The following is a 133,644-nucleotide window of genomic DNA, read 5'->3' on the forward strand; positions in this document are numbered from 1 at the left end:
CAGCCCAGCCCAGCCCTGCCCTGCCGGTGCCCCTCACTCCCGACCCGCAGCCCCCTGCTAGCCCAGCCGGTGCCCCTCACTCCCGACCCGCAGCCCCCTGCTAGCCCAGCCCAGCCCAGCCCTGCCGGTGCCCCTCACTCCCGACCCGCAGCCTCCTGCTAGCCCAGCCGGTGCCCCTCACTCCCGACCCGCAGCCCCCTGCTAGCCCAGCCCAGCCCAGCCCTGCTAGCCCTGCTGGTGCCCCTCACTCCTGACCCGCAGCCCCCTGCTAGCCCAGCCGGTGCCCCTCACTCCCGACCCGCAGCCCCCTGCTAGCCCAGCCCAGCCCTGCTAGCCCTGCCGGTGCCCCTCACTCCTGACCTGCAGCCCCCTGCTAGCCCAGCCCAGCCCTGCTAGCCCTGCCGGTGCCCCTCACTCCTGACCTGCAGCCCCCTGCTAGCCCTGCCGGTGTCCCTCACTCCCGACCCGCAGCCCCCTGCTAGCCCAGCCCAGCCCTGCTAGCCCTGCCGGTGCCCCTCACTCCTGACCTGCAGCCCCCTGCTAGCCCTGCCGGTGTCCCTCACTCCTGACCCGCAGCCCCCTGCTAGCCCAGCCCAGCCCAGCCCTGCTAGCCCTGCCGGTGCCCCTCACTCCTGACCTGCAGCCCCCTGCTAGCCCTGCCGGTGTCCCTCACTCCCGACCCACAGCCCCCTGCCAGCCCAGCCCTGGGCTCCCCCACCAAGTCTCTTTCATTAGGCTTGTTCCCTGCTTCTCAACTAGTGGGTGTCTGGAAAGAGTCGGGGGCTGGGGGCGCCGGGCAGGGGGACGTGCAGGCCCTGGGGTTTCCTCCACCCTGACTCTGCTCAAAGGAAATATGCTAATAGCAGTTGTTAAAATAACCCGTTTCGTTAGTGAAACCCTCCCCCCAGCCCGGCCGGCGCCCCTCACTCCCGCCCCGCAGCCCCCTGCTAACAGCCCCGGACCACCACCCCCAGCCCGGCCGGCGCCCCTCACTCCCGCCCCGCAGCCCCCTGCTAACAGCCCCGGACCACCACCCCCAGCCCGGCCGGCGCCCCTCACTCCCGCCCCGCAGCCCCCTGCTAACAGCCCCGGACCACCACCCCCAGCCCGGCCGGCGCCCCTCACTCCCGCCCCGCAGCCCCCTGCTAACAGCCCCGGACCACCACCCCCAGCCCGGCCGGCGCCCCTCACTCCCGCCCCGCAGCCCCCTGCTAACAGCCCCGGACCACCACCCCCAGCCCGGCCGGCGCCCCTCACTCCCGCCCCGCAGCCCCCTGCTAACAGCCCCGGACCACCACCCCCAGCCCGGCCGGCGCCCCTCACTCCCGCCCCGCAGCCCCCTGCTAACAGCCCCGGACCACCACCCCCAGCCCGGCCGGCGCCCCTCACTCCCGCCCCGCAGCCCCCTGCTAACAGCCCCGGACCACCACCCCCAGCCCGGCCGGCGCCCCTCACTCCCGCCCCGCAGCCCCTGCTAGCCCAGCCCTGGTCCTGCTCTCACCCCCAATCTCCGCAGGATGCGGCGGCGAGATCCGGGCAGCGCCCCCAGCCTGGGCGACCGCGTCCCCTACGTCATCGTGAGCGCGGCCAAGGGGGTGGCGGCCTACATGAAATCGGAGGTGAGTGTGGGGGGGTTGCCCATGGGGCTGGGGGAGGGGGGCGTTGCCAGATGGTTTGGGGGGGTCCCTGCGGCCCCCCTGCTCTGACTGCCCCCCCCCACGCCTCCCGCAGGACCCCATCTACGTGCTGGAGAACAACATGCCGATCGACACCCAGTACTACCTGGAGCAGCAGCTGGCCAAGCCCCTGCTGCGCGTCTTCGAGCCCATCCTGGGCGAGGGCCGGGCTGAGAGCGTCCTGCTGAGTGAGTGGCCCCCCGACCCCTGTCCCGGGGGCGCCCTCGGGCCCCCCGCTGAGCCCCTCCCTGGTTTCCCCCACTGACCCCCTCCCCGGGGCGTGCTCGGGCCCCCCATTGACACTCCGCCCCCAGGGGCGCGCTCAGCTCCCTCCCTGAGCATTGGGGGGGCCCGGCCCTGACCCGTCTTTCCCCACAGGAGGGGAGCACACGCGCTGCAAAACCGTCCTGACCTCCCGGGTCGGGGGGCTCATGGCCTTCGCCACCAAACGCAGCACGTGCCTTGGCTGCCGCGCCAGCCTGCCCCACCACGGTGAGTCTGTACCCCCCCCGGGTACCCCCGCGCCCTCTGCCCCACCACGCTGAGTCCGTACCCCCCCCGGGTACCCCCGCGTCCCCTGCCCCACCACGCTGAGTCCGTACCCCCGCGTCCCCTGCCCCACCACGCTGAGTCCGTACCCCCCCCCGGGTACCCCCGTGTCCCCTGCCCCACCGTGGTGAGTCCGTACCCCCCCCCGGGTACCCCCGCGTCCCCTGCCCCACCACGCTGAGTCCGTACCCCCCCCGGGTACCCCCGCGTCCCCTGCCCCACCACGCTGAGTCCGTACCCCCGCGTCCCCTGACCCACCACGCTGAGTCCGTACCCCCCCCCGGGTACCCCCGTGTCCCCTGCCCCACCGTGGTGAGTCCGTACCCCCCCGCGTCCCCTGCCCCACCACGCTGAGTCCGTACCCCCCCGGGTACCCCCGCGTCCCCTGCCCCACCGTGGTGAGTCCGTACCCCCCCCGGGTACCCCCGCGTCCCCTGCCCCACCGTGGTGAGTCCGTACCCCCCCCCGCGTCCCCTGCCCCACCGTGGTGAGTCCGTACCCCCCCCCGCGTCCCCTGCCCCACCGTGGTGAGTCCGTACCCCCCCCGCGTCCCCTGCCCCACCACGGTGAGTCCGTACCCCCCCCGCGTCCCCTGCCCCACCACGCTGAGTCCGTACCCCCCCCGCGTCCCCTGCCCCACCACGCTGAGTCCGTACCCCCCCCGCGTCCCCTGCCCCACCACGCTGAGTCCGTACCCCCCCCCCGGGTACCCCCGCGTCCCCTGCCCCACCACGCTGAGTCCGTACCCCCCCCCCGGGTACCCCCGCGTCCCCTGCCCCACCACGCTGAGTCCGTACCCCCCCCCGGGTACCCCCGCGTCCCCTGCCCCACCACGCTGAGTCTGTACCCCCCCCGGGTACCCCCGCGTCCCCTGCCCCACCACGCTGAGTCCGTACCCCCCCCCGGGTACCCCCGCGTCCCCTGCCCCACCACGCTGAGTCTGTACCCCCCCCCGGGGTACCCCCTACGTCCCCCTGTGCACCCCTGCCCCACTATGGTGAGTGGCCCCCCCATGTCCCCCCACACATGTCCTGTGCCCCACCATGGTGACCCACCCCATGCCCCTCTTCCCCATGCCAAGTTAACCCCCCAGCCTGCTGAGCCCCCGCTGCCTCCCCCGCCCCCATCAGAGCATGGGACACCCCTCCCCCACATCCCTGCCCGGGTGGGGTGGGCGGGGAGCTGGTGGCGGGTGGCGCAAGATTCGGCGGGGCGGGGGGGTGTCTCCAGGGTTTTGTAACCGGAGAAAAGCCCCGGGCCAGGTTCTCCAAACTCCCCTGCTCCCCCGCTGGGGGACCCCACCCCAAGCCTGAGTCCCACTGGGAACCCCCTGCCCCCCCCCCGGGTGACCTCTGAGTCCTGCTGGGGGACCCTGAGCCCCCCTGCCCCCCAGGTAACATCTGAGTCCCGCCCCTCCCACCAGGGGCAGAGCTGGGAGGCTGCTCAGGGGTGCGGTCCAGGGATGGGGAGCTAGTGGGAGCCCCAGGGTCACTGGGGAGGGCTTGGGCCAAGGGGGGCCCGGCGGGTGGGTCGTTGACGTGTCTCCCCACAGGTGCAGTGTGTGAGTTCTGCGTGGGGCACCAGTCGGAGCTGTACCAGAAGGAGGTGAGCTGGGGGGACGTGTGGGTCTCACCATGGCCAGGGGGGTGGGGCGCCAAACATGCTGTGGGGCTGGGATGGATGCGTGTCTGGGGGTTAAAGTACAGGGGCGGGGGCTGGGAGCCCGGATGCCTGGGTTCTCTCCCTGGCTCTGGGAGGGGAGCGGGGGCTGGTGGTTAGAGCGGGGGGGCTGGGAGCCAGGACTCCTGGGTTCTCTCCTGGGAGCTGGTGGTTAGAGCGGGGGGGCTGGGAGCCAGGACTCCTGGGTTCTCTCCCTGGCTCTGGGAGGGGAGCGGGGGCTGGTGGTTAGAGCAGGGGGGGCTGGGAGCCAGGACTCCTGGGTTCTCTCCCTGGCTCTGGGAGGGGAGTGGGGGCTGGTGGTTAGAGCAGGGGGGGCTGGGAGCCGTGAGGTGAAGGCTTCAGGCCCAGCCCCTGTCCTGAGGTGGGGGGGCTGTGTGTTGGGGGAGATGCTGCGTCTAACCCCCCCCCCAATCGGATCCCCCCCAGATCTCTCATCTCGCGGGGCTGGAGGAGAAGTTCTCCCGTCTCTGGACCCAGTGTCAGCGCTGTCAGGGCAGCCTCCACGAAGACGTCCTGTGCACCAGGTACGGCCCCGCCCATCGGGGGGCAGGGTGGGGGGCTGGCCAGGTCCTCGGGGGCAGGCAGGGCTGGCCAGGGTGCTGGCTTGCCTGAGAGTGGGGCAGGCGGGTACCGGGGGCGGGGGGGCTGGCCAGGCCAGGAGTGGGGCAGGCAGGGCTGCTCAGGGGGCTGGCTAGGCTGGGAGTGGGGCGGGTACTGGGGGGGCAGACAGGGATGGTCATGGGGCAGGCGGGTACCGGGGGGGCAGGCAGGGATGGTCAGGGGGCTGGCCAGGCCGGGAGTGGGGCAGGCGGGTCCTGTGGGGCAGGCAGGAATGGTCGGGGGGCTGGCCAGGCCGGGAGTGGGGCAGGCGGGTGCTCTGCTCCCAGCCCCTCCCTCGGGGCAGCTGGTTCCCACGGGAGCCAGGGGCTGAAATATGGTTTTATGCCCCGGCCCCCCCGCCCCCCCATGGCGTTTACAGCCGCTTATCGGGCTGCGTAAACAGCCGGCTCCCACGGGGGGGGCCGGGGGGGTGGGAATGCCGGGCCCCGGGGCCGCTGATTGCCCTGGCTGGCGTCTTTATGGCCCTATAAATCCAGCACCTGCTGCTGCGGCCTCCCCCGCCACCCCCCCCCACGCTGCTGGGGGCAGGGCTCAGTTCACCCCAAGCACCCCAAAAATCTCTGGGCTCCCTCCTCGGGTCCCCCTTCTGCACTGAGCCTCCGCACTCCCGGCCCCAAGCCCCCGTTTGTCTCTGCTGCCCCCTGTCATCGCTGTTCCCCCTGACCCCGTCTTCTCCCATGTCCCGCCCCCCCCCCCCAGCCAGGACTGTCCCCCGTCTCTCCCCCACACACTGACCCCCCTCTTCTCTCGTCCCCCCACAGCCGGGACTGCCCCATCTTCTACATGCGCAAGAAGGTGCAGAAAGACCTGGATGACCAGGAGCGGCTGGTGGCGCGATTCGGCCCCCCCACGTGGTGACCGGGGGCCCCCCGCTGGCAGGGGGGCAGGACACGGGGGCTCAGCCCCTCCCTCACCAAGGGTGGTTCCACCCGGGAGGGGGCTGGGGGGGGCCATTGGGAGCTTTGTAATTTTGTATTTTCTACTGGGAATAAAGACTCTTCTTTCCAATGCTGGGAACTTCTCCTGGTTTATGGGGCATCAGGACTCCTGGGTTCCCTCCCCAGTTCTGGGAGGGGAGGGAGGGCTAGTGGTTAGACCAGGAGGCTGAGAGCCAGGACTCCGGGGTTCTCTCCCTGGCTCTGGGAAGAGAGTGGGGGCTAGTGGTTAGGGCAGGGGTGGGAGGGAGCCATGACTCCTGGGTTCACTCTCTGGACTCTGCCTGAGCCCCTCCCCCATACCATGAGGAGGGTGAAGCCCCACAGGGAGTCTGGGGACCCAGCTTCCCCCCCTCACCCCTCTGCCTGCAGCTGGCTGTCAGCCTGCCCCATAGCATCCCCCTGGCTCCGGGGCTGCTGGAGAAGTGGGGGTCGCTGGGCGTTCTGTAGAGAATGGGGGAGCTCCTCACTTCCCCCTCCTTCCCTGCCCAGGCTGCAGCAACGGGCTCACGCATGCCCCCCAGCAGCCCCCCCACATGCCGGATGCAACGTGATGTTGGGGGGAGATAAGGGGCGGCCGATAAGCTCCTTTCGCAAGCGATTCACGTGGACTCACGAGGGGGGCTGAGCTCGTGGGAGATGCTGCCACCTCTGGGCTGGGGTGTGGGGGCTGCTTTAAAAGGGGACCCCTTGCCCCGGTGCCAGGATGCGGCACCTTGGGTGGGGTGTGGGGGGCTGGTTACACAGCTGTTTGGGACAGGAAGTGAAGGAGACTCCCACATCCTGGTATCACCCCAGTCCTCAGAGCTGGGGTTCAGCTGGAAGTAGGGGGGGCAGGGCCAGGCTTGGGGGGCAGCGTGACCTGCATGGATTCCTCCCTGGAGGGGGAAGGCCTCACGGCCTGGAGTTTCCTATCCCCGCTCACCGGGATGGGCAGGAATTGGGGGGGGGGGGGAGAGGGGTGGGGGGGTTGGGGTCAGAGCCTGGTTAACAGGCTCCTGCTGGATGGGGCATGCTTGTGGGGTGTCTGGGGTGGGGGGCACAGGCCAGCGGGGGGAACTGGGCTGCCCCTCTGCACCGACTCCCCTTGGGGGCCTTGCCCCCCATCTCATGGCCAGGGGGAGGAACTGGTCCCATTCCCATACCCGCCCCCACTGCTCCCCCTCACGTTGGTCCGTGTCTCTTTCCTGGCACAAGTGTCTGATTGTGCAACGCCCGGCCCCGCCCCGCCGGGGGATTTCTGCTGTGAGCTCACCCCCCCCACCCCCCGTGCCGTATAAAACCGAGTGGCAGCCACTGGCCAGTGCAGACGCCCCGATTCCCCCCCCAGGCGCGCACGGAGCCCCCCACCCCCAGCCCCGAGGATGCTCACACTTGAATCGGCACCGTAAGTGTGTGTGTTGGGGGGGCAGAGTGGGGCAAAGGGCTTGTCCCCTCTAGGGGGCGCTGGCTCCAATCCACCCCCAGGGCAGGGGCCTAGCTGGCTCAGGGGGGCAGGGGATGGGGCCTGTCCCCTCGAGGGGGTGCTGGCTCCCCTCCGGAGGGTGGGGGGATGGGTGTGATGTTTCGGGGGTGGCCCCTGGCCCTCACCCCGGCAGGACAGAGGTGTCTGATCGGGTCTGCCCCTGAGCTGTGGGGTGGGGCAGCTGCCAGGCAGGGGTGGGGGGCGGGGGGCGCTCCTCTCCCCACAGTGCAAGTCATTTTGGGCTGGCCCCTCTCCCCTGCCCTGTCCCGACCCCAAAGACAGGTCACGCCCCCTCCCCCCTCTAGCCTGCACCTGAGGTGTGTGTATGTGGGGGGTGAGTCAGAGGAGGGATGTGGGGGGGCAGCTCTTGTTGGGGGCACTGGTGGGGGTCTGTCTGTGCAGAAGGATTTTGGGGGGGGTCTGTTCCCATGCACCAAAGCCCCCCCCCCCCCGAGCACAGTGGCAGGTGCCCCCTTTCCCCACCCCTTCACTTTCTCTCTCCCCCCCATGCAAATTTGGGGGGGGGATTTGAATATTTCCTCTCTCTGGGGAAAGTGGAACAGAGACGAGTCATTTGCATGTGAAGGGGGGGGCTCCACCTGCCTGCTTCCGCCCCCTACCCTGGCCAGGCTGCTGCCCCCCCAGCCAGGCCCCTACACTCAGCGTCTGCTCTGCCCCCTGGCTGGGCCTGGGGCTGTTCCCACATGCTGGGGGTGGGGGTATGGGCCCCTATAGAGCTGGGGGTGGGGGTGTGGGCCCCTATAGAGCTGTGGGGGGCTGGGTTTGGTGCACTCCTCACCCCCCACTTTAACCTCTGCCTGCCCCCTGTCCCTGCAGGTTCGATGGGTCCCACTATGGATATACGGTAAGACCGGCCCCTGCACCCCCGAATTGCCTGTCTGTCCCCACTTTGCCCCACAGCTCCGCCCCCCCCAGCTCCCTTCACCCCTCATTTACATAAAACCCAGACACCCTCCCCCCCACTACCCCATTTCCTTAGACATTGTCTGTGGTGAAAACCCCACCCCTCAGGACTCCTGGGTTCTGTCCAGGCTGTGAGAGGGGATGGGGGCCCAGGCGTGGGGTGCGCTGGGCACCAGGACTCCTGGGTTCTCTCACCGGCTCTGGGAGGGAAGTGGGGTCTACTGGATGCAGGGAGTGGGGGTGGGGGGGAGCCAGGACCCCTGGGTTCTCTCCTGGCTCTGAGAGGGGAGTGGGGTCTAGTGGATGGGGCTGGGGGGATGGGTGCCAGGACTCCTGGGTTCTCTCCTGGCTCTGAGAGGGGAGTGGGGTCTCGTGGATGGGGCCGGGGGGATGGGTGCCAGGACTCCTGGGTTCTCTCCTGGCTCTGAGAGGGGAGTGGGGTCTCGTGGATGGGGCCGGGGGGTTGGGTGCCAGGACTCCTGGGTTCTCTCCTGGCTCTGAGAGGGGAGTGGGGTCTCGTGGATGGGGCCGGGGGGATGGGTGCCAGGACTCCTGGGTTCTCTCCTGGCTCTGAGAGGGGAGTGGGGTCTCGTGGATGGGGCCGGGGGGTTGGGTGCCAGGACTCCTGGGTTCTCTCCTGGCTCTGAGAGGGGAGTGGGGTCTCGTGGATGGGGCTGGGGGGATGGGTGCCAGGACTCCTGGGTTCTCTCCTGGCTCTGAGAGAGGAGTGGGGTCTCGTGGATGGGGCCGGGGGATTGGGTGCCAGGACTCCTGGGTTCTCTCCTGGCTCTGAGAGGGGACTGGGGTCTCGTGAATGGGGCCGGGGGCTTGGGTGCCAGGACTCCTGGGTTCTCTCCTGGCTCTGAGAGGGGAGTGGGGTCTAGTGGATGGGGCCGGGGGGTTGGGTGCCAGGACTCCTGGGTTCTCTCCTGGCTCTGAGAGGGGACTGGGGTCTCATGAATGGGGCCGGGGGGTTGGGTGCCAGGACTCCTGGGTTCTCTCCTGGCTCTGAGAGGGGAGTGGGGTCTAGTGGATGGGGCCGGGGGGATGGGTGCCAGGACTCCTGGGTTCTCTCCTGGCTCTGAGAGGGGAGTGGGGTCTCGTGGATGGGGCCGGGGGGTTGGGTGCCAGGACTCCTGGGTTCTCTCCTGGCTCTGAGAGGGGAGTGGGGTCTCGTGGATGGGGATGGGTGCCAGGACTCCTGGGTTCTCTCTCCGGGGGTGGGGCCTGGTGCTCGAAGGCGGGTTGGCTGCTCTCATTCTGTGCCCCTCCCCAGTTCCCCGAAGGCAGCTTGTATGACCTGGACTCCTGCAAACAGACCCCGAGCTTCCCTCACTACCTGATCGACGCCGAGGGCCCCACAGGTGAGACCCCCCCATGTCCCACCGAGCACCCTGCCCCCTGGGGCGCCATTGATTTCCCCCAGCGCGTCACAGCGCCCCCTGGCGGGGAGAGGGCAGGGACTCAGGGATTCCCCGTGACGTCACGGCTCTTTCTGCCCCCCCCCCGGGGAGGGAAGGGGCGGGTTCGTATCATGCAAATTACATGGCTCTGGGATTTGCGTATTTCCAGCCCTGCAGGCCCGAGGGACACAAAGGGCCTTTCTCTGGGCTTCCTGGCCCCCCCCCACACACCTGGGAGCCGGACGCCTGGGTTCTCTGCCCAGCTCTGGGAGGGAAGTGGGGTCTAGTGGTTAGAGCAGGGGAGCTGGGAGCCAGGACACCTGGGTTCTCTGCCTGGCTCTGGGAAGGGAGCGAGGTCTAATGGTTAGAACGGGGGGGGGGGGGGGGGCTGGGAGCCGGATGCCTGGGTTCTCTCCCCAGCTGTGTGAGGGGAGTGGGGCTGGTGGTTAGAGCAGGGGGGGCTGGGAGCCAGGATTCCTGGGTTCTCTCCCTATCTCATGCTGTCCCCCCGCCCGCTTTGCTTTGCAGACCCTGTTGTGAACTGGCTGGAGCTGCAGGATCTTGGCTACGAGGCCTTCGATTCGGGGCAGCTGGCCCCACTGCAGAATGTCCAGGTCTCCTACACGCATGGTCCCTACCCACAGCTCTCGCTGGAGGCCGTCTACAGCCTGGAGGGGGCGCTGCCAGCCCAGAGCCACCTGCCGCTGGACGACTACAGCGCCCAGGTGAGGGGCACTGCCTGGGGCTGGGGGCCAGGACTCCTGGGTTCTCTCCTGGCTCTGGGAGGGGAGTTGGGTCTAGTGGTTAGAGCGGGGAGTGGGAGGCAAATCCTTGCGTGCCCTGTGTGAGGGGCTTCATTGAAGGGGTCCTGGCTGGGGTGGAGGGAGGGGGGCTGGGGTGGGGGGCAGGGAAGGTTTTCTTTCATCTGCTCCAGGCGCATTCCCCTTGCTGGGCCCATTAAGCCCTTCTCCTGCTCCCCTCAGCCCTGTGCCCCCTACGGGCCCTGCCCCCCATCCGGCGCCCTGGCCAGCCCCCCGGTCTCCGAGGATGAGGAGTTCCCCCTGGAAAGCCCGGCCCTGGAGGTGTCCGACAGCGACTCGGACGAGAACCTGTCGCCAGAGGGGTCGCCCGGCTACGAGGCGGGTAGGTGCCAGCAGGGGGGGTGCCCCCGTGTCCCCAGCTCCCGGCCCGCTCGGTCCCACCCGCCCCGGGGAGAGTGGCAGGACCCGCCACATCCCGCCCGTAGGTGATCGTGACCCCCGTCCCCCCGACAGGTCCCGCCCGGTACGTGGACTTGACCCCGTCCCCCACCTCCCACATCCTGCCCGGGACACGGACGAGACCCCGTCCCGTCCCCACCACCACGTCCCGCCCGGACACGGACCTAACTCCATCCTGCCCCTCCACGTCCGGCCTGGAAGGTGGACGTGACCCCCCCCACCACCACATCCCGCCCGGTACATGGACATGACCCCGTCCCGTCCCCCCCACCACATCCCGCCCGGGACACGGACCTAACTCCAACCTGCCCCTCCACGTCCGGCCTGGAAGGTGGACGTGACCCCCCCCACCACCACATCCCGCCCGGTACATGGACATGACCCCGTCCCGTCCCCCCCACCACATCCCACCTGGTACGTGGACATGACCCCCTCCTCACATCCCATCCGGTACACGGTCGTAACCCTGTTCCCCTCTGCCTGTACCCCCCCGGTATGTGGATGTGCCCCAACTTCTCCTGCCTGAGACCCCGTCCCCCCCATACTGTACCCCTCTCTTTCCAGTGTGTAGATGTGTCTCCCACCCTTTGGCCTTCGCTGGCCTGCCCCTCGCAACCCTTAGACACAACCTGTGTCCCCCCCGCCCCCCCAGACATGCCCACGTCCCTCGGGCTGGCTCCACCCCCTCCAGGTTTGTGTAGTGTCCTGGTCCACCCCCATATCCTCCCCCCCAGCACGTGGACACGGCCCCGTCCGCCCCCCAGCACGTGGACACAGCCCTATCCCCTCCGCTATATCCCACCCCTCCCAGCATGTGGACACAACCCCCTCTGCCCCCCCCCAGCATGTGGACACGCCCATGTCCACCCCCGCCAGCATGTGGACACGTCTCTGTCCCACCCCTCCCAGCCCATAAACACAATCCTGTCTGACCCCCCAACCTGTGGACACAACCTCGTCCGCCCCCCCCAGCCTGTAGACACAATCCTGTCTGGACCCCCCCAGCTTGTAGACACAACCCCGTCCCACCCCCACAGCCGGTGGGCACCTCCCTGTCCCGTCCCGCTCCTCCCCTCCCGTGATGGCCCCCTCCCCAATGCCCGTGGCCACCCCCCAGCCGGTGGGCACCGTCCCGTCCTGCTCACGCGCTATCTCAGAGTGGGCACCTCCCCGTCCTGCCCTGCCCCTCCCCTCCCATGGCAGGAAGCCCCCCCCCTTGATGCCTGTGGCCCCCACCCCCCAGCTGGGGGGGCACCTCCCCTGCCCCGCCCCTGCCCCTCCCCTCCCGTGGCAGAAGCCCCCCCCTTGACGCCCGTAGCCCCCACCCCCCAGCCAGTGGGCACCTCCCTGTCCTGTCCCGCCCCTCCCGTGATGGGCCTCCCCCTCGACGCCCGTTGCCACCCCCCCAGCCGGCGGGCACCTCCCCGTCCCGCCCCTGCCCCCTCCCCTCCCGTGGCTGCGGCCCCCCCCCCCGACGCCCGTGGCCCCACCACCCCAGCCAGCGGGCACCTCCCCTGCCCCGCCCCTGCCCCTCGCCCTCCCGTGGCAGAAGCCCCCCCCTTGACGCCCGTAGCCCCACCCCCCAGCCAGTGGGCACCTCCCTGTCCTGTCCCGCCCCTCCCGTGATGGGCCTCCCCTCGACGCCCGTTGCCACCACCCCCAGCCGGCGGGCACCTCCCCGTCCCGCCCTGCCCCTCCTCCGCCTGTGGCAGAAGCCCCCCCCCTTGATGCCTGTGGCCCCACCCCCAGCTGGTGGGCACCTCCCCGTCCCGCCCTGCCCCTCCCTCCCTCCCGTGGCTGCGGCCCCCACCCCGACGCCCGTGGCCCCACCCCCAGCGCGCGGGCACCCTCCCCGCCCACCCGCCCCCGCCCCGCCCCCGCCCCGCCCCTCCCGTGGCTGCGGCCCCCCCCTGACGCCCGTGGCCCCCGCAGGCTCCCGGCGGAAGCTGCGGCTGTACCAGTTCCTGCTGGACCTGCTGCAGCGCGGCGCCATGCGGGAGTGTGTGTGGTGGGTGGAGCGTGAGGCCGGCGTCTTCCAGTTCTCCTCCAAGCACAAGGAGCTGCTGGCCCACCGCTGGGGGCAGCAGAAGGGCAATCGCAAGGCCATGACCTACCAGAAGATGGCCCGGGCCCTGCGCAACTACGGCAAGACGGGCGAGGTCCGCAAGGTGAAGAAGAAGTTGACCTACCAGTTCGGCCAGGCCCTGCTGGGGCTGCCGGGCGCCCAGGCCCCCTCGTAGGGGGCCAGGCCCCCCGGGCGGCGGGACTGGACAGTGCACTGAGTGGCCCCGGGGCGGGGGGGGGGGGCCCTGTGAACAGGCCGCCCTCCCCTCTCCCCCCCCGGCCCCCCGAAAGCCACCCCACCGAGGTCTCCCCCAGGAGCCAGGACGCCTGGGTTCCATCCTTGGCTCTGGGAGGGGAGTGGGGGCTAGTGGTGAGAGTGGGGGTGGGGGCTGGGAGCCAGGACGCCTGGGTTCCATTTCTGGCTCTGGGAGGGGAGTGGGGGCTAGTGGTGAGAGTGGGGGTGGGGGCTGGGAGCCAGGACGCCTGGGTTCCATTTCTGGCTCTGGGAGGGGAGTGGGGTTGAATAGATGTCGGGGGGGGGAGCCAGGACTCCTGGGTTCTCTCCCTGGCTCTGGCCAGGGCTCGTTTTAAATATTCTCTGAGGGGATTCGGCCCCTGGGGGGTGAATACAGAGAGCCGGGCGTATATTTAATGTTCTGCACAGGCACCTCAGAGTTTGTATAAAATCAGGTCTTTGTTTGTTTGTTTTTTAAGCGATTGAGTCTGTATCATTTTGTAAATTCCTAATAAAATCTTGTGAAAAATGGCTTGTTACCCTGGAATTATAGATCAAATTCCTAGGTGGGGAAAGGGGGGTTAGTGGGTTCGAGACGGTGGGGGTCGGGAGCCAGGACTCCTGGGTTCCATCCCCGGCTCTGGGAGGGGAGTGGGGGCTAGTGGTTAGAGCGGGGGGAGCCAGGACTCCTGGGTTCCCTCCCCGGCTCTGGGAGGGGAGTGGGGGCTGGGGGAAGGCAGTGAGGCAGAAGGGGGCAGGGACGGGAGGGGGAAAGACATGATTGCTGTTCCCTGTGGGGCTGGCCCGGGTGCATATGTGGGGGGGATTAACAGCCTTGCTGCTGGACCCCCGCAAGGAGGGCTTGGGGGGGAACTCCCTTCCCCTCCCAGCAGAGCCCCACGCTCCCCCCAGCTCCCCAAGGGCTGAGGATCCTGCTCTGATGCTGTGCCCCCCCCCGCCCGGGCTCCTGACCTGGAACTGCCCCCCCCCCCCAGCTCACAGAGCCCTGGCCAGCAGGAGACCTCCCAGGTCGGACCCCCACCGGGAACTGACTAGTGCCCGCCCCATCTGCTGTCGGTCCCCAGGGGGCGCTGCAGCCCATAGGGAGACACCATCCCTTATTCCCCCCTCCCACACCCCCCCCAGACCTCATCTGAATCCCTGGGATGGGGAAGGGGTCCCTGGGCCAGTGCTGAGATGATTGGGGGGGGGGGGGTATTCAGGGTATTCAGGACCCTTCGCCTGGCTGGGATGCAGCCCCTCTGGGGGGAGGCGCGGGGGGCTGGGTGTACGGGGACCCCTCGCCGGGCGCGGCCGGCTCTGGGGGGGAGGCGCGGGGGGCTGGGTGTACGGGGACCCCTCGCCGGGCGCGGCCGGCTCTGGGGGGGAGGCGCGGGGGGCTGGGTGTACGGGGACCCCTCGCCGGGCGCGGCCGGCTCTGGGGGGGAGGCGCGGGGGGCTGGGTGTACGGGGACCCCTCGCCGGGCGCGGCCGGCTCTGGGGGGGAGGCGCGGGGGGCTGGGTGTACGGGGACCCCTCGCCGGGCGCGGCCGGCTCTGGGGGGGAGGCGCGGGGGGCTGGGTGTACGGGGATCCCTCGCCGGGCGTGGCCGGCTCTGGGGGGGAGGCGCGGGGGGCTGGGTGTGCGGGGAGCCCCCCCCGCTCTGCGGCATGCGGCGTATCCTGGCCCCCGGCCCGGGGATTAGGCAGCAGATGGCCGAGGTGCCTTGGAATTACCAGCGCGCGGCCTGGCCCGGCCCGTGATCCCGGCGCTGACGGACGAAGGGACGCGGCGCTCGGCTCGGGTTTCACGGGCTTCAGTGCCTGGGGTGGGGAGGGGGGTGCCCAGGGGACGGTCGGACCCCGGCCTGCCCCCCGGGGACCACAACCTGGGGCCGGGTGGGAGCTGGGGCCCCCCGGAGGGGACAGGCCCGTGCCCCATTCCCTGCCCCCCTGAGCCAGCCTGTCCCCGTCCCTGGGGGTGGAGGGGAGCCGGTGCCCCCTAGAGGGGACAGGCCCGTGCCCCATTCCCTGCCCCCCTGAGCCAGCCAGTCTCCACCTTTGGGGGTGGAGGGGAGCAGCACCCCCTAGAGGGGACAGGCCCTGGACCCCATCCCCCCACCCCCGAGCCTGGTGACTTGGAGGTGGGGGGTGTATCTGGCATGTCCTAATTCCACCCCCCTGTGCCCTAATCACCCCAGGTCCCCCCGACCCCCCAGGCTCCATCCCCCCACCCGGCTGTTTCTCCCAAGGCCAAGCCTGGGATTTAGAGCAGTTGATGGCAGGGCTCAGGAATTTGGCCGGGGGCCTGGGGTCAGGTGACAGCTCCTTGGCGGCCCCCCCATCCCAGAGTGGGGGGGGCCCCTGCTTTAAAGGCCTCAGCCAGGCACTCCCGGGGGAGACGGCGTTGTCCAGGCCACGCAGCCATGCCTCAGCCAAAGCAAGCCGGTAAGGTGCCCCCCCCCCACACCTCCACACCGGGGGGGGGGCACTGACCCTGCCCCCCCATCCGTTGCAGCCTGGCACCCCTGGGTGCCTGGTGGGCTGCTGCAGGGCACGCAGTCGGGTGCCCGGGCTCTGGGTGCTGGGGTGTTCTTGGGGCTCCCCCCCCGGAGTATCTCTGGCTGTCTCATTGGCATGAGGTTCCCCCCACTCTGGACTCCCAGCTGCTGGCCCAGGAACCTGGGGGGGGGAATACACAGGATGTGGGGGGGGGGGTGGCACAGGCCAAGGCTGACACCCCATTGGGGCAGCCTGTCTCAGAGTGGGATGGTGCCAGGGCTGGGGGGGGAGGGTGACAGGGCAGAGGCCCCCCCTTGGCATTCCAGGTTTGGGGGGGTGCAGCCAGGAGGAGATGTGGGGGCCATGCAGGGGCTGGGAGCAGGATGGGCGTGCTGGCTGGGGGGGGGGCTGCCAGCTGCTGAGGCCCCGGCCTTTCCCAGCGGGTGGTAGGTGGAGGGGGGGGCGCTGTGGGGAGCAGGGGGGCAGGCTGCTGCGTGAATTCCTGCACGCACGTCCCCGTGCCCCCCGAAATACTCCACTGGGTCTGTGTCCCCAGAGTCGCCCTCATCGGGGGCGGTTGGGGGCAGTGGCCCCATTGGGGGGGGCAGAGGTACCTTGGGGTATTGGGGGGCAGGGCCCCCCCAGGCTGGAAAGTTGGGGTGGGCTTAGCCCAGAGGGTTTGTGTGCTGGGGTGTCAATGTCTCTGTTGGGGGGGGTCTCACAGCCTGGAGGGGCCTCTGTGCAGAATAGCTGGTGTGTTGGGGGGCTGGGGGGGGCACAGGCCGCACTGTGTTGCCTGTGTGCCCGGCGCAGTGGCTGGGGCTAGTGGGATGCGGCTGTGTGTGTGTGTGTACTGGGGTGTGTCTATGCACACAGGGCCGTGTGCTCCCTGCCTGCAGGTGTGTGTGAGTCCATCACACAGGGCCCTGTGTGCTGTATGTGTTGGTGTGTGTTTATTGGGGTGTGTCCATCACACTGCTGCATGCATGGAGGTGTGTACGGGGCTGTGCGCTCCGTGTGTGTGTGTGGAGTGGGGTGTGAGTGGGGTGTGTGGAGGGGTGTATGGGGCTGTGGGGGTGTGGAGGGGTGTTCGGGGCTGTGGGGGTGTGAGTGAGGTGTGTGGAGGGGTGTTTGGGGCTGTGGGGGTGTGAGTGGGGTGTGTGGAGGGGTGTATGGGGCTGTGGGGGTGTGAGTGGGGTGTGTGGAGGGGTGTATGGGGCTGTGGGGGTGTGAGTGGGGTGTGTGGAGGGGTGTTCAGGGCTGTGGGGGTGTGAGTGGGGTGTGTGGAGGGGTGTTTGGGGCTGTGGGGGTGTGAGTGGGGTGTGTGGAGGGGTGTTCGGGGCTGTGGGGGTGTGAGTGGGGTGTGTGGAGGGGTGTTCGGGGCTGTGGGGGTGTGAGTGGGGTGTGTGGAGGGGTGTTCGGGGCTGTGGGGGTGTGAGTGGGGTGTGTGGAGGGGTGTTCGGGGCTGTGGGGGTGTGAGTGGGGTGTGTGGAGGGGTGTTCGGGGCTGTGGGGGTGTGGGGGTGTGTGTGGAGGGGTGTTCGGGGCTGTGGGGGTGTGAGTGGGGTGTGTGGAGGGGTGTTCGGGGCTGTGGGGGTGTGAGTGGGGTGTGTGGAGGGGTGTTCGGGGCTGTGGGGGTGTGAGTGGGGTGTGTGGAGGGGTGTATGGGTGTGTGTGTGTGTGTGTGTGGAGGGGTGTTCGGGGCTGTGGGGGTGTGAGTGGGGTGTGTGGAGGGGTGTTCGGGGCTGTGGGGGTGTGAGTGGGGTGTGTGGAGGGGTGTTCGGGGCTGTGGGGGTGTGAGTGGGGTGTGTGGAGGGGTGTTCGGGGCTGTGGGGGTGTGTGGAGGGGTGTTCGGGGCTGTGGGGGTGTGAGTGGGGTGTGTGGAGGGGTGTTCGGGGCTGTGGGGGTGTGAGTGGGGTGTGTGGAGGGGTGTTCGGGGCTGTGGGGGTGTGAGTGAGGTGTGTGGAGGGGTGTTCGGGGCTGTGGGGGTGTGAGTGGGGTGTGTGGAGGGGTGTATGGGGCTGTGGGGGTGTGAGTGGGGTGTGTGGAGGGGTGTATGGGGCTGTGGGGGTGTGAGTGGGGTGTGTGGAGGGGTGTTCGGGGCTGTGGGGGTGTGAGTGAGGTGTGTGGAGGGGTGTTTGGGGCTGTGGGGGTGTGAGTGGGGTGTGTGGAGGGGTGTTCGGGGCTGTGGGGGTGTGAGTGGGGTGTGTGGAGGGGTGTTCGGGGCTGTGGGGGTGTGAGTGGGGTGTGTGGAGGGGTGTTCGGGGCTGTGGGGGTGTGAGTGGGGTGTGTGGAGGGGTGTTCGGGGCTGTGGGGGTGTGAGTGGGGTGTGTGGAGGGGTGTTCGGGGCTGTGGGGGTGTGGGGGTGTGTGTGGAGGGGTGTTCGGGGCTGTGGGGGTGTGAGTGGGGTGTGTGGAGGGGTGTTCGGGGCTGTGGGGGTGTGAGTGGGGTGTGTGGAGGGGTGTTCGGGGCTGTGGGGGTGTGAGTGGGGTGTGTGGAGGGGTGTTCGGGGCTGTGGGGGTGTGAGTGGGGTGTGTGGAGGGGTGTTCGGGGGTGTGGGGGTGTGAGTGGGGTGTGTGGAGGGGTGTATGGGTGTGTGTGTGTGTGTGTGTGTGGAGGGGTGTATGGGGCTGTGGGGGTGTGAGTGGGGTGTGTGGAGGGGTGTTCGGGGCTGTGGGGGTGTGAGTGGGGTGTGTGGAGGGGTGTTCGGGGCTGTGGGGGTGTGTGTGTGTGTGTGTGGAGGGGTGTTCGGGGCTGTGGGGGTGTGAGTGGGGTGTGTGGAGGGGTGTATGGGTGTGTGTGTGTGTGTGTGTGTGGAGGGGTGTATGGGGCTGTGGGGGTGTGAGTGGGGTGTGTGGAGGGGTGTTCGGGGCTGTGGGGGTGTGAGTGAGGTGTGTGGAGGGGTGTTCGGGGCTGTGGGGGTGTGAGTGGGGTGTGTGGAGGGGTGTTCGGGGCTGTGGGGGTGTGAGTGGGGTGTGTGGAGGGGTGTTCGGGGCTGTGGGGGTGTGAGTGGGGTGTGTGGAGGGGTGTTTGGGGCTGTGGGGGTGTGTGGAGGGGTGTTCGGGGCTGTGGGGGTGTGAGTGGGGTGTGTGGAGGGGTGTTCGGGGCTGTGGGGGTGTGAGTGGGGTGTGTGGAGGGGTGTTCGGGGCTGTGGGGGTGTGAGTGGGGTGTGTGGAGGGGTGTTCGGGGCTGTGGGGGTGTGAGTGGGGTGTGTGGAGGGGTGTTCAGGGCTGTGGGGGTGTGAGTGAGGTGTGTGGAGGGGTGTTCGGGGCTGTGGGGGTGTGGGGGTGTGTGTGGAGGGGTGTTTGGGGCTGTGGGGGTGTGAGTGGGGTGTGTGGAGGGGTGTTCGGGGCTGTGGGGGTGTGAGTGGGGTGTGTGGAGGGGTGTTCGGGGCTGTGGGGGTGTGAGTGGGGTGTGTGGAGGGGTGTTCGGGGCTGTGGGGGTGTGAGTGGGGTGTGTGGAGGGGTGTATGGGGCTGTGGGGGTGTGAGTGGGGTGTGTGGAGGGGTGTTCGGGGCTGTGGGGGTGTGAGTGGGGTGTGTGGAGGGGTGTATGGGTGTGTGTGTGTGTGTGTGTGGAGGGGTGTTCGGGGCTGTGGGGGTGTGAGTGGGGTGTGTGGAGGGGTGTTCGGGGCTGTGGGGGTGTGAGTGGGGTGTGTGGAGGGGTGTTCGGGGCTGTGGGGGTGTGAGTGGGGTGTGTGGAGGGGTGTTCGGGGCTGTGGGGGTGTGAGTGGGGTGTGTGGAGGGGTGTTCGGGGCTGTGGGGCCATTCCTGGCGCCCCGGGCTGGGCAGGTGTCTCTCTGGCCCGGGCTCTGGGTGAGGCTCTGGGCCCCGCACCCAGGTGATGGGGTGGGGATTTCGGGGCTTAGCTGCTTCCCCCCCACCGTGGCCTTTCGATGTGCTGAGCCCAGGGGCTCTTCCTGCGGGCAGGGTCCGGTTACTACTCCGGCACGGGCAGGGGGTCCCGCGCCAGCAGCTAATTATAACCCCCCCCAGCACGTCTCGCTCGTTCCCTGCCCCTACTAGGGCACGGCGCCCCCCAGCTGCAACGTGAGACGGGGCCGGGAAAAGCCAAACGCTTGGTGTGGGGGGGCCCAGGTGCCGAGTGCTAAATCAAATCTTGCTGCCCGTCTGCCCCCCCCCCCCAGTCCCCCAGCGCGGGGGAGACGGGACCCACCAGGATCCAGCCCTTCCCACCGTGATCGGGGGTGGTGGGCGCTGCAAGTTTGGGGCCCCCGTGGTGCTGGGCGCTGCACAGACCCCCCCCAAGTTCAGAGCCCCCGCCACACCAGGCGGGAGACCTGGCCCCTGCCCTGATGTGCTCCCAGTCTAGCGAGACAAGATGGATTTTTACATGGGGGAAACTGAGGCACGGCGAAGCGACTTGCCCAGGCTGTCAGGGGCAGAGCTGGGAATTGAACCCAGGCGTCCAGGTCTAGCATCTGACCTGCAGGGAGCGAGAAAGATTTGGGGGCAGGGGGGCAAGTCTGGCGAAAGGCCAGAAACTCACAGGGGAGGATGGACGAATACAGTGCATTGATATAGCGGAGATGTGGCCCCCTTCTGGGGTGAGACGTGGGGGCTGGGTATATGGGGACCCCTCGCCCGGCGTTGAGCTGCAGCCACCTCTGGGGTGGGGCAATGGGGCTGGGTATATGGGGACCCAGGGCTGAGACATGCCCCTCTGGGGTGGGGCAGGGGCTTCATCGGGAGGGCTGTTTGAACAGGGACGCCGAGATGCAGCCACCTCTGGGGTGGGGCACAGGGGCTGGGTACACAGAGACCGCTCACCCGGTGCTGAGATGCGGCCCCCTCTGGGGTGGGACGTGGGGTCTGGGTATATGGGGACCCAGGGCTGAGACGTGGCCCCTCTGGAGTGGGGCAGGGGCTGCAGTGGGAGGGCTGTTTGAACAAGGCCCCCTGTGATGCAGCCGCCTCTGGGGTGGTGCGGGGTTCGAAGGTGGCCTGGGAGGTGTGTGGGGGGCTCTGGCAGGCCCAGCGAGCTCCACCTGCCCCCAGGCCTGCTGCCCGCGTCTCCCCGCAGCGCTGAGTGGCAGCTCCCCCTGGCCTGGCTCCCAGGGACGACAGCTGGGCCGGCTATTCCTGCTCGGAGCGGGCCGGCCAGGGCTATATTAGGGGGTCACGGAGGTAGTCAAAGGGCCTGGAATGCCAGAGTCAGCGCATAGGAGGGCTGGCAGAGCTGGGGGGGATGGGAGGGGGGTGTCCAGGTGCTTCCCCCCCCCCCCGGGCTGGGTAGGCCCAGGCTGCTGTGCTGGCCTCCTGGCCCTACACAGCAGGTAATTGCCCCTGTTGCACAGATTAGCACCCCGGGGAGACGCGTTCACACCTCGGGGCAGGGGAGCTGGACGGCTGCCCCGGGGCGGGGGGCGGGAGCAGCACCCAGGGGCATATGCTGCCAAACATGGGGCGGGTCTGGGGAGGGCACCGCAGTGAGGAGGGGGCTGGTGTCCGGTGTCCCTGCATGTGTGGGGTCTGGCACTGTTTTAACAAAGAGGGGCTGGGGGGGGCATGTATGGAGCTAGCTAGCTAGCTAGATAGAGGGGGTGGATGGGGATAGACAGATGTAGGGGGGACAGGTGGAGGGATGGATGGATGGAGGGGTGTGGATGGAGGGGTGGGAAGGGCAGATAGATGGAGGAATGGAGGGATGGATGGAGGGGTGGGAAGAGCAGATAGATGGAGGGATGGATGGAGGGGTGTGATGGAGGGGTGGGAAGGGCAGATAGATGGAGGAATGGAGGGATGGATGGAGGGGTGGGAAGGGCAGCTAGATGGAGGAATGGAGGGATGGATGGAGGGGTGTGGATGGAGGGGTGAGAAGGGCAGATAGATGGAGGAATGGAGGGATGGATGGAGGGGTGTGATGGAGGGGTGGGAAGGGCAGATAGATGGAGGAATGGAGGGATGGATGGAGGGGTGCGATGGAGGGGTGGGAAGGGCAGATGGATGGAGGGATGGATGGAGGGGTGTGGATGGAGGGGTGGAAGGGCAGATAGATGGAGGGATGGATGGAAGGATGCGATGGAGGGGTGGGAAGGGCAGATAGATGGAGGGATGGAGGGGTGTGGATGGAGGGGTGGAAGGGCAGATAGATGGAGGGATGGATGGAGGGGTGTAAAGGCGGATGGATGGAGGGAAGGATGGCGGGAGGGATAAAGGGGTGTATCTGTGCCACACATCCACAGGGTCAGGGCTACACCCCAGGTTTGGACCAGCCCCCGTCAGTGCCAGAGCCCCGGGAGGTCCCGCTCTGCCTGCAGGACCGGCCACGTGGCCTCCCCACCCCGGAGACTGAGCCCCCACTCCGCTGCCAGCCCCCCACTCCGCTGCCCCTGGGAGCTCTGCCCACCAGATCCGACAGAGCCAGCTGCCTGGGAGAGCCTGGTTCTGTCTGCGGGGCCCCTGTCCGGGGTTTGCAAGGCCCCAGACCCCTGGTCATCCCGGGGAGCCGTTCAGCCTCTCCCCAAAGCCGGCTTTTAGCCCCTGCCCATCCCGGGGTCCCCAGCAGGGCCAGGCCGAGTTCCCAGTGCCCACTGGCCATGCCACCCACTGCCCCCGGCCCGTTGTTCAGTCCTGGGGGCTGCCATTCGCTCTCTGGACCCTCTGTTGATTTGGCTCGGTTCAGCCAGTTCTTTCCCGCCTCATCGTCCCCCCAACCAGAGCAGTGACACCCCACCCAGCACGTCTCTGGGCGGCTCCAGGAGCAGCGGTTACCCCTCGGCACTCACCAGGGGGCAAGGCAAAGTGCAGAGGGAAACTGAGTCACACACAGGATTCATACAGGTGTCCCAGCATGCATGGAGGGCTGGCTAGAGGGCCATGTGCACAGGGATGGATGGACCGGTGTGTGCGTCTCTGCACACACGTGTGCGTGTGCGCTGGGGCAGGTCCTGGTGCGAGGGCCCCACCCCGAGGGTAGCCTCACTGTGAATGGTCTGTGGGCAGGCCCTGGGCCTGGATGGACCCCCACCCCTCCCTGGGAGTTTGGGCCCTGCTATCTCCCAGCCGACCTGCACCCCAGGCCACGGAGCCCCCCAAATCCCCCTGTCCCAGATCCCCCCTCCCCGTATTTGTCTGTGTTAAAGCCCATTCTGTCGGCTTGCGGCAATTCAGCTCACGCTGTAACCCCAACCCGTTTGCCTCGCTGCCCCCTGCCCCCCAGTCAGTGTGTCCTCTGCAAACCACACAGCCAGCTCATTCATAACTAGCAATGGCTCCAGAGCCGATCCCCAGGGGTTGCAGCTTGAAACGGCGCCGCTCGCTGACGGGCAGCCTGGGATCAATCCCTGAGCCGTGTCCATTCCAGATCACTCAGGTCTTTGCACGCGCCTCGGAGAAAGTCAAGTCTACGCTGGGAACACAGATTCCCCCTTTACCAGCCAGCTCAGTACCCCGGGCCAAAGATAGCAGCTGGTTTGGCTGCGGGCCAGCCCTCCCCGGCAGAAATAATAGCTTTAGCCTCCGACTCTTTGCTGACAGAGTTTTGAATAAGCCGTTCTGTTATTTTACCTGGGATTGCCAGCAGGGCAACCGGAAGAGCCCATCCCCCTTTTGGAGCTCCCTTAGCAGGCCCCATTAGAATCACCCTGGGTTTGGTAAAGATTAACATCCATGGCGAGGAGAGATCGTTGGCCGGTTCTTTTGCAACTCTTGGGCGTCAGGTGGCCGGGCCTGGCAATGTGAACATGTTTGAGCAGAGCCCAAGGGTTCAAGGCCATAAGAGACAATCCAGATGGACTCCCAGATAGCCCAGGTCATTCAGTTTCCCCCAGCTCCCCCTGCATTGACCCCAGCCAGACCATTTGACATTCTTTTTCCGTGTGTCTGCCACCAGCTGCTGAAAAGAAGGAGAAGAAAGAGGAGAAGAAGAAAGAGGAGGCGAAAGAGGCCCCAGAAGCTCCAAAAGGTCAGAGCTGGGGATGGGCTGGGGTGGTCCTGGGCGGGGGGCGTAATGCCCAAGGGGGGATGCTTCCCGCCCCGCTCTCAGGGCGCTTTATGGTGAAAACAAGCCAATGTTGATTTGGGGAAGAGGGGAGATCCCAGCAGGAAGGGGGGGGGAAGGGCAGGAAACCAAAGGGGGACCCATAAAGGGCAGGGGGTCATAGAATCATAGAATATCAGGGTTGGAAGGGACCTCAGGAGGTCATCTAGTCCAAACCCCTGCTCAAAGCAGGACCAATCCCCAACTAAATCATCCCAGCCAGGGCTTTGTCAAGCCTGACCTTAAAAACTTCTAAGGAAGGAGATTCCACCACCTCCCTAGGTAACGCATTCCAGTGTTTCACCACGCTCCTAGTGAAAGAGTTTTTCCTAATATCCAACCTAAATCTCCCCCACTGCAACTTGAGACCATTACTCCTTGTCCTGTCCTCTTCCACCACTGAGAATAGTCTAGAACCATCCTCTCTGGAACCACCTCTCAGGTAGTTGAAAGCAGCTATCAAATCCCCCCTCATTCTTCTCTTCTGCAGACTAAACAATCCCAGTTCCCTCAGCCTCTCCTCATAAGTCATGTGTTCCAGTCCCCTCATCATTTTTGTTGCCCTTTGCTGGACTCTCTCCAATTTATCCACATCCTTCTTGTAGTGTGGGGCCCAAAACTGGACACAGGACTCCAGATGAGGCCTCACCAAAGTCAAACAGAGGGGGACGATCACGTCCCTCGATCTGCTGGCAATGCCCCTACGTATACATCCCAAAATGCCATTGGCCTTCTTGGCAACAAGGGCGCACTGCTGACTCATATCCAGCTTCTCGTCCACTGTCACCCCTGGGTCCTTTTCCGCAGAACTGCTGCCTAGCCATTCGGTCCCTAGTCTGTAGCGGTTCCTGGGATTCTTCCATCCTAAGTGCAGGACCCTGCACTTATCCTTATTGAACCTCATCAGATTTCTTTTGGCCCAATCCTCCAATTTGTCTAGGTCCCTCTGTGTCCTATCCCTGCCTTCCAGCGTATCTACCTCTGCTCCAAGTTTAGTATCATCCGCAAATTTGCTGAGGGTGCAATCCACACCATCCTCCAGATCATTTATGAAGATATTGAATAAAACCGGCCCCAGGACCGACCCTTGGGGCACTCCACTTGATACCGGCTGCCAACTAGACATGGAGCCATTGATCACTACCCGTTGAGCCCGACAATCTAGCCAACTTTCTACCCACCTTATAGTGCATTCATCCAGCCCATACTTCTTTAACTTGCTGACAAGAATACTGTGGGATCCCAAGGGGCCGTCAGGGGACAGGGAGCATGGAGTGGTTAGATGGGGCGGAGGTTCTGGGGGTGGGGGCAGTCAGGGAATGGGAAGCAGGGGGAGTTGGGGTCTGGGGGGGCGGTTAGGGGTGGGGGTGTGGATAGGGGTCATGGCAGTAGGGAATGGGAAACAGGGGGAGGTTGGATGGGGGGGGCCCTGGGGGGCGGTTAGGGGCTGGGGTCCCGGGAGGGGGTGGTCAGGGGACAAGGAGCATTGGATGGGGTTGGGGGTTCTGAGGGGGGCAGTCAGGGGTGGGAAGTGGGAGGGGGCGGATAGGGGCGAGGGGCAGGCTGTTTGGGGAATCACAGCCTTCCCTACCCGGCCCTCCATACAATTGCGCAACCCCGATGTGGCCCTTGGGCCAAAAAGTTTGCGCCCCCGCCCCCAACCCCGTGCTGGAAGGTGGCCGGCGCCCCCTTGAGGCCGAAAGGCAGGGCCAGGAACTCCTAGAGCCCCAGGGGGTGATAAAGGCCGATTTCAGCCGGGTATCTGCACCCAGCGGCACTTGCCAGCAGCCCTTTGTAAGATCCACGGTGGTAAGGTACCGAGCTCCCCGCAGCTTGTCTGGGAGCTCGTCAGGCCTGGGCATGGGGTAGGCATCAGACACGGTGATGGCATTGAGCTTCCGATAGTCCACACAGAACCGGATCGACCTGTCTGTTTTGGGGACCAGCACCCCACCAGCGAGGCCCCAGGGCTGGATCACCTGCAAAGCCAGCATGTCCCTGACCTCTCTGTCCAGGTCCTGAGCAGTTTTCCCTGTGACGCAGGAAGGGGGAGCATCTTATCAGCGGGTGCGACCCGGTCTGCACCCGGCAGACAGTCAGATTAGTGCGTCCAGGCTGGGTGGAAAACAGCTGTCGGTACGGATGCCGCACCCCCCTGATCTCGGCTCGCTGGGCAGGGGTGAGCCGATCAGAGAGGGGGATTGTTTCCAGCGAGGGGCCAGGTCCTGTCTGTGGGAATAGATCTACTCAAGGGTCAGCAAGCCCCCCAGAAGAGCTGGTCTGGGTCACTCCTCCCTCCTAGGCAGTGGGTAAGCTGCCAGCCCCCCATGCCTGGGAAGCCTGCCCCTCCTCCAACTGGGTCCCTGCCCAGTTAACCCTGTGCGGGTTCGGTCTGCTCAGTCTGTCCTGGAGACGGGGGCACTGGGTCCGTATGTGGCCTCTCTGGCCACAGTAATAACAAGTCACGTCCCGTTGGTCCCCTCGAGCCGGGCGGTTGGTCCTGAGGCCGGTTGTTCCCCTTGGGAGGGGGTTCTCCACTTTCCCCCTTTGGGGGGGTCCCAGGTCTCTCTCTGCAGCGGGGTGGGTCTGTTCCTTTGGGACTCCTCCTGCCAGCCCCTGACCGGCTCTTCACGAACTCCTCAGCCAGCCGCCCTGCGGGTCGCGGGGCCTCCAGCCACAGCCTCAGGTCCGGTGGGAAATGTTCGTACAGTTGCTCCAGCACAATGAGGTTAAGCAGGTCCTCCCTCGTCTGGGCCCCCTCTGCCCACTTGGGGGCATATCCCTCCATCCGGAGGGCCAGTCCCAGATATGTGACCTCTGGGGCTTTGCGCTGACTCCAGAATCTTTCCCGGTACACCTCGGGCGTCAGCCCGAACCCACGGAGCAGGGCCTTTTTGAGCAGTTCATAGTCCCCTGCCTCCGCCCCTTCCATTCGGCCGGACAGCCCCACGGCTTTGGGGTCCAATAAGGGGGTGAGGAACCGGAGCCTGTCGGCAGGGTCAACCCTGTGCAGCCTGCAGGCCACCTCAGAGGCCATCAGGAATTCATCTAGGTCCTCCCCTTCCTTCCACTGGGCCAGGATGCGCTGATCAAAGCTCCGGGCAGGCCTGGGTCCCCCCACTCACTCGCCACAATGGGGGGCTCTCTGCTCTTCGCCCTTGCCAGGCTGCTTCCCTCCGGGGCAGGAATCAGCTCCTCCGAGCGATCCTCTTCCTCCAGCTCCCTCTTAAGGTGGTGGTTATACATCTCCCTGCTGTTCCCAAGTTGTTGTGGACTCGAACCCCCGACTGCCTGCCCTTCTCCAGGTCACCACCTCTCTCCCAGGGTCAAGCAGCAGACTCCTCTGACCCTGGAACGCTCGCGCCGTCCCCAGGGGGACCCCCGTTACTGCAACAGTCCTTCTCGCTGGTCACCCACTCCAGGGGTTAAGCCTAGCTCCTCTCTGTGACGAAGTGGACTGTTCTTAATGTTTCCTCCGAATATTGTGGGGGTGCCTCAGTTTCCCCTATGCAGTTCTTAAGTATCTAGGTGGTGGGGTCTGGGTGTATGATCATTGCAGAGCCCTAGAGGGCAGGTGTGTGCAGGGGGCTGGACACAGAGAATGGCCAACACCCTGTTTCCTGGCAACTGATGGCCTGGGCCCTTCCCCCCTGCAAGGTGAGAGCTAAAGGGTTGGAGAACAAAGGAATCAGGTGACCACCTGGCCCAGGAAAGGAACAAAGCCCAGAGGAGGGGGGCTGGAGGGAGTTTCAGTTTGGGGCTGGCTGGGACATGGAGTAAGTGCAGACGTGGTTGTCTGGCTCACTGCCCCCCAAAACGGACCCAGCTGAGGGGTCCTGTTCTCTGCACCTACAAGCTCTGTGTTAGGACCATGTTCCTGTCGTCTAATAAACCTTCTGTGTTACTGGCTGGCTGAGAGGTCCCGTCTGACTGCGGAGTTGGGGGGCAGGACCCTCTGGCTTCCCCAGGACCCCGCCTGGGTGGACTCACTGTGGGGAAGCGCAGGGAGGGGCAGAGGAGGGCTGAATGCTCCGAGGTCAGACCCAGGAAGGTGGAAGCTGGGTGAGCTGTGTGTCCTGAAGACAGGCTGCTCACAGGAAGGCGACTGCCCCAGAGTCCTGCCTGGCTTCATGGGAGCAGATCCAGAGCATCGCCCAGGGACTCCATGACACTCTCTGAGCCGTCAGCACGCCTGGTTCTTGCCAATCCCCCTTCATTTACTGCTTCCCAGTCACTTACTGCAGGAAGCGCCATCCATGGGATGCAGTACATCCCACCGCTGCCACCAGTTGTCACTGAGTGTGGGGGAGTCAGGGCCCTGCACCCCGCACTTCCTGCGATTCCCCAGGACTCTCCGCCAGCCGGTAACACAGAAGGTTTATTAGCCGACAGGAACACAGCCCAAAACAGAGCTTGTAGGTACAGAGACCAGGGACCCCTCAGTCAGGTCCCACTTGCGGGGTGGGGAGCCCAGACCCCTGTTCTGGGATTCAGCCCCTCTCCCAGCCAGCTCCAAACTGAAACCCCCTCCAGCCGCCTCCCCCAGCCACCCCCCCCCCCAGCCTTTGTCCAGTTTCCCCGGGCAGAAAGGTGTCACCTGGCCCCATCCCCCTCCTGGGCTCTGGTTACGCAGGGAAACCGCCACCCTTTGTGCTGGCCGGCAGGTATCACCCCTCAGTGAGGTCACCCCCTTGTTTCCCATCCCCATCTAGTATTGGTGGAGCACCCCAGGGAAACTGAGGCACACCCCGTGTTAGCAGAAGACAGTAAACTAGTAAAACTCCTCTGCACCATTCCCAGGTTAATACCCCCTCCTCCGACACAGAGCCCTCCTGTCCGTCCCCCCCCCGACCGCCGCTCCCACCCCCACACACACTGTTCATACACAGCACTAAGGAAATCCACACTTCCTCCCATCGGGGGCTGGGCTGGGGGCTGGGATGGGACAGGGCCGGATACTGAGTTTCTGACTGATCCAAATCCTGGTTTCTTTTCAGAAGCCCAGAGGAGCACCCAGCAGGTGAGCGTGTCTGAGACGGGACGCTGCCTTTCGCACGCGCGCCTGGCAGGGAACATCCCCCTCCCCGGGCCACTACCAGCCCCCGGGAACCCGGCACCCAGACACGGCCCCGTACCCCTCTACATCCCAGCCCCCGGGAACCCGGCACCCAGACACGGCCCCGTACCCCTCTACATCCCAGCCCCCGGGAACCCGGCACCCAGACACGGCCCCGTACCCCTCTACATCCCAGCCCCCGGGAACCCGGCACCCAGACACGGCCCCGTACCCCTCTACATCCCAGCCCCCGGGAACCCGGCACCCAGACACGGCCCCGTACCCCTCTACATCCCAGCCCCTGGGACCTCCCAGCACCCCCATTTGCCCCGGCCCCCTCACTACATCCCAGCCCCCGGGAACCCGGCACCCAGACACCGGCCCCGTACCCCTCTACATCCCAGCCCCCGGGAACCCGGCACCCAGACACGGCCCGTACCCCTCTACATCCCAGCCCCTGGGACTTCCCAGCATCCCCATTGCCCCGCCCCCTCACTACATCCCAGCCCCCGGAAACCCGGCACCCAGACCGGCCCCGTACCCCTCTACATCCCAGCCCCCGGGAACCCGGCACCCAGACACGGCCCCGTACCCCTCTACATCCCAGCCCCTGGGACTTCCAGCATCCCCATTGCCCCGGCCCCTCACTACATCCCAGCCCCCGGAAACCCGGCACCCAGACACGGCCCCGTACCCCTCTACATCCCAGCCCCCGGGAACCCGGCACCCAGACACGGCCCCGTACCCCTCTACATCCAGCCCCTGGGACTTCCCAGCATCCCCATTGCCCCGGCCCCCTCACTACACATCCCAGCCCCCGGAACCCGGCACCCAGACACGGCCCCGTACCACTCTACATCCCAGCCCCCGGGAACCGCGCACCCAGACATGGCCCCGTACCCTCTACATCCCAGCCCCCGGGAACCCGGCACCCAGACACGGCCCCGTACCCCTCTACATCCCAGCCCCCGGGAACCCGGCACCCAGACACGGCCCCGTACCCCTCTACATCCCAGCCCCTGGGACCTCCCAGCATCCCCATTGCCCCGGCCCCCTCACTACATCCCAGCCCCCGGAAACCCGGCACCCAGACATGGCCCCGTACCCCTCTACATCCCAGCCCCCGGGAACCCGGCACCCAGACACGGCCCGTACCCCTCTACATCCCAGCCCCCGGGAACCCGGCACCCAGACACGGCCCGTTACCCCTCTACATCCCAGCCCCTGGGACCTCCCATCTCCCATTGCCCCGGCCCCCTCACTACATCCCAGCCCCCGGGAACCCGGCACCCAGACACGGCCCCGTACCCCTCTACATCCCAGCCCCCGGGAACCCGGCACCCAGACACGGCCCCGTACCCCTCTACATCCCAGCCCCTGGGACCTCCCAGCACCCCCATTGCCCCGGCCCCCTCACTACATCCCAGCCCCCCGGGAACCCGGCACCCAGACACGGCCCCGTACCCCTCTACATCCCAGCCCCCGGGAACCCGGCACCCAGACACGGCCCCGTACCCCTCTACATCCCAGCCCCTGGGACCTCCCAGCATCCCCATTGCCCCGGCCCCCTCACTACATCCCAGCCCCCGGAAACCCGGCACCCAGACACGGCCCCGTACCCCTCTACATCCCAGCCCCCCGGGAACCCGGCACCCAGACATGGCCCCGTACCCCTCTACATCCCAGCCCCCGGGAACCCGGCACCCAGACACGGCCCGTACCCCTCTACATCCCAGCCCCCGGGAACCCGGCACCCAGACATGGCCCCGTACCCCTCTACATCCCAGCCCCCGGAACCGCGCACCCAGACACGGCCCCGTACCCCCTCTACATCCCAGCCCCCGGGAACCCGGCACCCAGACACGGCCCCGTACCCCTCTACATCCCAGCCCCTGGGACCTCCCAGCATCCCCATTGCCCCGGCCCCCCTCACTACATCCAGCCCCCGGAAACCCGGCACCCAGACATGGCCCCGTACCCCTCTACATCCCAGCCCCCGGGAACCCGGCACCCAGACACGGCCCCGTACCCCTCTACATCCCAGCCCCGGGAACCTGGCACCCAGACACGGCCCCGTACCCCTCTACATCCAGCCCCTGGGACCTCCCAGCATCCCCATTGCCCCGGCCCCTCACTACATCCCAGCCCGCCGGGAACCCGGCACCCAGACACGGCCCCGTACCCGCTACATCCCAGCTCCCGGGAACCCGGCACCCAGACACGCCCCGTACCCTCTACATCCCAGCTCCCGGAACCCGGCACCCAGACACGGCCCCGTACCCCTCTACATCCCAGCCCCTGGGACCTCCCAGCACCCCCATTGCCCCGGCCCCCTCACTACATCCCAGCCCCGGGAACCCGGCACCCAGACACGGCCCCGTACCCCTCTACATCCCAGCTCCCGGGAACCCGGCACCCAGACACGGCCCCGTACCCTCTACATCCCAGCCCCTGGGACCTCCCAGCACCCCCATTGCCCCAGCCCCCTCACTACATCCCAGCCCCCGGGAACCCGGCACCCAGACACGCCCGTACCCCGCTACATCCCAGCTCCGGGAGCCCGGCACCCAGACACGGCCCCGTACCCCGCTACATCCCAGCCCTGGGACCTCCCAGCACCCCATTGCCCCGGCCCCTCACTACATCCCAGCCCCCGGGAACCCGGCACCCAGACACGGCCCCGTACCCCGCTACATCCCAGCCCCTGGGACTCCCAGCACCCCCATTGCCCCGGCCCCCTCACTACATCCCAGCCCCCAGGAACCTGGCACCCAGACACGGCCCCGTACCCCTCTACATCCCAGCCCCCGGGAACCCGGCACCCAGACACGGCCCCCGTACCCCTCTACATCCCAGCTCCGGGAACCCGGCACCCAGACATGGCCCCGTACCCCGCTACATCCCAGCCCCTGGGACCTCCCAGCACCCCCATTGCCCCGGCCCCCTCACTACATCCCAGCCCCCGGGAACCCGGCACCCAGACACGGCCCCGTACCCCTCTACATCCCAGCTCCCGGGAACCCGGCACCCAGACACGGCCCCGTACCCCGCTACATCCCAGTCCCTGGGACCTCCCAGCACCCCCCCCATTGCCCCGGCCCCCTCACTACATCCCAGCCCCCAGGAAGCTGGCACCAGACATGCCCCGTACCCCACCACACTACATCCCAGCCCCCAGGAACCTGGCACCCAGACACAGCCCATCCCCGCCACTACATCCCAGCCCCTGAGACCTCCCAGCACCCCCATAGCCCCCGGCCCCCCTCCGCTGTGCGGCAGCCCCAGGTGCCTTGTCCTGACCCCCGTCTCCCCATCTGCTGCAGACCCCAAGCCCCAGGACAAGCCGGAATGAGACCCCAAGCCTGTTCCTGCAGAAGCAGGCCATATCCTTGTGGAGTGCGGTAGGACTCGGGGGGCATCCGCCTGGGTGGGGCAGATCTCGGGGGCTCCTGGGGATGATGGGGGCCTGGGAAAGGCTCTGGCCAGAGGGGGTCGGGGGCTGGGAAAAGCTCGGGGCAGAGCGGGTTGAGGGATGGGGGAGCTCTGGCAGAGGGGGGTCAGAGGATTGGGGGGGGTCACTAATCAGAGCAGGTCAGGGGCTGGGAAAAGCTCTGGCCAGAGGGGGTCAGGGGATTGTGTGGGGGGGTGATGAAGTGGGAATGTTCTTAATGTTCCCTCTGAATACTGGGTGGGTGCCTCAGTTTCCCCTAGGCAGTTCTTAAGTATCTAGGTGGGGGGATAAGGGCGTGTGATTGTTGCAGAGCCCTAGAGGGCCAGGGAGATGGGGTCTGCACAGAGAATGGCCGACACCCTGTCTCCTGATGGCCTGGGCCCCACCCTGCAAGGTGCCAACTGAAGGGGTTGGAGAACAAAGAGATCAGGTGGCCTCCTGGCCTGGGAAAGAGACAAAGGCCAGAGGAGGGGTGTCACGGACTCCCAGGTCGTGCCCACTCTTGGCCCTGTGCGGTCCCGTTTGGGGAACCCCCTTCAGTGTGACAGCCCTTCTCGGGGGTCCTCTCTTTCTCGGGGGTTAAGCCCCTCCGCTTCCTGGAACCGCACCTCTCTGAGCCTTAGGACGCCCTATCTCTGCCGTGGGCCCCCGCAGGGAGTCCCTTTGCTCCGGACCCCCGGGACCCCCACTCCCAGAGGGAATAATGCCCCCCTGATCTCTAGCCTGGAGCAACTCTCAGCCAGTGTAAAACAGGAGGGTTTATTGAGCGTCTGAACCCAGCACAGGAAACTCTCCGGGTCGCAGGCCTGGCCTCCCTCAGCCCAGCACATCCCAGTTTCTCCTGCATCCAGGGGGGCTCTGCCTGCCCCCTCTCCAGCCCCGAGCCCCCCTGCTTCCCAGCTGGGCAGCTGAGATCACCAGCCCAAGCCCCCCTCTGTCCATTGTCTTCTCTCCAGGTAAACAGGGTCGCCTGAGCCCCCTCTCCCCTCTTCTGTCCTCTGGCCCCCCTGGCTGGAACCGGCTGGTCAGGTCACCGGGGTCCTCTCTCCGCAGCCCATTGTCCTCCCACTGGCCAGAACCGGCTGTGACCCCCGAGCTGGGCCTCCTGGCCACCAGTCCCTGGGGTCTCCTTTCTCCAGGCCATTGGCTGGGGTCCCAAGTTCCCTCGCCGGTCCCCTGTACCAAGAAACTTCCTCTCCCATCACCTCAGTAACACGGAGGGAAACTGAGTCCACCCCCTCGGCATGCAAACCATTGGAAAAACCAAGAAAATCCCCCACTTCGTCACAGGGGGCAGGAGTTGTTCAGTTTGGGGCTGGCTGGGGAAATGGAGGGAGGCCCAGATGGGGCTCTGGGCTCCCTGCCGCCCAAGACGGACCTGACTGAGGGGTCCTGGCATCTAAGAAACCTTCTGTGTCCCCGGCTGGCTGAGAGTCACATCTGACTGTGGAGTCGGGGGGCAGGACCCACTGGCTCCCCCAGGAACACCCCCCCCCCGTGCGGACTCGCTGCGGGAAGCGTGGGGTGGGGCAGGGGAGGTTGGAGGCTCCAGGGTCAGCCCCAGGAAGGTGGAAGCTGGGGCAGCGTCTTGCCCTGGGGACAGTAGCACCGAGAGAGGAGGGTCCCCCCCAAGACCTGCCTGGCTCCATATGGAGCAGCTCCAGAGCATCGCCCGGGGACGCCGTGACAGTTCTCCAACACCTTCAGCTGGTATCTTGCGCCGGGGGGGGGCATCAGGAGACAGGGCGTCAGCCATTCTCAGTGCAGACCCCATCACACTGGCCCTCTAGGGCTCTGCAACAATCACACCCCCTTATCCCCCCACCTAGATACTTACGAACTGCATTGGGGAAACTGAGGCACACACACTATTCAGAGAAAACATAAAGAACATTCCCACTTTGTCACAGGGCGTCACTAATCAGAGGGGATCTGGGGATGGGGGGACTCTCGCCAGAGGGGGTCAGGGGATTGGGGGGTCACTAATCAGAGGGGTCAGGGGATGGCGGGGCTCTGGCCAGAGGGGGTCGGGGGACTGAGGGGTTCCGGCCAGAGGAGGTGGGGGCTGGTGGACTGCCTGCAGCCGGAGGAGGTGAAGGTGGGGGTGGCGGGAGGGGGGTCACTGACCTGCCCCCCTCCCCCCCCCCGGCGCAGGGAAGGAAGTGGCCTTGGAGGTGCAGGTGGACGGGTCCCAGCTCCCCACCAAGCCGAGTATCAAGTGGTTCAAGGGGAAGTGGCTGGAACTCGGCATCAAGAGCGGCCTCCGGTTCCAGTTCAAGGAGACCTTCGACAAGGAGAAGAAGGTGGGGGGGCTGGCTGGGGTGGGGGGCGGGGGCTTCACGGGTGCAGGTCCAGCCCCTCCCCAATGCCCCCCTAGCCCAGCCCCTCTGTCCCCCATGGGTTCTGTCTGGGCAGCCAGACCCCGGCTGGCCTGGGGGGTCCCCTGGCTTTGTGGGTGTCCCCTCTGGGTCGATCGCCCGCCAGACCCCGGGGCAGCAGCGGGAGGGGGGGAGGGGGGGCGGGAGCAGGCTCAAGTCCCGCCCGGACGGACGGACGGACGGACAGCATCACCCACGCACTGCCCCCCCCAGGTGTACACCTTCGAGCTGCGCATCGGGAAGGTGGTGATCGGGGACCGGGGCGACTATCGCTGCGAGGTGGCGAGCAAGGAAAAGAGCGACACGTGCACCTTCAACATCGACGTGGAGGGTGAGCGGGGGGCAGGGACCCCCCCCGGGTCAGCGACACCCCCCTCCAAACCCCCCAGGCTGGAGGGACCCCAAACCTACCGGAGCAGGGACACTCCCTGGGTCAGGGGACTCACTCCCCAGATCCCCCCCCCCAGGCTGGGAAGACCCTGAACCCCCCCCTAGGGCAGGGATACCCCTCAGAACCCCAAACCCCCCAGAGCAGGGACAGCCCCCGGGTCAGGGACAGACCCCCATAGCTCCCCCAGGGCTGGGGAGACCCCCAAAGCCCCCCCAGGGCAGAGACATTCCCCCTCAGAACCCTCCTGGGCTGGGGAGACACCGAACCCAGGGCAGGGACAGACCCCCGGGTCAGGGACGCCCCCCAGAGTCCACCCCAGGCTGGGGAGACCCCAAAACTCCCCAGGGCTGGGACACCTCCGAGAGACGCGCTATCTCAGAGTCCTCCGAGAGCACCCCCCAAGGCTGGGTGAGGCCTGAACTGCCCCCCACCCCGAGCAGGGACATGCCCCAGAGCAGGAACACCCCCCCCCAGAGCTCCCCAGGCTGGGGAGACCCCCAAGTCCCTGGGAGATGGAGCCCCCTTGAAACTCCTCCCAGGCCAAGAAGACCCCCAGAAAGCCCCTGCCCCGCATACACACCCAGACCCTCCCCAGTGCAGGACCCCCCTGCCCACGCAGGACACCCCCCAGCCCAGGGGCCCTCCCCACAGACCCGCCCCCAATGGCGGAAAACCTGGTGAGCTGCGATAACTCCCCCCCCCGCCCCCCAGCAGGCCATTTTGATGTGACCCACCATAATATAGTGCCCCCCCAGCACTGGGGGTCGTGTGTCGGAGGTATGGAGGCCCGAGCAGAGGTGTATATGGGGGGGGCGGGGATCATGGGGGCTGGAGCAGGGTGTCATACTGTCCCCAACCCTCTTTCCCAGCCCCACGGACGGAGGAGAGTGACAATGTGCTCCAGGCCTTCAAACGGACGTGAGTGCCGGCGCCCCAGAGCGCCCCCCAGCTCCCCCACAACCCCCGCCAGCGCCCCCCAGCTCCCCACGGCATCCCCCACAACCCCCCACCAGCGCCCCCCAGCTCCCCACGGCATCCTCCACAACCCCCCGCCAGCGCCCCCCAGCTCCCCACAGCATCCCCCACAACCCCCCGCCAGCGCCCCCCAGCTCCCCACAGCATCCTCCACAACCCCCTACCAGCGCCCCACAGCATCCCCCATAACTCTCCACGTGCCGTGACACCCCAACAACCCCCCGGCAGCGCCCCCCAGCTCCCCACGGCATCCCCCACAACCCCCCACCAGCGCCCCCCAGCTCCCCACGGCATCCTCCACAACCCCCGCCAGCGCCCCCCAGTTCCCCACGGCATCCCCCACAAACCCCCCGCCAGCGCCCCCAGCTCCCCACAGCATCCTCCACAACCCCCCGCCAGCGCCCCCCAGTTCCCCACAGCATCCTCCACAACCCCCCGCCAGCGCCCCCCAGCTCCCACAGCATCCTCCACAACCCCCCGCCAGCGCCCCCCAGCTCCCCACAGCATCCTCCACAACCCCCTACCAGCGCCCCACAGCATCCCCCATAACTCTCCACGTGCCGTGACACCCCAACAACCCCCCGCCAGCGCCCCCAGCTCCCCACGGCATCCCCCACAACCCCCCCCAGCGCCCCCCAGCTCCCCACGGCATCCTCCACAACCCCCACCAGCGCCCCCACAGCATCCCCACAACTCCCCCCATGTCACGGCGTCCCCGGGCAAAGCTCTGAGCTGCCCCCTACGACCCAGCCAGGACTCGGGGGGACTCTCCTCTCTCGGAGCTGCTGTCCCCAGGGCAAGACGCTGCCCCGGATTCCCTCTTCCTGGGGCTGACCCCGGAGCCTCCACCTGGAGACTTAAGAAATGCCTAGGGGAAACTGAGGCACCCCCACAGTATTCAGAGGAAACATTAAGAACAGTCCCACTTCATCATACCCACCAGTGCCCCCACAGAATCCCCCCAATTCCCCCCACCAGTGCCTCCCAGCTCCCCACAGCATCCCCCACTACCCCCACCAGTGCCCCACAACGTCCGCCATAACCTCCCCGCCAGTGCCCCACAATCACTGCCCCACAGCTCCCTATAGCCAGTGCCCTGCCCTGCTCCCCACAGCGCCCCCCCACTGGCCAGGCCCTGCTCCGGGGGCTGGGTGAGACTCTCTTCTCTCCACAGTGGGGACGGGAAGGACAAGGTGGCCGGGGAGCTGGACTTCAGTGGGTTGCTAAAGAAGAGGTAGGTGGCCCCGGTTCGGGGGAGGAGGGCAGTGTCTCTCCATCCGTCCGTCTCTGGGGCGGGGTGCTGGGTGAGTCTGTCCGTCACTCCATCCGTCCCTGGATGGGGCGCTGGGTGGGGTCTGTCTGTCTGTCCGTCCCTGGGGCGGGGCGCTGGGTGAGTCTGTCGGTCAATCCGTCCGTCCCTGGGACAGGGCACTGGGTAGGTCTGTCTGTCTGTCCGTCCGTCCCTGGGGTGGGGCGCTGGGTGAGTCTGTCCGTCAATCCGTCTGTCCCTGGGGCGGGGCGCTGGGTGAGTCTGTCTGTCTGTCTGTCCCATGGTCCTGGGCTCTGATCTCTGCCCCGGTCCAGCCCCAGGCTCCTGGGAGAGACCCTGGTAGTGGGCCGGCACCGCAGCCCGCCCCCCGCCCCGCCCCCCCGTCCCAGCGGGGCAGCCCTGTGACTCCCGCAACGCCCAGCTGGGGCCAGCACCCCCCCATCCCTCCGCAGGGCTCCCTGGCGGAGTGGAAGACACTCTGACTGGGCCAAGCCACCCCTGGGTCTCCAGCTCCGGTCCCACATCCGCCCCAAACCTCAGGGTGTCCTGCTGGGTAGGAGGGGATCACTCAGCTGTGGGGCGGTGGGGGGGCGGTTGTGGCCCCTCTGCTGAGATCATTAATGACTCTTTTAATCCCCCCAGCCACCAGGGGACACCCCTCGTCCGCAATCTCAGAGGGAAACTGAGGCAGGCCTCGGCATTGTCAAAAATCAGGCTAGTTCGTGGGTGGAGGGTTTGTTTTTTTTTCTCCGGCTCCGCTTTGACCCCCCCCCGCCCCGCCCCCCCCGCCCCAGGGAGGTGCAGGTGAGGAGAAGAAGAAGAAGAAGAGGATGATGAGGAGGATGCCTTCCCCCCGAGATCTGGGAGCTGCTCAAGGGGTGACGAAGAAGAGCGAATACGAGCGAATCGCCTTCCAGTACGGGATCACGGACCTGCGGGGCATGCTGAAACGGCTCAAGAAAGCCAAGGTGGAGGTCAAGAAGAGCGCAGGTCCGCTGGGACGGGGGATGGGACTGGGGGGGCACCTGGCTGGGGTGGGGGTAGGCGGGGATCCATCTGTTCCTCAGTCTTGGTTGGCCCCCCCTGGAACGCCCCCCTCAACCCTTAGGGCGGTTCCAGCCTGTCCCCTGCCCAGCTGGGTGTGTCCCAGCAATACCCGCACCGAGCCCAGCCCCTGGGACCCCCCCGCGACCCCCCCGCCCCAGGGTGTCAGTGTCCTCCCAGCACCCCCACTCCCCACGAGCCCCATGGACCCCCCACTGTTCCCCTGAGCCCAGCCCTGGCCCCAGTGACCCCCCCACTGCCCCCCAAGTTCAGTCCCAGGGTCCCTCCACTGCCCCCCAGAGCCCAGCCCCAAGTTCCCCCGTGTGTCCAGCCCCTGCCAGAACCTCCCCATCTCCCCCCCCCCCGAGACCCCCCCCGACTCCCGCTCAGCCTCCTGCACCCGCCCCCCCGGCAGCCTTCACGAGGAAGCTGGACCCCGCGTACCAGGTGGACAAGGGCAACAAGATCAAGTTGGTGGTGGAGATCAGCGACCCCGACCTGCCCATCAAGTGGTACAAGAACGGGCAGGAGATCAAACCCAGCGCCAAGTGAGCGGGGCCGGGCTGAGGGGGTGATGGGCTCGGGGGGGCTGGGTGCTAGGCTGGGGCGTGCAGGGCTTGGGGGCAGTGGGTGCTGGGCACAGGGCTGCGGGGGCACTGGGCTGGGTGCTGGGTGGGGCTGGGGGGCCCTGGGCTGGGGGGGCCCTGGGCTCAGGGCTGGGGCGGCTGGGTGCAGTGCTAGGGGGGGGCTGGGCTGGGGGCTGGGCTGGGGAGCCCTGGGCTGGGGGGGCCACTGGGCTCAGGGCTGGGGGGGTGCTGGGCTGGAGGGGCTGGGTGCGGTGCTAGGGGGGTGCTGGGCTGGGCACTGGGGGCTGGGCTGGGGGGGCACTGGGCTCAGGGCTGGGTGCAGTGCTGGGGACTGGGCTGGGGGCCCTGGGCTCGGGGGGCCTGGGTGCAGTGCTCGGGGGGGGGTGCTGGGCTGGGCGCTGGGGGCTGGCTGGGGGGGCCCTGGGCTCGGGGGGCTGGGGGGCGCTGGGCTGGGGGGGCACTGGGCTCAGGGCTGGGTGCAGTGCTGGGCTGGGTGCTGGGCTGGGGGGCACTGGGCTCAGGGCTGCGGGGGCTGGGTGCAGTGCTGGGGACTGGGCTGGAAAGCCCTGGGCTCGGGGGGCTGGGGGGGCACTGGGCTGGGGGGGCTGGGTGCAGTGCTGGGGGGCCCTGGGCTGGGGCCGCTCCAAAGCAGGCTCCCCTCTGACCCCCCCCGCCCCCCCAGGTACATCTTTGAGACGTGGGCAAGAAGCGAATCCTGACCATTAACAAGTGCACCCTGGCCGACGACGCAGCCTACGAGTGCGCCGTGGCGGACGAGAAATTGTTCACCGAGCTCTTCGTGAAGGGTGAGCGCAGGGGGGGACGGGGGATTGGGGGCGGGGGGGGGGGGTGGGAGAGGAAGCCCTGGCGGGGGAGGGGAACAGCTCCTCCCCGATTCTGCCTGACCCTCCCCCGTCTGTCCGTCCGGTCCGTCTGCAGAGCCGCCCGTGGTGATCACCAAGGGCCTGGACGACCATCAGGTGTTCGTGGGGGACCGGGTGGAGCTGGAGGTCGAGGTGTCCGAGGAGGGAGCCCAAGTCATGTGGTAACGGCCCCGGCAGGTCCACCTGTCCGTCCGTCTGCCCCCACCCCCGTCCGTCTGCCCATCTGTCTGCCCCCACCCCTGTCCGTCTGTCCCCACGCCCGCCCGCCCATCCATCCCCACGTCCACCCATCCCTACGCCCCGCCCCCCCGTCCGTCCGTCTGCCCCCACCCCGCCCCCCATCTGCCCGTCTGTCTGCCCCACCCCCTCCATCTGTCCGTCCGTCTGTCCCCACGCCCACCCGCCCATCCATCCCACGTCCACCCATCCCTACGCCCGCCCCCTGTCCGTCCGTTTGCCCCCACTCCCACCCCCCATCTGCCCGTCTGCCCGTTTGTCTCCCCTACCCTCACCCAGCCATCCGTCTGTCCCCACGTCCGCCCTGCCCATCCATCCCCATGTCCGCCCGTCCCCACGCCCGCCCCTCTGTCCATCCATCTGTCCTCACACCCACATGTCCGCCCGCCCACCTGCCTGTCCGTCTGTCCCTCCGCGCCCTCACCCCTGTCCCTAACGCCCTGTCTGCATCCACCCCCTCTCCGACCATCCATCCCACCCCCCAACACTCTGATCTCTTCCCCCCACCTCCCCGCTGCCCCAGGATGAAGGACGGGGTGGAGCTGACCCGCGACACGGCTTCAAGTACCGCTTCAGAAAGACGGCAAAAAGCATTATCTGATCATCAACGAGGCCACCCTGGAGGACAGTGGCCAGTACAAGATCATGACCAACGGGGGCCAGTCGAGGCCGAGCTGGTGGTTGAAGGTACCGGCCGGAGGGAAGGGGAGGGGGCTGGAACAGGGCTTCGGGGGGTTGGAGATGGGGCAGGCCAGGCCATGGTAGAGGCCGGGAGGGGAGTGGGTTGGGACTGTCCCAGGACACGTGCCCCCTGTCACGGAGGTCACAGGCTTGGTGCTCTGGACCAGGGCCATTGTCAAGGTTCCTTCCCCACTCTGAACTCTGGGGTACAGATGTGGGGACCCGCATGAGAGACCCCCTAGGCTTATTCTTACCAGCTTAGGTTAGAAACTTCCCAAGGTACAAACTTTGCCTTGGCCTTGATCCCTATGACGCCACCACCAAGCGTCTTACACGAAGACCAGGGAAAGAGCCCACTTGGAGACGTCTTTCCCCCAAAATATCCCCCCAAGCCCTGCACCCCCTTTCCTGGGGAAGGCTTGGTAAGAATCCTCACCTATGGGTCCCGGTGAACCCAGACCCAAACCCTCGGTTCTTAAGAACAATGAAAAATCAACCAGGCTCTGAAAAGAAGAATTTTAATTAAAGAAACCCAAAGGAAATCGAAGGCATTTCTAGCTCGATGACTTACTAACTAACAGGGTTGTGAGGCTGCCTTCCTGATCTGTGTCTGGCAAAAACATCACACAGACAGAAAAGGAGGACTTGTGGCACCTTAGAGACTAACCAATTTATTAGAGCATGAGCTTTCGTGAGCTACAGCTCACTTCCTCAGATGCATACCGTGGAAACTGCAGCAGACTTTATATATACACAGAGAATATGAACCAATACCTCCTCCCACCCCACTGTCCTGCTGGTAATAGCTTATCCAAAGTGATCATCAGGTGGGCCATTTCCAGCACAAATCCAGGTTTTCTCACCCTCCACCCCCCCACACAAATTCACTCTCCTGCTGGTAATAGCTCATCCAAACTGACCACTCTTCAAGTTTAAATCCAAGTTAAACCAGAACATCTGGGGGGGGGGGGTAGGAAAAAACAAGAGGAAACAGGCTACCTTGCATAATGACTTAGCCACTCCCAGTCTCTATTTAAGCTAAATTAATAGTATCCAATTTGCAAATGAATTAACTTGGATTTAAACTTGAAGAGTGGTCAGTTTGGATGAGCTATCACCAGCAGGAGAGTGAATTTGTGTGTGTATGGGGGTGGGGGGGATGTGAGAAAACCTGGATTTGTGCAGGAAATAGCCCAACTTGATTGTCATGCACATTGTGTAAAGAGTTGTCACTTTGGATGGGCTATCACCAGCAGGAGAGTGAATTTGTGTGGGGGGGGTGGAGGGTGAGAAAACCTGGATTTGTGCTGGAAATGGCCCACCTGGTGATCACTTTAGATAAGCTATTACCAGCAGGACAGTGGGGGTGGGAATAGGTATTGTTTTCATATTCTCTCTGTATATATAAAGCCTGCTGCAGTTTCCACGCTATGCATCTGATGAAGTGAGCTGTAGCTCACGAAAGCTCATGCTCTAATAAATTGGTTAGTCTCTAAGGTGCCACAAGTACTCCTTTTCTTTTTGCGAATACAGACTAACCCGGCTGTTACTCTGAAACCTGTCATCACACAGACAGACAGACCCTTTGTCCCCCCCCCCTCCTCCAGATTTGAAAGTGTCTTGTCCCCTCATTGGTCATTTTGGTCAGGTGCCTTCCAGGTTACCTGAGACTCAGACTCAGACTCAGACTTTAAAGTCAGAAGGGACCATTATGATCATCTAGTCTGACCTCCTGCACAATGCAGGCCACAGAATCTCACCCACCCACTCCTGCAATAAACCTCTCATCTATGTCTGAGCAATTGAAGTCCTCAAATCATGGTTTAAAAACTGCAAGTTAAGGCACCCAACCAATCTTAATTCTGCCCTCTGCTGACACCATAAAGGGAAAACTTCTAACATGTCTTTAAAAAAAACAGTTTAATCTAATCTGGGACTACAAACAAAATATCTTAATCATAACATTAGTTATTGCAGAATGTCACTACAAGACAGAGTTAAGTTTGTTCATTTCCATATGTGGATTGTTTAGAAATTAAATGCTCTCATTTCAGTAAGAGCCATAGATATCACTCTGTCACGTGTCCTTTACAAATGTGCTGTACAATTTCGTGCTCATCTCATCAACATCTGAGAAAGATCTTATTTTGTTTCTGTCAAACTATGTTCTAAAGGGCAACAAAAATACCCTCATCCTTCCTTAAGTGTTGTGCCCAGAACTAGACAGTACTCCAGCTGAGACATCAGTACTGAATAGGACAATTATCTCTGTATCTCACATATACTCGTTAATACACCTCAATGATTTTAGCCTTTTCTCCACCTGCATCCCATTGACTCATTCAATTTGTGATCCACTATAACCTCCAGCTTTCACTTTGCATTAATTCTAGTTCTGTGCATGAAGTAGAAAATGCCACTCCAAACCTTCATCATTCACAATCAGACCCTCCGCCCCCCCCCCCAACTTTATGAGATTGGTTTAGAAAGTATAAGATTTAAAAACTAATCAATCACTTCATTTTTCAACAAACTTCACATTTTCCAGGACACAATGCTTTTTTGCTTCTTGGCTAGGCAAGTGGTGAATTCAAGAAAGGGTTTGCTGTTTGTCATGTTCCCAGATAGCTTGAAAAGCTTCAAGGTCCCCAAAAAGGGCAAGATGAAGTTTCATGCTGACCTGACAACTCCCTAGCTTGGCCTAGGTAGGCACGGAGGCTAGGACCAGCACCCTCTGGCCTTGGCCAGATACTGCATGAAAGGCAAGGCCTGTCTGGGCATCTGGGGCTCTTAGAGAAGTTAACTGTCAGACCAAAGGAGGGGAGAACAGAGAACCTGAAATCCCATGCTAACTTCATGATCCCAAGTCAGCCTGGTGAGACGGATGGAGGCTAGTAATATTTCAAAGCGCCTAGCCATCTGCTGTCCTGTTTGTCATTGTTCAAGACCACCTGTGTAGGCACGGCAACCATTAAGAAGTTTCTCTGAGCCCCTTCGCAAGAAGAAAAATTTTAACAATGACGATCATAAATGGCGAGGCATATGCCAACTTAAGGTCCCCGGGTGGCAAGGGATGGATAACTACACTCTCTACACCTCAACTCACACAGATAATGATACCCATCAGTGTGCAGAATAGACTACCAGCAGCAAGGCCCAGGATGTGGAGCAGATCAGGCAGCCCCTCCATCACACCAATTTACTCCATCCTCCCCACCTATGCAGACGGAGAGAAAGACGAGGCCAGCAGACAGGGTTTCTGCCAGCCCTGCTGGGACAACCATCTCTCTCACCCCTGAGCTATTTCTGGGCTCACAGGGATGGGGAAGTACCCCCCACACACACACGGGAACACACCAACACCCCCGGCGTTCCCGCTCCATCCTGAGGGGGTGCGGCTGCTCACTGGCGCGATATGAAGGCGCCCTACAGCCGTCACCAGGATCAAGGGAGACAACCACAGCACGGGGCAACGTCCCGCCGCGAGCAGCTCAGCTGCCCTGCCAGCGCTAGGGAGGCACAACCAGAGGCCTGACCTACGGACAAGCCGGGCTCCCGAAGAAACCCCAGTAGCTGACCCAGGAAACGGGTAACAGCCGCCAACTACCCCACCCCCACTCCATCCACACACAACCATAAGCCCCATCACACACTGATTGAAGGGTTTTGCCCCTGGCCAGGAGGGATTTTATAGCCATGTATACAGACAGGTGGTTACCCTTCCCTTTATATTTATGAGAGCCATCAGTGGCCAGGAAACAGGGTGTCGGCCATTCTCTGTGTCCAGACCCCTGCACACACCTGCCCTCTAGGGCTCTGCAAGGATCATACACCCTTATCCCATCACCTAGAGACTTAAGAACTGCACAGGGGAAACTGAGGCACCCACCCCGTACTCAGAGAAAACATTAAGAACAGTCCCATTTCATTGCCCCCCAGAAAAGCAGCTGGAGGTGCTCCAGGACATTGCGGATCTCACCGTCAAGGCGGCCGAACAAGCCGAGTTCAAGTGTGAGGTGTCGGACGAGAAGGTGACGGGCAAATGGTACAAGAACGGCGTGGAGGTCCGGCCCAGCAAGCGCATCCACATCACCCACAAGGGCAGGTGGGCACAGTTGTGGGGACGCACGCAGCGCTGGGGGGTGGGGAACAGGGGCACTACTGCGGGGAAGCTCGCAGTGCTGGAGGGTCAGGAATGGAGGCACTGCTGTGGGGAAGATTGCAGCACTGGGGGGTCAGGAACAGGGGCACTGCTGCGGGGAAGCTCACAGCACTGGGGGGGGGTCAGGAACAGGGCCACTGCTGCAGGGAAGCTCACAGTGCTGGGGGGTGTCACGGCGTCTCCGGGCGATGCTCTGGATCTGATCCCTATGAAGCCAGGCAGGTCTTGGGGGGACCCTCCTCTCTCGGAGCTACTGCCCCCGGGGCAAGACACTGCCCCAGCTTCCACCTTCCTGGGGCTGACCCCGGTGCCTCCAGCCTCCCTGCCCCACCCGGCGCTTCCTGCAGCGAGTCCGCATCGGCGGGGGGGTGGTCCTGGGGGAGCCAGGGAGCCTTGCCCCCCGACTCCGCAGCCAGCCGTGACCGTCAGCCAGCCGGGGACACAGAAGGTTTTTTTAGCCGACAGGAACATGGCTTAGAACAGAGCTTGTTAGCACCGAAATCAGGGACTTTCAGCACAGTCCAGCTTGGGAGTCCCCACCTCCAGTCCCCCCCACGCAGACCCCCAGCTTCCGGCCACCTGATCTCCGACAGCCCCCTTCATGCCCCTCCTCCTTCCCTTTGTCTGGCTTCCCAGGCCAAAGGTGTCACCTGGTCGCACCCCCCCCCCTCAGGTTACACAGGTGCAAATAGCTGCCCTGAGGGCCTCACCAAAATCACACCCCCAATTCCCACCAGCTACGTATTGGTGCAGCGCACAGGGAAACTGAGGCACACGCAGTATTAGCAGAGGACAAGTAAGACTCACATGCAGCATAACAGGATGTTTGACTAAAATCCCACTTTGTCACCGGGGGTCAGGAATGGGGGCACTGCTGTGGGGAAGATCACAGCACTGGGGGGTCAGGAACGGGGGCAATGCCCCCCAAGCTACCAAACCGCCTCCCCGACACTGCCCCTCCCCCTAAGGTTCCACAAGCTGGTAATTGAGGACGTGAGGCCAGAGGACGAGGCCGATTACACCTTCATCCCCGACGGGTTCGCCCTCTCGCTCTCCGCCAAGCTCAACTTCCTGGGTGAGTGCAGGGCAGGGCACTGCTGGGGGGAAGCTCGCAGAGCCGGGGACCCCAGCTGGGGCATTGCTGCGGGGAAGCTCGCAGCAGCGGGGTCCCTGGCTGGGGCACTGCTGCGGGGAAGCTCGCAGCATCGGGGTCCCTGGCTGGGGCACTGCTGCGGGGAAGCTCGCAGCATCGGGGTCCCTGGTGGGGGCACTGCTAGGGGAAGCTCACAGCGCTGGGGTTCTGGAGAGTGGGAAGGGGGGAGCTTTCCCTGGGTCTGGGGGCCCTATTAACCCTTTCCTCTCCTCCCCATAGAGATCAAGGTGGAGTATGTCCCTAAGCAAGGTGAGCCTCTCCCCTGGCCTCAGGCCTGGACAGTGGGGGCATGGGGGAGGCGGAGGGAGAAAATGGTCTGGGGGGCGAGGTTGCCCCTTCCCCTTTGAGGGGGACAGGGTTCGGGGTGCTGTGGGAGGGGCTGGGGGTACAGGGTTGCAGGACTGAGTGAGCTCTGGGGGGACAGAGCTGGGAGTACAGGGGTACAGGACTGGGGGGGATGGGGGACAGGGCTGGGGATATGTGGGAGAGGCTGGAGGTACGGGGGTGCAGGACTGGGGGGTACAGGACTGGGGGAAATGGGGCAGACAGGGCTGGGGGTGTGTGGGAGGGGCTGAGGGTACAGGGGTGCAGGACTGGGGGAATGGTGGGACAGGGCTGGGGGTGTATGGTAGGGGCTGGGGGTACAGGGGTGCAGGACTGAGTAAGCTCAGGGGGGACAGGGCTGGCATACAGGGGTACAGGACTGAGGAGGATGGAGGACAGGGCTGGGGGTGTGTGGGAGAGGCTGAAGGTACAGGGGGCTGGGACTGGGGAGTAGGGGACTGGGAGAAATGGGGGGGATAGGGCTGGGGTGTGTGGGAGGGGCTGAGGGTACAGGGGTGCAGGAATGGGGGGACAAGCTGGGGGTGCTGTGGGAGGGGCTGGGGGCTGGGGGTGCGGGACTGGGGGAGCTCAGGGGGACAGGGCTGGGGGTACAGGGATATGAGGCTGGGGGAACGGGAGGACAGGGCTGGGGGTGCTGTGGAAGGGGCTGGGGGTACAGGGGTACAGGACTGGGGGAGCTCAGGGGGACAGGGCTGGGGGTACAGTGGTATGGGACTGGGGGAATGGGGGGACAGGGCTGGGGGGTGCTGTGGGATGGGCTGGGGGTACAGGGGTGCGGGACTGGGGGAGCTCGGAGGGGCCAGGGCCAGGGCCAGGGGGATGAGTTGGGGGGATCTCCCTATCTTGGGATTGGGGCTTTCCTGACTGGCAGGGGGACGACCCCTCACCCTCTGCACCCCCCAGAGCCCCCCAAAATCCACCTGGACTGCTTGGGGAAGATGGCTGAGAACACCATCGTGGTGGTGGCGGGGAACAAGGTGCGGCTGGACGTGCCCATCACCGGGGAGCCCGCGCCCATCGTCACCTGGATGAAGGGCGACCAGGTGGGTGCTGGGGCTGAGCTGTGACGAAGGTGCCCGTGAGGGCCAGCCGAGGTCACTCGATTAGGGTGAACCGCAGACAAAACGGGGCAGCCGAACCCCAAAGGCTGGTGGCTATTCCAGCGCTGAGATTTACCAAGTCAGCCCAAAGCAGCCTCTGGATCACCTCCCTGGGCACTCAGAAGTCCAAGCGAGGCCGTTCCCCCTGCGAGCTCAGGCGGGGCGAGCTCAGTCACACGTACAATGGCAAATTCTGTAGAAAAGTTTCTCCCGATCCCAAAGGACCAAGCCCCAGGCCGAACGATAAGGTAGCTCTTAGCCCAAAGACAGGCTTACAGCCAGTTCCTATGAACGCAACTAAAATTTATTAAAAAAAGAAAAGAGAGCGAGTTGGCTGAAAGATCAAAATCCAGGCAGACGTGAGTTCCATTTCTTGAGGTCCAGAGACACAGCAGAGAGGGTGAGTTTGTAGCTGCCGAAAGTCCTTTTAGAAATAGTCCATAGGTTAAAGTCAAAGGTCCATATTTGGGGTGATGCCAGCCAGTCCCTGGGGATCTCCATCCTTTTTTCTCAGGGGTTCCCCCTCTTGAAACCCAACGCAGATCTGCAATGCAGAAGGATCGTGTCCCAGGGGGGTTTTTTTTATACATTTCCAGCCGCCTCTTGGCCTGAGAAAACAAGTGGCTTAACTTTCCTCCTCCCAAACATCCTGCCAATTAGCCCAGGGTGATTTATCCATCAACCAGTTCAGATCCAGGTAACCACACCCTTCAGAGAGAGACAAAAATAAGGCTCCTTTTTCTGATCTCTGAGTCAAAGCCATGGCAATAGAAAGCCCTGAGCACACAGCCCCTCTCCTGGCCCTCACCAGCCGGGTAGGGACCTCAGGTCATCAGTCCCCAGATGGCCCCCTCAAGGATTGAACTTGCAACCCTGGGTTTACCACTGAGCCACCCCTCCCCCTGATGCCCAGCTCTGTTCATTTCCAGACCTTCCTAACCAGGCTTTAAAGTGAACTTTAGGGGTCAGTCTGGCCGTTAATTAACTCTTTCAATTAGATATTATATTACCCTCATAACTCACAGAGGTTGTGGGGGGGTCTCTGAGGGGTACCCCAAGGGGTGTGGGACCCTGGAGGGGGCTCCTGGAGGTGGGGGTCTCTGCCAGGAGTGGGTGAGGGGTACCCCAGGAGGAATCTTTAGGGGTGGGGGGTCCCTGGAGGGCGCTCCTGGGGGTGGGGGGCAGTCTGAGGGGCTGAGGTTCCCCTGGGGGTTGCTCCCCCACGCTGACCCCCCGGTCCCCCCACAGCCGTTCACGAACACTGAGGGGCGCGCCCACATCGAGGTGCGCCCGGAGGAGAGCAGCTTCGTAATCGACAGCGCGGAGCGGGGGGACGAGGACAAATACTGCATCACCGTCACCAACCCCATGGGGCAGGACAACGCCGTCCTGCACATCAAGGTGGTCGGTAAGGGGGGGCTGTGGGGCAGGGACCTGGGGGGAGGGCACGGGGCGGGGGTTAGGCAGGGCTGTGGGGTGGGGGGTTAGGTGGGAGGGCACTGGGAAGGGCTGTGGGGGGCTCTGGGAGGGCACTGGGTAGGGGGTTGGGTGGGAGAGCACTGGGCAAGGGGCTGGGCAGGGCTGTGGGGTGGAGAGCTGGGAGGAGGGCACTGGGCGGGGGGCTGGGCAGGGCTGTGGGGTGGGGAGCTGGGGGGAGGGCACTGGGCGGGGGGCTGGGCAGGGCTGTGGGGTGGGGAGCTGGGGGGAGGGCACTGGGCGGGGGGCTGGGCAGGGCTGTGGGGGGGCTATGGCAGGGCACTGAGCGGGGGGCTGGGCAGGGCGGTAGGGTGGGAGGGGGCTGGGCAAGGCTGGGGGGGGGCTGTGGCTGGTTGGGGGCCATGACAGGGGCCTGGGGGCGGGTTGGGGATGCGGGTGTGTTGGGCCAGGCCGTGGGGGTGCTGATTTGGGCTGTCGGGGTGAGGTCTCAGAGGTCATGGGGGTCAGGGCAGGGGAGGCGCTGGTTGGGATCGAGGGAGTGTCAGGCCAGGTCAGGGGTCACGGGATGGGAGGCCCCCCCTCCCCATGCCGAGCTGGTCTGAGTGCCCCCCACCCCGTGTCTTCCAGATGTTCCCGACCCCCCTGAAGCTGTTCGCATCACCTCCGTGGGGGAGGACTGGGCCATCCTGGTCTGGGAACCCCCCAAATACGATGGTGGGCAACCCCTCACCGGTGAGTCTGAACCCCAAAACCGCCCCTGCCCCCCAGCCAGCTGGGACTCCCAGCCAGCGGCTAACACAGCGTCGGGCAAAGCTGGTGACCCCAAAGTCCATCTTAGGGGGGGGCCTCAGAACCTGGACCCCTGGACTCTTCCCCCCCCCAAGTCCCAAACCAGGAGCCTGACCCCCTTCCCGCAGCCCAGCCCCGGACCCGCCCGGTGCCCCTCCTCCGTCCTCAGCCCACCTGCTCTGCACCGACACCTCGGGCACCAGTTGCCAGGCTGGCGGGTCTCTGTGCCCAGGCGGCCCGGCGGCGGTATCCCACCTGCCCTCTAGGGGTCGCCGCAGCGCTCACCCCCCCCTTGTCCCACCACCTTCACACTTGAGTAGCACACAGGGGAAACTGAGGCACGCACCTCGGGCGCCCATTGGCGAGGAATAAGAAGGGGGGAGCAGGGCTGGAGGGGGGTGTCTCTGAGCCCCCCCCCCATGCCCACAGGGTACCTGATGGAGAGGAAGAAGAAAGGCAGCATGCGCTGGATGAAGCTGAATTTCGAGGCCTACAAGGACACCACGTACGAGTCGACGCGGATGATCGAGGGGGTGCTCTACGAGATGCGGGTCTTCGCCGTCAACGCCATTGGGGTGTCTCAGCCCAGCAGCAACACAAAGCCCTTCATGCCCATCGGTGAGCGGGGCTGGGGGGGCTGGGGAGGGAGGGGGTGCTAGAGGGAGCACGGAGGGAAGTGGCCAAGTTTTTTGGGGGGCTGGGGATGCTGTGGGGTTCAAGGTGATGGAGTGGGAGGGGGAGGAGCGCTAGGGGTCAGAGTTATAGGGCAGGAGGGGGACGGGTGCCGGGGGTCAGGGCTACGGGGCGGGAGGGGGAGGGGCACTGTGGACAGGGGTTATGGGGCGGGGGGGGCAGCACCTTCTGGCTGTGATGGGGGGGCTCTGATCCTCTGTGTCCCCCCCCGCAGCCCCCACCAGCGAGCCGACCCACCTCACGCTGGAGGATGTGACCGATACCACGGCCACCCTCAAGTGGCGCCCGCCCGAACGGCTGGGGGCCGGGGGCATCGACGGCTACCTGGTCCAGTACTGCCTGGAGGGCTGTGAGTGGGGGGCTGGGCGTGACCGGGGGAGGCTATGGGGGGCAGGGAGGCCCTGTGGGGTGGGGGTTGCGAGTGACTGGGGCCGGCTATGGGGGGCTGTAAGTGACTGGGGGTCCCTGTGGGGTGGGGGTGGGAGTGACTGTGAGGCCCTGTGGGGGAGGGGGGGCTGGGAGTGATCGGGAGGCCCTGGGGGGGCGGGGGCTGGAGGTACAGGCCCTTGGGGGGAGGGTGGGTGCCCCGCCGCGCTGGGGGAGGGCTAAGAGACATCCTGGGGGTCGGGGGGCTGCACAGGGGGCAGACCCCCAGCAGGGGAGGGGGGTGACCAGTGAGGGAGGGGAACGTCCCCGCTCGCCCCATCCCCCCCAGGCTGGCCCTACCCGTGACCCCCACCCCACAACCTTGACCTTTCACCCCCCCCCAGCGGACGAGTGGGTCCCAGCCAACACGGACCTGGTGGAGCGCTGCGGCTTCACGGTCAAGGGGCTCCCCACGGGCGAGAGAATCCAGTTCCGGGTGATCGGGGTGAACATCGCGGGCCAGAGCACCCCGGCCACCATGGGGCAGCCCGTCACCATCCGCGAGATCGTGGGTGAGTGACCTCTGACCCCCCTGGTTGCCCCCCGCCCCGGGCACGGCCCCCCCGTCTCACGCTCCCTCTCCCCCCGCCCCACAGAGCAGCCCAAGATCCGCCTGCCCCGCCAGCTGCGCCAGACCTACATCAAGAAAGTGGGGGAGCAAGTGAACCTGCTCATCCCCTTCCAGGTGAGCGGGGGCGAAGGGGGGGGTCAGTCACCTTGGTCTCCCCCCACCCCCCCAGAGGGGCATGAGGCCCCTGTGTCCATTTCGATGAAACAAACGGGCCAAAAGTGTGGGCACGACCCAGTCACTGGCGGGTGTTAGCGTAGGGCTGGGCGTGCGGAGCCGGTTCAGACACCCGCTAACCGGGGGCCGGGCGTGCGGAGCCGGGGCAGACACCCGCTAACCGGGGGCCGGGGGTTCGGAGCCGGGGCAGACACCCGCTAACCGGGGGCCGGGCGTGCGGAGCCGGTTCAGACACCCGCTAACCGGGGGCCGGGCGTTCGGAGCCGGGGCAGACACCCGCTAACCTGGGGCCGGGCGTGCGGAGCCGGTTCAGACACCCGCTAACCGGGAGCCGGGCGTGCGGAGCCGGTTCAGACACCCGCTAACCGGGGGCCGGGCGTGCGGAGCCGGTTCAGACACCCGCTAACCGGGGGCCGGGCGTGCGGAGCCGGGGGCAGACACCCGCTAACCGGGGGCCGGGCGTGCGGAGCCGGGGCAGACACCCGCTAACCGGGGGCCGGGCGTGCGGAGCCGGGGCAGACACCCGCTAACCGGGGGCCGGGCGTGCGGAGCCGGGGCAGACACCCGCTAACCGGGGGCCGGGCGTGCGGAGCCGGTTCAGACACCCGCTAACCGGGGGCCGGGCGTGCGGAGCCGGGGCAGACACCCGCTAACCGGGGGCCGGGCGTGCGGAGCCGGGGCAGACACCCGCTAACCGGGGGCCGGGCGTGCGGAGCCGGGGCAGACACCCGCTAACCGGGGGCCGGGCGTGCAGAGCCGGGCGTGCGGAGCCGGGGCAGACACCCGCTAACCGGGGGCCGGGCGTGCGGAGCCGGTTCAGACACCCGCTAACCGGGGGCCGGGTGTGCGGAGCCGGTTCCGACACCCGCTAACCGGGGGCCGGGCGTGCGGAGCCGGGGCAGACACCCGCTAACCGGGGGCCGGGCGTGCGGAGCCGGGGCAGACACCCGCTAACCGGGGGCCGGGCGGGCCGAGCCGGGGCAGACACCCGCTAACCGGGGGCCGGGCGTGCGGAGCCGGGGCAGACACCCGCTAACCGGGGGCCGGGCGTGCGGAGCCGGGGCAGACACCCGCTAACCAGGGGCCGGGCGTGCGGAGCCAGGGCAGACACCAGCTAACCGGGGGCCGGTAACCGTCCTCCAGGGTAAGCCACGGCCTAAGGTGACGTGGACGAAGGACGGGAGGCCTCTGGACCCCAAAGAGGTCAGCATCCGAAACTCCGACCTGGACACCATCCTCTTCATCCGCTCGGCCGCCCGGCACCACTCGGGCCCGTACCAGCTGTCCGTGCAGATCGAGAACATGGAGGACAAGGCCACCATCCAGATCTGCGTCGTGGGTGAGGGCAGGGGGCGGGGGCAGGGGGCTGGCAGCGGCAGGGCAGGGGGCAGGGTGGGGGGGCAGGGGGCAGGGTGGGGGGGCAGGGGGCTGGCAGCGGGGGATGGAGTGGGGTGGTGGCAGGGGCTGGCACTGGTGGGGCAGTGAGGGGTGCTGGGGGGGCACTGAACCCCCACCCCACCCCTGAGAGCAGGGCCCCCTGCCCCCCTCCTCACCCCCTTTCCCTGACACACCCCATCCCTGGTGCCCCCCCTCGGGGCCTGGGGAGGGGGGGCTCAGATTCCATGCTCTATATTTAAGCTGCCCTGATGGGACAGGCCAGCTGCGCCCCCCCCCCGCCCAGCTGGTGGAATTTAAGGGGGGGGACTGTCCGGCTACGCCTCTGCTGGGGAATGTGTCCCCCCCAGTGTGAAGGAGGGGGTCATGCAGAGTGGGAGGGCAGATGGGAAGGGGGCACCGCAGAGCCTGGAACTTCCCCCCCCAGGGACCCCTTTCTTCCCCTGGGCTGGACCCCCCCATTGCTGACCCCCTCCCCTCATGTTGACCCCCCAGAGAAGCCAGGCCCCCCAGTGTCGGTGCTGGTGAAGGAGGTTTGGGGGTTCAACGTGCTGCTGGAGTGGGAGCCCCCCAAGGACGACGGGAACTCGGAGATCACGGGCTACGCCATCCAGAAGGCGGACAAAAAAACCATGGTGAGCAACCCCCCCACGCTGCCCCCCGTTTTTTCACGGGCCACCCCCTCACAGGCCCCCTGCGCCTGTCTGGCTGGTGACATCCTCCCGCGGTCCCCCTCTCTCCCCTGACCCCCTCCCCGGCTGTCCGGCTGGTGACACCCTCCCAGGCTCCCCGTCTCTCCCCTGGTCCCCCCCTGCCTGTCCGGCTGGTGACACCCTCCCGGGCTCCCCGTCTCTCCCCTGATCCCCCCCTGCCTGTCCGGCTGGTGACATCCTCCCGGGCTCCCCGTCTCTCTCCTGATCCCCCCCTCCCCGGCTGTCTGGCTGGTGACATCCTCCCGGGCTCCCCGTCTCTCCCCTGACGCGCCCCCCAGGAGTGGTTCACGGTGTACGAGCACAACCGGCTGACGCGCTGCACGGTGTCCGACCTGGTGATGGGGAACGAGTACTCCTTCCGCGTGTACAGCCTCAACGTCTGCGGGCTGAGCGAGGTGCCCGGCGTCTCCAAGAACACCGCCCTCATCCAGAAAACAGGTGCGCCCGGACGCCGGGGTCCCCCCACGCTCACAGGGGAGCAGGCCTGGGAGCCGGGACTCCTGGGTTCTCACCCCGGCTCTGGGAGGGGAGTGGGGTCTCGTGGTTAGAGCCAGGGGGCTTGGAGTGGAGATAGTGGGGGGAACGTAGGGTCGGGGGGCGGGAGTGCGGGAGGGGCTGCTGCCCCTGGGCCTCACCCCCTGGCCTACCCTAGGGATCATCTATAAGCCGCTGGATTACCAGGAACACGACTTCCGGATGGCGCCCAGAGTCTTGACGCCCCTGGTCGATCGGACCGTGGTGGCTGGGTACAGTACCGCCCTGAACTGCGCAGTGCGGGGGCACCCCAAGGTAAGGGACCCCCACCCCCAGGGCCCCCTCTCCCCTGTACTCCCACTGGGAGCCACTGGGGGGGACAGGAGGGGGTGCTGGAGATGGGGGTGCAGGGGGGATGGACAGGAGGGGGTGCTGGAGATGGGGGTGCAGGGGGCCGTGGGGGGACAGGAAGGGTGTGCTGGAGGTGGGGGGTGCAGGGGACAGGACGGGGGTGGCCTGGCCAGTGGCCGGTCTGGGCGCCCCCTCACGTGACCCCATGGCCCCAGCCCAAGGTGATCTGGATGAAGAACCAAGTGGAGATCCGGGAGGACCCCAAGTTCCTGATGAAGAACAGCCAGGGGGTGCTGACCCTGCACATCCGCAAACCCAGCCCCTTCGACGGTGGCACCTACAGCTGCCTGGCCATCAACGAGCTGGGCGAGGCGCTGACCGAGTGCAAGCTGGACGTCAGAGGTGCCGCTGGGCGGGGGGCGTTGGGGGGCCCGGTGCAGGCTGGAGATCAGAGGGGTCGCTGGGCGGGGTGGGGGGGTTGGGGCCCAGTGCAGGCTGGAGATCAGAGGTGTCGCTGGGTGGGGTGGGGGGGGTTGGGGCCCGGTGCAGGCTGGAGATCAGAGGTGTCGCTGGGTTGGGGGGCCCAGCGCAGGCTGGAGATCAGGGGTGCCACTGGGTGGAGGGGCGGGCTGGGGGGTCCGGTGCAGGCTGGAGATCAGAGGTGCCGCTGGGCGGGGGGCATTGGGGGGCCTGGAGCAGGCTGGAGATCAGAGGGGTCACTGGGCGGGGGGGGGGGCGTTGGGGGGCCTGGGCCCAGCGCAGGCTGGAGATCAGAGGTGTTGCTAGGCGGGGTGGTGGGGGGGTCGGGGCCCGGTGCAGGCTGGAGATCAGGGGTGTCGCTGGGCAGGAGGGGTTGGGGGGCCTGGAGCAGGCTGGAGATCAGAGGTGTCGCTGGGCGGGGCAGGGGGACATGACAGGCTGGCATTGGGGGCTCCTGTGTGTGGTGGGACGTGGGGGTTACACAGCTCGGGGGTTACAGAGCCAGGGCACATGACTGTCCGGGGGGACCCAGGGACCAGCGCAGGAAAGCCTGGGGAGGGGGGTTGAAGTGACCCCCATATTCTCTGTCTGTCTTCCCCCCTCACCCCACCTCTTTCCCCCCCACAGTGCCCCAGTAACCATCCAGCTCGGGCTCGGTAAGTAGGAGGGTCTGGGGTCGTGAGGGAGGAAGCCATGGCTGGGGGGGGCAGAAGGGGGGCTGTGGAGTGTGGCAGGGGCCAGAAGGGGGGGCTGTGGAGTGAGGGTGTGGGGGGACAGAAGGGGGCGTGCGGAGTGAGGCTGTGGGGGGGCTGTGGAATGCAGGTGGGGGGCAGAAGGGGGCTGTGGGGGGGCAGAAGCGGGGCTGTAGAATGCGGCTGGGGGGGCAGAAGGGGGTGTGTGGAGTGTGGCTGGGGGGGCAGAAGGGGGCTGTGGAGTGCGGCTGGGGGTGAGCAGTCTCTGTCAGGGGAAGGGTTCTGGAGCCATGACTGGTGAGTAGGGGAGTTGGGGGAGGGGCACTCTGGGCGTCCCCCCCCTCACTGCTCTCTCCCCCCCCAGGTCTCGCCTCCCCAGACAGCAGTGCCACGGCAGAGGGCACTGGGCATGGAGGGGGGACCCTGGGCATCGCCAGGCCGGGCACCCCCACCCACCGCTTCTCTGCACCCCCATCCACACTGATACTGGGGGGCTCAGCTGTGCCCTGATGCCCCCCCCAGCTTGGAAATCACAGGGCATGTGTCAATAAATGTGTGTGTCAATAAACGGATCCCTGCAGTGTCCGTCTGTCTGTCCATGCGGGGGGGGGGCACACGGGGGCCTGTGCATGCTGCAGCTCGGGGGGGGGGTGCGGGGTGGGGGGGCAGGACACGGTACTGAGACAGCTTCTCTCTGGCTGGAGCCTTGGTTTTTATTGGTGCATCTTAGGGTTCACCCTCGGGGGAGGAGCGCGAGGCCCCACCTACCCCCAGTCCTGTGTGTCTGGTTTCCCGGGGGGCGCCTGCCCTGCGCCCCCTTTTCCTCCCCAAGGGGTTTGAATATCACTGTCGAGAGAGAGAGAGAGACTGAGACCACAGGCAGCCCGGACGCCTGGGTTCTATCCCCTGGTCCTAAGAGGAGAGTGGGGTCTAGTGGTTGCGGGGGAGTTGGAAGCCAGGACTCCGGGGTTCTATCCCCTGGTCCTAAGAGGAGAGTGGGGTCTAGTGGTTGCGGGGGAGGTGGAAGCCAGGACTCCGGGGTTCTATCCCCAGTTCTGGCAGGGGATGGGGTCCAGTGGGTTAGAGCGAACGAGCAGGTGGGGAGCTCGGAGCCAGGACGCCTGGGTTCTCTCCCTGGCTCTGGGAGGGGAGTGGGGTCTAGCGGTTCGAGGTGGGGCTGGGAGCCAGGACGCCTGGGTTCTCTCCCTGGCTCTGGGAGGGGAGTGGGGTCTAGCGGTTCGAGGTGGGGCTGGGAGCCAGGACGCCTGGGTTCTCTCCCTGGCCCTGGGAGGGGAGTGGGGTCTAGCGGTTCGAGGTGGGGCTGGGAGCCAGGACGCCTGGGTTCTCTCCCTGGCTCTGGGAGGGGAGTGGGGTCTAGCGGTTCGAGGTGGGGCTGGGAGCCAGGACGCCTGGGTTCTCTCCCTGGCCCTGGGAGGGGAGTGGGGGCTGGTGGTTGCGGAGGGAAGGAGATGCTGAGGCAGGCCTGGGCCCCATGCCCCCCGGACTCACCCTGTCCCAGGCACTGGGCCGCTGGTAGCGCAGACGGTACAGCAGTCGCACCCACTGCCCGAAGACTCGCTCCAGCTGGGCGGGCGGCGCCAGGAGCTGCAGGTAGAAGGTCCGGCCCGAGGCCAGACGCACCTTGAGCCGGTGCCGGAGTTCGTCGTGGATGGAGAGCCGCACGAAGTGCAGGGGCAGCAGCCTGGGCGGGGGGAATTCGGGGAGAGGTGGGGGCATTGGGGGGGCAGTTCCGGGCCAGCGGGGGAAGGTGGGAACAGGGAGGTTGCTGGTCCGAGGGTGGGGATCTCAGGGGGTGGATCTGTGGGGGGAGGTGAGTGGCAGGTGTGACAAAGTGGGGGTTTTATTCATCTTGTTATGTTGAATGTGAGTCTTACAGCCCTATACAAATACGGGGTGTGCCTCATGTGACGAAGTGGGACTGTTCTTAATGGTTCCTCTGAATAGTGGGGGGTGCCTCAGTTTCCCCAAGGCAGTTCTTAAGTCTCTAGGGGGTGGGGTAAGGGTGTATGATCCCTGCAGAGCCCTAGAGGGCAGGTGTGTGCAGGGGTCTGGACACAGAGAATGGCCGACACCCTGTTTCCTGGCCACTGATGGCCTGGGCCCTTCCCCCCTGCGAGGTGAGAGCTGAAGGGTTGGAGAACAAAGGAATCCGGTGACCTCCTGGCCCGGGAAAGGGACAAAGCCCAGAGGAGGGGAGGGGGGGCTGGAGGGAGTTTCATTTTGGGGCTGGCTGGGACATGGAGTGAAGGGCAGACGTGGTTGTCTGGCTCACTGCCCCCCAGAATGGACCCAGCTGAGGGGTCCCGTTCTCTGCACCTGCAAGCTCTGTGTTAGACCATGTTCCTGTCGTCTAATAAACCCTCTGTGTTACTGGCTGGCTGAGAGTCCCGTCTGACTGCGGAGTCGGGGGGCAGGACCCTCTGGCCCCCCCAGGACCCCGCCTGGGCGGACTCGCTGTGGGAAGCGCCCGGAGGGGCAGGGGAGGCTGGAGGCTCGGGGGTCAGCCCCAGGAAGGTGGAGCCGGGGGAGCTGTGTGTCCTGCAGACAGGCTGCTCACAGGAAGGCGACTGCCCCAGAGTCCTGCCTGGCTTCATGGGGAGCAGATCCAGAGCATCGCCCGGGGACTCCGTGACACCTCAGTTTCCCTGTGTACCCCACCAATACTTAGGTGGTGGGACTTGGGGGTGTGATTTTGCTGAGGCCCTCAGGACAGGTGAGATGACCCAGCTTGTGTAACCTGAGGATGGGGTGCGACCAGGTGACACCTTTGGCCTGGGAAAGGGACAAAGGCCAGAGGAGGGGCTGGAGAGTTTCAGTTTGGAGCTGGCTGGGGAAACCGGGGTTTGGGCTCCCCACCCCCCAAGAGGGACCTGACTGAGGGGTCCTGTTCTCTGTACCTCCAAGCTCTGGTTTAGACCGTGTCTAATAAACCTTCTGGCACTGCTCGGTCCAGACCACCTCGTCTGGCTTCCCCTTCTTACATAGCTCAGTGCTGGGGGCGGCTAGTATCCCCCCATCCCAACGAAAGCCTGGACCTGCTTCTTAGGCTGGGGAGCGGGCCAGTCCATGGTCACCTCCACCGTGGCTAGCTCTGGCTTTAGGCAGCCGCTCCCCACTTTGTGGCCCAGGTACGACACCTCTTGACATCCCCGCTATAAAGAGAGGTGACGAAGTGGGGTTTTATTCCTCTTGTTCTGTTGCATGTGAGTCTTACTGTCCTACGCTAAGACTGTGTGTGCCTCAGTTTCCCTGTGCGCTGACTCACATGCAACGGAACAAGAGGAATAAAACCCCACTTTGTCACGGCGGGTTGAGGATGGGGGTGTAGAGGAGTGGGGATACAGGGAGATGGGGCAGGGCTGAGGATCGGTGGGATGGGGAATGTGGGAATTATAGGGGTGCAGGGGTAGGGCTGGGGGGAGTGGAAGGCATGGGGGCACAGGGCGCACCGGGAAGGGTAGAGGGATGGGGGCGTCACAATGGGGGTGGAGGGCAGATGGGGCTGTGGGGGTGGGGGGACATGGAACAGCAGGACGGGGATGGGCCACGGGGGTGCTGGAGGATGGGGGTACAGGTATAGGGCTGGGGGGCGCACCGGGGGGGACTCACCCAAAGAGCTCGAGCTCCTCCCCCAGCGGGGGCAGCCTCTGGGTGCAGCGGCAGCAGCAGGGCCCCCCCACGGGCGCCAGGACGGGCCGCGCCAGCAGCAGGAGGTCGGGCAGCTCCAGGCGGGGGCTGGTGGCAGCAATGCCCAGGGTCACCCGGCTGGCCACGTCCCCGCTCTTGGTCACCTGTGGGGAGTTGGGGAGAGCTGAGGGGGGCGGGGGTAGGGCCAGGGGTGTGGAGGGCAGAGGAGAAGCAGGGCTGGGGGACGTGGGGTTGGAGCTCATGGAGGTGGGGTCAGGGCATGCAGGATGGGGGCTGGGGGCTGGGCGCCTGGCCGGGGGCAGGGCCAAGGGGATGGGGGCAGGGCTGGGAACTTGGGGGGCAGGGCCAAGGGGACAGAGGCAGGGCTGGGGGGATGGGAGCGGGGGGGGCAGGGCCAAGGGGACAGAGGCAGGGCTGGGGGGATGGGAGCGGGGGGCAGGGCCAAGGAGATAGAGGCAGGGCTGGGGGGATGGGAGTGGGGGGGCAGGGCCAAGGGGACAGAGGCAGGGCTGGGGGATGGGAGCGGGGGGCAGGGCCAAGGGGACAGAGGCAGGGCTGGGGGATGGGAGCGGGGGGCAGGGCCAAGGGGACAGAGGCAGGGCTGGGGGGATTGGAGAGGGGGGCAGGGCCAAGGAGATAGAGGCAGGGCTGGGGGGATGGGAGGGCCAAGGGGTTAGAGGCAGGGCTGGGGGGATGGGAGCGGGGGGGGCAGGGCCAAGGGGACAGAGGCAGGGCTGGGGGATGGGAGGATCAAGGGGACAGAGGCAGGGCTGGGGGGATGGGAGTGGGGGGCAGGGCCAAGGGGACAGAGGCAGGGCTGGGGGGAATGGGAGCGGGGGGGCAGGGCCAAGGGGACAGAGGCAGGGCTGGGGGATGGGAGAGGGGGGGGCGGCAGGACCAAGGGGTCGCGGGCGGGGCCATGCCCCCCGCACCTGGAGGAAGTCGCTCTCGAAGAGCGGGCACTCCTGCAGCTGCCCGTACTCCCCGCGGGCCAGGCAGCGCTGCAGCTGACCCATGCTGCGGCCTGGGCATCGGGGGGGCCGCGGGGGTCCCGGTTACAGCAGCCTGGAGCCTGCGGGGGTGGGGGGGTGAGAATATGTCAGGCCGGTGCTGGTAAGGGCAACCCCCCCCAACACGCCTGCCCCCAAACTCCCTTCCCTCCTTCTCCCTGCCCCCAAAAGAGCACTGGGTCATGGGCATTTCTGCCCCCCCAGCGTGACTCAGTTTCCCCACTCGCTGTACATTGCCCCCCCCCCGCGGGGACACCACCCTGGGGCGAGACACAGGCTGGAGGGGACCCAGCTAGAGTGACCCGGCAGGACTGTCCCGGTCCGGGATCTAGCACTGGGGGCGGGCCAGGATCCGAGGCAGGAGGCGGGGCGTGGGTCCGAGCGGGGGGAGGGGCCTGGATCTGGCACTGGGGGCGGGGCCGGGATCCGAGGCAGGGGGCGGGGCCTGGGTCCGAGATGGGGCGGGGCCTGGATCTGGTCCTGGGGGCGGGGCCTGGATCCGAGGCAGGGGGCGGGGACTGTCCGGGCAGGGGGCGGGGCCTGGATCTGAGGCAGGGGGCGGGGCCGGGATCCGAGCGGGGGGCGTGGCCGGAGCTTGGGGCTGCGTCCGGTCCGCCGCTATCCCGGCCTGCCCCGCGCGGCGGCCGGCCCGTGACGTGCGCAGCGCGCGGCCATGGCAGCCCTGCCCGCGCGCCGGCTCCTGCCGCTGCTGCTGCTGCTGCTGCCGCTGCCCGGGCGCAGCCGGGCCGGGGGCTGCCGGGGCCTGGGCGCGCGGGTGAGTCGCGCGGCGGGGCGTTAATATTCATGAGGGAGATCGTTAATGTTCGCGCCAGGGGCCCGGGGCCGAGTCGGCTCATTAATATTAATGAGGATAGGCGGGGTTAATAGTTGCCGGGGCTCATTAATATTCACGGTGGAGGCGGGGTTATGTTGTAATGCAGCAGCTCATTAGTATTCATCACGGCTGGTTAATATTCATGAGGGGAAGGGTCTCCTGGGTGACTAGGGGAGGGGGACCCTACTTTTTAGGTACGGAGAGGCGGGGTTATAGCCAACCAGCAGCTCGTTAATATTCATGAGGGGAGGGTTTTGCCTGTCACGAGGTACGGCACGCTCATGAATATTCATGACTCCCATATTACTATGCATGAGGCTCAACTGTGCCCCCCCACCCTTGCTCACGGCGCGGGGGCGGGGCCTCCGCCATCCGGTGCGACTCGCTCATCAATATTCATAAGGCTGCGAACCTTCCCGCGCAGGGCCGCCCCGTCCGAACGTCAGGGTCGCTCCGGGGTGGTCAGTCGTCACGTGGGGGGGGGGGAACGAATCACCGCCCGAGGCGGGTCATTAACATTCGCAGAGGGGGCGGGGCCTTGTGGCCAGGCCTGCAGAGGCTGTCAATTTGCATGCTCTGCATATGCATGAGCTCCTTATGAATATTCGGAGCAGCAGCCCTGTTAGTCTGTGTCTGCAAAAGGAACAGGGGGACTTGCGGCACCCTGGAGGCCAAGCCCTGCCTTGGCGCACGGGCTCTGGGACGCGCCCCATGCCCCGCGCTGCGGCTCAGAGGTGCCCCGAGTCAGCCCTGAGCCTGGGGCCCTGGCTGGCACCCTCCCTGGGGCTCCGAATCCAGAGCCTGAGAGCAGGTCGGACTCCTGGGTTCCATCCCTGGGGGGGAGCCCGGACTCCTGGGTTCTCTCCCTGGCTCTGGCAGGGGAGTGGGGGCTAGTGGCTAGAGCAGCAGGGCCGGGAGCCAGGACTCCTGGGTTCTCTCCCCGGCTCTGGCAGGGGAGTGGGGGCTAGTGGCTAGAGCAGCAGGGCCGGGAGCCAGGACTCCTGGGTTCTCTCCTCGGCTCTGGGAGAGGAGTGGGTTTGCTGATCTCTGTCCCCTCTTGCCCTCAGCCAGGGGAGGGTCGGGACTCCGAGGCCTGCGTCCTCACTCTGCAGCTGGAGCATTCGTTTGAGCCGGGTGAGTGGGTAGTTTTGAGGGGGGGGGGTGTCTCTCCCACGTGGGTGGGGCTGGAAGGGGAGGGTTGAGTTGGGGTAGGGGGTTTCCTGCCCCTGAGCTGTTCTGGTGGAGAAGGTGGGTGGGGGAGAGGCAGAGGATGGCGGGGGAGTCCCTACCTTGTCCTAATGCTCCTCCCCCCACCCCCAGATGACAGCATCCACTTCCGGAAGCGGGGGACCCTGCTCTGGAGCCCGGCGCCCGAGCCCAGCCTCTCGCTGAGCCAGAAGCAGCTGTGCGAGGAGGAGCGCACCAAGCTCAGGGTGAGCGAGCTCGGGGGCGGCTCTCAGCCCAGCCTGCCTGGGGCAGGAGGGGGGGATATGGTTAGGTCTGGGGGGAGGTTCAGGCAGCCCAGCTGCTGGGGTGGAGGAGTTGGTGGCAGCCCAGCCCATAGGGTGCAGGAGGCATGGGGGGAGTTCTCACCCATCCCTGTGTCCCCCCCCGTTCCCCCCCCAGGATGTGGCGGCACTGAACGGGCTGTACCGGGTGCGGATCCCACGCCGGCCCCTTGGGGCTGTGGAGGAAGCTGGAGCGGGGTACGTCACCTCCTTCGTCCGAGCGGTGAGTGCCCCCCCCGCAACCCCAAGCCCTGTGCAGAGGTGCCCCTCCCCGGCCGTGACACCTCCACCCCACCTCGTGGCATGGACCATGCCCCGGTGCCACCGTCCAACTCCCCAAAGTGGCTCTCTCTGTCTCCTGCAGGCTGGTCCCTTTGGGGTTCCCAGCCCCCCTCCCCCCCCCCGACCCGTGTCTGCTGGGTTGGGAGTGGGTGGAGGTTTTTGTTCCAGCTCCCCCTCTCCTCAAGTGCCCGTTGGATGGGGGCAGGGAGAGGGCGGAGGGTGCTGGGCAGGTCTGTGCCCTGCTCACCCCCCGTAACCCCCCCAGTGCTCGCTGGTGGACTCCCACCTGTCGGACCAGCTGACGGTGCACACGGACGGGGCGGGGAACGTGATCGGCGTCTCCATTGTCACCGTGCCGGGGTCCTGCCACGGCGCCGAGGTGGAAGATGTCGACCTGGAGGCCTTCAACACCACGGTACTGCTGCAGCAGCCAGTGCCGGCGGCCGTGTGAGTTGGCGGGGGTGGGGGGGGTGTCCTTCCTGGGGGAAAAAGGGGCGGTGGGCCGGGAAGGCCGGGGGGCCCCAGGAGGGGTCCTGGTCCGGTCTGAGCAGGCAGTTGGGGGTGGGATGGTCTGGCCTCGGTCCGGTCTGAGCAGGCAGTTGGGGGTGGGGTGGTCTGGCCTTGGGAGACGGGAGGGCGGGGGGCGACAGTCTTTCTGATGGGCGTTTCCACCCCCACCAGCCCCGAAACGGCAGCGTTCATCGAGCGCCTGGAGCTGGAGCAGGCACAAAGAGCCAAGAACCCGCAGGAGCAGAAATCCTTCTTCGCTAAATACGTGAGTGCCGGGACCCCTGCCCCCCGCACCTGCTGCGCCGGGACCCCCCCCACTCCGCCCCCCCCGAGCACTGCACCAGAACACCCTCCTGCATCCCACTGCCTGGGGTCCCAGCTCTGCAACGAGACACCCCCCCCCCCCATCGCACTGCCTGGGACCCCCCCTCCCCCCCCGAACAGACAACCCCCGAGCACTGCAGGGAGACCGCCCCACTACCCCTCCAGCGCTGCATCAAGCCCCCACCGCGCACACACCTGAGAAACTCCTCCTCCCATGGGACCGCCCCCTCCCCCCATCACTGCCTGGGACCGTCCCCTCCCCGCAGTGCTGCGTTGAGAGCCCCCCACCCACCATGCTGCCCAGGACCCCCCATATGCACCACTGCACCAGGACCCTTCAGGATTACCCTGGGAAGCCCCCCCAGTTCAGATACCGCTGTCCAGAAACCCCCTTCAAACCTCTCCTGCCCTGGGACTTCCCCTGCTCAAACCTGGCTTGGGGGGGCTCAGCTTCTTGCCAGAGCATGCCCCCACCCCACCGCCGCTCCCTGATATGTGCTCTCCCCCCCCCACAGTGGCATTTAATTTTGGGCGGGGCCGTGCTCCTCCTGGCCAGCGGCTCGGTGAAAGTCCCGCGGGAGCCCGGAAGCCAGCCCTGAGCAGCCAAGTAAACGCCCCCCCCCCCCCCCGGCTGCCCCCTCCCCACCTGCGATTAACCCCCTCCCCAGCCAGCAGGGAGCCTGCCCTGGGCCCAGCCCATCTTGCTAGTCTGTGCCTCGGGGTGTCTTGCCTTGGGGGTGGGTCACTGCCTTGGCTTCCCCATCACTCCCTGCTGGCTCTGGGAGGATCACAGTGCCCCCCCCATCCCCTCCGCCACCTTCCCTCGATCCCCTTCCTCTCACCAGGGTGGTGACAATCGCTGGTGTGGGGGCTTTCTGATCATCTGTGGGGGAGGTGTTCGCTTTGGGGCAGGGGGAGCTTGGGATCTGCCCCCTGTGGGTCCTGGGTGGGCTTTTGTGTGGCTACTCCACGGGGTGGGGGTGCCTGCAGGGGGGGTCCTCTGCCCAGGCCCTCTCTAACCCCCACTCCCCTCTCTCCATAGTGGATGTACATAATTCCCGTGGTGCTGTTCCTCATGATGTCCGGAGCGCCCGACGCCGGGGGCCAGGGCGGAGGCAACGGGGGTGGTGCCGGTGGCGGGGGGCAGGTGATGGTCACCTTTGTGCTGCGGGCCATGGGGGGCCCCCTGGGAGCTGCCTGAACCCCCAAAAGGCAGGGGGAGGGGCTGAGCTAGTCGTGCTCCTGGCTCTCGGTGTAGGTGTGGGGCTGGGACCCCATGGCGGTAAATAAAGGCTGTCCTGGAAGTGCTCCTGTCTCCCGTGGTGAGTGGGGGGGCTGGGGGAGGGGGAAGCTGGCCTGGGGGTTGGCTGGGAATAGATGTGAGACTGGGGAGGGGGCTGGGCTGGGGCCAAGAAGAGAGAGTGGGGTGGGGAAAGCTATGGGGGGAGGGGACCTGGCTGGGGGGAGGGGCTGAGATGCTCAAGGTGATGGGGTGGGTGCAGGGGATGCTCCAAACCCTCCCCCCATGGGTGCTATGGGGCTGGAGTGGGTGACCCCCGGGCAGCGCTGTATCTCCGCCCACCCAGTCCCATGGACCCAGGGGGCTGCCCTGGCACACACCTGCTGGCTGTGCCCGCCAGGGGGCTCTCCCATGCCGAGCTGCTCCCCTGCGTGGAGACGGGGAGGGGGGCTGTCCAGCCCGGACCTGCTCTGGTGCCCCGGGAACCGGAACCACACAGAACCGGAACCCGGGGGCCTGGACTCTGGAACCTGCTGCTCTAGAACCCGCAGTCCCTGGCATGGGGGGGGGGAGCCCGGACGCCTGGGTTCTACCCCCAGCTCCGGGAGGGGAGTGTGGGGGGGGAGCCCGGACGCCTGGGTTCATTCTGTCCCCAGCTTTGGGGGTGGGGCTAGTGTAGGGGTGGGGGGAGCTCGGACACCTGGGTTCTGTCCCCAGCTCTGAGGGGAAGGGGGGGGCTGAGGGGTGGACCTCGGACACCTGGGTTCTATTTGGGGCATACCACCCCCACGCCTTTTAAGTCAGGGACAAAGCGATGTCCCGCCCCCTCTCTGATTTCCAGCTGGTGCTGTCTGTCCCAATTCCTCCGCTCCTATTGGCTGTTGGCGCTGTCCGTTCGCGCCCCCTAGCGGCGTCCCGCTTTGCTGCCGGACTCCTCGCTGCCTCGCTCTACCCTGCGCTCTCATTAGCCCCTGGGAGGGGTGTTCGCCCCGCCTCTTCCGCAGGCCCGCGTTCCCATTGGCTGGCAGTGCGTCACAGCACCTCGCCTCTTCCGAGGGGCGCGCTCCCATTGGCGGACGGAGCCGTCGACGGCCGCTGATTGGCTGAGCGGGGAGCGGCAGGGAGCGCGCTGGTTGGCTGGCCCGGGGTGTCAGCGGGGACCCACGTTCGCGATCGATATGGGCGGCTGAGGCGGCCGGGGCCGGGGCCGGAGCCTCCCGTCGCGGTGCCGCCCGAGCGCGGAGCAGGTGGGGGCGGGGCCGGGCTCGCGCCGGGGGGAGGTCGCGGGGGCGGGAGGGAATCACCCACGGCTGGGGGCGGGGCCGCCACGAAGGGGGCGGGGCTTAGCCAGTTGGGGGCGGTATCAAGGGGCGGGGCCACGGTTACGAGACTTCCGTCAAGGGGGCGGGGCAAAACGGGGTGTGGCGTCTACGGGGCGGGGCTAAACTGAGATGGTAGGGGGCGGGGCTGGTATCTAGGGGGCGGGGCTACACCGTGTTGGGGCGCTGGTTTTGGGGAGGAGGGGATAACCCAGTATTGGGGGAGGGGCTGGTACCAAGGGGGTGGGGCTAAACCAGTGGGGGGCTGGTATGGGGGGAATCACCCACTGTGGGGGCCCAGGCTGGTATCAAGGGGGCGGGGCTAAGCCAGTGGCTGCAGTGGGGGCAGGGGCTGGTAAGCGGAGTGGGGGGGAATAACCCAGTATGGTGGGGTCTGTTATTGAGAGGGAGGGGCCAAACCAGAGGTGGACAGGGCTGGCATTGAGTGGGAGGGACTAATCTAGTGGGGGGAGGGGCTGGTGTGGGGAGGGGAATAACCCCTGGGGTAGGGAATATGGGGGGAAGGGCAGTTACTGTGGGGGCAAAGATGGGGGGTGGGCAGTCTGGGGGGGCTGCCGGCCTCTGCCCCGACCTCACACTGCCAGTCTCTGCCCCCTTCCCCAGGCCCGCGATGCAGGTGTCGGAGGATGCATGCGCCCAGCTGGAGGATGAGCTGCTGTGTGAGTGTGACCCCCACCCCCTGAGACCCCCCATGTCCATTCCACACCCCCCCACCTAGCTCTGGGGAGACCTCTGCACCCCTGATCTGGGTCTCAGTTCCAGGCTGCCTGGGGGTCCCCTCTCTCCCCCCAGTCTTCAGGGTGCAGGGGATGTTTGGGTGCAGGGTTTTGGGGTCCCCTTTCCCCATAGTCTCTGGGGGTCAGGGTGCAGGGTTTTGGGGTCCCCCTCACTCTTTTCCACCCCCCCCAGTCTGCGAGGATTGCCGGCTGTACTTCCGGGACGCCTGCCCGCAGCACGGGGCGCCCACCTTCATCGCCGACTCACCCGTGCCGGCCCGGGCACCCTCGCGGGCCCTGCTCTCCCTGCCCCAGGGGCTGCTGGTCAAGGAGCGGCCCCAGGGCGGGCTGGGCGTGTGGAGCGCCCTGCCCGCCCTGCCCCGCGGCTGCATCTTCGGCCCCTACCAGGGGGAGGTGCTGCTGGAGCTCGGGGCGTGCACCCTCTTCTCCTGGGCGGTAAGTGCCCCCCTGCGGCCCCCACCCCCTGTCCTTCAAGGGTGGGTGCTGTGGGGGGGGAATCCCTCAGGGGAGCTGGGGGGGATCTCTCTGAGGGGAGGGGGGGTCTCCCTTGGGACGCTGTGGGGGGGTCAGTCTCTCTGGGTGCTAACCCCCCCCCCCTGCCCCCCCCAGGTACGGGAAAACGGCTCCTATTTCTACATTGATGCCTCCGATGACTCCAAGTCCAGTTGGATGAGGTGAGGCCTGGGGGGGGCCCTCCCCACCCCACTGGCTCCCGCATGACACCCCACCTCCTGCCCTGCTGGGTACCCCTCTTTCCTCCACTGCTCTGGGGGTTCCCCCCATTACCCCCCCACACACACACACACTGCCCAGGGGTCCCTGCTCTGGGTTGGGGGTTCCTCCCAGTACTCCCCCTCTGCCAGGGGTCCCTGCTCTGGGCTGGGGGGGGTCTCTTCCTGCCAGGGTGGGGGGGAGCCCTGTGTGCCCCCCCATCCCCCTACCGGGTGGGGGGACCTTGACTCCTCCCCGCCCCCCACAGGTACGTGGCCTGCGCCTCCACGGAGGAGGAGCACAACCTGACGGTGTTCCAGTACCGTGGGCACATCTACTACCGGGCCCTGCCAGCCCATTGGCGCCGGTGCCCAGCTGCTCGTCTGGATCGGCGAGGAGTACGCCCGCACCCTGGGGCTCCAGCTGGGTAAGTGGGGCTCACGGCTCCGCTGGGGTGCGTTGTCTGGGTGGGGGGCACCTGCTGGCTGCCTTCTCCACCCCCCATCCCAATCCCTTGGGGCAGAGCGGCTCCCTCCCTTATAGCTCTCTGGGGTGACGCAGCCTCCCCGGCACCCCACCCCCGGAGGACAGAGAGGGTGGGGCCGTGTCTCCGCAGGGGCGGGGTCGCACAGCCCTCCTGTCCAACCCCTGAGGCTGGAGGGGGCAGGGCTGCATCTCTATGGGGGCGGAGTTACAGAGCCCCCCCATAATCCCACCCCCTGAGGACAGAGGGGCCGGGGGTCTTGGTGTGGGGGTGCAATCACACAGCCCCCCGCCCTCCCCCCGCCTTGAGGACAGAGAGGGCAGGGCCGCATCTCAGTGGGGGTGGGGTCACACGCAGCCTGCCCTGCCCCCAATCTAACTCTCCCCCTCCCCCCAGGGGCGCATTTCAAGTACGAGTTCGGGGAGAAGGAGCTGCTGCTGAAGATGTTCCAGGACCTGCAGGCCAAGCCCCCCGAGCCGGCGCCCGCCGGCCCCCCCTACCTCTGCGGCAACCTGGCCTCTTCCCGGGGCCACTTGCGCAAGCCCGGCCCCCCCAGCCCCGGCTTTCCCGCGGCTGGAGGGCACCCAGAACCTGGTGGCGCTGGGCCGGGCCCAGAGCCGCTACTGGACCTTCTTCGGCTTCCAGGGCGACGCCTGCGGGCGCATCCTGGATAAGACCAAGATCATCTGCAAGCTGTGCGGGGTGCGGCTCTCCTACAGCGGCAACACCACCAACCTTCGCCAGCACCTCGTCTACAAGCACCGGCGGGAGTACAACCAGCTGGTGGGGGCCCCGGCCCCCCCCAAGGGGGCGCCGCCGCCCCCCACCGCCGCCCTGGGCAGGACCACCCGGGCGGTGGCCGACTTCCTGGTCTGGGACCTGATGCCGCTGGAGGTGGTGGAGGGGGAGGGCTTCGGGCAGATGCTGAACGCCCTGGAGCCCGGCTACAAGCCGCCGGCCGCCGCCTTCCTGGCCCGCACCCTGCTGCGGGAGCGCCACCTGCAGGGCCAGGCAGGCCAAGGTGACGGAGCTGGTGCGGGGGCTGCCCCACTGCGCCCTCAGCCTGGACCTCTGGCCCCACAGCCCTGGCCTCTCCTACCTCACCCTCACCCTGCACTACGTGGACGACACCTTCGAGGCCTGCACCCGGGTGCTGTGCAGCCGCCCTGTGCCGGAGGAGCCGTCCCCCGAGAGCCTGGCGGGGGCGCTGGGCTGGGCGGCGGAGGAGTGGGGGGTGCGGGAGAGCGGGGCCTACGCCATGGGGCCCCACGGACCCGCTGCCCGCCAGGCGGCCGCGGCGCTGGGCTGGCAGGCCCTGCCCTGCGTGGGGCAGGCCCTGGAGGGTGCCACGGAGGCCGTGCTGGGCCTGCCGCCTATCCGGAGCGCCCTGGAGCGTTGCCGGCGCCTGGCGGCGTGGGCGCTAGCCGGGCCGGGCCGCGCCGAGGAGCCCCTGCTCCGGGCTCAGCTCAAGCGGCTCCTGCGGGACGGGGCCCAGTGGCAGAGTGCCCACGGGCTGCTGCAGGGGCTGCTGGAGCAGGCCGAGGCGCTGGCCGGGCTGGGGCCCGAGGGGGAGCCGGCCCTGCGCCCCCAGGACTGGGCCGCGCTCCAGGACGCGGCCGACGTCCTCAAGCCCCTGGCGGTGGCCGCCTCCACCTTCACCAAGGAGCCCTTCGCCGGGCTGTCGCTGGTCAAGCCCGTCCTCACCTCCCTGCTGTACAAGCACCTGGCAACGGGCGAGTGGGACTCGGAGCTGGCGCGGGCGGCCAAGGGGGCCGCCCACCGGGAGCTGAGCCGGCGCTATGCCGAGCCCGGGGTGGAGCGCGCCCTCAACCTGGCCTGCGCCCTGGACCCCCGCTTCCGCAGCCTGGACTTCCTGAGCCAGCCCGACCGCGCTGAGACCCTGCGGCTGCTGACGCTGGAGGCCGCCCGCCTGGCCGAGGCGCCCGGCGCCAGCCCCGCCCCGCCCCCCCCGCCCCCCCAAGCAGCCCCGGCAGGACTCGGCCATCGAGTACCTGCTGGGGGACCTGTGCGGCGGGCGGGGCGGGGCGGGGGCGGGCTCGGTGCAGCAGCGGGCAGAGCAGGAGAGCGCCAGCTTCCAGACGGCCGGGGCCTCCTCCCTGGGCCAGGAGCCCCTGCAGTGGTGGAAGACGCACCACGCCCAGTACCCGCTGCTGGCCCGGGCGGCCCGCCAGCTGCTGTGCGTGCCCGCCACGGCCGCCCCCGCAGCCTGGCTCTTCGGGGAGGCCGGCCAGGCCGTCTACAAGAAGCGGGCGGCCCTGGCGCCGGAGCACGTCGACATGATGGTCTTCCTGCACGGCAACCGGGCCGTGCTCTGAGCCGGGGCCGGGGAGCCCGGCTGGACCTCCTGCCCCGGGGGGGGGAGGGGACGGGGGGACGATGACCCTGGCCTGTACCTCCTGCCCCGGGGGGGGGGGGGGGAGGGGACGGAACCCTGGCCTGTACCTCCTGTGGGGGGCGGGACCCTGGCCTGTACCTCCTGCCCTGGGGGGGGGGGACCCTGGCCTGTAGCTCCTGCTCTGGGGGGGACAACCCTGGGCTGTACCTCCTGCGGGGGGGAGGGGGGGACCCTGGCCTGTACCTCCTGCCCTGGGGGGGACGACCCTGGGCTGTACCTCCTGCCCTGGGGGGGTGGGGGTGGGACGGAACCTTGGCCTGTACCTCCTGCCCTGGGGGGGGGAGGGGGACCCTGGGCTGTACCTTCCGCCCTGGGTGGGGGGGTGTTATAATAAACAGAACCTTGGGCTGTACCTCCTGCAAGGGGGGGAGGAGGAGACCCTGTGCTGTACCTTCTGTCCTGGGGGGGGGAGCGGGGGCAGGAATGGAAGGCTGGGCTGTACCTCCTGCCTGGGAGGGGAGAGGACCCTGGGCTGTACCTTCTGCCCTGCGGGGGGGGGGGGTTTGGACTGTACCGTCTGCCCTGGGGGTGAGGGGGGGCTGCCCCATGGGCCAAGCACCATGGTGGCAAACAGCCAGCCCCCTATGCTGCGGATGGGGATGGCCCACCAGTGCTGGGGTGGGTGCTGGAATAGTGGGGAGGGGGGTGCAAGGGAGGAATCGTCCAAGTTCATTAGCTTGGGGGGGGGTGAGAGAGAGGCCCATGTGCAGTGGGTGGTGGGCGAGGGAGGAATAGTCCATGTGTGGTGGGGGTGTGTGTGGATGAGAAGGAATAGTCTATTTGTGCTGGGAGGGGGGAGTGAGGGAGGAATAGTCCATGTGGAGGAGGGGGGGTGCCTGAATCCATGTGTGTGTGGGGGGGTATGAGAGCGGAATAGTCCATGTAAGCTGGGAGGGGGGGTTGAGGGAGGAATATTCCATGTGTGCTGAGGGAGGGGGGTGAGGTGCCATGTGCGATGGGGGTGGGGGACAAGAGAGGAATAGTCCATGTAAGCTGGGAAGGTGAGGGTGGAATAGTCCATGGGTACTTGGAGGGAGGGTCACAGCACAAGGACAGAGCCAGGGCCTCCCCCACTTTCTTTTGGAGCCGTCTATACTGGGGGGGGGAGATGTGTTTGACCCCCCCCACACCCCTACGACTGCACTGTGATCACTGTATGTCATGCCCCCACCCCACCAGCCCCCCAGGCTCAATGGGGGACTCCCCATGCACCAGCTCCCCCCCCCCATAGCAGCAGACACCATGATGCAGCTAATAATTTCAAACCAAAGAATGGAGCCCCCCCAGCTCCCCCACCCCACCCCCTGTGACCCCCAGCCCTGCACTGCCCCTGATCCCCCCATTCCTGCGCCTGTGACCCTCTGCCCCCTGCTCGCCCCAGCCCTGCACTGCACCCGTGACCCTCTGCCCCCCCCACCCGCCTCCCCCAAGTTCTCCCTCCCACCCAGTCCCTTTCACCCCCTTCCTGGCACCCTTGACCCAGCCCCACCCCGCATGTGTAGCTGAATGCTGAGATTGTACACCCAGAGTTTTGAAGTCCAAGCAGAAATGTTCCCACGAGTCTAAGCGGGTTTCTGCGGCCCAGGCCCGGCCTGGGGAGGGGAGCCCATGGCGCCTTCCCCTACCCCTGCCGGCCGCAGACCGGGGCTGCCATGGCAGGAAAGGAAACCAAAAAACCAAACTAAAACTGAATAAAAGAGTTTCTATTTTACCAGAGATGCTTGCGAGTGTAACTGGGAGGGTGGGAGGGGAGGCTGCCCTTGGGTGGGGACAGCATTGGTGCTGTGCCCTGGGGACTCATGCCTGGGGGGGGGGATCACATGCATGGTATTGGGGGGGAAAGTGAGGCCAAAGGGGGACCAATCCAAGGAGCCATGTGAGGCCGAGAGGGGGGTGGGGGAGGAGACTGTCCCAGTGTGTGTGTCTGGGCTAGCCAGACATGGGGACCAGAGCACATTCCCCCCCAGGTGACGATCTTTGACCCCCTAGCATCTGGGTAATAGGTCATCCCTGGGGTTCTGTTCAGACCTTGGGGGGGGGGGCGCAATGGGAGAGAGGGATTAACCCTTTCCTTGCTGCAGCAGGCAGCCAGCTGCCTCCTCCATGAAAGCTGGTTATGGGGGGCTCCCCAGAGGTGGTTCTTGGCAGGGGAGTAGTTTCCCCTTGAGTAAATACATGTGGTGATACACTGTCAGGTGTCGGCGTTTGGGTCTCTGGAATGGGGGGGGGCATGGTCCCCCAGAGTCGGTACTCACGGATGGGAGTAATCACTGTCCTGTCAGGAGTAGATGGGTGGCTGATGGGGGTTTGGGAACTGATTCTCCGGGGTGCAGGATCTCTGGGGGGAGGTGGGTACTGGGTCTCTGGGCTGGGAGGTGCCAGTCCTGGGGGGCAGGTGTTGTGTCTCCAGGCTGGGGGGTGTAGGGTCCCTGGGAGGGACAGGTGCTGGATCTCCGGGCTGGGGGATACAGGGTCCATGGCGGGGGACAGGTGCTGGGTTTCTGGGCTGGGGGGTGCAGGGTCTCTGGGGTGGGGGTGAGTGCTGGGTCTCCAGGCTGGATGGTGCAGGGTCACAGGCGGGGGGGAGGGGATGTTGCAGGGCCCCTGGTGGGGGGCAGGTGGTGGGTCATTGAGTTGGGGGGTGCAGGGTCTCTGGAGAGGGCGGGTGCTGGGTCCCTAAGGGAACAGATGCTGGGTCTCTGGGCGCAGGGTCCCAGGGGTGGGTGCTGGGTCTCCGGGCTGGGGGATGCGGGGTCCCTAGGGGCAGGTGCTGGGTCTGTGGGCGCAGGGTCCCTAGGGGGCAGGTGCTGGGTCTCTGGGCGCAGGGTCCCAGGGGCGGGTTCTGGGTCTCCGGGCTGGGGGATGCGGGGTCCCTAGGGGCAGGTGCTGGGTCTCTGGGCGCAGGGTCTCCGGGCTGGGGGATGCTGGGTCCCTAGGGGCAGGTGCTGGGTCTCAGGGTGCAGGGTCCCGGGGGCGGGTGCTGGGTCTCCGGGCTGGGGGATGCTGGGTCCCTAGGGTCAGGCGCAGGGTCTCCAGGCTGGGGGATGCGGGGTCTCTGGGCGCAGGGTCTCCGGGCTGGGGGATGCGGGGTCCCTAGGGGCAGGTGCTGGGTCTCTGGGTGCAGGGTCTCCGGGCTGGGGGATGCGGGGTCCCTAGGGGGCAGGTGTTGGGTCTCTGGGCGCAGGGTCCCAGGGGCGGGTGCTGGGTCTCCGGGCTGGGGGATGCTGGGTCCCTAGGGTCAGGCGCAGGGTCTGCGGGCAGGGGGATGCTGGGTCTCTGGGCGCAGGGTCTCCAGGCTGGGGGATGCGGGGTCCCTAGGGGCAGGTGCTGGGTCTCTGGGCGCAGGGTCTCCGGGCTGGGGGATGCTGGGTCTCTGGGCGCAGGGTCTCCGGGCTGGGGGATGCGGGGTCCCTAGGGGCAGGCGCAGGGTCTGCGGGCAGGGGGATGCTGGGTCTCTGGGCGCAGGGTCTCCGGGCTGGGGGATGCTGGGTCTCTGGGCGCAGGGTCTCCGGGCTGGGGGATGCGGGGTCCCTAGGGGCAGGTGCTGGGTCTCCGGGCTGGGGGATGCGGGGTCTCTGGGCGCAGGGTCTCCGGGCTGGGGGATGCTGGGTCCCTAGGGTCAGGCGCAGGGTCTGCGGGCTGGGGGATGCTGGGTCTCTGGGCGCAGGGTCTCCGGGCTGGGGGATGCGGGGTCCCTAGGGTCAGGTGCTGGGTCTCTGGGCGCAGGGTCTCCGGGCTGGAGGATGCTGGGTCCCTAGGGGCAGGTGCTGGGTCTCTGGGCGCAGGGTCTCCGGGCTGGGGGATGCTGGGTCTCTGGGCGCAGGGTCTCCGGGCTGGGGGATGCTGGGTCCCTAGGGTCAGGCGCAGGGTCTCCGGGCTGGGGGATGCTGGGTCTCTGGGCGCAGGGTCTCCGGGCTGGGGGATGCTGGGTCTCTGGGCACAGGGTCTCCGGGCTGGGGGATGCTGGGTCTCTGGGCGCAGGGTCTCCGGGCTGGGGGATGCTGGGTCCCTAGGGGCAGGCGCAGGGTCTCCGGGCTGGGGGATGCTGGGTCTCTGGGCGCAGGGTCTCCGGGCTGGGGGATGCGGGGTCCCTAGGGGCAGGCGCAGGGTCTGCGGGCAGGGGGATGCTGGGTCTCAGGGCGCAGGGTCCCGGGGGCGGGAGCCAATCCCCCCTAGAGCCGGTACTCGCAGACATAGTACATGCGCCGGGCGCAGTCGTTGTCCCACCATTTGCCGTCGTCGGAGGAGAGGGAGACGCAGTTCTCCCGGGCACCCCCGTTGGGCTGGCTCACCAGGTGGTCCCGGTACCAGTCGAAGAACGAGACGCGCTGGCCGCTCTCGTACAGCCACAGGCCCTCGGCCCGCCGGTCGTGGATGCCCACCCAGGCCGGCCAGTTGAAGGGCTGGAAGGCCTCGTGCAGGTAGCGGCGAAGGGCGGCCAGCTCGGTGGCGTCGGCCGGCATGGCCAGGTTCCCGCCCCGCAGCCGGCACAGCTCCTGCGCCCCGTCGTAGCCCTCGAACTGCTTCACGACCAGGAAGCATTTGGCGTGGACTCTCCGGCCCCGCAGGCAGCCTGCAAGGGGGGGGGGGGGGCGGGGAACAGCCTGTGACCTCTGATTGCCCCCCTGCTCTGCAAATGGTGACCTTTAACCTCTGACCCCTGACCTTTCTCCTGCCCCCCCCCGACTGCAGCCGGCAGGTGAGTATCTCCTCTGCCCTGCCCCCCAACCTCGCCCCTCTCGCCCCACGGGAGGGGGGAGGGGCGAGAGGGCGACCTTTGCACCTTGACCCACTGCCCTTTGCCCTGTGATCCAGGGGCCTGTCCCAACTAACACAGGGGCGGGCTCACCCCGCTGACCTTTGCTCTCTGACCCGGGGTGGGCTGCTGTCCCCTTTGACTCCTTTTCGGTCCACAGCTGGGTCCCCCTCTCTGCTGACCTCTGACCCAGAGTGGGGTTAGCCCCATTGCCCTTTCCCCGTTGACCCAGAGAGAGGCTACGCCCTCTGACCTTGGCCCTCTGACCTGGGACGGGGCCACCTCTCTGCCCTTTGCCCTCTGACCCCTGGAATGTGGCTGTCCTGTTGGCCTTTTCCCTTTGACCCAGGGTGGGGGGGCCACCCCTCTGCCCTTTGCCCCTTGGCCCCTGGCATGTGGCTATCTGGCTGGTCTTCCCCCTTTGACCCACCGCTGACCTTTCCCCTTTGACCCAGGGTGGGGGGCCACCCCTCTGACCTTTGCCCCTTGGCCCCTGGCATGTGGCTATCTGGCTGGTCTTCCCCCTTTGACCCACCGCTGACCTTTCCCCTTTGACCCAGGGTGGAGGGGCACCCCTCTGACCTTTGCCCTCCGACCCCATGGATGGGGGTAGCCCTCTGACCTTTGCCCTCTGCCCCGCCCCGCGCTCACCGTCGATCTTGCCGATGTCCTGCTGGTTGCGGGTGCTGGTCTGGCGGAGGGCGCTCAGCCCCTCCTGGGCCTCGGCCAGCTGCCCCCGCAGCTCGGCCAGGCCCTGGGAGACCTGGGACAGGCGCAGGTCCATGGTGTAGAACTGCACGTTCAGCCGGTGCACGGCCGCGTCCAGGCTGTCCAGCCGCGAGACTGCCGGGGTGGGGGGGAGACCGTCAGACCCGCCGCCCCGCCCCCGGAGCCCTCCCATCCCCGCCCCCGTCCCCCACGGACCGTCAGACCCGCCCCCCCGCCCCCAGAGCCCCCCCACATCCCCGCCCCCATCCCCCACGGACAATCAGATCCGCCGCCCCGCCCCCGGAGCCCCCCCATCCCCGCCCCCGTCCCCCACGGACAATCAGATCCGCCACCCCGCCCCCAGAGCCCCCCCATCCCCGCCCCCGTCCCCCACGGACCGTCAGACCCGCCACCCCACCCCCAGAGCCCCCCCCCATCCCCGCCCCCATCCCCCACGGACAATCAGATCCGCCACCCCACCCCCAGAGCCCCCCCCCATCCCCGCCCCCATCCCCCACGGACAATCAGATCCGCCGCCCCGCCCCCGGAGCCCCACCATCCCCGCCCCCGTCCCCCACGGACAATCAGATCCGCCGCCCCGCCCCCAGAGCCCCCCACATCCCCGTCCCCGTCCCCCATGGACCGTCAGACCCGCTGACGTGCCCTTGGAGCTCCCCATCCCCGCCCCCGGCCCCCACGGACCATCAGACCTGCCTCCCCTCCCCCGAAGCCCCCCCATCCCCGCCCCTATCCCCCGTGGACCGTCAAACACGCCGCCCCTCCCCCGGAGCCCCCCCATTCCCGCCCCCGTCCCCCACGGACCGTCAGACCCGCTGCCCTGCCCCTGGAGCTCCCCAGCTTCCCCGCCCCCGTCCCTCATGGACCGTCAGACCCGCTGCCCTGCCCCTGGAGCCCCCCCACATCCCCGCCCCCATCCCTTGCCTCTGTCCCCCCGGAACTCCAACCCATACATGGACCTGGGAAGCCCCCAGCTGGGGCTTTGGGAGGCAGGGCACCGGGGCCAGGCCAGGCTGTGGCTGTGGGGGGCTGGGCACTGGGCTAAGGCTGGGGCTGTGGGGGGCAGGGCCCTGAGCCCCCCATACTCACACACGTAAGTGAATTCGTCCTCCTCTGGCCGAGGGGCTGCTGTGGTCGGGGCTGGCTGGGTGGGCTGAACGTCCCCCTCGATGGATGCCCCCTCCCCCTCTTCCCCTTCCTCCTCTCCCTCGCCTCCCTCGGGGGCCAGCTCCGTCAGTGTCATCTCGGGGGGCCCCTCTCCCTCCTCCTCTGGCAGCTGCAGCACCTCCTGCAGGTGCTGTGGGGAGAGAGGGGAAGAGTGACCCTCCTGCCCTGGGGTTTGCCCCCAGCCCCTCATGCCACCCCGCCAGCCTAGCTCCCCATCCTTCCTCCTGCCCCTCTCCCCCATCCCCTGCCAGCCTCCCCCTGCCCCACTTCCCATCCCCTGCCAGCCTCCTCCCTATTCCCCCGTCCAGCTTCCCATCATCCAGACCCTGTCCTCCATCCCTCCCCCTTGGCCTGCCCCACGGCTGCTGCACAGAATGTGTGTGTGTGCGGGGGGGGGGGGCATGCACCTTTTGTGGTGCTGTCTGGGAATCGTTATGTGGGACTCCCAGTCTAGTGGATTAGAGTGGAAGAAGGAGGGGGGCCGTGAGTCAGGACTCCTGGGTTCTCTCCCCAGCTCTGGCAGGGGAGCGGGGTCTAGTGGTTAGAGCTGGGGGGTTGGGAGCCAGGACTCCTGGGTTCTCTCCCCAGCTCTGGCAGGGGAGTGGGGTCCAGTGGTTAGAGCGGGGGGGGCTGGGAGCCAGGACTCCTGGGTTCTCTTCCCAGCTCTGGCAGGGGAGTGGGGTCTAGTGGTTAGAGCTGGGGGGCTGGGAGCCAGGACTCCTGGGTTCTGTTCCCAGCTCTGTAACCTTGGTGTCCGAGCCCCCTCCTCCCATCCCCATGCAGTGACGGGTGTCATCTGCATCCCCGGGCTCTGAGACGGGCATGTTTGAGGTTGGACCAGATGAGACCCTTACATAAGGCAGCTGCGCTCAGCTGTGAGTTCCAGCCCCGGGAAGGGGGTGGGAACCCGGGGAGAGGGGGGACCCCAATGGTGGTAGGGAAACCTCGGGGAGGGGGGTTGGGCTGGGGAAGAGGGGGACCCTGAACCAGAGGTTGTGAGAATGGGGACCTGAGGCAGAGTGATGGGAGAGGGTGGGACCCCGAGCTGCGGGGGTGCAGGGGCGAGCCCCCAAGGAGGGGCTGGGACATTGGGATGGGGGGTTCCAGGGGAGGGACCCCGTGGGCCTGGGTTAATTGGGGGGACCCGCTGACCATCCCCCGGCCCGGCACCCCCCTCACCTTCAGCATCAGGGCCTGCCTCTCCTCCTCCGAACTGAGCTGCCGGCCCCGGCCGGTCGCCAGCAGCGCCCCCAGCATCAGCAGCGCCCCGCACCCCACGGCCATGCCGGCTCCGTTCCCCCCCGTCCCAGACGCACTGGTCCCGCCTGTCCGGGCGGCGCCGCTGGGGCTGGCGGGGGGGCTGGAGGGGCTGGGACCCCAGCCAAGAGGCAGCTGATCCAAACCAGATGTGTGGGGCTGAGGTTGCCAGGCCCAGCGCCGCGGGCTACGTGTGGGTGTGTGTATGTTGACCCCAGCCCCCCCTCCCTGCCGTACAGTGGGTCTGTGTGTCTTTGCCCATCCCCATCCCCATGGGAGCCTGGGCCCCACATCGTGGGTGGGGTGGGGTGGCCGATGAATGTCAAAGCATCTGGCTGTGCCCACACGTGGCCTTCCATAGGCCACGGGTGTCTTACGGCGCGTACCGGGGCCGGGCAGTGCGGTCGTCGGATGTCAGAGCGTGCGCCCTGGGTCCGCATGTGTTCCCGTGGCCCACGCAGGCCACGGGCCGTGCCCCGTTTCTGTATTCGCGTGGCCCGGGCATGTCCCCGTGGGCGCCCGGTCTCACGGGGGTGGAGAGCGTGGGGGTGGGGGGAAATGTTCCGGCCACGAATGGAGCGGGGGCGTGGGGCTGCCCCATGGGTCCCTGGACAACAGTGGTAGGCGGGTGTGGGGCGGAGGGGGCGGCGGGGAGTGCTGGACGTGACTGGGGGGGGGGGGCGCAGCAGCCCCCTGTGTTCCTGAGCTGGGGACAGCAGGCTGCAAGGGGAGGGGCTAGTACCAAGGTGGGGGGGGGCATTGGATGGTACAGGGAGGGGGGGTTGGCTGTGAATAGTGCTGGGGGGAGGAGTGGGGTGCCCCCCCCCATGCATTCCTGAATAGCAGCAATACTATGGGAGGGGGGAGTGACTGGGACCGGATGATGTGGTGGGGGGGTGAATGGAAGAGGGCGGACCCAATGCCTTCCTGAACAGCGGCAGGCGCGGGGGGGGGGGCATGGGGGGGGCTGGAACCGGCTGGATTGTGGGTAGTAACGGAGTGGATGGTGGTGGGGGGGGGCGGACCTGGCTATGAATGGCGGGGGGGGGGGGCGGGGAGCGGCGCGCACCCGGACATTCCTGAACAGCGGCAGGGGCGGGGTGGGGGGGCGGTGCCGGGTGGATTGGGGGGGGCGGCTACGAATGGGGGGGGAGCGGGGAGGACCCGGGCAATCCTGAACAGCGGCAGCGGGGGGGGGGGCGGGCGGTACCGGGAGGGAGGTCCCGGCTGGATGATACGGGGGGGGGCAATGCCGGGGGGAGGCGATGCGGGTGGATGATACCGGGGGGGAGTGGGTGGGCGGTAGTGGCTGGATGCTGGATGGTACCGGAGGGGGGGGGCGGTACCGGGGGGGTACGAATGGGGGGCGAGGCATTCCTGAACAGCGGCGGCTGGGGCGGGGGGGCAATGCCGGGGGGGGGGTCGGTGCCGGCTGGATGATACTGGGGGGTGGGGCGGGACATTCCTGAACAGCGGCGGCTGGGGCGGGGGGGGCAATGCCGGGGGGGGGCGGTGCAGGCTGGATGGTACCGGGGGGGGGCGGTACGGGGGGGTATGAATGGGGGGGCGGGGCATTCCTGAAGAGCGGCGGCTGGGGGGCGGTACCGGGGGGTGGCACCTGGTGGGTGGTACTGGGGGGGGGGCGGGCTGATCAGCATCATCCAAGGCGGGGGGGGGGGGCGAGCGAGCGCGCAGCCCGGGAGCCGGGACCAGGCGCAAGCGAACGGAGATGGGGACGGGGACGGGACCGAGACCGCGCCGCGCGTGGGGCTGAGACACCCGCCCATCGCCCGGGGGGGGGCCAGCGCCGGGGGGGGGCCGCCACCATGGTCCCCCCCACAGGACAGTCGTGCTGAGCGCCCCCCAGCCCCACCCCCCAGCCATCGGCAGGTAAGGGGCAGGCAGCCCACGGGGGCCGGGGCTCCTGTGTGGGGAGGGGCAGGGGGGCTGGCTAGTCGGGGATCCCTGTGTGGGGCTGGCTGGTCGGGGTCCTTGTGTGGGGTGGGGAGGCTGGCTGGGGTCCGTATGTGGGGTGGGTAAGGCGGCTGGTCGGGGGTTTCCTGTGTGGGGAGGGGCAGGAGGCTGGTCGGGGGTTCCCTATGTGGAAAGGGCAGGGGGGCTGGCTGATCGAGGATCCTTGTGTGGGGAGGGGCACGGGGGCCAGGGTGCCCCTGTGGGGAGGGGAAGGGGGAGCTGGTCGGGGTTCCCTGTGTGGGGAGGGATGGGGGGCTGGCTGGCGTTCCCTGCAGGGGGAGGGGCAAGGGGACCGGGGTTCCTGTGTGGAGAGGGGCAGGAGAGCTGGCTGGACAGGGGTTCCCTGTGTGGCAAGGGGGTGGGGTTACTGAGTTGGGGGCTCCCTTACAGGGAGGGGTAGGTAGTTGGCTGGCCTGGGGTCCCTGTGGAAGGGGGCACTAGATGAATGGGGTCTTCGTGGGGGGAGGGGTTGGATCGCTGGGGTGTATACTGGGCTGGAGATGTGAGGGGGGGGGAACTGAACTGGGGCTGGCTGGGATCCCTGGCGGAGGAGGGGCAGGAGGCTGTCCCCATAGGGGAATGGTAGGGGGCTGGATGGATGGGGTCCCCATGAAGGAGAGGTTGGGGGATGGACGGGGTCCCCCTGGGTGGGGGGAGGCCTGGCTGGTATCCCTGGGGGCTGAATGGAAGGGGGGGTTCCCATGGGGGGAGGGGAGGTTGCATGGCCTTGGCAGTGACTTTCGGGAGGCTCGAGGAGCGAGGGGACCCCGGAGAGCAGCTGCCTTTGTCTGGGGGCACAGCTGGGGTGGGGGAGGGGCGAGTCGCTCCGCCCCGACTCCTCTGGGGTCTCCCCCAACCCCGTTTCTCCTGGCCCCGGGCTTGTGGCTTCGAGGAACACTAGCCCCGGGTGCCCCGGTTTGCTCTGTGGCTTTGCAGCCTCTCCCCCCACCCCAACTCCAGAAATGGTTCCGGGGGCGGGAGGGGGGGGGAAGGAGAGGAGAGGAGGCAGGCGGGGGCGGGGGGGGGGCTGAACGGGGGGGGGCTGGAGAGCCAAGCGGGAAGCTGCCTGGGGACATGTGCTGCCAGGCATGTGAGTGTGTGTACGTGCGTGTGCGCTATCTCGGGGGCGGGTGTGCACGCATCTATGTGTGTGTGTGTGTGAGAGAGAGAGAGAGAGACAGCGAGGGCGTAGATCTCGGTGTGCGTGCAGCTTTGTTCGTTTCTCTGGGTGCGTGCGTGCATTGTCTCTGGGCGTGCGCGCGCTGTGTGCGTGTGAGTGTGCGTGTGAGTGTGCGTGTGAGTGTGTACACGCGTGATCTCTGGGAGCCTGCGCAGATCTCTGGGGGTGTGTGCATATGCATTGTCTCTGGGCGTGCGCGCGTGTGCGTGGGGTGTGCGTGCACACACGCCCCCTTTATCTGTGTGCACACACGCGTGTGCATGCCTGGGTGTGCGTGCTCCCTCGGGGGGGGGTGCCTTATCTCAGCGTGCGGCTCTCGGTGGGTGCGAGCATGATCTCAGCATGTGCTTGCCCGGGGATCTGTGTCTCTGCATTTGTGAAAATGCATTCTTCTTTGTACGCCCACGTGTCTACCTGGCTGGGGGGGGGCTGCCTGTGTGTGTATCCACAGGTGTCACTCTGCACATGTACAGGTGTTGTAATGTCGGTGGATGCATCTGCGCACAGGTGTGAATTCAGTGCTGGTGCGAGGGGAGCGGGGGGGGCTTGTCTCCACGTTGGTGCCGTAGCACGGGGTGTGTTTCACCGGGCCTTGTCGCCTGCGTTCGTGCCTGGGTGTGTCTCTTGGAATGACAGCCCCGCGATGGTGGGCGTGGTTTTGGTGTAAATCTGTGCACGAGGGGCCCTGGGTGTGTGAGGGTGGCTGAGTGACACACGCGGGGGGGGACGGGGGACGCCTCCTTTGGCCTCGTTTCAGACCCAGGAGGCGCGTGGGGCTTTCCACTTGAGGCCTACGGAGAAACTGAGGCAGCCGGTACGGCCTGCCCCTCACCCGCCAGCCTGTGTCCCCCCCCTGTATGGCCCCCCGCAACCAGCTGCCCCTCACCCGCCAGCCTGTGTGTCCCCTGTATGCCCCCCTGCCATCCTGGCTCTGTGTGTCCTATATATATCCTCCCAGCCTGTGTGTGCCCCATATATAGACCCCGCCCCAGTCTGGCCCTGTGTGTGTCCCACATATAGACCCCGCCCCCAAACCTGCCCATGTGTGTCCTCCATAGATAGACCCTCCCCACCAGCCTGGCTCTGTGTGTGTCCCATGCACAGATGCCACCCCCCTCAACCTGGCTGTGGGTGTCCCATATATAGACACCCCAAAGCCTGGCCCTGTGTATCTGTATGTACATCTGTCACAGACCCATGGGTTCTGTACTGCACCCCAGCTTTTGAATGGCCCTAGGGTGACCAGACAGCAAGTGTAAAAAATCGGGATGGGGGTGTGGGGGGTAATAGGTGCCTATATAAGAAAAAGCCCCCAAAATCGGGACTGTCCCTATCAAATCAGGACATCTGGTCACCCTAAATGGCCCCCAGGAGGAACCCATCGATGCACCAGACTAGCCCTGGGAACCCCGCTCTTCCTTTTCCGCCCCCAAGATGGCCTCTGGGCTCCAGCCCCCACTACTTCAGACCCGAGTCCAATCCAGGCAGCCTCCTGGTAGAGGACGTGCCCCCCCCTCCCCGGCCCTGGCAGGGATTGGCACCCCCCCAGCCAGGGTTTGCCATAGAGTTTTCCAGGCAGAAGTAGCTGGAGCGCAGCATCGGGAAGTCCTTAGCTGAGCACAAAGACATCCAGAGAAGGACAAAGTCCTACCTGGCCAAGCCAGATCTTCAGCCATGGCCCTTTCTGGCTCCCCCGCCCCCCCCGGTCAGTCCCACACATGAGAGCTGCCCTCCTCTCTCGCAGAAGCCGGCCCCTTGCCTTTTGGGGCCCGTTTCAGCCAGTCCTCTAGCGGCCTCATTCATACCACCCCAGGCAGGTGTGCCCCCCACCCCTCCTGTCTCCTGCTGTTCCCCAAGGGGCCATTATTTTGAACCTCTGTGGGCCCACTGGGTTGCAATGCAAAGCACAGAGGGAAACTGAGGCACCCATTGGGATGGTAACAATAGTACAGAAAAATTCTCACTCTGTCACAACATCCTGGCCCCCAGCCTGGGCTCTGTGTGTCCTGTAGAGAAACAGCCCCCAACTCAGCCTGGCTCTGTGTGTCCTGTAGAGAGATTCCCTCCCCCCCCACCCAGGCTCTATGTGTCCTGGAGAGAGATCCCCCCCCCACACCCCCGCCTGGCTTTGTGTCCTGTGTAACCCATCCCTCCATACGTCTCCAGAGTCACTTTTCTATCCCTCTCCCCACAAACCCCACTGTCCGTCCCATCCATCCCCTGGCGTCCGTCTATCCACCCTTCCCTCCAGGGCCCCACCCACACTCTCTCCGTCTATCCATCTCAATCCACATCCTTCCCCACACACATCCCTGCATCGACCCCATTCCTCCTCCCACCCCCCGCTCTCCCCCCCTTCCCCTACACACCCGCCACCTAGCTCCCTCTAGCCGCATACGCACCCTGCGACCTGACGGGTCTCCAAAACGCCAGGGTCAATGGGGAAGCCGCACCGAGTGGGGGTGTCTTAGGGGTCGGTATGAGGTACAGCCCTAGTCAACATTTCCCACCATGATCTGGGAGTCCACAGAAAATCCCCGCGGATCACAGGGGTGGCCGGCACCCGCCGGGTGAATACCAGGGATCACGGGGCAGTCCGGTGGGGCGGGCGGGACTGCTTGGGGAGCTGGGCCCGTTCAAACCAAACGTGTGCAAAGAGCTGCAGGAGAGATCCCGCTGCTGGGAGCAGAGAGCATGGCCGGGGCCGTCCCTGCGGGCTGGTGGGGGGGGGGGACGACTCTGTCCCGGAGAGCCAGGGTGGAAACTGATTTAGGGGTCACTGAACAGGAGCTCCCAGTGTGATGCTGGGGTGAAAGGGTGAGAGGAATCCTTGGAAGTATAAGCAGGGAAATATTGTATTGATCTATCTATCTATCTATCTATCTATCTATCTATCTATCCCCATCCACCCCCTCTATCTATCTATCCCCACCCACCCCCTCTATCTATCTATCTATCTATCTATCTATCTATCTATCTATCTATCTATCTATCTATCTATCTATCTATCTATCCCCACCCACCCCATCTATCTATCTATCTATCTATCTATCTATCTATCTATCTATCTATCATATCTATCCCCACCCACCCCCTCTATCTATCTATCTATCTATCTATCTATCTATCTATCTATCTATCTATCTATCTATCTATCCCCCTACACTCTCTCTCTCTTTGTCCATCCCCCCACCCCCGCCATTCAGTGCGAAGCCCCCCACCTCGGGCACTGTGTGCTGTGTTTTCTTCAGTTGTGGGCATGGGGCGGGGGCAGGCTGTGTCCCACCCTGCCCCCCTCGGCCCCCCGCCAGGTGCTCTGTGCCCTTGGCAGGCGCCTGCGTCAAGGCCTGAGTTCTCTGTGCTCCAGCCGGGCTGGGCTATTCTTAGCAGCCGCGCCTTTGATTCATGCTTCTGAGAGCACATAGTCTGTGTGTGTGTGTGAGTGTGTGTGTGCGCTGAATGCAACAGAGCCCGTGTGTGTCCCCGCACGCTGAGTGAAGCCGTGTGTGTGTGTGTGTCTGTGAGTGTGTGTCTGTGTGTGTGTCTGTGAGTGTGTGTGTGCAGTGAATACAACAGTGCCCGTGTGTGTCCCTGCACGCTGCATGCAGCCGTGTCTGTGTCTGTGTGTGTGTGTCTCTGTGTGTGTCTGAGTGTGTGTGTGTGTCTGTGAGTGTGTGTCTGTGTGTCTGTGTGTGTGTGCGCTGAATGCAACAGAGCCCGTGTGTGTCCCTGCACGCTGAGTGAAGCAGTGTGTGTGTGTGCAGTGAATGCAACAGTGCCTGCGTGTGTGCACACGCTGCATGCAGCCGTGTCTCTGTGTGTGTGTCTGTGTGTGTCTGTGAGTGTCTGTGTCTGTGTGTGTCTGTGTGTGAGTGTGTCTGTCTGTGTGTGTGTGTGAGTGTGTCTGTGTGTGTGTGTCTGTTTGTGTGTGTGTGTGCACGCGTGCACCGAAGGCAGCAGTGCCCACGTGTGTGCACAACTTGTGTGGGTGTGTCTGTGAGCGTGGCAGCGTGTGTGTGCGTGTGTGTAGCCATGTGAGTGTGTCTGCGTCTAGCTGGGCAGAGCCCCACGGTGTGTGTGTGCAGGGGGCTGATCCTCTCTCTGGCTTGGGGGGAGGGTTAAACCCAGGGGAAAATGGACCAGGCCCCCCAGCTCTGTCCTGCTCTGTGGGGTGGCGGGGGGGAGGCCTGGAGCCCAGCAGCTGGAGCGAGTTGGGGCCCTGTGGGGTCCGAGGTCAGGGGGGCAATTAAAGTCACAGGTCAAAGGGGGGGCAGTGGATGAATAGGGTCAAGGTCAGAGGTCAGGGCGTTGGGGGAATTGCTCGCCCCATACCCCGCCACCCCCCCTATCTCTGGGGCACCCCCAGGTATCCCCCCCTTCCCGATTGGCCCAGCCCCCCAGGACCTCCTGTGGGGCTTGTTTGCTGGCAGCAAACTGACTGGGAGCTGGGGGGCTGTTGTCAGGGGAGCGGGGGTCCCCGCTCTGGGTTCCACCCCACCCCACCCATCCTGGCGAGGGGGGCTCCCCAGTGCTCAGAGCCCTGCAGGGTGGGACGGGGGGGGCTAGTGGGTTGTGGAGTGTGGGGTGGGGAGCCAGGGCTCCTGGGTTCTCTCCCAGGCTCGGGGAGGGGGGCCTAGTGGGTTGTGGGGTGGGGGCTGGGAGGCAGGACTCTCTGGGTTCTCTCCCAGGCTTGGGGAGGGGGGGCCTAGTGGGTTGTGGGGGTGGGGGGCTGGGAGGCAGGACTCCTGGGTTCTTTCCCAGGCTCGGGGGGGGCCTAGTGGGTTGTGGGGTGCGGGGTGGGAGCCAGGACTCCTGGGTTCTTGCCCAGGCTCGGGGAGGGGGGGGCTAGTGGGTTGTGGGGTGCGGGGTGGGAGCCAGGACTCCTGGGTTCTCTCCCAGGCTCGGGGAGGGGGGGGCCTAGTGGGTTGTGGGGTGCGGGGTGGGAGCCAGGACTCCTGGGTTCTTTCCCAGGCTCGGGGGGGGCCTAGTGGGTTGTGGGGTGCGGGGTGGGAGCCAGGACTCCTGGGTTCTTGCCCAGGCTCGGGGAGGGGGGGCTAGTGGGTTGCGGGGGTGGGAGCCAGGACTCCTGGGTTCTCTCCCAGGCTCGGGGAGGGGGGGGCCTAGTGGGTTGTGTGGGGTGCGGGGTGGGAGCCAGGACTCCTGGGTTCTTTCCCAGCTCGGGGGGGGGCCTAGTGGGGTTGTGGGGTGCGGGGTGGGAGCCAGGACTCCTGGGTTCTTGCCCAGGCTCGGGGAGGGGGGGGCTAGTGGGTTTGTGGGGTGCGGGGGTGGGAGCCAGGACTCCTGGGTTCTCTCCCAGGCTCGGGGAGGGGGGGGGCCTAGTGGGTTGTGGGGTGCGGGGTGGGAGCCAGGACTCCTGGGTTCTTTCCCAGGCTCGGGGGGGGGGCCTAGTGGGTTGTGGGGGTGCGGGGGTGGGAGCCAGGACTCCTGGGTTCTTGCCCAGGCTCGGGGAGGGGGGGGCTAGTGGGTTGTGGGGTGCGGGGTGGGAGCCAGGACTCCTGGGTTCTCTCCCAGGGCTGGGGCGGCGGGTTTCCCTCTGGACCTCAGACAGGCTAGAGGCAGAGCGAGGGGAGCTGCTCGATGGCTGGCTGTCTCCATGGAAACGTGGCCAGGGGATGGAGAGAAGCCTGGCCCCAGGCCTGCTGGGGGGCTGGGTGGGGGCGGGGGGCTGGAGTGGGGCGGGCGAGGTGGGGGGGCAGCCAGGCCTGCAAGGGGGGCACCTGAGGTATGTGGGTCAGGGGGACCTGTCCCCCGAGACACATGTGTGTGTGTGGGGGGGGGGACCAGGATGTTTGCAGACGCTCCCCTGCTCCGGGCTCACACAAAGGCCTTCACAGGGCGTGGGGACGTTAGTGGCTGGGGGGGGGCGGGGGGGGGGCTCTGAGCTGTCATGGGGGGTGAAGGCAGGGGCTGAACTGTCCCTGGAGAAGTCTTAGGTGTCTTGAGAGGGGGGCAGAGGCCAAAGCAGGAGGGTGGGTGGGGAGAGGAGGGGTGCGGGTGGGGGGTGGAGGGGTGCCTGGGTCAGTTATAATCCCCCCCGGCCCGGGGGGGGGGTGGGACATGAGCATGCGAATGGCACTCAGGGACCCTGGGGGGCTGCATTGAGTGAGCTGGGGATGCGAGGAGCCAGGGCTGCCTGTCTGTTCGTCCGTGCATCCAACCACAGCCCTCATTTGTCCCTATGCGTGGCCCTCTGTCCGTCCATCCATCCCTCCCTCCGTCCCTGCACCCTGTGTCTGCCCCTCCCCCCGTCTGCACCCCTTCCTCCCTCCATCCATCCCTCCCTCCGTCCCTCCATCCATCTATCCCTCCTCCTCCTTCCTGCACCCTGTGTCTGCCCCTCCCGCCCCGTCTGCACCCCTCCACCTCCCTCCATGCATCCATCCCTCCTTCCCTTCATCCCTGCACCCTGTGTCTAGCCCTCTGCCCGTGTGCACTCCCTCCACCCCCCCCTCCATCCATCCCTCCCTCCCTCCCTCCGTCCCTCCTTCCTGCACCCTGTGTCTGCCCCTCCCCCCGTGTGCACCCCTCCACCCCTTCCTCCCTCCATCCCTCCTTCCTGCACCCTGTGTCTGCCCCTCCCCCCCCGTGTGCACCCCTCCACCCCTTCCTCCCTCCATCCCTCCTTCCTGCACCCTGTGTCTGCCCCTCCCCCCCGTGTGCACCCCTCCACCCCTTCCTCCCTCCATCCCTCCTTCCTGCACCCTGTGTCTGCCCCTCCCCCCCGTGTGCACCCCTCCACCCCTTCCTCCCTCCATCCCTCCTTCCTGCACCCTGTGTCTGCCCCTCCCCCCCCGTGTGCACCCCCTCCACCCCTTCCTCCCTCCATCCCTCCTTCCTGCACCCTGTGTCTGCCCCTCCCCCCCGTGTGCACCCTCTCCACCCCTCCCTCCATCCATCCACCGCTCTCTCCATCCCTCCATCCATCCATCTCTCCCTCTGTCCCTGCGCCCTGTGTTTTGCCCCTCCGCCCCGTCTGCACCCCTCCTTCCTGCACCCTGTGTCTGCCCCTCTGCCCCGTGTGCACCCCTCCACCCCCCCTCCCTCCATCCCTCCTTCCTGCACCCTGTGTCTACCCCTCCACCTCTCCCTCCCTTCCTCCATCCCTCCGTCCCTTCCCGCACCCATCTGTCTCTATTCTTCTGTTTACATGGAGCCGTCCCATCTTCCCTCCCATCCTATGTCTGTCTGTGTAGGTATCTAATCTTCCCTCCCGTTTACACACCCTGACATCTGTCCCCAGGATCCTTCCCAGAGAAGTTCCCTTGGGGTGGGGCTGCTCACACCGTTATGCCCCAGGATGTTATCTCAGCGCTGGGCGAGGGGTCCCCCTGTACCCAGCCCCCACCCCAGAGGGGCCGTGGCCCAGAGCAGGGCGAGGGGTCCCCGTATACCCAGCCCCCACCCTAAAGGAGCCATGTCCCAGAGCCGGGCAAGGGGTCCCCGTATATCCAGCCCCCACCACAGAGGCAGCTGTCTTTCCAAGGGGGGTAGCAGAGTTCGGGCCCAGGGCTGTGGCCGCTCTGATTCCTCCATCCTTCCTAGGCTAATTTTAGCCGGTGGCGGGAGCGAGGAAAGTGGGGCAGATGTCCCAGGGCGTCGGGGGCGGGGGGCTGGGACTCTGGGAGGGGCTGCTCCAGATTGCTGGGCCCCAGGTGCTGAGCAGAAGTGGGACAAGGACCCACAAAGTCACCTGCCAGGACTGGCGGGGCTGGGGCTGGGGGGGTGGGGTCGTGGAGGGGGGGCAGGGGAGGTTGGGGGTTTATGGCTCAGTGCATGGGTCCACGGGCGGGGGGTGGGCAGCCTGCCGCCCTCTGCCCCCCATGCTGATCCCCCCATTTCTCTCTCTGCCCTGCCGCCGCCCCACACCAGCTGGCCTGTGATGCGGGACAATGCCCCGGAGCCCCGGGTCCAGCGAGGAGGAGAGGGTCTCGGAGTATCCCGAGGGGGAGTCGGACTCCGAAAGCTCCCGCGACGGCCCCCCCCGGTGCTAGCCCCGGCGCCCTGGACCGCAGGACCCAGGGGCCCCCCCATGTCGGTCCCTGACGACGCCCGGTTCAGTATGATGGTCTTTCGGATCGGCATCCCTGACCTGCACCAGACGGTGAGGGGGGGTGGGGGCGGGGGCTGGCCGCGGAGTGGGGGGGGCTCCCCAACCTGCCCCAGATGATGAGGGTATGGGGGGACATCTCTGACCTGCACCGCACGGTGATGGGGGGACACCGTGCATGGGGGGAGGGGGGGAGGAAGGAGCCAGAGAGGAGGGTCCTCCGTGGAAAATATCCCTTTCTCTTTACCCCGCAAAAGGGAGTGGGGGTGGGGGAATTACCCCAGCTCTTCTTCCCCCCGACTAGCCCCCTCCCCTCCCGCAGCATCCCCCTCCTCACCCCTCCTGTCTACCTCCCTCCCCTCCCCCAGCTTCTCTGCTCCCCCTTCCCCTCCCCACACCCCTCCCTCCCAACCTCCCCCTCCCCCATCTCCACCTTTCTTCTGTCCTTGTATCCCCACCCCACCCCCACCTTCCGGCTCCTTTCTCCCCTCCCCCTCCCATCCCCTGCTCCCCTCCCCCTCTTCTCCCCCCCCCGTTCCCTGAGGGGGTCATTAGCGGAACTGGATGAATCCTGGGCTCAGCAAGATCTGGAGCAAAGTCACCCCCCCCCATTAGCTGAGAATTCAGGGCACGGAGCCAGTGTCAGCCAAAACCCCCAACCCCCGCCAGGCCTTTTGATCTGGGGCTGATGGGGGAGGGGGGCAGCCGCAGTGCAGGGAGCTGTGTGCCCTGCGGGCGCCTGCTCCCTTCCCCCCACGGGCACCTGGCCCCCCCATCTGTCATGTGTCCCCCCCACTGGGGGCCTGTCTCTGATCGGGGCGGGAGTGGGCCCCATTCTTGCACTGGGCAATGTGGGGGGGCTCCCACCCCCCGAATCCGTCCCCTCTCTCCTCATGGGCGCACCATGGAAACGGTTGCTATGGATCACCAATTGTCATCTCCCTGGCGACGGGTCCGGTTCTGCTGGCACTGCCGGTTGCTTAGGCCCCTGTCTGAGCCTGAGGGGGGAGACAGCCATGGGGGGCTGGGACAGGCTCCCACTAGGGGGCCTCAGCTGTAGGGAATAGGGTTGGGGGGGCGCTGCCCTCACAGTCAGCGCCAGGTGAGGGGTACCCCCATAAACAGACCCACCCCAGAGGGGCCCCGTCTCAGCGCCAGGCGAGGGGTCCCTGTCTACCCAGCCCCTGTGCCACACCCCAGAGCCAGCTGCATCTCAGCACCAGGTGAGGGGTCCCCATATAACCAGCTCCCCACCGCAGAGGGGCCGCGTCCCAGCACCAAGCGAAGGGTCCCCGTATCCTCAGCCCCTGGGCCCCACCCGAGAGGGGTCGCTTCCCGGAGCCGGGGGAGGTTTCCCCATCTAAGCAGCCCCCACCCCAGAGGTGGTCGCATCGCCGTGCTCCATGCTGCCCCCCCCCCCCCCCAGACTCAGGCCTCCCTGCCCACTCTCTCCCCCCGCCCCCAGAAATGCCTACGGTTCAACCCCGACGCGGCCATCTGGGTGGCCAAGCAGCAGATCCTCTGCACCCTGAACGAGAGCCTGAAGGACGTGCTGAACTACGGGCTCTTCCAGCCGGCCACCAACGGGCGGGATGCCAAGTTCCTGGACGAGGAGCGGCTGCTGCGCGACTACCCCCAGAGCTTCGAGAAGGGCGTGCCCTACCTCGAGGTGCCCCTCACCGCAGGCGGAGGCCTCTGGGCGCAAGGAGGAGGGGCTTGGTGGGCCGGGGAGGGGCTACAGGTGTAAGGGGAAGGGGCGTTAAGGAGGAGGCGGGGTTCTAGGACAAAGGGGTGGGGTTCTGTGGGAGGAGGCGGGGCTCTGGATGCAAGGGGGAGGGGCTTTATGGGAAGGGGAGGGGCTACAGGTGTAAGGGGAAGGGGCGTTAAGGAGGAGGCGGGGTTCTAGGACAAAGGGGTGGGGTTCTGTGGGAGGAGGCGGGGCTCTGGATGCAAGGGGGAGGGGCTTTATGGGAAGGGGCGGGGCTCTGGACGCAAGAGGAGGGGCTTTGTGGGCGAGGCCCTAGGCGCAGGGGAGGGGCTATGTGCGAGGGGGAGGAGCTCTGGGGTTGCAGGGTCAGCATTTCCAGCTGTGTGACCCTGCCCCTTTCCCCGCCCCCCACCGGCCAGTTCCGCTACAAGACCCGGGTTTACAAACAGACCAATCTGGACGAGAAGCAGCTGGCGAAACTGCACACTAAGGTGAGTGCCCTGGCCCCGCCCCTGACCCCACCCCCGTCTTGCCCTTGTCCTCCCATTGTCCCCCCTCCCCCACTCTCACCTCTCCTTCTGCCCCCCAGCATTCCCCCTCCCTGCCCCCCACTCTCCCCTGCCCGCCCCAGCTTGGTTCCAGGGCTGGCTGCCTGGTACTGACCGTGCAGACCCAGCACTGCCCTCTGTCATCACCCGGCCGCCGTCCTGAGAACCGGGTAGGGTGCATGAGCCACAGCCACAGAGCCATCTCCCCCCAACGCCCCCCTGTGCCCCCCCAGTCTCTCACCTGTCCCTGCTCCCCCACCCCCACCCCACAGACTGGCCTGAAGAAGTTCCTGGAGTACGTGCAGCACGGGGCGGCGGAGAAGGTGGCGCGGCTTCTGGACAAGGGCCTGGACCCCAACTACCACGACTCGGACACGGGGGGTGAGTGTAGGGCCGGGGGCCTGTGTGTATGCGGCCGAGTGCAGGGAGGGCCGGGGGGCTGTCTTTGTCCAGCCCTCCCCGCCTCCACGGTGACGCTTGTCCTGTGCTCCTCCCCTGCAGAGACCCCGCTGTCACTGGCAGCCCAGCTGGAGGGGACCGTCGACGTTATCCGACTGCTCTGCCTCGGGGGTGCTCACATTGATTTCCGGGCGCGGGACGGAGCCACCGCTCTGCACCGGGCAGTGTGCACCCGGCGCTATGCGGCCCTGACGGTACGGAACCCGCCACCTCCCCTCACTGCGCTGCACTGGGGGCGGCGTGCACCCGGTGCTGGGGGGGGCACGAAGGGGATGAGGGCACCTAAAGGATCTGTGCAGAGAGCAGGTGCCATGTGGATGGAACTGTGTTGTTGCAGCGTGCATTGCTGCAGTGTGGGCGCAGTACACCGGTGCAGTGTACGCACACATGGTGTGTGCTGGGCTGGTTGCAGCGATGTGCATTGTTGCAGGGCATATGCAGTACGTGGGTGCAGTGTGCGCACATGCAGCGTGCAGTGGGCAGGATGTTGCAGCATGCATTGCAGTGTGCGTGCAGTATGTGGACGCAGTGTGTGCTTACGCAGCATGCAGTGGACAGGTTGATGCAGTGTGCATCGTTGTGGTGCACATGCAGTACACCAGTGCAGTGTGTGCACACACAACGTGCAGTGGGCAGGATGTTGCAGTGTGCATTGTTGCGGCGCACATGCAGTACATGGGTGCAGTGTGCGCACACACAACGTGCAGTGAGCAGGTTGTCGCAGTGTGCGTCGCTGCAGTGCGTGTGCAGTGTGGACGAAACAGATGTGTGCAGCATGTGATGGTGCAGCGAGTGTTGGTCTGTTCGTGTGTTTTTGTCTGTTATAGCGGCGCACCCGTTCTGCTATAGCTAAGGCGGGCAAGTTGTTTCTGTTTCAGGGATGACTCTTCTTAGTGCTCTCAAATCTGCATGCTTACTTGGGTGCCCTGGAAACATGCTGGGACTCTTGGTGGGGGGTGGGGCGGGGGGCGTGGCGACAGGGGTCTGCAGACCCCTGGAAACACCCCAGCATTTCATAAGGTCGAGAGATTCTCCCGGCACAACTTACACCCAGGCAGCCGTCGTGGAGGTTGCGTGGGCACGAAACGTACCATGGCATTCCCTGGCTGTCAGAGGTTTGAGTGTCACTGTGTTTGTTGCTCTGGACCCAGCCAGCCAGGGCTCTGCATTCACCGAGTCCTTTTTGTCTTGAAATAAAGTGTGACATGGCGGGCACACAGGGCACACGCAGTGCAGCGTGGGCCAGCACAGCGGGCACTCAGCGGGCATGCTGCGGCAATGAATCGCGCGTGCTGGTTGTGCGCAGTGCGGGGTGGATGAGCTGCGATTGCTGCCAGTGGGCATGCCGTGAATTGTGTGTGTCGTGCATATGCAGTGTCATGTACGCAATGCATGTTGTGGGTGCGCAGTGCAGTATGTGCTGGCAACTGGACATGTAGCCTCAGCAGTGTGTGCAGATGCCGTGGGCGCAGTGTGTGTGCAGTGCGTGCTGATGCCATGGGCGCAGTGTGTGTGCAGTGCGTGCTGATGCCGTGGGCGCAGTGTGTGTGCAGTGCCTGCTGATGCCGTGGGCGCAGTGTGTGTGCAGTGCCTGCTGATGCAGTGGGCGCAGTGTGTGTGCAGTGCGTGCTGATGCCGTGGGCGCAGTGTGTGTGCAGTGTGTGCAGATGCCGTGGGCGCAGTGTGTGTGCAGTGCCTGCTGATGCAGTGGACAGGCAGTGAACACAGTGTGTGCTGTGCAGTGCGTATTCAGTACGCTGCACCGTGTGCGCTGACGCAGTGGCCGTGCAGTGTCTGCAGTGTGCCTGGGTGGACATTGCCGCCCCATCTCACTGCCCTGCTCACATCTTTGCTCCTCGCCTCCCCAGGCACTGCTGGACCTTGGGGGCTCCCCCAATTACAAGGACCGTCGGGGCCTCACTCCCCTGTACCACACGGCCATGGTGGGGGGCGACCCACGCTGCTGTGAGCTGCTGCTCTACAACCAGGCCCAAATCGGCACCATGGACGAGAACGGCTGGCAGGAGATCCACCAGGTCAGAGCCCGCAGACAGGGACACCCCCTTCCTTACAAAGACAACCTGAGACAGAGAACCCCTCAAGCAATCCATTCCTGGTCATCCAGTCCCAGCTCCTGGCGGTCAGAGGTTTAGGATCCCCAGAGCATGGGGTTGCCTCCCTGACCATCTTGGCTAATAGCCATTGATGGACCTACCCTCCGTGAATATATCTAGCTCTTTTTTGAACCCCAGTTCTACTTTTGACCTTCCCCACATCCCCTGGTGAGGAGTTCCACAGGTTGACTGCGCGTTGTGTTAAAAAATACTCTCTTCTTTGTTTGTTTTAAACCTGCCGCCTGTTAATTTCATCGGGTGACCCCTAGTTTGTGTGTTATGCAAATGGGGTAAATAACACTTCCCTAGTCCCCTTCTCCTCGCCATTCAGCATTTTATAGATCTCTATCGTATCCTTCACTGTCTCTTTTCTAAGATGAGCAGTCCCTGTCTTTTTAATCTCTCCTCACATGGAAGCTGTTCCATGCCCTTAGTAATTTTTGTTGTCCTCCTCTACTTTTTCCCATTACAATATATCTTTTTTATGAGGTGGGGCGACCAGAACTGCACGCAGTATTCAAGATGTGGGCAGACCACGGATTTATATAGAGGCATTATGATCTTTTCTGTCTTATTATCTATCCCTTTCCTAATGGTTCCTAACAATCTGTTCACTTCTCTGATTGCCGCTGCACTTTGAGCGGACGTTTTCAGAGAACTCTCCACAATGACTCCAAGATCTCCTCCTTGAGTGGTACCGGCTAATTTAAACCCCCTTGTTTTGGATGTGGAGTTGGGATTCTGTTTGCTGACGTGCATTACTTTGCATTTATCAACACTGAATTTCATGTGCCATTTTCTTGCCCAGTCACCCAGTTTTGTGAGATCCCTTTGTAACTCTTTGCAGTCTGCCTGGAACTTAACTCTCTTGAGTAATTTTGTATGGTCTGCAAACTTTGCTACCCGTCTTTCCTGTTCATTTATGAGTATGTTCAACAGCACTGGTCCCGGCACAGTTCCTTGGGGCCCCCTGCTATTTACCTCTCTTCACTGTGAAAACAGACTCTTTCTTTTTCCTTTCCTATCCTTTAACCAGTTACTGATCTGTGAGGGGACCTTCCCTCTTACCCCCTGACAGCTCACTTTGCTTAAGAGCCTTTGGTGAGGGACCTTGTCAAAGGCTTTCTGAAAGTCTAAGTACACCATATCCACTGGATCCCCCTTGTCCACGTGGGTTGACCCCTCAAAGAATTCTAATAGATTGGTGAGGTGTGATTTCCCTTGACAAAAGCTGTGTTGACCCTTCCCCAGCAAAGTATGTTCATCTGTGTGTCTGATCATTCTGTTCTTTTCTGTGGTTTTTACCAATTTGCTACTGAAATTAGGCTTAACGACCTGTAATTGCCATGATCGCCTCTGGAGCCTTTTAAAAAATTGGTGTTACATTCGCTATCCACCAGTCACCTGGTGCAGAGGCTGCTTTAAGTGATCGGTTACACACCACAGTCCATAGTTCCGCAGTTTCTTATTTGACTTCCTTGCAAACCCTTGGGTGATTCCCGTCTGGTCCTGGTGACTTGTTACGGGAATTGTTCCAATCCTCCTCTGTGGCCACCTCAATCTGGGACAGTTCCTCAGATTTGTCACCTAAAAAGCATGGCTCACATGTGGGAATCTCCCTCACACCCTCTGCGGTGAAGACCAACACAAAGAATTCATTCAGCTTCTCCGCAATGGCCTTGTCTTCCTTGCGAGCTCCATCAGCACCTCGATTGTCCAGGTTTCCTGCTTCCGATGTACTTACAGAGAGAGATATATATATATATATATATATATATATATATTTATATATATATATATATATATATATATATATATATATATATATATATATATATATATATATATATATTTTAGCTAGTTGCTCTTCAGATTCTATCTTGGCCTGATTATGCTTCTACACTTGACTTGACACAGGGTTTATGTTCCTTTCTCTTTTCCTCAGGAAGATTTGACTTCCAATTTTTAAAAGATGTCTCTTTGTCTCTAATCGCCTCTCTTACTTTGATGTTCAGCCATGGTGGCATTTTTCTGGTCCTCTTACTGTCTTTTTACTTTTTACATGTAGTTTGAGCCTGTATTATGGTGGCTTTAAAAAGTTTCCATGCAGCTTGCAGGCATTTCACTCTTGTGATTGTGCTTTTTAATTTTAATTTTAATACTGCTGTGGGGTTTTTTTTGGTATTCTTCCCCCCCCCCCCAACAAGGATGTGTGTCCAGTGGAGGACAACAAAAATTATTAGGGGGCTGGGAACATGACTTATGAGGAGAGGCTGAGGGAACTGGGGTTATTTAGTCTGCAGAAGAGAAGAATGAGGGGGGATTTGATAGCTGCTTTCAACTACCCGAAGGGGGGCTCCAAAGAGGATGGAGCTCGGCTGTTCTCAGTGGTGGCAGATGACAGAACAAGGAGCAATGGTCTCAAGTTGCAGTGGGGGAGGTTTAGGTTGGATATTAGGAAACACTATTTCACTAGGAGGGTGGTGAAGCACTGGAATGGGTTCCCTAGGGAGGTGGTGGAATCTCCTTCCTTAGAGGTTTTTAAGGCCCGGCTTGACAAAGCCCTGGCTGGGAGGATTTAGTTGGGGTTGGTCCTGCTTCGAGCAGGGGGTTGGACTAGATGACCTCCTGAGGTCCCTTCCAACCCTGATCTTCTATGATGTGAAATTTAACTACGTTATGGTCGCTATTCCCGAGCGGTTCAGCTGCATTCACCTCTTGGAGCAGACACTGTGCACCACGTGGGACTAAATCAAGTTATTGCCTCTCCCCCTGTGGGTCCCAGGACGTACCCGATGAGGACACCTCCCACCCCCAAAAAAGAGACCCTCTCAGTCAGATTCCCTCATGAGAACCCACCCAGCCAGACCCCCTGCAATGGGGCCAGATTTCCCCCCCCCGACATCAATAGGGTCACCCCCATGATGGGGACCCCCCTCTGATAGGAAACTCTCCCCCCCCACACACACACTCCAGACCCCACATCGTTTCAGGAACCCCTGCCCACAAGTTCCCACTGCTTTTCCCAGAGCTGCCCAGCCTGTGTGGGGAAAGGTGTGGGGGGGGTGGTGACTGTGCCATTCAGCGCCCCCCACACCACTGCTGACGTGTGTCTCTGTCTTGCCCTCTCAGGCCTGCCAGCACGGGCATTCCCAGCATCTGGAACATCTGCTCTTCTATGGGGCTGAGCCGGGGGCCCAGAACGCCTCCGGGAACACTGCGCTGCACGTCTGTGCCCTCTATAACAAGGTGCGTGTGTGAGACCGTGCCCCCCCCCACTGTCCTCTTCCCCCCCAGAACGCTTCCCATCTCACGCCACGTCCTCCCGCAGGAAAGCTGTGCCCGCATCCTGCTCTACCGCGGGGCCAACAAAGAGATTAAGAACAACGGCGGCCAGACGCCTTTCCAGGTGTGTGTGTGTGTGGGGGGGAGAGGGTGGGAGGGGGCAGGATGGGCGGGTGCGCAGGGGGGTGGTGGGGTGCAGAACGGAGGGTGCGCAGCGGGGTGCAGGGGAGAGTACAGGATGGGGGCGTGCAGGGTGGAGGTTGTGGGGCAGGGTGCCTGGCTTGAGGGGTGCAGTGCGGGATCTGGGGGGTGTGCAAGGGTGGGAAGCATGCTCTGATCCCTTCCCCCCACCCCTCTGCGCCTCCTCCAGGTGGCTGTGATTGCTGGGAACTTCGAGCTGGGGGAACTGATCAAGAACCACCGGGATGCTGACGTGGGTGAGTCGGGGCGGGTCCTGGCATTCAGCCACCGCCCACCCCCACCCCCCCCGCCCCAGGGAGAGCCCCACCCCCATCCACAGGCCCCAGTACCCGCTCTGTGGAGAGCCTCTCAATGTTCAAATATTAGGTGTCGCACCCCGGCCATCAGGGGACAATTAGAAAGACAAGATACAAGAACGGGGGGAAGGGGGCTGTTTGGATGTTTGACCCCCACCCCCACAGGTGAGGTGCCAAATTTATTGGGGAGGGGGATCGGGACCCCCTGCTACAGGAGAGCTCACCCCACATCTGCCCCTCCCCTGCTCAGCAACTCACTCTGCCTGCACCAAGCCTCCCACCAGTTCCACCCCCGGACCCTTCAATTTTGCTCTCGCCACCAGTTCTGCCCCCCAGTCCCCCTCAATTCTGCTCCCGCACCCAGTTTCGCACCCCAGGTCCCTTCAATTCTGCCCCCATCAGTTCTATCCCCCTGCCCCACTTTCCCTCCTGCAGCCCCTGGGGCTCTTCACCTCCCTCTCCCGGGCCTGAGGGGGCTGTAGTGGGGTCCCCCCTCCCAGGCTGGTATTGGGGGAGAGTGCCCCATCCCACCTATGAGAATGGGGTTGGCTTGCGGGAGGGCGGGGCAGGGAGGGAGAGCTCTGTCTGCCTCCTTCCGCACCCGTGATTGGCTGCCCATCCCCAGGAGGTGGGCCAGTAGGGAAGGGCAGCCAATCAGAGAGGGTGCAGCTTAACCCCCCCCCCCTCCCCTGCAGGGGCAGAATTGGCGACGGGGAGGTGGTGGCTCTATCCCCAACCCCCTCCAGAATATGTCCCCCCAGGCCTGACTGACACCCCCCCCTGCAAACCTGGGTCTCCCCCCCTGCAATTTCCCCCCATCTCATGTGCCCCGCACCGGCGCCCCCTCTGACTGTCTGCCCTGCAGTCCCATTCCAGGAATCCCCGCAGTATGCAGCCCGGCGCCGAGACGGGGGGCGCAGCCTGGGGGTGCCCCACCTCCTCCTCCGGGCCAACAGCGACACCAGCATGAACGTGCCCGACTGGATGCTGTACGGCTCCCCTGCCGCGCCCCCGCCGCCGGCCACGGTGGCCGTGCAGGCCCCGAAGATCGCCACGGGGACCATACGCAGCGCCAGCAGCCCCCGCGGCGCCCGCACCCGCTCCCCTTCCCGCGGGCGCCACCCTGAGGACGGCAAGAGGCAGCAGCGTGGACGCCCCAGGTACCTGGCTCTGGGAGGGGAGTGGGGGCTAGTGGTTAGAACAGGGGGGGCTGGGAGCCCGGAGTCCTGGGCTCTCTCCCCAGCTCTCGGAGGGGAGTGGGGTCTAGTGGTTAAAGCTGGGGTGAGGGACTGGGAGCCCAGAGTCCTGGGTTCAAGCTGTCTGTCTCTCTGCAGCTCCAGCGGTTTCCCCAGGGACTCGGCAGCGGGCGGGACCCTGAACAGCCGGGGAATGAAGCGGAAGCTGTACTCCGCGGTGCCGGGCCGCACCTTCATGGCCATGAAACCCTACCAGGCACAGGCAGAGGGCGAGCTGTCCCTCAGCAAGGGCGAGAAGATCAAGGGTATGCTGCCGGGACGCCTGGGTTCTGTCCTGCCGAGGGGGGAGGGGACACGAGCTCTGAGTGCAGGACTGGGTCCTGGGTTCTGTCCCCAGGGCAGGGAGTGGCTCCAGTGGGTGGGGTGGGGGGGAACCGGCCAGGGGTCAGGACTCCTGGGTTCTCTCCCCAGCTCTGTGCCGAGAGATGGCGCTGGGGTGCGTGTCAGGGGTGCGGGCGTGTTTGCTGGTCTGGGGGTGTGTGGTGGGTTCTAGACTCCCTCTCTGCACCGGGGGGGAGGGGGTGCCTCTTGGGGCACGACCTGCGAGGGTTTGGGGGGGCTGAGGGGAGCAACAGGGGCTGCTGTGGGGACAGTCTGTCCCAGCCAAGGGAGGTGTGTGGGGATGCTGGGGGTTGTTGGGGCAAATGGGGATACAGGGGCAGACAGGGTTTGGGGGGGCCCTGCTCTGACCACATTCTCCCGCAGTGCTGAGCGTGTGGAGTCAGATGGGGGCGCAGGGGGGCAGATGGAGGTTTGGGGGGCATGGAGGGGGGTACAGGGGGGGTGGATGAGGGCACAGGGCAGTGCACGGGGTTTTGGGGGGCCCTGCTGTGACCCGTGCTCTCCCCACAGTGCTGCGCATGTGAGAGCACAGGGGGGTGGATGGGGGTACAGGGGGCAGATGGGGATTGGGGGAAATGGCTGGGGTTTTGGGGGGGCCCTGCTCTGACCCATGCTTTCCCTGCAGTGCTGAGCGTGGGCGAAGGCGGGTTCTGGGAGGGGCAGGTGAAGGGCCGGGTCGGCTGGTTCCCCTCGGGCTGCGTGGAGGAGGTGCAGACCAAGACACAGGATGGAAAGCAAGGTACCAGCAACCCCCTGCCCCAGCAGCTGCCGCCCCCCCCCACTCTCCCCTTCTCCTGCTTCCAACCACTCTGACCTTTCTCCCCCCTCCCCGCTGCTCCCTGGTTCCCCCCTCTGCCCCCAGCTGCTCACCCGCCAGGCCCCTTGGGGAGGGCCACGGTGTCTGTGCGCCCCCCTGCCCAGCCAGTCTTCCCAGTCCCGCCCCCCACACCGCCTCCCCCCCCCCCCCGCCCCTAGCCCCGGCCAGCACCAAGCCTCTGCTGACACCTGGTGGTTGAAGGGGGAAATATTTCCAGGGGGGAACAACGTGCCCTCAGCTGGGGGGATCTCTGGGGGGATCAGGGGGTGGGGCAGAGGATACCAGGAGTGGGGGGAGGCCGGAGGGAAGGGGGGCAGAGGGAAGGTGCATGGGGTGGGCAGAGGGCAGCCGATGCATGGGGATGGGGGGGCAGGGGTTCAGGAAGTAGGGGAGGCCGGGGGGGTGTCTTCCCCCCCCCATGCTCACCCCCTCCCCATTCCCTCGCAGAGAGCCGGAGCGACAAGGCCAAACGCCTCTTCCGACACTACACGGTGGGATCCTATGACAGCTTCGATGCCCCCAGGTAAGATGTCCCCCCTCCCTGAGGTCACAGCCCCCCCACGCCATGCCCCTGTGGTCACAGGCCCCCCTGTGTCACCCCCTGGCCCTCTTCCTGAGTACAGACCAGGCTGGGTCCGTGGGAAAGTGAGGAGGAGGGACCCCAGCTCTGGGGGGGTCTGGCTGGTGAGCGGGGCTCAGTCCGGGGGGCGCAGGGGGTTGGAGCTGTAGTTCGGTGCTGGGGGTCAGGGTAGGGGGCTGAGAAGTCAGAGGTGGGTGCAGGGGGAACGGAGGTTTGGGGCTTGGGGGGGTCAGTGCTGGGGGTCAGGGGTCAGCAGGTCAGGGGTCGGTACTGGAGTGTCTGGCGGGGGAGTGTGGGGGGCACTGTCCCTTTCTGGCTGGCTGGAAGCCCAGCCTGGTGTCCGCTCCATGCCGCATCTCAGAGACACCCCCACCCCACCCCGCCCCTGGGCTGGGAACCAGGAGAACATGGGCTCCATATTTTGGGGCAAGTTTCCGCCCCCCCATCTCTGAGAAGGCAGCCCCACCCCATAGCGCAGATGCCCTCCCTCTCCCCCCATTGAACCCAGGCATTCGGGGGGCAGGGCAGGTGCCAGGTGTCTGTGTGGGGAGCAGGGGCACCGGACTCCTGGGTTCTATTCCCAGATCTCCCCACAGGCTGCGAAGAGCGGGGAGGGGGCCTGGCCCAGAGGTCAGGAGAATGACTAGGGGGTGTCTCTGGCGGCAGGGATGGGGGCCTGTCTGCCTCGCTGTCCCCTGTCCCCCAAGGGCATCGGGGACCTCCCCCCCACTGCTTCCCTGGCAGGGCCACTCGCCATCTGCCGGCGCAGATGGGACCCAGCAGGGAGCCATCCCCACCCCCCCCCCGAACCTGGTGTTTAGAGGGGAGCGAGAAATGCTGCCTCCACCAGGCCCCCCAGCCCTGCCGGTGCCCCTCACTCCTGACCCGCAGCCCCCTGCTCGCCAGCCCTGCCCCCCCACCGAGCTGTGCGTTCACCTTGATTTGCTCTGCACTCCTCTGCCCCCCCCAGCCCCCCAAGGACTCGGCACATCCCGGCTCGGGTGTTTTGGGCACGGGCACTGTCTCTGCTCCACATCCCGGCAAACGTCCTTGAGCTGAGCTGGTGCTCGGGCTGCTGCCGAATCTAGGACTGGGCGGGGGGGCGGGGGGGTTGGGCCTCTTGGAAAGCGGGGGGGGGGTGTCACTTGGGGTCAGATGCCCCCTGGGGAGACCCCGCCCCAGACGCCTGCTTTGCACCAGCGTGTGCCACCCCTCCTCGCACCACGGGGCGTGTGACCCGGTTCGTGTTCACCATTTGGTGAAAAGGATTTTCCAGCCGGGCTCCAGGCTGAGACACCCCCTCTTCCCCCCACCCTGACCCTGCGGGGAACCTCGCCCCCAGGGTCCCCTCATCCGGCGCCAGGGGACAGCGAGAGAGGCCAGGGCGCGGGGGGCAGCCGGGAGCGAACCCATGACCACGCAGGCGATGCTTTGACCCGGCAGGGTGGCGAGATGGGGCCAGAGGTGTCTGGGTGAGTGGAGTCGGGGGGGGGGGAGTGAGAGGGGAATTTAGGTGAGTGGGGGCTAGCTGGGGGGCGGCGCAGGGTTGTATGTCGGCGTGGGGGAGCGTCTGGGTGAGGGGCACAGGGTGTGTATATGGGGCACAGCGGGATGTGGGGCAGGAGTGGGGGATGGGGGGCAGGGAGCTCTGGTAGTTCCCCCGCCCCCCCTGTGACCCAGGATGGGGACGTGTGGCGGTGGGGGGAGGGCTGGGTGTTGGGGGAGGGGCTCGGGGACGGTCCCTGCACTTTGTGTTCTGGGGAAGTGGGGGGCGGCCCGGAGTAAAGAACAGGGGCTAGAAAGTGGGGGGCGGGGGGCGCCGTGAGCTTGTGAGATGGGATGGGGGGAGTCAGATGGGGACAGCCAGTGTGTGTGTGAACGCCTGAATCCAGTGCGTGCCCCCCACCCCCAGTGCTGAGCAAAGATGTGACCTCTCTGGGGTGGGGTGGGGGGGGGCTGGGTATCCGGGACCCCTCGCCCGGCGCCGGGACGCGGCTGACTCTCGTGGCTGGGGGGGGCGGGGGGGGGCTGGATATCCGGGGACCCCTCGCCCGGCGCCGGGACGCGGCTGACTCTCGGGGCGGGGGGGGGCTGGATCTCCGGGGGCCCCTCGCCCGGCGCCGGGACGCGGCTGACTCTCGGGGGAGGGTGGGGGGGGCTGGATCTCGGGGGACCCCTCGCCCGGCGCCGGGACGCGGCTGACTCTCGTGGCTGGGGTGGGCGGGGGGGCTGGATATCCGGGGACCCCTCGCCCGGCGCCGGGACGCGGCTGACTCTCGGGGCGGGGAGGGGGCGGGGGGGGCTGGATCTCGGGGGACCCCTCGCCCGGCGCCGGGACGCGGCTGACTCTCGGGGCGGGGGGGGGGGCTGGATATCGGGGGCCCCTCGCCCGGCGCCGGGACGCGGCTGACTCTCGGGGCGGGGGGGGGGCTGGATCTCCGGGGACCCCAGCCGCGGCTCTGCGCCTCCGTCTCCCCGCAGCCTCCCCCGCGGCCGGGTCGGTCCCCGCCGCCGCTGGCCGGCGCCGAAGGGGTTAACGGAGCCGGCTAGCCGGAGCGCAGCGGCGGCGCAGCAGCGTCTCTGCCTTGCGCGTCCTGCCCCCCCCCACAACCCAGCCCCCCTCCCCCCCCAGTCCCGGCGCTGCCCGCCCGGCTCCGGCCCCAGTTCGCAGCCGGTGGGGGCCATGATGTGAGTATTGTGCCGCCCCCCCCTCCCGCGCCGCCGGGCCCCCCCCCGCGCCGCCGGGCCGCCCCCCCCCCCTTTGCTCCCGGCGATGGCGGGGCGCGATGCGGGGACCCAGCCCCCGCTCTCCTCCAGCTGGCCCGCGCTGGGGCCTCGGCGCCGGAGCGTCTGGTACATCTACAGGTAGGGCCCCCCCCCGCGCCGCGCCGCGCCCCCTCCCCCCGCCGCGCCCGCCATTCACAGCCAGCCCCATTCACTCCAGTCATTCATCCCCCGCGCTGCCCGCCCGCTGCGCACCCGGGGGGGACGGGACGCGCGGCGCAGGCTCCGCGCAGCCTCGGCGCAGCGCTGCGCGCCTCCCCCCCGCGGCCCCAGCACCATCAAACCCCCCCCCCCCCCCCCAGCACCCGGCCGCTCGCCCGCGGGCCTGGGCGCTGCGCAGCCCGGGCTGTGTGTGTGGGTGCGCACGTAGCCAGCTCTGTGTGTGTGTGGGGGGGGGGGGCAGTTCTCTGTGTGTAGTGCTGTCTTGGTGTGAATTTCCACAGCCCCGAGTGTGCGCGTGTCCCTCTGCGTGTGCACTTTGGTGTGTGTGTGAATGCTGGTGTGTGTAACTTGTGTGTGTTTGTGGGCACACCCCCTCCTGGTATGTGTGCATCCTGAGTGCCCAGCTCTCTCTCCCCTGCTTCCGCAGCTCTGTTTCTGCAGCTGCTGCTTCATTGAGTTATGTGCTCGGATTTGGGTGGAAAGATGCTGTGTGTGTGTGTGTGTGTGTGTGTGAGCTTCTAGGGAGGGATGAGGGTGCCTGTGTGTGTTCCCAACGCGGTTGTGTGTCAACATACCAGAATACACAAGTCTGGGGGGGGGTGTCTGTCACAAGTGTGCAACGGTCGTGCACAGGATGTGCAACCAGTGTTGGAGGTGGCTGCCTGGGGGCCTGTTCGGACAGGAGGGAAATGCAGATTGGGGGTCCCCTAGGGACACAGCTAGGGGTGAGGCTACTGGCAGTTAAAGGGGAGTGATGCCAGTGAGGGCTGGCGGTGCCTGGGGGAGCCATGCTAGCCATGGGATCTGGAAGCAGTGAGAACACGCTGCAAGCAGTGAGGAGGGGAGGGTCTTGTGATAGCCGAATTCACTGCACCTTCCACAGGTATGTGGTTGCAGTGAGAGCGCCCAGCGGAGGGGTCTGGGATTGCAGTGAATGTGCACTGCAAAACGTGTCTAGCACCTGTGATTGCAGTGTGAGGTGGGGAGGTCTGATCGCAGGAAGCATTTTCTGCAAACAGAGGGGGATATGTAATTCCAGTGTGAGCAGGGGTGGGTGGGTGTCTGATTGCAGTGTGGTTCTGTGATGACAGTGAACACACTGCATGCAGCACGTGGTGTCCGTGTGCAGTGTGAGTGCCCTGCACACAACTGCTTCTGGCCCTGCAGTGGGCAGCATGGACACCATGTTCCTTACAGTCTCAGGGTGAGGGCACTGCATGCAGTGAAGGAGAGGGGCTGTGATCACAGTGAGAGTACCCTGCACACAGCATGTGTGGGTGGGGCTGTGGTTCTACTGTGAGTTGGGGCTCTGTCACTGGAACATGGTGGGATTGTGATTGCTGTGTGAACGCACGGCATGCAGTGGTTATCTGTGATTGTAGTTAGAGCGCACTGCACTCAGCGAGGGGGTATCTGATTGCAGTGTGAGCACCCTGTGCCGGTCTGTGACTGCAGTGAGAGGGCGTTGCACGCCACTGGGAGGTCTTGTGAATGCACTGCATGCAGCATGTGGGGTCTGTGAGCACAGTGTGAGCTCCCGGCATGTGGTGTGTGGGGTCTGTCCCTGCAGTGAAATGCAGGGGAACCGTGCTCCCTGCCTTTGTAGTACGAGTGCACTGCACATGGAGAGGGGGTGATTGCAGCGTGAGTTCACTGCACGCGGAGAAGGGGTGATCGCAGGGCGAGTACACTGCTCATGGGGGGGGTGATTGCAGTGTCCGTTCACTGCACGTGGGAGGAGGTGATCACAGGGCAGGTGCACTGCATGAGGGGAGGGGGGCAATCGCAGTGTGGGTGCACTGCATGCAGCATGGCTCCAGGCTGCAGCCAGTATCCCTGGTGTGCAGTGGGGTCCAGAGCTGCGGTGTGGGGCGGGGGCAGTGAGTACTCACAAGCCCCCCTGATGTACCCCCCATCTCTTGCAGTGACTACATCATTAAGGAGAAGACGGTTTTGCTGCAGAAGAAGGACAACGAGGGTTTCGGTTTTGTCCTGCGTGGAGCCAAGGGTGAGGGGGCCACTGTGCTGGGGGGGGAAAGAAGGGCCCGAGGGGGAGCAGAGGCTGGGAGGCTTTAGAGGGGTCCCCCATGGCTGGAGCAGCCTGGAAGGGTGCCTCGGAGGTGGCCCGTGGGGGGGGGGGGGGTTTCTGCCCTGGGGAGGTGCAGTGGGAGGAGCCGCCCTGGGGGAAGGCAGGGGGAGAGGGGTTCCCCAAACATCCCTCCCCTTCCCACCGCTGACCCCGCTCTCTCCCCACAGCGCAGACCCCCATTGAGGAGTTCACGCCCACCCCGGCCTTCCCCGCCCTGCAGTACCTGGAGTCTGTGGATGAGGGGGGCGTGGCCTGGCGTGCCGGCCTCCGCATGGGGGACTTCCTGATCGAGGTAAGAGTGTGTGGGGGGGTTACTCAGTCACTCCCCACCCCCTCCTGTCAGGAGTGAGGGGCACTGGCAGGGCTAGGGAGAGCCCAGGGCCGGGCTGGCAGGGGGCTGCGGGTCGGGAGAGAGGGGTGCCAGCGGGGCTGGGGGGGGTCCAGGGCCGGGCTGGTGGGGGGCTGTGGGGCGGGAGTGAGGGGCACCAGCGGGGCTGGGGAGGGGCCCAGGGCCGGGCTGGCGGGGGGCTGCGGGGTGGGAGGGGGGGGACCCAGGGCCGGGCTGGAGGGGGGCTGCGGGTCGGGAGTGGGGGGGGGGCCCAGGGCCAGGCTGGCGGGGCGGGAGTAGGGGGGCCCAGGGCCGGGCTGGCGGGGGGCTGCGGGGCGGGAGTGGGGGGGGGGGGGGGCCCAGGGCCAGGCTGGCGGGGCGGGAGTAGGGGGGCCCAGGGCCGGGCTGGCGGGGGGCTGCGGGGCGGGAGTGGAGGGCACCGGCTCCCCTGACCCTGTCCCTTGCCCCCCCCCCAGGTCAACGGGCAGAACGTGGTAAAGGTCGGGCACCGGCAGGTTGTGAACATGATTCGCCAGGGGGGCAACAACCTGATGGTGAAGGTAGTCATGGTAACCAGGAACCCAGAGATGGAAGAGGCCATGAGAAAGAAAGGTGCAGCCTCCCCCCGCCCCCCGCCAGCTCCTCCACACGGGGGGGGCAGGACCCCTGGTTTCCACCCCCAGCCCTGGGAGGGGCGCGGGGGTCTGGTGATCAGAGCAGGGGTGCTGGAGCCAGGACACCTGGGTTCTCTCCCAGCTCTGGGAGGGGAGGGGGCTCCGGTGCTTGGGGGTGGGGATCTCACTGTCTGTCTGTCTGTCCCCTCACCTGGGAGCCCCTTTGCCCCCCTACAGCGGCTCCCCAGCAGACGAAACGACTGCCCCCCCCAGCCATCTCGCTGCGCTCCAAATCCATGACCTCTGAGCTGGAGGAGATGGGTAAGGGGGAGGTGGGGGGGGAATTGGGAGGTATGTGGGGAAGGGTCTGTGCTGGAGCTGGGGGAGGGGGGTGATAGTCCCTGGAGGGGTCTGTGGTGGGGGCAGGGGTGGGTCCCCAGAGTGAAGGGGGAGGGGTCTGTGGTGGGGGTGGGGTCTGGTGGGGTGGGGGAGGGGTCTTTGCTGGAGCGGGGATGGGGGCCTGTGGTGGGGGCAGGGGAGGGTCTCCAGAGGGGCTGGGGGAGAGGTCTGTGGTGGGACAGGGGTGGGGAGGGTGGTCTGTGGTGGGGGATGGTTTTTGGGGCAGGACTCTCATACTCTCTCTCTCCCACCCTCTGGGACCTGGGACCCCCTTGGCACCTGGCAGTGGAGAAAGGTATGTGTGTCCCCCCGCCCGGGCAGTGCCCCCCCACGTCTCTGCCCAGGGGTGCCCCTGTTTGAGTCCCTGGTGCAGATTGGGGGCAGCAGGGGGAGCCCCCAGCTTGCGGCGGCTGAGGGGTGGGGGTGGGGAGGTCCAGTGGGAGGGACAGGGGTGGGGGGCCCAGTTCTTTCCCAGGCTCTGGGCACCAGCACCTCGGGGGGGCAGGGCCCCCAGGCCTCCCCACCCCATCTCTAACGCTGTCCCCTCTCGGTGTCTCCCCCAGTATCCCCCTGGAAGAAGAGAAGTGGTGAGTGTGAGCTGGGGCCAGGCGCAGCCCCCCGCCATGAGCTGCCTCCCACTGCTTCCCCACACCAGCCTGTGCGCCCCGCCGGGCTCCTAGTGCCCCACGCCCACTGGCCCCGCCCCGTCTGCCTGTGCCTGCTCCCCCCAGCTGCCCTGCACCCCCTTTTCCTGCTTCACCCCCCCAATCTCCACGCACCAGCCCCCCCTCCCTGTCCCACCTGCCCCCCCAACTCACGCTCCCTGCTCCGCTGCTCCCCCCACCCCGGTCTCGCTCCTACCCACTACGCAGGGCTGCCCCGCCCTGGGGTGACCCTCCCCACCCCTCACATCACACTCTCCCTCCTTCTCCTCCTGTCCCTGCAGATTATGAGCCAGCGCTGGCCACGGAGAAGAAGAGGACAGTCTATCAGATGGCTCTGAGTAAGGGGGGAAGTGGGGCCCGGTGGGTGGGGGAGTGGGGTCTGGTGGATTAGAGCGTGGGGTGAGGGCTGGGTGCCAGGACTCCTGGGTTCTCTCTCCAGCTCTGGGAGGGGAGTGGGGTCTAGTGGTTAGAGCGGGGGGACTGGGAGTCAGGACTCCTGGGTTCTATGCCACCTCAGCAGTGCCAGAAGTGGGCCAGACAATCCATAGGGTCTCTTGTCTCCAGTCCAAGCTGCCTGGCCTGCAGTGTGTGTGTAGAGACCCCCCAGGTCCTGGATCTGGGCCTGGGGTGGGGGCAGGGCAAGGCGCCTCCCTGCCCCCCGCCCCCCTCAGCCAGCCCCCCTCACCCTCTGTCTCTCTGCCCCTCGCAGACAAGCTGGATGAGATCCTGGCTGCAGCTCAGCAGACGATCAGCGTGGGGGAGGGGCCCAGCTCCGGCGGGCTCCCCTCCCTGGGGAAGGCCCGTGGGCCCAAGGGCTACTTCACCTCCGAGGTAGGAGGGCACGGCCCCCAGGCCCTACAGCTGGGCCTCGCTGAGGGGGCACACCAGGGGAGGGGGGATCTAGTGGGTTAGAGCTAGGGGGCTGGGAGCCAGGACTCCTGGGTTCTCTCCCTGGCTCTGGGAGGGGAGTGGGGTCTAGTGGTTAGAGCAGGGGTGGACTGGGAGCCAGGACTCCTGGGTTCTCTCGCTGGCTCTGGGAGGGGAGTGGGGTCTAGTGGTTAGAGCAGGGGTGGACTGGGAGCCAGGACTCCTGGGTCCTCTCGCTGGCTCTGGGAGGGGAGTGGGTCATTTTCTACCCCCCTCCCTACTCCTGCCCATCACCCTCCTCACCAACCCCCATCCTGGCCTCTTTAACCCCCCACCCCATCACCCTCCCCGTGGTGCCGCCTTAACCCTTTCCTGCCCTGGGTGGTGCCCTTACTCACTCGCCGCCTGCCGCTTACACTCCCCCACTCCAATGTCTCTGCAGTCGAACTTCGAGCCGCATCGGATGGGGCAGCCTGGGTACGAGCGCCCGTCGTACCTGCCACCTGGTGGCCCCCAGGGCATCATGCTGCGCCAGAAATCCATCGGTGAGGTGGGCCGGGCTGGGAGGGGAGCGGGGCTGGGACAGCGGGCGTCTTTCACTGCCGGACTCCTGGGTTCCGTTTGTTACATGGGGAGGGGAGGGGGGTCTAATGGGTTAGAGCAGGGGGGCTCGGGGCCAGGACTCCTGGGTTCTCTCTCCAGCTTTGAGAGGGGAGTGGGGTCTAATGGGTTAGAGCAGGGGGGTTGGGAGCTAGGACTCCTGGGTTCTCTCTCCAGTTCTGGGAGGGGAGTGGGGTCTATGGGTTAGAGCAGGGGGGCTGAGAGCTGGGACTCCCGATCCCTGGCCGACCGCTGTCCATCTGTCCATCCGCAGGCTCGGCGGAGGACGAGAAGCCCTACCTGGCTCCCCCAGCCATGAAATTCAGCCGCAGCTTGTCCGTCCCCGGCTCGGAGGATATCCCCCCGCCCCCCACCACCTCCCCTCCCGAGCCCCCTTACAGCACCCCCCCCTCCGCCACGGGCCGCCTCACCCCTGCCATGCGCTCCACCTTCAACCCGGCCGCCGAGGCCAAGCTGTACCCGGCCTCGCTGCACCAGGAGCCGCCCGTCTTCGAGGGCCCGGCCCGGCGTGAGAAGCTGGCCATGTACCGCCAGGAGCTGGAGCGCGGGGCAGAGGCCGGGGCCGCCCGGGGCTGGCGTGGGCACCACCCGCACCCGGAGCTGCGGTACTACAACCTGCCGGCCCGGGCGGCCAGCGCCGCCATGTACGTGCCGGCCAAGCCGCTGCGCCGGAAAGGCCCGCTGGTGAAGCAGACCAAGGTGGAGGACGAGCAGAGGCAGCAAGCGGCTGCCCCCCAGACTCAGCCGCCCCCGACGCCGCCCGCCCCGGCGACGCCCGCCCCCGAGAAGAACTCCATCGCCATCCCCACCATCGTCATCAAGGCCCCCTCCACGAGCAGCAGTGGGCGCAGCAGCCAGGGCAGCAGCATGGAGACCGAGGGGCAGCCGGAGCCGGCCCCGGTGCCCGCCCTGCCCCTCCAGAACAGCATGGACTTCACTAGCCAGTTCGGCGCGGCCCTGGTCGGGGCGGCGCGGCGGGACCGGGAGTGGCACAGCGAGGCCCGCCGCCGCTCCGCCCTCTTCCTCTCCACCGAGGCGCCGGAGGACGAGGTGCCCGAGCCGGCTCCGGCGCCCCGGCTCCGGCACTCGAAGAGCATCGACGAGGGCATGTTCTCGGCCGAGCCCTACCTGCAGCTGAGCTACGCCCAGCCCCTGCCTCCGGGCACCTATTACCAGCCGCGCCCCGCCAAGGCCTACGGGGCTGCCGGCACCACCAGCGCCTTCACCACCGTCTGCTCCAGCTTCCTGCCCCAGCTCCAGCCCCGGCCGGGCGGCGGGAACGCCCCGCCCCTCATCCACCCGCTGACGGGCAAGGTCCTCGACCCGGGCTCGCCCCTGGGTCTGGCGCTGGTGGCCCGGGAGTGGGCGCTGCACGAGTCGCACTCTCAGCAGCTGCAGCAAGGCCGGGCGGAGGCGGAGGCGGAGGAGCGAAGGTCCCGCCCGTCCTCGCCCCGGTTCGGGGAGGTGGTGCCGGAGCCCTCCGGAGGAGGCGGCTCCATTCTGCGCCTGTGGGGGGCGCCGGCCGGCGAGCCGCGCCCGGAGAGCCCCCGGCGCCAGGCCTCCTCCGAGCCCAAGGGCGCCCCGTGGGCGGGGGAGAAGCGGGGGGAGGAGGGGGCCGGGGGGCGAGAAGCTACATGTGCGCTTTGTGGAGAACTGCCGGCCCCGGGAGGAGAGCGAGCCGGCGCCGGCCCGGGGGGTGGAGGAGAACGGGCTGCCCCTGCTGGTCCTCCCGCCGCCGGCTCCCTCCATCGACGTGGACGACGAGTTCCTCTTCACCGAGCCGCTGCCCCCGCCGCTGGAGTTCTCCAACAGCTTCGAGAAGCCCGACTCCCCCAAGGCGGGCCGGGAGCCCCCCGCCGCGCCTGCCCCGGAGCCGGCGCCCGCCCCGCCCCCGCCCACCGCCGCCCTGGACTCCACCACCTCCAGCCTGACCTCCTATGACAGCGAGGTGGCCACCCTGACCCAGGGCGGGGCCCCCGAGCCCCGGGAGGCCCCCCACGTCAACTTCTCCTCGGTGGTGTCCTCCATCCAGATCCCGGCGCCCGAGCCCCCCGAGGCGGTGACCGACTCGGGCATCGAGGAGATCGACAGCCGGAGCAGCAGCGACCACCACCTGGAGACCATCAGCTCCGTCTCCACCCTCTCCAGCATGTCGGGGCTGTCCAGCGAGGGCGCGGAGCTGCTGGACAGTTACGTCACCTACCTGGACGGCCAAGCCTTCGGGGGCCCGGCGGAGAAGCCCGGCAAGCTGCGTTCCCGGCCCTTCCCCGCCCGCCGCGACCCCGCCACCCCCACCAGCTCCACCATCTCCGTGGCGGCCTGCGCCGAGAGCGTCTTCGCCCTCACGCCCGCCCCGGCCCAGGAGCCGCCCGCCCCGCAGCGCCGCTCGCCCACCCTGCCCTGGGAGGAGGCCGGGGTGGCCAAGCCCTCGCCCGTCTCGGCCATGAAAGCCAGCATCATCAGCGAGCTGAGCTCCAAGCTGCAGCAGATGAGCGGGGTGTCGTGGGCCCGGCCCCCCGACGGCGCAGGCCCCTTCGGCGCCGACCGGCCTGGCTCCCTGCAGCGCCAAAGGTAGCATCCGGAGGAGGACGGATGGATGGAGGAAGCCAGAAGCACCCGCCGGGGGCGCCCCGTGCATGTCTCTCACCGCCACGCCCGTCACTCATGTGTGCTTTGGGTTTGTTTTGGTTTCTCGCTCATCCGCGCCACGCCCAGCACGTGTGTGTGTGTGGGGGGAGGCCGGGACCCTTTTGCGCCAGGCGCTGCATGCGTCCATCCCGTCATCTTCCCTCCTGTGCACGCAGTCGCCCACCCAGAGGGCTGGGTTCTTGGAGGCTGGTCAGGGGTGGGGGGGGCCACTGGGGCAGTATGTCAGGCCCTGCGCACACACCCGACCCCCCCCATCTCCAGTGCCCTCCCGCCTCCTGCAACGCACCCACGTCCGGTTTCCTAGTGATTCCTGGCTCGCAGCCAGTTTGAGAGGGGGGTTCCTCTGTCCCAGAGCCCATCCCAACTCCAAGGCTGGTTCCCCCCCCTTGTGGGAATCCACTGAGTCCCCCCCAGAAGGAGTCTGTTCCCCCCGCCCGCTGTGCACCCACAGAGGCCCCCTTCTGCCCCGACCCACCAGTGCCCTGCTGCTGTCTTTAATTTGCTCCATTATGTCGTGTATCTGAGGGCTCGTCTGCACTGGGAGAATTCACCTGTGGGAGATGGGGACCCGCACCACCCATGGGGCAGGGTATTGGGGGCGCGACCTCCCCCCCCCCAGGAGTAACCTTGGAGAGAAGACGTGGCAAAGACTGGCAAATCAGGAGTCCTTACACCCAGCTCCAACTACTAGACCCCACTCCCCTTCCAGAGCTGGGGAGAGAACCCAGGAGTCCTGACTCCCAACCCTCCTGCTCTAACCACTAGACCCCACTCCCCTCCCCTCCCAGAGCTGGAGAGAGAACCCAGGAGTCCTGGCTCCCAGCCCTACTGTCCTCCCAGAGCTGGGCTGGAAGGGGCCCTGGGCTGAGTCCCAGCAGATGCGGGGCGTGGGGGGCAGGCGCAGCAGATCCCCGTGCCGGGGCAGATCCCCGGTGCGGGTGCAAGAGGTGGTGAATTTCTGCTCTGCAGGCGAGCCCCCGTCATTGTGTGCCGCTTGCCCCATGGCTGCTTGTGCGCTCTCCGGCGTGCGTGGGGGGGTCCAGCCCTGGCCTCTGCTGGGTGCTGGCTGCAGGGATGCAGGGGGGAGGGATCGTGGTTTGGGGGAGAGGAGCACCCCGTGACCATCTCTTCCCTCCCCACCCCCCAGGCTCCCCGAGGACGCGTCGGGCCCCTCCAAGCTGCCCAGCAACCTGTTCCACAACTGGCCCAAAGCGGGGCCGGGCGCCAAGCCCCCGAAGAGCGTGGAGTTCGACATCCGCCCGGCGCTGCGCCGTGCCCCCAGCCCTGCCACCCTGCCCAGCGAGCACAAAATAAGCCCGGCCCCCCGCCCCTCCTCCCTGCCCATCCTGCCCTCCGTGCCCCTCTACGGGGGCATCTACGACCTGCGGGGCTCCCCCCCCTCTGGCCCCTGCCCCTTCCCTGACTTCCCCTCCGGCAGCCGCTCCCTCTCGCCCACCCACTTCCTGCCCCCGGCCACGGACAAGCCCTTCGGCGCCAAGCCCCTGCCCTTCTGGACCAAATTCGACGTGGCCGACTGGCTGGAGTACCTGAAGCTGGGTGAGCACCGCGACCGCTTCCTGGACAACGAGATCGACGGCTCCCACCTGCCCTCGCTCACCAAGGAGGATTACATCGACCTGGGCGTCACCCGCGTTGGGCACCGCATGAACATTGACCGCGCCCTCAAGCTCTTCCTGGAGAGGTGATGAGAGAATCCCCCGCCCCCAGGAGAGGGGAGCCCCTAGCCCCCCCCCCCCCCAGGAGAGAGGGGAGCCCACCCCAGCTGCCCTGAGGACACAGAGGCCTGAATGTATCTGACGCCAGGATCAAGGAGAAGCCGTGCGGCAATGCCCCCCACCCCGAGAGAGAGGGGCCCCCAGCAATGACCCCACCTTGGAAAGAAAGGGGCCTTGAATCCCATCGGGGGGCAGAGGGTGCTGGGGGGTGAGGGAGGGAACCTGGTGTAATGGCACCATGCCGGCTCACACCATTGCATGGTTGTGCGTGTTCACTCGTGCACCAGCTTGCACTGTTGCTCACGCTTCCCCGCTCGCCCACGCACCCCCTTGCATCATCCCTAGTGCGCGCGCTCTGTGCACCATCCGCTGCAACGTGTCCACTCGGCTACGCGCCGGCTTCTCCATTTGCACACTGTGAACGAGCGTACGTTGTCGCTTATGCATGTGCGCTTGCTGCCATCTCGCACCACTGCTCACGTGTGCACATTCACCCGTGCACCAGCTTGCATGATTGCTCACGTGGATGCTCACCTGTGCACCCACCAGCATCATCACTACCGTGTGCACACTAGGTACCATCTGTTGCACGTGTACACTCAGCCGTGCGCTAGCTCGCACATTTGCACACTGAGAAGCAGTGTACGTTGTCGCTTGTGCATGCACAATTGCTGCCATATCCCACCGTTGCTCACGTGGACACGTAGGTGCACGTGGGGTTGCACCAATGCTCGTCTGCACGTTCAGCCTCATGACCCCTTGCACCATTGTCCACGTACTCAGCTGCTTGAACCCTGCTTGTGTCATCAGGCACGCGCACATTCAGCTGCTCACTAGCTCGCAGCCTGCACTGCGCACCAGCTCGCACCATGGCCCACGCACGCATACTTGGCTGGGCGCCAGCTTGCACCCTCACTCGCGTGCATACACTTGGAGCACTGGCTCGCACCATGGCCTGCACGAGCGCAGTCGCCATCACTTGTATGTGTGCCTTCACCGTACCCTCCCCCACCATCTTGCACACCAGCCCTCCCTCTGCCCTGCCACTCGGGCTGGGTCACACTTTCTCACACACGTGTCAGGGGCTGCATGGTCCTTGCTGGGCTGTCCGTGGATTTGGGGCGAGCCACCCCTCCCTCATGCTCCAAGGGGGAGGGGTGAATTGGGGAGCAACAGGATTTAGGGTGGGGGGGGACAGGCACAAGATGGGGGGGTTCCTGAGGGTGATCCCAACTGGGGTGGGGGGGGGCTGTTGGCCAGGGGGACCCTCACCTGTTTCTAACCTTCCCTGCCACTCACTGGTCTCTGAAGTTCTGCTCCCCCTGAATTGGGGGGGACACTAGGGCCCCTGGGCTCCCCGTCCCGGCCGATGCTCAGCTGCCAAAGAATTGGGGAGTTGCTGGGGACCCGGGACACCTGCCCTGCAGCTGGATTGGCACCACAGTGATCAACTTTGCTCTGGACCGTGGGCGGCCCTCTGTTGTGACTGCTTGGGGAGGGGGGTGGCCGGGGGGGGCCCTGTTTTTTTTTGCTGTGATCCCCAGCGTGAAGCTCCGTCCAGGGGGGTCCTCCCCCCCACACTTCTCACCACTTCAGGGATTGCGAAGCTGGGTCCTTCCCTGCTGGGGGGTGCCCCCCCATGGCCCCTTGGCTCTCTTGTCCCTCTTTCCCCCCCCCTCCAATGGCCACCTGGCCGTCTCTAAGGGCTTTCGTCTCGTCTCATCTCGTCGGACTCTCCGCGCCGGCCCCCCCTCAACCCCACGAGGGAGCGAAACGACAAACACTAGAATGTCTTCCAGACCACCCCCCCCCATGCCCCTACTTTCCCCCATACTGCTGGGACTCAACGCCTCCCTGACAGCGCAGCCGGACGCCTGGGTTCTAGCCCCGCTTCTGGGATGTGGAGGGGGGACTAGTAGTGAGAGTGGGGAGGGGGTTGGGAGCCAGGACTCCTGGGTTCTCTCCAGGTTCTGGGAGGGAAGGGGCCTAGTGGTGAGAGCGCGGGGGGGGGCTGGGAGCCAGGACTCCTGGGTTCTCGGGGAGGGGAGGGGGGCTTGCTGTACCGCCTTGTGGCCCTGGAGCAGGAGGGGAAGAGGACTGGGGTGTTGAATTCTCCAGCCTGTCTGTCTGTGGGTTTGGGGGCTGATTCCGCAGGAAGGGGCGGCTGGGTGGGAGGGGGGGAAGACACCTACCAATGACTGCTCCCTCGCGGATCCCCCCTTGTGAAGTACCCTCATGCTCCTTTTGCCCCAGCGCCCAGCCCTGTTGTACCTGGGTGTCAGGTATAATTACATGCACCCCCCCTACAAGCCACGCTTCCCTGCTGTCCCCACTTCAGACCCTTGCCTAGGGAAGTAGCTACAGTGGGAACCCAGGAGTTCTGGCTCCCAGCCCCCCCCCCCCCCCCGCATCCCAGAAGCAGGGAGATAACCCAGGAGTCCTGGCTCCCAGCCCCTGCCCCCCTCCAGCTCTGACCCCCTAGACCCCACTCCCCTCTGGGGAGAGAACCCAGGAGTTCTGGCTCCCCCCCCCCCGCACTCTAACCACCAGACCCCACTCCCCTCCCAGAACTGGGGAGAGAACCCAGGAGTCCTGGCTCCCAGCCCCGCCCCCAGCAGAGACTCTTGAGACTGAATGTAATAAAACGTGCCAATTTCCAGATGGGAGGGGCTGCTTAAACTCCCTCTCCCCCCCAACTCTCCTGCTGTCATCTGTCCCCTCCCATCACCCTGTCTCCCCCCCATGCCGCCGATGCGTTCGCTGCCCCCTCCTTGTCCCCCAATTGATCCTCAGTCCCCCCACCTGGCTGCCAAATGTCCCCTTTCCGCTGTCCTCCCCCCCCACTGATCTGCCCCCCCTCGGCGATATCGTTACCTCCCCCCACACACCAGCCGGTGGCCCCCCCATCTCAGACTCCGATCTGTGTATAGAGGAATTGATGTATTTTACTGGTTTTATTTGCAAATATAAACTCTATGGGGATACGGTTCACGGCAAGCGTGAGTTTGTGAGCGCGCGTGCAAGGCGGCTTTGCACACACACGTGCCCGTGGGGTTTATGCACCACGGCAGAGTGTGTCCGGAGGGGGGGGGCGAGGAAAGGACTGTATCTGTCCCCCCGCCATCACCAGGAAGGTGCTGTGTCTCCCTTCCCCCCCTCCTGTTGGGGGGGGGGGTACGTGGACTGCGCTAAGCCCCCCCCCCGAAATCCTCCTCCTTCCTGTCTGCCCCAATCTTCCCCCTCCAGGAGAGGGTAACAACCTGATACTGGTGCCTGTGACAGGCAAATGGGGATGGGGGAGTGTTGCTCAACTGGGGCCCTGTCGCCCCCCACCATGGAATCAGGGGGAGGGGGGAATCCACTCATGGAACCCTGGCGTCCGGGCCTCCCTGGTGCCCCTTCCCCCCATATTCCACTCACCAGCAGGAACCTTTTGGTGGGAAGTTAATCCATCCAATCAAGACATGGGGGGGGCGTGGGGGGTCAGCACCATGTGATTGGCCCAGCCTATCCCGAGAGAGATGGTGGGCGGAGTCTCACGCGTGGTCGTGGAGTGGGTCCAGAACACGCAGCCCCGCAACCTCCACCCCTTCCCTTCCCTTCCCTTCAGCCCCGCCCCCCAGTTCACACTGCCCCGGGAGGGGGCGGCTCTGTCCCTCCTCCCAGAGTTGGGGGGGGTCCCCCTGCCCCACTCACGGAGCATCCCCAATTCCCAGGACAAGAACCCACCCGAATCTTAGCCCCCCCCCAGGCAGGGCGGGAGGAGCTCTGAGTGCAAGGTACCCCTAGGCAGGGCTGAAACTTAAGGAGGGGTGCCCGGGGGTACCCGGTAATGGACCGATAGGGGACAGGGACCCTCGTGGGCCTGGTGATGGCGGAGGGGAGCTTCACAGGCTGGGCCCCTGTTTGATAGGGTGCCTGCTAATGTGGGGGGTACCGGGGGGTACCTCTGGGCAGGGGGCAGCAAGGGGTCCTGGTTAATAGGAGACCTGTCCTGTGAAGATAAGGAGTAGGGCAGGGTGGGGGCAGGCTCCTCACCCCCAGTGACCCCCCCCTCCAAACCGGAGAGAAAACCGACCCCAAGCCGGGACCCTCCCCATCATCCAGCACTGAGCCATGGAAAGAGAGAGAGTGGGGACACCCCGCTCTAACCACCAGCCCCCACTCCCCTCCCCGAGCCGGGGAGAGATCCCAGGAGTCCTGGGTCCCGGCCCCCCGCTCTAACTCACCAGACCCCACTCCCCTCCTAGATGCAGGGAGAGAACCCAGGAGTCCTGGCTCCCAGCCCCCCTGCTCTAACCCACCAGACCCCACTCCCCTCCTGGAGCCGGGGAGAGAACCCAGGAGTCCTGGCTGCAAATCCTGGGCTCTATGGAGCCAGGGGATTGCTACATTTCGAGTTCTCCTGGAGTCCTCCCCCTTCACACCCATATTCACAGCTGGGTAATTAGCGTTGGCGCCTCCGCATTAATGAGCCCGCCTGGTGGAAAGTGGGTGGGGGAGGGGGTTAAACGCTCAGAGGGTCAGGGGTGGGATTGGGTGTCCCTAGGGCCTAGGCATACACAGACCCCCCAAATCTCCATGTGCCCCCTGTGTACCCCCCATGCACCCCACTCACCCCCTGCATCCCTGGAGTTCTCTGTAGCAGCCCCACAACACCACTGTCCCCCCCACTCCCCTGGCACCCCACCCCACCCAGCTGGCAGGGCCTCTGTATTCCGGCTCCCCCCACCCCTTCCCAAACTGGCAGGTGCTCTGGCCCCCTCCCCCGCGTTAATTCTCTCTGCAGCTCAGGAGATTAATTGGCGACTTGGCTAATTAAGTTAAAAGCTGAACCAGGAGACTGAACGGCAGAATGGCTGGGGCCCTGCCAGCTGCGGGGGATCTGGGGCCAGATCAAAGCCAGTGCCCCATGGAGGGGGTAGGACCTATGTCCCATTGCCTGCCCCCCTGAGCCAGCCAGCCAGCCAGTCTCTGTCATGGGGCTGGATGGGAGCAGGTGCCCCTAGAGGGGACAGGCCTGGGGTAGGCCCCATTCCCTGCCCCCCTGAGCCAGCTAGTCCCCACCCTGGGGCCAGATGGGAGCTGGTGCCCCTAGAGGGAACAGGCCTGGGGCAGGCCCCATTCCCTGCCCCCCTGAGCCAGCCAGTCCCCAGCCTGGGGCCAGATGGGGGCTGGTGCCCCTAGAGGGAACAGGCCTGGGGCAGGCCCTATTCCCTGCCCCCCTGAGCCAGCCAGTCCCCACCCTGGGGCCAGATGGGAGCTGGTGCCCCTACAAGGGACAGGCCCCGGGCAGGCCCCATTCCCTGCTCCCCTGAGCCAGCCAGCCAGTCCCCACCCTGAGGCCAGATGGGAGCTGGTGCCCCTTAGCGACTGGGGGCTCCCATTCAAGTAATGCTGTGGGGGTGCAAAGGGGGCTGCTTATGGGGCCAGGGTTGGTTCATGGGGCCTGCGCTGCCCCCGCCCCCCACACTCCCTGGCAGCCCTGGGCTCTGTGCTGCTGTCTGCTTTTAATTAAATGGCCCGTCTGGCTGGATGCCGGGGACATGGGGCGTCTGGGACCCCGTTAATGTATCTTCAGGGACTAGAGCCAGGATGCTGCGTCCACATCTGGGGTGGGGTGTGGGCAAGGAAGTGGGGGTGGGGGTGTGATCCAGACAGGGACCTGGAGGGGATGGGAGTGGCAAGAACCTGGGGGGGAGGGGCACATTGAGAATTGAACTCCCCCCAGCCAGGTGAGAGCTTCCTGCTGCCCCCCACCACCTACCCCTGGGCCCTCAAACTCTCCTGACCTCCCGTACACCTGCCCAACCACCCCCACTGTCCTGCCCCCCCACCCTTGACCCTGCTCCTGCCCTCCCCCCCCCTCCGTCCCCACCATCCGCTGGTCCTGCTGCCTGGCGCAGCACGGTGAAAGATGCTGAATAGGCCCATTGCCACGGAGACTGTTTCCATGGAGATGGCCGGTCCTCACCCCCTGCTGCCAATCTTCCTGGAGGATCTGGGGCTGAATTGGGAGTGGGGTGGGAGGGGGCGCAGGAAAGCTGGGACTAGTGGGGAGGGGGGGCTGGGAGCCAGGATGCCTGGGTTCTCTCCCTGGTTGCTGGAGCAGAGTGGGGGCTAGTGGTTTAGAGCAGAGGGGTGTGGCTATGAGCCAGGACTCCTGGGTTCTCTCCCTGGCTCTGGGAGGGGAGTGGGCTCTAGTGGGGTGCGGGAGCTGGGAGCCAGGACTCCTGGGTTCTATCCCCAGCTTGGGGAGGGGAGGGAGCTAGTGGGTTAGAACAGGAAGGGCTAGGAGCCAGGACTCCTGGGTTCTCTCCCTGGCTCTGGGAGGGGTGACTAGGGTCTACTGGGTTAGAGGGGGGCAGGGCAGGGAGCCAGGACTCCTGGCTCCTCTGTCTGACTTGGGGTGGTTTGATCCGTCTGGTCCTGGCTGTTGGGTTGGAGCTGAGCTTGCGCCCAGCCAGTCCCTGCCGTCCCGCCCCGATCACCCCCCGAGCCCCAGGTCTGGGTAATTGCTCTTTCTCACTGCGGCTGCCCCTTCAGGCCTGGCTGTCGCTTGGCATCAGTGTTGGGCACCGAGACAGAGATGGGCCCCCACTTTGCTGGAGCCACACGGCTGCCTCGCACACACGTGTGCTGTTCACCATCACTTGCACGCTCACCTCCTGGCTCCTGTGGCCAAGTCCCCATCCCGTCCGCCCCCTGCAGGGGACCCTCCTCTCAGCTCATTCCTTTAGCGCCTGCCCCCTGCCTGTTTGTAAAGCCCCCACCATGTGCCCCTGCCAAGGTCAGATCCCCTACCACCCAGCCGGTCTGGCTCCCCCCACATCCAGCTTCCTGGACTGCCCCAGGTCCTGCTTTGGCCTGGAGGGCGGTCCCCGAGCACCCTCCCTCCCCCCTGCCTTTTGGAGCTGCACCCAAGGGTGCGTAGCCTTGCGGGCGTGGGTGCACACACTCCATGCACGCTGTCCTGAATCCTCAGCCCTGCAACACACAAGTGTGCGAGGATGGGTGTGATTGTGTGTGCACGAGGTTGTCTTTAGCCCTAATGCCCCCCCCTCCCGGGCTTCAGGGCCCAGCCTGTCAGATGTGGCCCCCACAGCCCCTCAGTCACACGAGCAAGGCCTATGGCCCCACTCCCCAGCTGCCAGCCTGCTGCCGTGAACCCCTGTGTCTCAAGCTGCCCAGGCCCCGTGGGGTGCATTGAGGAGCGCCAGGGATTTTGCACCTTGGCCCTGTGACCCCCCCGGTGGCTCAGAGAGAGCGACGGGTGGGTCCCCCACGGGGTGTGTGTGCCAGAGGCAAGGGATGCACAAGCCTTGCCAGGATCCCCCCCGCCCTCACTGTGGAACCTCAGACAGACCCTTTGCCCCGCATGCAGCCACCTCTGGGGTGGGGTGCGGGGGGCTGGGTACATGGGGACCCCTCGCCCGGCGCTGGGGCGTGGCCCCTCGGGGATGGGGTGCAGGGGGGCGGGGTACACGGGGACCCCTCGCCCGGCGCTGGGGCGTGGCCCCTCGGGGATGGGGTGCGGGGTGCGGGGTACACGGGGACCCCTCGCCCGGCGCTGGGGCGTGGCCCCTCGGGGATGGGGTGCAGGGGGGCGGGGTACACGGGGACCCCTCGCCCGGCGCTGGGGCGTGGCCCCTCGGGGATGGGGTGCAGGGGGGCGGGGTACACGGGGACCCCTCGCCCGGCGCTGGGGCGTGGCCCCTCGGGGATGGGGTGCGGGGTGCGGGGTACACGGGGACCCCTCGCCCGGCGCTGGGGCGTGGCCCCTCGGGGATGGGGTGCAGGGGGGCGGGGTACACGGGGACCCCTCTCCCCCCAGCTATTCCTCTCTGCCCCCCCCCCCCGCCGCAGCTGGGGTGAGCGGTCCCGCAGCTCCCCGCCCCCTTCTTGGCGTCTCCGGCCGGGCGCGGGCTCCCCCTGGCGGCCGGCGCGGGGCCTTGCGGGGGGACCCGGCACCTGCTCGGTTCTGCTGCGCTCCCAGGCGCGGGGGAGGCGGGCGGAGGCGCATCGTCCCCGCGCAGCCGGCTCGGGTCGGTCGGCGGGGCTGGCGGCCCCGGCAGGTAGGGACCGGTCCGGACCGGACAGCCCAGGAGGTGGGGGTGGGGAATCCAGCCCGGGGACGCGCGGGGACTTGGGGTGCAAGGGAGGAGGGGGGAGCGTGGGGCGCAGGGATGGGGGCTGAGGGGGGAGCTGGGTTGGCAGAGAGAGCTGGGGGTGCAGGGAGGGGAGGATTTGGGGGTGCATTGAGGAGGGCTGGGGGTGCAGGGAGGGGAGGATTTGGGGGTGCATTGAGGAGGGCTGGGGGTGCAGGGAGGGGAGGATTTGGGGGTGCATTGAGGAGAGCTGGGGGTGCAGGGAGGGGAGGATTTGGGGGTGCATTGAGAAGGGCTGGGGGTGCAGTGAGGGAAGGATTTGGGGGTGCATTGAGGTGGGGGCTGGGGGCGTGCAGGGTCTCTAGCGGATAGGAGTGAGGAGTGGTGTGATGGGGGGGGGCTGGAGGTTCTCTAGCCCAGGGGCAGCAGGTGCTGGGGGCTGGTGGGTCTGCAGGTTGGGGGGGGGTCAGGGAGGACGCGGGGAAAGTGTGGGAGAGGGATGCAAGGTCTCCTAGTCCCCGGTGTGCTCCCGCTTGTCTCCAGGAACGGGGGGAGGGAGCTGGGGGGAAGGGAATGCTGAGGGGGGGCTCAGGTCTCCTGGCCCCTGGGAGGGGCAGATGTACAAAAGTGGGGGCAGCGGGAGCCGCTCCCACGCAGCTGCGTGCAGGGGGGTTCCCCTTCCCTCCCCCCTCAGCGCAGGGTGTAATTAGGAGGCAGCCGCCTGTCGGGGCAGGGGGTGTTTCTCAGACAAGGGAGCAGCCTCCTGGCGGCTGTTGCGCCAACACGCTAATGTGATTAGGAGCAAACCTGGAGCCAGCCCTGGACGTGAGTGTGCGAGCACCCCGGTGAGTGTGCGAGCACCCCGGTGAGTGTGCGAGCACCCTGGTGAGTGTGCGGGAGTGTGCGACACCAGCGCTGCTCCGGCTGGCTGCACGCGAGACAAAGACTCTGTGTGTGTGTGTGTGACACCAGCGTGGTTCACGCTGGGTGTGCGACAGAGAGAGTGAGACCGGGCAGGCCTGACACTGTGCCAGTGTGTGAGGGGGGGGTGAGTGTGCGATGCCCCCAGCTGCTCACTCTCTGGGGTTCCCTGCAAGAGAAACCCCGCTTGGGGCTGACGGGGGCGTGTGGCAGAGATAGAGGGTGACACACCGGTGTGTGGGGTGGGCATGGTCGCGGGGGGCACGGCAGGAGGGTGCTGGACTCCACAGCGGCATGCCAGGTCTCTGCTGTGGGGGGATCGAGGCCTGTTCACGGAGCTGGGGCTGGGGACTTGCCAGGCCAAAGGAATGGTTCAGTACTGGGACGGGGTGGGGGGCATAGGGCAGGGTCTGGGGGTTCAGAGACAGTGGTACACCCCCCCCCCCGGATCTAACCATTAGCCTCCCCTCCCAGTGCGAGGGAGAGAACCCAGGCATCCTGGCTCCCAGATCCCCCCTCACTAGTCCCCACTCCCCTCCGGGTGCCAGGGAGAGAACCCAGGTGTCCTGGCTCCCGGAGGGGAGTGGGATCTGGTGGGTTGGGGGAGAGACTGGAAGGGTCCTGGCTCCCAATACCCCCCCCCCCACAACCCACCAGACCCCACTCCCCTCCTGGAGCTGGGGAGAGAACCCAGGAGTCCTGCCACTCCATCCACGACCAGGCCTGGCTGCCTTTCACCAGCTGCCCTGACCTTCCTTATCTACGAACCTCTCAGGCCCGAACGCTGGGAATTGGTTCTGGCCTCTGCCCTGTCGCCCCGGCGGCTGGGAAGCAGCCCCCCCACCAAACTGCTGAGCCACTCCCTGCAGTGTGTATATGGGGGGGGGGCTCCTGGCAGCACCAAGCGACGTATCGACCGGGCATGGCTGGATGTGCCCTGCAGGCAGCTCCGGTTACTGGAGCCGGGGCTGGGCCGGAGCTGGGTTCTATCCCTGGCTGCGGGTGGGAGTCCGGGCACAGAGCTGCCTTCACGCCCCGCTCCCTGCACACCCCTGTCCCTCTGTGCCCCCCGCGCTCCCCCTGGGCCAATCAGCAGCAGCCTTAATTCTACCCCGACCCCTGCGGGGGGAGGCTGTGCGTCGGGGGGTGTGCCTCTGAGCTTTGCTCTGACCGCCCGCGTCTGTCTACGGGGGTTTCCCTGGCCGTGCCCCCCCCGTGCGGCACTGGTGACTCACCGTGCGGGGGAGCAGTGGCTGAAACCACGGGAGTGACGGGGGGAGCCGGAGCGGAGAAATCCCAGCCCGGGGCGTGGGGCGTTCGCGAGCCGGGTCTTGGTTCACGCGTGGGCTCCCCCGCCCCCCTTCTCGGCCCAGTTCGCACAAGTGCGTGCCCCGAAGGGGTGTGTGTGTGTGTGTGTGGGGGGGTGTTACACATTTCCCAGCCGGTCTCGGCACACGCATGTGGGAGCGTGGCCAAGCCGTGTGCGCTGGCAGGCAGGAGCAGCTGCCTGGCCTGGCCTCAGGGGAAAGACGGGGACTCGGGCTGGCCAGGGCCCCCCCCCCAACTGGCCCTTAACCCAAGCCCCCCCAGCTCTGCCCTGCCCCGCCCCCCATGCTCTGGGCCAAGGCCCTTCTGTGCCCCGGGAGGGCGCGCAGGCTGGCTGGGGAGGTGGGGGGAGCAGGCGATGACGGGTGGGGGGAGGAATCTGGCCTGGAGCTTGGGTGTTCAGGGCAGGCAAGAGGCTGAGGGGACCCCTAAGCTGGCACAGTGCTGGTCCGGGCCAGTCTGCTGCGGCCAGGAGCAGGAGTGCGCCCCCTTTCCCCCCCCCCCAGTCCCTGGGGGAGACAGAGACAGTGCTCATCCCCCGACAGCACGAGTCAGGAGAGAACCCAGGAGTCCTGGCTCCCAGCTCTTCTCTCTCCAACCCTGGGTGACTTTGGGCTCTGGGGCGGGGAGGGTCTCCAGGGCCGAGCAGAGATGAAGGGGGGGGTTGAGTAGGTGGGAGGGGGGTGGGGCTGTAGCTGGGGCAGAGGGGATATGGGTGGGAAGGAGGGGGGGACGGAGTTATGGGTCTGGAAGAAGAGGTGGGAAGGTTGGGGTCTGGCGAGGGGGGTGGGCAGGGACGGAGCTTGGGGGATGGGGTGCAGATGCCTCCATCTAATGATCTTCCCCCCCCCCCCACAGGTTCGTGTGAATCTGGGGCCACCCTCCCCCATACCAAGGCTCCAACCAACACCCCTCCCCAGGAGAAGAATCTCTGAGCCACATCCCCCACCCCCACATGGAAACGCCCGGCCCCCGATTTCCCAGCTGGACTCCTGAACCCCAGGCCCTGTGAGCCCGCCCCCCGTGGAGCATGGTGGTGGCTGGTCTCTACCGCTGATCCTGGAGCCGCCTGGAGGGGGCACCCTCGAGGGCCTGTCCCCCCCGCCACATGGCCTTGGCAGCGTCCAGCATGGCAGACCTGGGCGCCTGTCCCCGACCAGCACAGACTCCCCAGAACTGGAACTGACCCCCCACCCCAGCCTGCCACCGGGCCGGCGCCCTGCATCTGGTTCCGGCAGATCCAGCCACCCCACCTGCACCCCGAGCCGGCAGGAGACAGAGGCTGCTGAGCAGGTCAGTGAGGAGGGGACCTGGCCTGGGGGGGCATGGGGAGGGGGGCACTGCTGGGTGTGCATGAGGGGGCACGTGCCGGTCTGCGGGCGCGGGGCCGCGTGCCCTCCCGGCTCTGCCTGAACGTGGGTCCACCGCCGGTGTGCGGCAGTGAGCGGCAGAGCCCGAGCCGTGTGTCCGTGCACAAGGCTTTGCACTTGGGCGTGGCTGCTTCGGACCGTAGGAGGGAAGGCAAGTGCAGGCGTGTGTGAGACGGGCTGGCCCTGCGGGTGGAAACTTGTGAACAGGTGTGTGGGTGGGTGTGGAAATGCACATGTGTATGTGTGGGTATGGGTGTGCAAATGTGTCTGTGCGGGCATGGGCATGCAAATCCACGTGGGTTTGTGCGGGCATGGGCGTACAAATGCACACGCTTGTCTGAGTGTGGGTGTGCGAATGCGCATGTGTTTGGGTGTGCGCATGTCTTCATGGGCATGGGTGTGGCAATGCAGACATGTTGGTGTGCACATGGGCATGCGAATGCACGTGGGCTTGCGTGGGCACAGGCGTGCAAATGCACGTGGGCTTGTGTGGGCACGGGCGTGCGAATGTTCCCCTGTGGGTGTGCCCCCCGGGGCTCGCCCTGTGTCTCGGCTGGGCTGGCTGTCGGGGGCGACGCTGGCTGGGCTTCCCCGGGGGCAGCTCACGGGCTCTCTCCCTGCGTGGGCAGATGGTGCGGCGCCATGTCAGGTGACTACGAGGAGGACGTGTGCCGTGGTGCGCTCACCCTGCTCAAGGAGCTCTGCTTCTCCCTGCGGGCCCTGGAGCAACACGAGAAATGCCTGGAGTTCACCGACCTGCTGCGGAACCGGGGGCACCCCCCGCCCACCGACTCGGGTAAGAGGCCGGGCTCTGCCCGTGGGCGCGTCCCGGGGGGCTGGCAGGCTGCAGGGGGGGCAGGGTTACGTCTGCATTTGGTGGGGGCTGGGAAGGTGCGAGGGTCCTGTTCACGTCGATGTTTTGGGGCGGTTGGGGTATTGTGGGGGGACGTGGCCATGTCGACGTTCCTGGCGGTGATGGGATATTGTGGGGGGACGTGGCCATGTCGACGTTCCAGGCGGCGATGGGGTATTGTGGGGGGACGTGGTCATGTCGACGTTCCAGGTGGTGATGGGATATTGTGGGGGGACGTGGTCATGTCGACGTTCCTGGCGGCGATGGGGTATTGTGGGGGGACGTGGTCATGTCGACGTTCCAGGCGGCGATGGGGTATTGTGGGGGGACGTGGTCATGTCGACGTTCCAGGCGGTGATGCGATATTGTGGGGGGACGTGGTCATGTCGACGTTCCAGGCGGTGATGGGATATTGTGGGGGGACGTGGTCATGTCGACGTTCCTGGCGGTGATGGGGTATTGTGGGGGGATGTGGTCATGTCGACGTTCCTGGCGGTGATGGGATATTGTGGGGGGACGTGGCCATGTCGACGTTCCTGGCGGTGATGGGGTATTGTGGGGGGACGTGGTCATGTCGACGTTCCTGGCGGTGATGGGGTATTGTGGGAGGACGTGGTCATGTCGACGTTCCAGGCGGTGATGGGATATTGTGGGGGGACGTGGTCATGTCGACGTTCCTGGCGGTGATGGGGTATTGTGGGGGGACGTGGTCATGTCGACGTTCCTGGCGGTGATGGGGTATTGTGGGAGGACGTGGTCATGTCGACGTTCCTGGTGGTGATGGGGTATTGTGGGAGGACGTGGTCATGTCGACGTTCCAGGCGGCGATGGGGTATTGTGGGGGGACGTGGTCATGTCGACGTTCCAGGCGGTGATGGGGTATTGTGGGGGGACGTGGTCATGTCGACGTTCCAGGCGGTGATGGGGTATTGTGGGGGGACGTGGTCATGTCGACGTTCCAGGCGGTGATGCGATATTGTGGGGGGACGTGGTCATGTCGACGTTCCTGGCGGCGATGGGGTATTGTGGGAGGACGTGGTCATGTCGACGTTCCAGGCGGTGATGGGATATTGTGGGGGGACGTGGTCATGTCGACGTTCCTGGCGGTGATGGGGTATTGTGGGGGGACGTGGTCATGTCGACGTTCCTGGCGGTGATGGGGTATTGTGGGAGGACGTGGTCATGTCGACGTTCCTGGTGGTGATGGGGTATTGTGGGAGGACGTGGTCATGTCGACGTTCCAGGCGGCGATGGGGTATTGTGGGGGGACGTGGTCATGTCGACGTTCCAGGCGGTGATGGGGTATTGTGGGGGGACGTGGTCATGTCGACGTTCCAGGCGGTGATGGGGTATTGTGGGGGGACGTGGTCATGTTGACGTTCCAGGCGGCGATGCGATATTGTGGGGGGACGTGGTCATGTCGACGTTCCAGGCGGTGATGGGGTATTGTGGGGGGACGTGGCCATGTCGACGTTCCTGGCGGTGATGGGGTATTGTGGGGGGACGTGGTCATGTCGACGTTCCAGGCGGTGATGGGATATTGTGGGGGGACGTGGCCATGTCGACGTTCCAGGCGGTGATGGGATATTGTGGGGGGACGTGGTCATGTCGACGTTCCAGGCGGTGATGCGATATTGTGGGGGGACGTGGTCATGTCGACGTTCCTGGCGGCGATGGGGTATTGTGGGAGGACGTGGTCATGTCGACGTTCCAGGCGGCGATGGGGTATTGTGGGGGGACGTGGTCATGTCGACGTTCCTGACGGTGATGGGATATTGTGGGGGGACGTGGCCATGTCGACGTTCCTGGCGGTGATGGGGTATTGTGGGGGGACGTGGTCATGTCGACGTTCCAGGCGGTGATGGGATATTGTGGGGGGACGTGGCCATGTCGACGTTCCTGGTGGTGATGGGATATTGTGGGGGGACGTGGTCATGTCGACGTTCCAGGCGGTGATGGGGTATTGTGGGGGGATGTGGTCATGTCGACGTTCCAGGCGGTGATGGGGTATTGTGGGGGGACGTGGTCATGTCGACGTTCCTGCCGGTGATGGGATATTGTGGGAGGACGTGGTCATGTCGACGTTCCAGGCGGCGATGGGGTATTGTGGGGGGACGTGGTCATGTCGACGTTCCTGGCGGCGATGGGGTATTGTGGGAGGACGTGGTCATGTCGACGTTCCAGGCGGCGATGGGGTATTGTGGGAGGACGTGGTCATGTCGACGTTCCAGGCGGTGATGGGGTATTGTGGGGGGACGTGGTCATGTCGACGTTCCAGGCGGTGATGGGATATTGTGGGGGGACGTGGTCATGTCGACGTTCCAGGCGGTGATGGGGTATTGTGGGGGGACGTGGTCATGTCGACGTTCCAGGCGGTGATGGGGTATTGTGGGGGGATGTGGTCATGTCGACGTTCCAGGCGGTGATGGGGTATTGTGGGGGGACGTGGTCATGTTGACGTTCCTGCCGGTGATGGGATATTGTGGGGGGATGTGGTCATGTCGATGTTCCAGGCGGTGATGGGGTATTGTGGGGGGACGTGGTCATGTCGACGTTCCTGCCGGTGATGGGATATTGTGGGAGGACGTGGTCATGTCGACGTTCCAGGCGGCGATGGGGTATTGTGGGGGGACGTGGTCATGTCGACGTTCCAGGCGGTGATGGGATATTGTGGGGGGACGTGGTCATGTCGACGTTCCAGGCGGTGATGGGGTATTGTGGGGGGACGTGGTCATGTCCACCTTTCAGGCGGTGATGGAGTCTGGGGGGGACACGTGGTGATGTCGACGTTCCAGGTGGCGGCGATGGGATACTGGGGGTGGCGGCGCGGCCCTGTCTTCGTGCCCAGGGGGCTGGGGTACCGGTGGGAGGACGGGGTCTCCAGCCTGCGTCTCCCGTGTCCCCTCCCGCTGCTCACAGCCTCTGCCCCGCACAGACATCTCCGTCAGCCTGCTGTCCGTCATCGTCACCTTCTGCGGCATCGTGCTGCTGGGGGTCTCGCTCTTCGTCTCCTGGAAGCTCTGCTGGGTCCCCTGGCGGGACAAGGGGGCCTCGCCAGCCCCACGCAAGGACCACGGCCTCCACGGCCACCTGCACCACTCGCCCTTCGGCGACCTGCTGGTGGAGCGCGTGGAGCTGGGCCCCGAGATGCCTGAACGCTCCTACCTCGACATGGACTCCTACCCCGAGGCCACCCTCAAGCTGAGCCAGACCTCGCCCGACCTGCCGGTGGAGGGGCAGGTGGGCCCCAAGGAGGGTGGCGGCATGCCCAATGCGCACTCCCACCAGCAGGTGGCCACCTTGGCGCCCGCCCCCAGGTGAGGCCCGGGGCCGCCCTTGCCTCCCACTAGGGGGCAGCAGGAGCGTACCTGGCATGGGAGGGGGGACCTGTCTCAGGGGGGCAGGGGGAGTAGCTGGGGTTTCACAAGGGGAGCCCTGGGGTGTGGGGGCTCCTGGGGGAGTGCATTCAGGGGGGAGCTGCCCCCCGCTCCCAGCCCATAGCTCCTGCCCCAGGTGGATTGGGGGCACCCCATGTCTCAGTGCGCCCCTCCCAACTCCCGTCCCCTCACAGGTACAACACCCTGCCGCGCCCCGTGACCCAGCAGCCGTCCAGCCCGGAGGTGGTCGGCCACGGCGGGGAGGACAAGCCGGAGCAGGCCACCAGCATCGGTCAGATCAAGCCGGAGCTGTACAAGCAGCGGGCGGGCGAGGCGGAGCACCGTAAGGCGGAGGGTCCTCCCTGCGGACGCATCAGCTTCGCCCTGCGCTACGCCTATGCCTCGGAGCAGCTGGTGGTGAAGATCCTGCGGGCGCTGGACCTGCCGGCCAAGGACGCCAACGGCTTCTCCGACCCCTACGTCAAGATGTACCTGCTGCCCGACCGCAAGAAGAAGTTCCAGACCAAGGTGCACCGCAAGACGCTCAACCCCGTCTTCAACGAGACCTTCAACTTCAACGTCCCCTTCGCCGAGCTGCCGGGACGCAAGCTGCATTTCAGCGTCTACGACTTCGACCGCTTCTCCCGCCACGACCTCATCGGGCAGGTGGTGCTGGACAACTTGCTGGAGATGGCGGAGCGGGACGAGGAGACGCCCATCTGGAGGGATATCCTGGAGGGCAGCTCGGTGAGTGAGGCCATGGGGGACGGCGGGGGACGGGGTGTGGGTTGTGGGAGGGGTGAGCGGGATGGGAGGCTGACACAATCGTCAGCTCAGCCGCTGTCTGTCTCAATTCAGCTCAGCTCTTCACCTCAACCCGAATTTAACCCAACGCAAACCCACCCCGGCTCAATGCAAGTCAACCTTAACTCAACCCAATCCAAATTCAACCCCAACTCATCTCGATCCAGCCCAGACTGACCCAACTCAACCCCAACCCCGTGTCAACTCAGTTCAACTCAAACCCAACGTTCAACGCTCAAAACAACTCAACGTAACCCCACTCAACTCGATCCATCTCCCCAGTCCAGACCCACCAACTCGATCCACCTTCCATTCTAGCCCCTCAACCCAAGCCCACTCCCCAGCGCAGCCCCCAGTGCCCGCACCCAGCCATCCTGCTGGAGATGCCAGAGTGGGAGAAGGTAGCTTGTCTGGGGGGCCAGCGTGGTGAGACCCCAGGGAGATGGGATGGGTCTCAGTCCAGGGAGTGAGAGATGCAATCTTGGGAGGGGGATAATGTGGGGTGATCCCAACCCAGGGGTAGGATGCTGCCTCGAGTGTGGGGCAAGGGCCGTGGTATCTAACGGCCCCCAATCTGGCTTCCCTCTGGACCCTGCCCTTCCCCCCCAGCACCCACTTCTTCCCCTCCTCCCAGCTCCTGGTGCCTTCGACCCAATTCTGCCTGGATTTCCAGCCGGGGTGTTTTTGAATATTTTAGCTGAATTTCTTGTTTATGAAACTGACGGGTAATTAGAGCAGCCAGGTATGTGTGCTCCCCTCCCCCGCCCGGCCCGGATGCTGCTCCTCACTCCCGACCCGCAGCCCCCTGCCAGCCCGGCCCTGCCCCCCCCAGCCCTGCTGGTGCCCCTCACTCCCGACCCACAACCCCCTGCCAGTCCAGCCCTAGCCCCCCCCAGCCCTGCCGGTGCCCCTCACTCCCGACCCGCAGCCCCCTGCCAGCCCGGCCCTGCCCCCCCCCAGCCCTGCCGGTGCCCCTCACTCCCGACCCGCAGCCCCCTGCCAGCCCAGCCCTGACCTCCCCACAGCGCTGCCGGTGCCCCTCACTCCCGACCCGCAGCCCCCTGCCAGTCCAGCCCTAGCCCCCCCCAGCCCTGCCGGTGCCCCTCACTCCCGACCCGCAGCCCCCTGCCAGCCCGGCCCTGCCCCCCCCCAGCCCTGCCGGTGCCCCTCACTCCCGACCCGCAGCCCCCTGCCAGCCCAGCCCTGACCTCCCCACAGCGCTGCCGATGCCCCTCACTCCCGACCCGCAGCCCCCTGCCAGCCCGGCCCTGGCCCCCCCCTGCCCTGCCGTTATCACTGTCCCGTCCCTGGCTCTGGCTCTCTGTCTGGGGTTTGAGCTGCGGGAAGTCAGCTGATTTTCAGGTGAGGGAAAGGGCGGGGGAGGGTAGGAGCAGGCGGGGTGTGTGTGTGTGTGTGTGTTTGTGTGTGTGTGTGTGTTTGTGTGTGTGTGTGTGTGTGTGTGTGTGTGTTTGTGTGTGTGTGCCCTGCCCCTCCCCCACGCCCTCCCCACCAGGAAATCCACCCGCTGCTCTCGCTCCGGCCCCAGCATCCAAAGAGGGGGAGCTGGGAACCAGCCCCAGACAGTCCCTGGTCCTGCTCCCTGCAGCCCCGGCCCCACAACCTCCCCCTCCCCCACTGGGGCAGCACCCCTTACTGTGCCCCCCACTCCCTTTAGCACAGCGCCCCCTAGCGCCGCACTGGGGGGTCGGAGCCAGTGCAGAAGGTGAGGGGAGACCGCGCACTACTGCGTCCCTGCCCCACTCCCGGCAGGGGGGCTGCGGGTCGGGAGTGAGGGGCGCCGGCAGGGTTGTGGGGGACCCAGGGCCGGGCGAGCAAGGGGCTGCGGGTCGGGAGTGAGGGGCACCAGCAGGGTTGTGGGGGGCCCAGGGCCGGGCTGGCAGGGGGCTGCGGGTCGGGAGTTAGGGGCACCGGCAGGGTTGTGGGGGACCCAGGGCCGGGCGAGCAAGGGGCTGCGGGTCGGGAGTGAGGGGCACCAGCAGGGTTGTGGGGGGCCCAGGGCCGGGCTGGCAGGGGGCTGCGGGTCGGGAGTTAGGGGCACCGGCAGGGTTGTGGGGGACCCAGGGCCGGGCGAGCAAGGGGCTGCGGGTTGGGAGTGAGGGGCACCAGCAGGGTTGTGGGGGGCCCAGGGCCGGGCTGGCAGGGGGCTGCGGGTCAGGAGTGAGGGGCACTGGCAGGGTTGTGGGGGGCCCAGGGCCAGGCGAGCAAGGGGCTGCGGGTCGGGAGTGAGGGGCACCAGCAGGGTTGTGGGGGGCCCAGGGCCGGGCTGGCAGGGGGCTGCGGGTCGGGAGTGAGGGGCACCGGTAGGGTTGTGGGGGGCCCAGGGCCGGGCTGGCAGGGGGCTGTGGGTCGGGAGTGAGGGGCACTGCACTGGGGTCAGCAGTGACTCAGGAAATCTGGCCCATCGCTTGTCTGCCTCTCGCTCTCCTCGGCCAGTTCCCGGGGGCCGGTGGTGGCCGGGCGCCAGGGGCTGTAACACGTGGGCTGGGCCGGCGCCCAGGGCCAGGCGGGCATTAATATTCATGGGCAGGAAATCGCTGCAGCCTGGTAAAGGGGCATGAAATATTCAGGCTGCCGGCGCCTGGGGTCACTCACCCCCTCCCCCCCCGCAGGAGAAGGCCGACCTTGGGGAGGTGAATTTCTCCCTCTGTTACCTGCCCACCGCCGGCCGCCTGACTGTGACCATCATCCGGGCCTCCAACCTCAAAGCCATGGACCTGACTGGCTTCTCAGGTCAGGGACCGAGGGGTCTGTGCTGGGGGGGGGGGGGGGCTGGGATGGGCTGTGGGTTGGGAGTGAGGGGCATCAGCAGGGCTGGGGGCCAGGGGGGCTGGGATGGGGGGCTGTGGGTGCTACAGGGGGTGGGAGATGGGGACGCTGCTGGGTTGGAGGAGGCACCGAAGGGGTGGCCGGGGACGGGGGCTGCTGGCATTGGGAGGTGTGGAGCTGGGGAACCCCCACCCATTCGGCCC

At 66.2% G+C, this 133,644-nt stretch overlaps 8 protein-coding genes across 13 annotated transcripts in view; 7 read left to right on the forward strand and 1 right to left on the reverse strand.

Moving 5' to 3' along the window:
- The window catches only part of POLD1 (DNA polymerase delta 1, catalytic subunit), a 19,512-nt gene extending 13,978 nt beyond the window's left edge, over nt 1-5,534 (forward strand). The window contains exons 22-27 of the mRNA XM_073327007.2: nt 1,517-1,619; nt 1,732-1,864; nt 2,055-2,168; nt 3,778-3,830; nt 4,332-4,429; nt 5,288-5,534. Coding sequence (XP_073183108.1) covers nt 1,517-1,619; nt 1,732-1,864; nt 2,055-2,168; nt 3,778-3,830; nt 4,332-4,429; nt 5,288-5,384 — 598 coding nt within the window. The 3' untranslated portion in view covers nt 5,385-5,534. The remainder of the gene's footprint in view (nt 1-1,516; nt 1,620-1,731; nt 1,865-2,054; nt 2,169-3,777; nt 3,831-4,331; nt 4,430-5,287) is intronic.
- Nucleotides 5,535-6,790: 1,256 nt separating this feature from the next.
- Nucleotides 6,791-12,912, forward strand: SPIB (Spi-B transcription factor). The gene is made up of 6 exons (XM_073327006.2): nt 6,791-6,848; nt 7,764-7,791; nt 9,127-9,214; nt 9,782-9,978; nt 10,237-10,396; nt 12,406-12,912. The coding sequence occupies exons 1-6, from the start codon at nt 6,826-6,828 to the stop codon at nt 12,711-12,713; spliced, it is 804 nt and encodes a 267-aa protein (XP_073183107.1). The 5' UTR covers nt 6,791-6,825; the 3' UTR covers nt 12,714-12,912.
- A 20,999-nt stretch (nt 12,913-33,911) lies between these two features.
- MYBPC2 (myosin binding protein C2) lies at nt 33,912-55,732 on the forward strand (the record flags this gene model as incomplete). Its single annotated transcript, XM_078850379.1, is given in 30 exon segments — nt 33,912-34,082; nt 34,371-34,488; nt 35,418-35,466; nt 36,698-36,757; nt 37,588-37,670; nt 37,673-37,783; nt 38,253-38,385; nt 39,107-39,117; nt 39,120-39,230; nt 39,364-39,469; nt 40,069-40,104; nt 40,106-40,206; nt 40,209-40,232; nt 44,166-44,331; nt 45,357-45,463; nt 45,761-45,790; nt 46,790-46,929; nt 48,235-48,394; nt 49,051-49,155; nt 49,642-49,830; nt 50,120-50,254; nt 50,676-50,843; nt 50,928-51,016; nt 52,220-52,415; nt 52,967-53,106; nt 53,463-53,622; nt 53,837-53,973; nt 54,225-54,411; nt 55,117-55,145; nt 55,546-55,732. Coding segments are annotated over 29 exon segments (3,234 nt in total), but the record flags the coding sequence as incomplete, so codon positions are not given.
- Nucleotides 55,733-60,502: 4,770 nt separating this feature from the next.
- EMC10 (ER membrane protein complex subunit 10) lies at nt 60,503-64,626 on the forward strand. Of its 2 annotated transcripts, XM_078850034.1 has the most exons (8): nt 60,503-60,635; nt 61,763-61,829; nt 62,016-62,128; nt 62,322-62,426; nt 62,751-62,932; nt 63,167-63,260; nt 63,835-63,926; nt 64,362-64,452. In XM_078850034.1, the coding sequence occupies exons 1-7, from the start codon at nt 60,534-60,536 to the stop codon at nt 63,916-63,918; spliced, it is 747 nt and encodes a 248-aa protein (XP_078706160.1). In that variant the 5' UTR covers nt 60,503-60,533; the 3' UTR covers nt 63,919-63,926; nt 64,362-64,452. The 2 variants fall into 2 exon arrangements, with proteins under 2 accessions (XP_078706160.1, XP_078706159.1); XM_078850033.1 differs by lacking the exon at nt 63,835-63,926 and having other exon boundaries at nt 60,504-60,635; nt 64,362-64,626.
- A 640-nt stretch (nt 64,627-65,266) lies between these two features.
- Nucleotides 65,267-68,714, forward strand: LOC144929671 (uncharacterized). 2 transcript variants are annotated; one of them, XM_078850029.1, is made up of 6 exons: nt 65,267-65,806; nt 66,503-66,558; nt 66,809-67,071; nt 67,246-67,310; nt 67,616-67,774; nt 68,228-68,714. In XM_078850029.1, exons 2-6 carry the CDS (start codon nt 66,510-66,512, stop codon nt 68,712-68,714), a joined length of 1,023 nt encoding a protein of 340 aa, XP_078706155.1. In that variant the 5' UTR covers nt 65,267-65,806; nt 66,503-66,509. The 2 variants fall into 2 exon arrangements, with proteins under 2 accessions (XP_078706155.1, XP_078706154.1); XM_078850028.1 differs by lacking the exons at nt 65,267-65,806; nt 66,503-66,558 and having other exon boundaries at nt 66,569-67,071.
- A 3,235-nt stretch (nt 68,715-71,949) lies between these two features.
- CLEC11A (C-type lectin domain containing 11A) lies at nt 71,950-78,180 on the reverse strand. The gene is made up of 4 exons (XM_078850031.1): nt 78,076-78,180; nt 76,819-77,026; nt 75,655-75,846; nt 71,950-74,820 (listed from the first exon to the last, which is right to left on the reverse strand). Exons 1-4 carry the CDS (start codon nt 78,178-78,180, stop codon nt 74,420-74,422), a joined length of 906 nt encoding a protein of 301 aa, XP_078706157.1. The 3' UTR covers nt 71,950-74,419.
- A 1,653-nt stretch (nt 78,181-79,833) lies between these two features.
- Nucleotides 79,834-115,079, forward strand: SHANK1 (SH3 and multiple ankyrin repeat domains 1). The gene is given in 25 exon segments (XM_078850042.1): nt 79,834-80,043; nt 89,198-89,429; nt 90,841-91,044; nt 91,503-91,574; nt 91,904-92,012; nt 92,133-92,284; nt 93,959-94,126; nt 97,337-97,453; nt 97,536-97,613; nt 97,860-97,926; nt 98,852-99,146; nt 99,321-99,487; nt 100,210-100,323; nt 100,849-100,924; nt 105,853-105,935; nt 106,184-106,308; nt 106,821-106,956; nt 107,196-107,279; nt 107,921-107,944; nt 108,304-108,360; nt 108,732-108,853; nt 109,332-109,434; nt 109,764-110,926; nt 110,928-112,081; nt 113,307-115,079. Coding segments are annotated over 24 exon segments (5,451 nt in total). The 5' UTR covers nt 79,834-80,043; nt 89,198-89,207; the 3' UTR covers nt 113,866-115,079.
- Nucleotides 115,080-121,869: 6,790 nt separating this feature from the next.
- SYT3 (synaptotagmin 3) overlaps nt 121,870-133,644 on the forward strand; it is a 14,607-nt gene continuing 2,832 nt past the window's right edge. Inside the window, exons 1-6 of one of the 4 annotated variants that reach the window (XM_073321812.1) lie at nt 121,870-121,970; nt 125,109-125,543; nt 126,250-126,416; nt 129,409-129,790; nt 130,045-130,597; nt 133,285-133,405. In XM_073321812.1, the coding sequence (XP_073177913.1) occupies nt 126,263-126,416; nt 129,409-129,790; nt 130,045-130,597; nt 133,285-133,405 (1,210 nt within the window). In that variant the 5' untranslated portion in view covers nt 121,870-121,970; nt 125,109-125,543; nt 126,250-126,262. Of the gene's footprint in view, nt 121,971-122,687; nt 122,889-125,108; nt 125,544-126,249; nt 126,417-129,408; nt 129,791-130,044; nt 130,598-133,284; nt 133,406-133,644 lie in introns of those variants that run through there. The other 3 variants (XM_073321815.1, XM_073321814.1, XM_073321813.1) reach the window with 3 other exon arrangements.

This window comes from Lepidochelys kempii, chromosome 23 (assembly GCF_965140285.1).
Source record: "Lepidochelys kempii isolate rLepKem1 chromosome 23, rLepKem1.hap1, whole genome shotgun sequence".
Lineage (NCBI taxonomy): Eukaryota > Metazoa > Chordata > Testudines > Cheloniidae > Lepidochelys > Lepidochelys kempii.

Excerpts from the sequence above, each read along its gene's own strand:
- LOC144929671 (XM_078850028.1), top strand. The coding sequence starts at position 66,709 with ATGTTTGGGTGCAGGGTTTTGGGGTCCCCTTTCCCCATAGTCTCTGGG. Across the intron at positions 67,072-67,245 it reads GCACCCTCTTCTCCTGGGCG|GTACGGGAAAACGGCTCCTA; the intron begins GTAAGTGCCCCC and ends TGCCCCCCCCAG. Across the intron at positions 67,311-67,615 it reads TCCAAGTCCAGTTGGATGAG|GTACGTGGCCTGCGCCTCCA; the intron begins GTGAGGCCTGGG and ends CGCCCCCCACAG.
- EMC10 (XM_078850033.1), top strand. The coding sequence starts at position 60,534 with ATGGCAGCCCTGCCCGCGCGCCGGCTCCTGCCGCTGCTGCTGCTGCTG. Across the intron at positions 60,636-61,762 it reads GCCGGGGCCTGGGCGCGCGG|CCAGGGGAGGGTCGGGACTC; the intron begins GTGAGTCGCGCG and ends TCTTGCCCTCAG. Across the intron at positions 62,933-63,166 it reads CAGCCAGTGCCGGCGGCCGT|CCCCGAAACGGCAGCGTTCA; the intron begins GTGAGTTGGCGG and ends CACCCCCACCAG.
- CLEC11A (XM_078850031.1), bottom strand. The coding sequence starts at position 78,180 with ATGGCCGTGGGGTGCGGGGCGCTGCTGATGCTGGGGGCGCTGCTGGCG. Across the intron at positions 77,027-78,075 it reads GGCAGGCCCTGATGCTGAAG|CACCTGCAGGAGGTGCTGCA; the intron begins GTGAGGGGGGTG and ends CTCTCCCCACAG. Across the intron at positions 74,821-75,654 it reads GGACATCGGCAAGATCGACG|GCTGCCTGCGGGGCCGGAGA; the intron begins GTGAGCGCGGGG and ends CCCCCCTTGCAG.
- SPIB (XM_073327006.2), top strand. The coding sequence starts at position 6,826 with ATGCTCACACTTGAATCGGCACC. Across the intron at positions 6,849-7,763 it reads CTCACACTTGAATCGGCACC|GTTCGATGGGTCCCACTATG; the intron begins GTAAGTGTGTGT and ends CTGTCCCTGCAG. Across the intron at positions 9,979-10,236 it reads TGGACGACTACAGCGCCCAG|CCCTGTGCCCCCTACGGGCC; the intron begins GTGAGGGGCACT and ends TGCTCCCCTCAG.